The 140,076-nt window shown below is 37.5% G+C and overlaps 1 protein-coding gene across 4 annotated transcripts; it reads left to right on the top strand.

Annotated features, from left to right (window-relative positions):
- Positions 1 to 26,117: 26,117 nt before the first annotated feature.
- Positions 26,118 to 139,708, top strand: psd3l (pleckstrin and Sec7 domain containing 3, like). 4 transcript variants are annotated; one of them, XM_079410169.1, is made up of 16 exons: positions 26,118 to 26,334; positions 36,257 to 36,368; positions 42,705 to 43,575; positions 46,071 to 46,484; positions 69,593 to 69,784; positions 73,833 to 73,913; positions 77,150 to 77,262; positions 78,710 to 78,768; positions 86,388 to 86,477; positions 111,928 to 111,971; positions 123,593 to 123,783; positions 128,430 to 128,500; positions 132,111 to 132,268; positions 132,475 to 132,619; positions 133,621 to 133,764; positions 136,358 to 139,708. In XM_079410169.1, exons 3-16 carry the CDS (start codon positions 42,905 to 42,907, stop codon positions 136,556 to 136,558), a joined length of 2,574 nt encoding a protein of 857 aa, XP_079266295.1. In that variant the 5' UTR covers positions 26,118 to 26,334; positions 36,257 to 36,368; positions 42,705 to 42,904; the 3' UTR covers positions 136,559 to 139,708. The 4 variants fall into 4 exon arrangements, with proteins under 4 accessions (XP_079266295.1, XP_079266296.1, XP_079266297.1 ...); XM_079410170.1 differs by lacking the exons at positions 26,118 to 26,334; positions 36,257 to 36,368 and having other exon boundaries at positions 43,555 to 43,763; XM_079410171.1 differs by lacking the exons at positions 26,118 to 26,334; positions 36,257 to 36,368; positions 42,705 to 43,575; positions 46,071 to 46,484 and adding an exon at positions 60,476 to 60,801.
- The last annotated feature ends 368 nt before the right edge of the window (positions 139,709 to 140,076 follow it).

The following is a 140,076-nucleotide window of genomic DNA, read 5'->3' as shown; positions in this document are numbered from 1 at the left end:
GTGGCTGACATCAGCTGGAGATCATGCATCAGTGCTCTACTGCTATTCCTGCGGGTCCCGGATGTGCAACGCCGAATTTTCTGCCGAATTTTAACATTTAATACAAGGCATTAAAATGCAAGCACTGTTAATTGCAATGCATCTTTTTTTTCGATTTGTGTAATTCAGCATGCTTTATGTTTCAAAAACTATTGGCATTCTTCTGCTTCCATAAATGTTCTTTAACCTGACTTCAAAAAGCCATTTTGTGGAGGTTATTTCAACTATTTTAAAAAGACACAATGTTTTGACAATGAACATGTAAATTTTTCAGCTCTATATAACATATATTGAATGTATATTAGCACATAGAGTCATGGCCAAAAATATTGGCACCCTTGGTAAATATGACCAAAGAAGACCGTGACAATTAATCTGCATGGTTAATCCTTTTGATCTTTTATTTTAAAAAATTCACAAAAATCTAACCTTTCATTGGATAATAAGAATTTAAAATGGAGGGAAATTTCATTATGAAATAAAGTTTTTCTCAAATACACTTTGGACACAATTATTGGCACCCCTAGAAATTGAAACCCCTAGAAAGTAAAATATCTCTGAAGTATATTCACGTTCATATTTACAATTTTGAGCACTCCTGGGTGATTATGAACATGAAATTATCCAGCCATGGCTTCCTGTTTCACATAAATATAAATAGGAAGGATAACAAAGCCCAAATTCCCTTAATCATCCATCACAATGAGAAAAACCATAGAATATATTTCTGATGTGCAGCAAAAGATAATTAAAAGTAAAGTAAAGTCGTGACGTATTGTCAAGTATGGTGACCCATACTCGAAATTGGTGCTCTGCGTTTAACCCATCCAAGTGCACACACACAGCAGTGAGTAGTGAACAAATGCACACACACACACACACACACCGTGAACACACACCCGGAGCAGTGGGCAGCATTTATGCTGCGGCGCCCGGGGAGCAGTTGGGGGTTCGGTGTCTTGCTCAAGGGCACCTCAGTCGTGGTATTGAGGGTGGAGAGAGCGCTGGACATTCACTCCCCCCACCTACAATCCCTGCCGGCCCGAGACTCGAACCCACAACCTTTCGATTACGAGTCCGACTCTCTAACCATTAGGCCACGACTTCGAAAGTAGTGAAAATGTCAATTTCCACCATCAGGGCAATAATTAAGAATTTCCAATCAACAGAAAATATTATGAAACTGCCTGGAAGAGGACATGTGTCTGTATCGTCCTAATGCACGGTGAGAAGGAGAGTTTGAGTGGCCTTCAGGGATCACAGCTGGAGAATTGCAGAAAATAGTTGAGCTTCGGGGTCAGAAAACCTTTAAAAAAAAGATCAATCAGCCCCTACATCACCACGTTGTTTGGGAGGATTTCAAGAAAATTCTCCAAGCTCATCCAAAAACAAACTCCAGCATGTTCAGTTATCAGACACGACTGGAACTTCAAATGGTTTTGGAAGCTTCTATGGTCAGATTAAACTACAAAAATTGCTTTTTAGCAGCAAACACTCAAGATGGGTTTGGTGAATACAGGGATAAAAAGTACCCCATGTGTACAATTAAATATACTGCTGTATTTGTGATGTTGTGGGCCTATATTTCTGCTGGAGGTCCTGGACATCTTGTTCAGACACATGGCATCATGGATTCTATCAAATACAACAGATAAAAAATCAATAAATGACTGACTCTGTTAGAAATATTATAATGGGCCGTGTTTGGATCTTCCAACTGGACAATAATCCAAACACAAACCTCAAAAACACTGAGCACAAAACCAAGCTTCTGCTGGCCATTCCAGTCCTCTGACCTGAACCCTGTAGAAAATGAGTGAGAACTGAAGAGAAGAAGCACCGTCATGGAGCTGTGAATCTGAAGGCTCTGGAGTGATTCTGGATGAAGGAATGGTCTCTGATCTCTTGTCAGGTGTTCTCTAACCTCATCAGGTATTATAGGAGAACATTTAGAGCTGTTAAACTGACAAATGGAGGTTTCAAAAAGTATTGAATAAAAGGGTGCCGTTAATTGTGGCCAATGTGTATCAGAGAAAAACATATATTTCATAATGATATTTCCCCCCATTTTAAATTCTTATTATCCAATGAAAGGTTAGATTTTTGTGATTTTTTTAAATAAAAGATCAAAAGATTAATCAAGATTAATTTTCACAGCCTTCTCTGATCATATTTACCAAGGTGCCGATATTTTTGGCCATGACTGTATTTTATGTCCTGTAACTGGCCATTATTATGTGTTCAAACATTTTTCAAGGATCTTTTTGCTTTTTGCAAGTGCAATTCACTGGACATGTGACATTTGTTTTTCATATGTAAATAGTGCATGCAGTCTCTCGATTAATGAGTTCATAAAAAACTCATATAAAAAAGCAGATAATATAAAAAGCATATAAAAAAGCATATAATTCTACAATTGTAAGCAAGTCACTTTGCAGGTCACTGCTTGAAATGCCATTTTAACTATGTGTATAAGTCAGAGCTCAGAAATAAGATTTTTTCCTCCCTAAGAATGATGCATTTATTTTATATTAAACTGATTTTTATCAATGCTTTTATATATTTTGCAGAAATATCTATATTTTTATATTCCTAATTAAATGTTAAGTTTTGTTCAAGCTATTATTTACGAAGAATTGCAACAACCTGCAAATTATATGGAGCTATAAATGTAATCACAAGTCATTTAGCAATTTTGACAAAATTCATCTTTAATGTTAGCAAGCTTGAAAACTTGACAAATCAGCACAGAAAGCCGAAGTTTGTAAGATCAACAAATGCAAAAATCTCAGTGTCAGTGCTGTCATCTGGTCTAAAATTCTCACTGACCCTATAATATAATATATATATATATATAAAATAATGGCTATTTTACACAGAAACCAGGCAGCCTTTAATTATTTAATTAATTTTACTTTTAAGTTCCTAGCTATGCCCTGCAACATAAATAAATGATGCAAATTACTGTGCTAATCGTATTTACTGCATTTATTTATGCTTTTGTTGCTGATTTTTATTTATTTATTTATTTTAAGGGTGGCGATTAATCAGATTTTTTTATTTTTTAATAAAATTAGTTTGCTCATTTACTATGGAACATCTCATAGTTCACTATGTATAATAAGTACAATTATCCTATTGAGTATTTTAGAGTCTGATTGTCATTCATTTAGTTTACAATTCCATGATTGCTCAAAAACCTAAACCTAGTGTTACACTATCAGCCTGACAGTTTAGCCACAGTTGTACATTACCCACTGTTTACCACAATGATGGCATTTGTTCAGATATTTTTGAAAATACTCTAAAATAAGTTTGCAAGGCATTTCCTGCTTGATGCTGGAATGGAAGTCTGTAGTTTATCCATGTTTATATGACGCTGTGATACTATCTCGCTGGGGCTTCATGTGGCCTCGGATGTTAGATGTATCAAGGGTGTAATTAGTACTGATCCATGATGGTTTACATACTTGGGCTGTTTGATGTCAGCAGTGTTGGGAGGTGCAGTGTAACAGCATGAGCCGATCGCTGGCTGATAGAGGGACAGCGAGGGCCTGATATCACAGATAAACACCTTTCTAGAGATCGGGGCTCATTCACAGTACTGGATAGCACAGAGTCACTCTGAAAGCTCAACTGGAGTGGCTGGAGTTTCTGCTGAAGTGCTTATAAATGCAACTCCTTTAGACCAGAGAATTGACAATTACTGAGAATATATTTAGCTGCTGCCCTACTGTATATGGCTGCATGTAAACTGTCTATTGTCTATATGCTAGCGTTTTTTTAGTAGAACAAAAGGGCACTCGTTCACAAAATAGTGCTGGCAATCACTGAAAACAGAGATGCAGGAACCATGACTTTTCCAGATTTTTTTTACAAGCAAATGGACCTTTTCTGATAAGGACTGGTGTTTTTTTTTAAGCAAGAGACAAGAAAAAAATGAAAGAGTACATGAACAAGATGTTTATTTGCTCTATTACAGGCTAATCTAGCTTTAAACAAAAAATAGCCATTTGAAATTAGAGGCAACCACTGCATTTTAGACTGTTCATCACAGTGCTTATAAACACTACTTTAATAAGCATTATACGGAGGTAAGACGAAAAGAAAATATCATCAAAATATTCTCAATATCATAACAGTTCCTTTTAGAGCCTTCAACTGAAATAAAATCAAAAAATCGGCCAATTACTGTCCATTTCCGATTGATGGCCGGACAACTGGTGGCCCTCTAATTAAAAAGGTTCTCATTTTCATAATTTAAGGCTGTTATGTGTAATTTTCTGATGTTGGTAGTTTGACTTATCAAAGAGCGTGATGCTTTCAAAACATCAAATGTGTTTGTATGAGTGATTCAGCAAGTCAGCTTCTGCCCTTATCAGTTTTACTAGAGAAATAAGTAACCTGATCTGAAAAAACTAGCTGAAAATAAGCAGCCCCAAGCTGTGCACTGAAAAAAATATGTAAGATTTACTTCATTTTTATTTAAGTTTTTGCACACATAGTACACAAGTATTTAATGAAGTAAAAATCTGCTTAACTAAGTAAAATTAGCAAAGGAAATAAGTAAATTTAACATGGCCAGTTAGAGTTTGATAAGTAATTTGTACCTAATTATTTTAAGTTAAATATGCAATACTTAAGTACGTTTCACTCAGTCATGGTTTCTAAAATGTTCTCAATCGACGTAGCACTTGGAATCAACCATGCTATTAAAGCATGTGATTCACTCACAAACATGTAAGTAAGCAAGTAGACAGCTTGTTATCCTTTTAAGATAATATGTCCACTCAATAGAATAATTACCCAAATGAACACAGAGACCTCAATATTTGGTACACCATACACAATGACGTGACAATCAGTGGAATGGGTCGTTTTGAGTAGAAAATCAACTCCAGATGTCACAAAACAGTAAGTTACTAAACCTAACAACAAAAGCAACCATACAACAGTGAAAATACATCTTGAAAACAGCAAAAAAGTTCACCTTATTAAATATTCATGCCCAAGTGCATGATGGGAACAACGGGATCATGACTTTGATATTTACTTTAAGATCCTTGTAAACATAACAAACAATTCCAAGTAAAATATACTTATAAGTTCAAACTTTAATTTCTACAAGCTTCAATTGAGTGCTACTATAGAATTTACTTTAACTTTTTAATTCTTGCCTGAACTAAATTATTTAATGTAGAAATTACATTTGTTTTTATGTAGTATTTACTTCACCAAAAAATCTTTTTTATCAGTGTGGGTGGTCATGCATTGATCGTGTTTATTCCTTGAACGGTTATAGTCTCGTTCAGAAAGTTCTCCTACTACCCCACCCGGCACATTGTTGAAGGACCAAATGCACAGTGTCTCATGCACTGAATTAAAATAGTGATTTTTATTGTCCCCAAAACTCATAAGAAATGCAAACGTATACTTAGATAGCCTGGCATTTTCCCTGGCATGATCTAAATAATGTATTATTTATAAATATAACATGTATGCATTGATGGCTATGAATTTATTTGCAACATTTCTAACTGCTGCAAAAAAGCAGCTTGTAATGACAAAGATGTCAAATCAAATTGCTTCAGGTGTCAAAATAGACTGGTAAAAAAGTTACAGTCAGTTTGTGGGTTCAGTAGTGTTGTTAGTCATCTATTTTAAATACACTGCCCAAATCTATAATCAGCTTCTCAAAAAACAAGCCCAAAGTCATTTTTAATAAGAGGATTTGGCAGCTCTGGAGTTTATCAATGGCCAAGAGTGGGTGGGGCCTCCAGTTTGTCTGACCAATAGAAAATTGGGGTGGAGCAAAATTAAATGGTGGTAAGGTAAGAGTGTTTGGGAAACATGATTGGAAACAATGCCTTTAATACAGTATTTATGAAGTCCACTAAGTCCACCAAGAGCTGCTCGCATTAAAAATTCAAGGCATTTATGTGCCTCTGTACCCCTTTATCTAAATTCATTACTTCAGACTTACGTGCCTCTAGAAGCTTGCGTTCTGCAAGTGAACAACGCATTGTTGTTCATCCCAAAGAGGCACAAAGTCACTTTCACAGACTTTTACATGAACTGTTCCCTCCTGGTGGAATGGCCTGCCCAACTCAATCCGAGTCCTTACCCATCTTCAAGAATCGGCTAAAAACACATCTCTTCCATCTTTATTTGACCCTCTAACTCTTCCACTCTCTATTCTAATTTCATTCTTTAAAAAAATTAAAAACTTGCCCCTTTAGACTTGCACTCTATTCATTTACTAACTGCTTGTTTAAAAAAAAAAAAAAAAAAAACTAACACTAGCTTCTCTATTCTTTTTGTATTTTATCTATTTTCTTTATTTTTATTTATTATACAATTAACAAATAGCAAAAAAGACCTCTAACACTAGCTTGCTCTATTCTTTTTCTATTCTTTTCTTTTTCTATTCTATCTGTTTTCTTTTTATTATTTATTTAACAAAAAAACCTTGCTACGTGTACTGTGTTAAGCTAACTGAGACTTGTAGCGCATGCATGTTGTTGCTCTTTTGTTGATTTTAATTGCTTCAATTGTACTCATTTGTAAGTCACTTTGGATAAAAGCCTACTAAATGAAAAAAAAATTAAAAATTGAAATCACTCTCCAAATCCACACTGTGTAAGTACACAATTGCTTGTCCAACACATGGTGGTAAACAAAACTCAGAGCTGGAGTGTGGATTGGGGTGTTTTTTTTCTAGCCAATCATCTTAGGTTTGATCAACTTTCCAAATAATCTTGTTTCTTCCGGTGGAAGTTTATATCTGAGCAACTGCTCCATGTCACGACCCCCCAACAGAGCACCGGGTCACATTATTGAGTTCAAGCAGAAGGGAAGTAAAGGCAAAACTGTTGACATAACTGACCGCTTTAGATTTCAGCGAGCGTCTGGAGGAGACGGCAGTTTCTCAATGGATCCTCTGTGCGTGACCTGAGAGACCTCAATGTCAGACTCAGCTGTCCCTGACACCCTTAAAGAATGAGTGCTTGTGTCTATGTCCAAACAGAAAGTGTTTCAAATAGTGAGTGTTTTGTTATTACCAGAACATGTTCATTGCACAAAGGCTGCTTATTCTTCACAGGTCAAAATAATTTTGTGCAGCAAAAGACAGAAGTCTATAGATGTAGTGTCTATGGCAGATTTAAGGCCATGACACCAAGCTGAGCGTCTGTTCGTCTTGTTTCTGCATCACTGAAAGCTTTGAAAATGGTAAGCAAATGCAGAATTGATTATGGTTCATATATAAACCATAATCAATTCTGCATTTGCTTGTTGTGACAAACATGCAAAAAACAAAAACAAATCAGGACTTTTTCTTTCTTTTCAGGACTTACACTTTTTCACACCACTGTATATATGTATATTTTTATATACTGTATATATTTTAGCATGTTTGTCACACTTTAATGTTTCAGATCAAACTAATTTAAATATTAATCAAAGATAACACAAGTAAACACAACAAGTTTTTTATTATTTTATTGTGAAAAAGTGCTTGCCCCCTAAACCTAATAACTAGTTGGGCCACTCTTAGCAGCAACATCTGCAATCAAGCATTTGCGATAACTTGCAATGTGTCACACTCTACCCGGGAGCATGGAACGAGAGTCTTTAATCCAACTGGGAGCATGAGAGGCACAGGAAACACATCACAGGCAGGGAAGACACTTCAACGACCGACAAACATTCATAGAAGGACTGGGGCTTTTAAACATAGGATAATCAGGGAACTAAGGAGACACACCTGGGATCAAATTAACACAATTAACATGGGGAAACTGGGTCACATGGGGAGCAAAACACACACAAAACAGTCCACAATCCTGACATATCGCCCCCCTCCCGGAAGGTGCTTCCTCGCACCGTAGAAACATCCAAAGGGGAGGGGAAGGTGGGAACTAGGGAGGCGGCTCAGGAGGAGGACGGATACCCGGGAGTGGGCCGGCAGACAGAGACCAAGGCAGTGACGAAGGAGGGAGGAGCCAGGGAAGAGACAGGAGGGACCCGGAGCAGGAGGTGCTCAGCTGGCCCCAGGCCACAGCCGTGAAGATGGCCCACGGTGGAGCCGACGGAGGGAGGAGCCATGGAGGAGGGATGGCCGCCGACTCCAGGGGGCCGACCAACAGCGGCGGAGCAGGTGGTGGAGGAGCCCGAGGCGGAGACGGAGAGCCAACGAGCCAGGGGGATGCCGAAGATCCGGGGGGACAGGGTGGAGCCGTAGGCTCTGGCGACCGAGGTGGAGGCGGAGACCCGGAGATCCGCGGCGGAGCCGGAGCGACTGAGGACCAAGGTGGAGCTGGAGGGAGGAAGGAGCCCAACGGAGCCGGTGGGACGGCGCGATGAGGCGCAACCAGAGGAGAGGAGTCCAAAGGCGATGGCGGGTCGACGCCCGACCAAGGCAGAGCCGGAGGGACGAGGGGGCCCGGTGGAGCTGGTGGATCGAGGGATGACGGTGGAGGCGAGGGAGCTAGAAGCCGAGGTGGATTCACTGGGTCTACGGGCCGAGGCGGAGTCCAGGCCTCGGAGGCTGGAGGCGGAGTTGAGGGATACTCCAGCCCCGGCGACGCTCGAGGATGGCAGACCCACGGGGCTCGCACCGTACTGATAGGGGGCTGAGGGCGAGCGGGGGGGCTGCCAGACGACAGCTGTGGAGGAGGCAGGAGCGGGTGGGAGGGTGGGCATCTTCGAGGAGCAGGTACTGGAGGGCACCTGCGAGGAGCCGGCACAGGAGGATTGGACGCCACCTCTCTGTCCAGCAGTCCCAGGTTTGTCCTCAGCTCACCCTCAGCCGCGGTGCAGGGGGCGGAGCTCCACTCCGCGCTCACACCGTCCACGGCTTGCTCCTTCGTGATGGGCACTGACGCCTGCTCTCGCACCTGGTCTGACGGGTTGGGCTCAACTTCCGGGACGATCATCCGCTCAGTCGCTCGGCTTTGCGCTGGCTCGCAGATCGCGGCGGGAAATGGCTCTCCGTCATCGGTGGGCTCGGGCTGGTGCTCCGCACCGCGGGGAGATGGTGGGCTGGGCTCTGGGTCTGGAGTCCGAGATCATCCTCTGAAGAGACTGTGAGGGGCGATCCGTTTCTCACCAGAATCCACTCCACAAAGGTGGCGAAATCCTCTCGAGGACCATCTTCGGACGACAGCGATCTGCACGCGGTATTCAGGCTTCCATGAAAGAATGAGCAGAGTGCGTCGTCCGGGTAGCTGGTGATGTTCGCTAACAACAAGAACAGTCTTGTATGGTCCTCGAGAGATCGGTCCCCCTGCTCCAGCAGGACAAGGAGGAATTCGGGCTGGAAAAAGGGATCCATCAGGGCACTACGGAAATAAAAACACTGTGGGAAAAAACAGAAAACAAAGCGGAGGGTACAAACGGAGGTAACTATTTTCGGTCGGTCGTTCTGTCACACTCTGCCCGGGAGCATGGAACGCGGAGACCAGGAGACGCGGAGTTCACAAACACGAGAGTCTTTAATCCAACTGGGAGCATGGGAGGCACAGGAAACACATCACAGGCAGGGAAGACACTTCAACGACCGACAAACATTCATAGAAGGACTGGGGCTTTTAAACATAGGATAATCAGGGAACTAAGGAGACACACCTGGGATCAAATTAACACAATTAACATGGGGAAACTGGGTCACATGGGCAGCAAAACACACACAAAACAGTCCACAATCCTGACACAATGAGTCTGTTACAGCGCTGTGGAGGAATTTTGGCCCACTCATCTTGGCTGAATTGTTGTAATTCAGACACATTGGAGGGTTTTCGAGCACGAAACGCCTTTTTAAGGTCATGCCACATCATCTCAATAGGATTCAGGTCAGGACTTTGTGTCACGGGAAAAACGAGGTGGAAACAAAGATGCAAGTGCAAACAGTATTTATTTGGTCAGAGGACACAAACTGAGTAAAGTCTCTCGGGTGGGCTGGTGGCGCAGGGACAAGATGGACAGCGTGCTGGTGACGAGTGGTGATGGTGAATCCAGTGCAGGTAAACATCCAGACGAGACGAGAACCACGAAGAATCCAGACAGACGAAGACCAGGAACACTGTAGCAGACGGCACACGATAAACAACACGGAGGACATCAACCAACGATCTGACAAGGAGAGGAAAGTGCGGTGAGACTTTAAAGGTGAATAGATTGGCAGCAGCTGGTGCGGGAATAGAGATCAGCTGGCGCGCTGATGACTGGAGTGAGCGGTCATGCCCACTCATACACACACACACACACACAGAGAACAACAATACACGAGACATGAAGAAACCAGTGAATTCATGAACCGTGACACTTTGACTAGGCCACTCCAAAGTCTTCATTTTGTCTTTCTTCAGCCATTCAGAGGTGGATTTGCTGGTGTGTTTTGGATCATTGTCCTGCTGCAGAACCCAAGTTCGCTTCAGCTTGAGGTCACGAACAGATGGCCGGACATTGTCCTTCTGTCCTTGGTAGACAGATGGTTCCATTTATCACAGCAAGTCTTCCAGGTCCTGAAGCAGCAAAACAGCCCCAGACCATTACACTACCACCACCATATTTTACTGTTGGTATGATGTTCTTTTTCTGAAATGCTGTGTTACTTTTACGCCAGATGTAATGGGGCACACACCTTCCAAAAAGTTCAACTTTTGTCTCGTCAGTCCACAGAGTATTTTCTCAAAAGTCTTGGGGATCATCAAGATGTTTTCTGGCAAAACTGAGACGAGTCTTTATGTTCTTTTTGCTCAGCAGCGGTTTTCGTCTTGGAACTCTGCCATGCAGGCCATTTTTGCCCCGTCTCTTTCTTATGGTGGAGTCATGAACACTGACCTTAACTGAGGCAAGTGAGGCCTGCAGTTCTTTAGATGTTGTTGTGGGGTCTTTTGTGACCTCTTGGATGAGTCGTCGCTGCGCTCTTGGGGCCATTTTGGTCGGCCGGCCACTCCTGGGAAGGTTCACCACTGTTCCATGTTTTCGCCATTTGTGGATAATGGCTCTCACTGTGGTTTGCTGGAGTCTCAAAGCTTTAGAAACGGCTTTATAACCTTTTCCAGACTGATAGATCTCAATTACTTTCTTTTTCACACAGGGCCATGTGGGTTTGGATTTTGTTTTCCCTTCATAAAAAAAAACCCTTCATTTAAAAACTGCATGTTGTGTTTACTTGTGTTATCTTTGATTAATATTTAAATTAGTTTGATGATCAAAAACATTAAAGTGTGACAAACATGGAAAAAAATAAAAACTCAGGAAGGGGGCCAACACTTTTTCACACCACTGTATATATATATATATATATATATGCACAGTCCTAGTTCTTTTGGTTTCAGTTTTTGATTAATGAATATAGACTACTGCTACCTGCTGATATGGAGTCATCTCCTCTCAAACAGATGCAGAATGCCAGTTGCCCATTGGCTGTAGTTGCAGGCGACATAATCTAAAATGTGTAATTAAAAAAAAAAAGATAAGTAATTACTGTAGTTCAGGACTAAATGTGAACATGATCTTACTGTAGTTCAGGACTAAGTGTGAACATGATCTTACTGTAGTTCAGGACTAAATGTGAACATGCATTTACTCACTTTCAAAAAAACAGATTCAGTATTACTCAAAATGAATAAAACAGTGACATGCAAACTCAGAATATGACGCAAAGCTGCAATAATGAATGTAAATATGTTAAATAACACAAATAACCTTTATGTATTTAATCCCATTTTATCAACCAACATCTTTACTGCTGACCTTCCATGATCCAATCTAAAGTCACTTTTATCTAAAGTCAAAAGTGACTTTAGATAAAAATAACATTTGTGTTGCTTTTTTTTTGTGATCGAGAATTAAGTGTTGAAATTCTCCTGCGTCCTATTCTTCATGCAATCCAGAATGGCAGCACAGTTGAAAGGTTTCTTTGAGCTTCTTGAATTCAGCCTGAGGCTTATTCATTTTACTTTTGGTGTGAAAGGGCTTACATATACCAAAAATATAACTTTTTATATTAAGAACAAACAAGCAAGCCCAGCCCAGATGAGAAAAAGTAACACAAAACCAAAGTAGTGCATTGCTTACCTTAAAAATAAACACAGTTATGCAGTTAATTACTTTTTAGTGAGTAACGCAATATTGTAATACATTTCTTTTAAATGTCAAGTCAAGTCAAGTCACCTATATTTATATAGCGCTTTTAACAATACAGATTGTGTCAAAGCACTTAACAGTATCAAACTGGAGGATAGAGTGTCAGTAATGTATAATAATAAGATTAAACACTCAATTTTCAGTTAAAGGCATTTCATTATTGAATTCAGAGATGTCATTGTCTAGCGCAGTTTAGTTTAAATAGTATCTGTGAAATCAAATCGACGATAATCACTAGAAATTAAGTGTCCCCACCTGAGCAAGCCAGAGGCGACAGCAGCAAGGAACCAAAACTCCCTCTGAGACAGAATGGAGAAAAAAACCTTGGGAGAAACCAGACTCAGTCGGGGGGCCAGATGAACCAGCAGTTCAATTCCAACCCCAGCCATGTCAGATTGTGCAAACGGCTTATCTGATTCCCGTGGTCTTGTCCCGATGGGGCATTTTAATTTATAATTTAATGTATTTGTTATATTTGTGTTTTATTAATTATTTGAAGTTTTTCATTTATATGATTTATTAATTTGCTATAATTGTAATGTTTAGTTTAATGCATTTAAACTAAACATTTATTTATTATTTCTCGGTCTATATTTATAGTATATATTTGTTTGTTTATTATCATTTTAATTTATAGTTTAATTCATTTAATATATTTCTGTTGTATATATATATATATATATATATATACATATATATATATATATATATATATATATATATATATATATATATATATATATATATATATATATATTTAATATTATACTATTTATTATTTTAAAATTTATTTATTCATTTATCATATTCATATATTATTGTTTTAATTAAAATTTTAAATGTATTATTTTTCTATTTTCTATTTTTATATTGTTGCAATTTCTAACAATAATAGTATTATGTAGTTAGGTATTTTATTATATTTTTAGTTATTTTCTTTTCTTTTTTGTTTTATTGTATTTTTAGTCGAGGTCTTCACTGGGGATCTGTCTCCGGGGCTCATCCAGGTGTCCGGCCTCCACCGACATCATCTCCCGGCGCCGATCCACCATCTGATCGGATACGGACTGAGAAACAGAATAAGAAAGAAAGAGAGAAAAGAAAGAAAGAAAGACAAATATTAGCGTAGATGCCATTCTTCTTACGATGTAACGAGTACATTGTGTGTTATGAGGAGTGTTCCCGGTTCTGGTTGATCTAATTAATGCAGACTAACAATCCTTTAACGGATTTGAATAATAGAAGTGTATTAGTGTGTTATGTGTAAGCCAGGTTAAAGAAATGTGTCTTTAATCTAGATTTAAACTGACAGAGTGTGTCTGCCTCCCGAACAGTGTTAGGTAGATTGTTCCAGAGTTTGGGTGCTAAATAGGAAAAGGATCTGCCGCCCGCAGTCGATTTTGATATTCTAGGTATTATCAAACGGCCAGAGTTTTGAGAACGCAGCAGACGTGGAGGACTATAATGTGATAAGAGCTTGCTAAAGTACAGAGGAGCTAAGCCATTAAGGTCTTTATAAGTAATTAACAAGATTTTAAAGTCTATCCGATGTTTGATAGGGAGCCAGTGCAGTGTTGACAGAACCGGGCTAATATGGTCATACTTCCTGGTTCTAGTAAGGACTCTAGCTGCTGCATTTTGGACCAATTGTAGTTTGTTGATCAAGCGTGCAGAACAACCACCCAGTAAAGCATTACAATAGTCTAACCTTGAGGTCATAAACGCATGAATTAGTATTTCTGCATTTGACGTTGAGAGCAAAGGTCGCAATTTAGATATGTTTTTGAGATGGAAAAACGTAGTTTTACAGATGCTAGAAACATGGCTTTCAAATGGAAGATTGTTATCAAACAGCACACCTAGGTTCCTAACTGATGAAGAAGAATCGACAGAGCAGCTGTCAAGTGTTAGATAGTGTTCTAGGTTATTACATGTGGGGATTTTAGGTCCAATAATTAACACCACTGTTTTTTCAGAATTTAGCAGTAAGAAGTTACTCGTTATCCAGTTTTTTATATCGACTATGCATTCCGTTAATTTCTAAATTTGGTGTGTTTCACCGGGCCGCAAAGAAATATAGAGCTGAGTATCATCAGCATAACAGTGAAAGCTAACACCATGTCTCCTGATAATATCTCCCAAGGGTAACATGTAAAGAAGTCGTGTGAAAGGTAACATGTGGGAAGTCGTGGCCTAATGGTTAGAGAGTCGGACACGTAATCTAAAAGGTTGCGGGTTCGAGTCTCGGGCCGGCAGGGATTGTAGGTGGGTGGAGTGAATGTCCAGCGCTCTCTCCACCCTCAATACCACGACTGAGGTGCCCTTGAGCAAGGCACCGAACCCCCAACTGCTCCCCGGGCGCCGCAGCATAAATGGCTGCCCACTGCTCCGGGTGTGTGTTCACGGTGTGTGTGTGTTCACTGCTGTGTGTGTGCACGTTGGATGGGTTAAATGCAGAGCACGAATTCCGAGTATGGGTCGGAAGTATGTTACTTCACTTCACTTCACTAAAGCGTGAAAAGTAACGGCCCTATTACAGAGCCTTGAGGTACCCCAAACTGCACTCCAACCATGCTAAGGCACTTCCATTAATGCCAACAAAGTGTTCTAGTCTATTCAAAAGAATGTTGTGGTCGATAGTGTCGAACGCAGCGCTAAGATCCAGTAGCACTAATAAAGAGATTCTATCACCACGATCAGATGATAGAAGCAGGTCATTTGTAACTCTAATGAGAGCAGTCTCAGTACTATGATACGGTCTAAATCCTGACTGGAATTCCTCCCTTTTTCTCTAAGAAGGAATATAATTGTGAGGATACTACCTTTTCTAGTATCTTTGACAGAAAAGGGAGATTTGAGATCGTTTGTAATTAACTAGATCTTTGGGGTCAAGTTGTGTATTTTTAATGAGAGGCTTAATTACAGCCAATTTGAAGGTTTTGGGGATATATCCTAATGACAATGATGAATTAATAATAGCCAAAAGAGTATCTATGACTTCTGGAACCAGCAAGTAGTTTAGATGGAATAGGGTCTAACATACATGTTGTTGGTTTAGATGATTTAACAAGTTTATACAATTCTTCCTCTCCTATAGTAGAGAATGAGTGGAATTGTTCCTCAGGGGATCTATAGTGCATATAGTGCATATCTGATACGATACTGTAGCTGACGGCTGCATGGTTCCAATTTTATCTCTGGTAGTATCGATCTTAGAAGTAAAGTAGTGCTCTTGGGAAATGCCAACACCTATTGATGCTTTATTTTTCGTTAATTTAGTCACTGTATTGATTAAATACCGGGGGTTATGTTTGTTTTCTTCTAGAAGAGACGAAAAGTAATCAGATCTAGCTGTTTTTAATGCTTTTCTGTATGATAGGGTACTTTCCTGCCAAGCTATACAAAATACCTCTAGTTTTGTTTTCCTCCAGCTGTGCTCCATTTTCCGGGCTGCTCTCTTTAAGGTGTGAGTGTGCTCATTATACCACAGAGTCAGACTGTTTTCTTTGATCTTCCTTAAGCGTAAAGGAGCAACTGTATCTAAAGTGCTAGAAAAGAGAGAGTCCATAGTTTCTGTTACATCATCAAGTTTTTCTGTGCTGTTGGAGATGCTGAGGAATTGAGATAAATCAGGAAGATTACTTACAAAGAAGTCTTTTGTGGTAGAAGTGATGGTTCTACCATACTTGTAAAAAGGAGTAGAATTTACAGTTTTAGCAATATGGAGTTTACACAAGACTAGATAATGATCTGAGATATCATCGCTTTGCTGCAGAATTTCAACACCACTAACATCAATTACATGTGGCAGTATTAAATCTAGAGTATGATTTCGACAATGAGTAGGTCCTGAAACGTGTTGTTTAACCCAAATAGAGTTCAGAATGTCTATGAATGAAAATCAAATAACATTAACAGCGTCACATCATATATTCATATTACAGAATATACAAGACCCTAAAGATAAGAGGTGAAAATGGATGGAAAAAAGCAAAGTAAAACTAATCATAAATTACATTTTAAAAAAGATCACACCATTTTAGAGCATTCTTTAAATAAAAATTACACAAAAATTAAAGGAAATGAAAAAAACAGTCCTGTATGTACATCAAGAGAGCTCTTTTATGTATTCCCAAATGGGAGACCATATCAGCCAGAATTTGTCAGATTTTGTATGTTTATCATAAGTGAGCTTTTCAAGAGCTTTTCAACCGCGTGGCAATCTGTGATATCTACATTTTAAAAGATGGAGCCTGTGATGCAGACCAAAGTAACAACATGCATTTTTTAGCAAAATATACCAGGACAACAAATAACTGTATTGCATCTTTTATAAACAAACTGTTCACATTAAGATTCAATGAATATAAAGCTGGGGTCATATCAAAGTTCAGTTCAAGAAGATCTTTCATTACCCTGTGTATTTTCTTCCAATATGGCAAAATTTTGTCACAGTACCAAAATAATGAATTAATGTGCCTTTATCTTTTTTACACTTGAAACTTAGGCCTGTGGCATTGATAAACATCTTCTTAATACGCATCGGTGTAAGATATATCCTATTAAAAAATTTAAAGTTGATCCCAAGAGAAGTACATTTTGGATACATATTATCACACACAATAGCCCAGTCATTCTCTTCAATGGTTTAACCAATATCCTTCTCCCAAACACCCTTCAGTCCCGGCAAGGCAGAAGTCTCTATGTGCTGAGAATTAACTGACTTCTGTGACGTGAGGCGGCTCGCAGACGGTCGGTTTAGCCAGTCTGTCTGCTTCCTGACCTGGGCCCCAGTTAGTCAAGTACGAACTCTAAGACTATTTGCCATATTTCTAGAGAGAAGAGCGGCACCACCCCAGGAGGGATGAACACCATCTCTTTTCAACAGGTCATGTCTGCCCCAAAAACTCGTCCAGTTGTCTATAAAGTCTATGTTATTCTGCGGGCACCACTTAGACATCCAGCCATTGAGTGACAGCAGTCTGCTATGAATCTCGTCACCCCGGTAAGCAGGGAGGGGACCAGAGCATATTACAGTGTCTGACATCGTACTTGCAAGTCCACACACCTCTTTAACATTATTTTTAGTGATCTCCGACTGGCGAAGTCAAACATCATTAGCGCCGACTTGAATAACAATCTTACTGAATTTACGTTTAGCATTAGCCAGAACTTTTAAATTTGCCAAGATGTCAGGCGCTCTGGCTCCCGGTAAACAATGGACTATGGTGGCTGGTGTCCTTATTTTCATGTTCTGTACAATAGAATCGCCAATAACCAGAGCACTTTCATCAGGTTTCTCAGTGGGTGTGTCACTGAGTGGGGAGAACCTGTTTGATGTTCTGATCGGAACAGAAGAGCGGTGTTTTGACCCGCGACTAGGCCGCCTTACAGTCACCCAGTTGCCCTGCTGCATGGGCTCTAATGCCGGAAACCGAACAATGTACAGGACTCCCTGAGCTAGTCGCATCCAAGGCCATATCTACATCCCTCACATACTCACTTACTATCCTCAGTTAAAGTTTGGATGCGTGCCTCTCGTTCTAAAATATTCTCTGTCATCCTACCTATATCCCTGCATTTATCACATGTGAATCCCTCATCGCCGACAGAGAGAGATAAACTGTACATGTGACATGAAGCGCAAATAACAAGAGAAGGAGAAGCCATTACTCCCCGTGATAGAGGAATGATTTACGGAGCGAGAAAAAAAGAAAACAATAATAGGTGCGAATAGAAACGCGAGTGGAAACGTGAATGAAAAGCTAACCGGCTAACGAATGCTAACGCATGGCACACACGTTGCACTCGCGATTTTAGATTAAAAGCGAAGGATCAAATTAGTCAGATTAGTTTGATAGATAATATCATAAATATGGAGGGAATTAAGTTATATTTTATCACTTTACACAACAGAGAGTGATAGTAAGATAGAGTTTCAGCAGAAAAGCGAAGCTACATGGAGCTACAATCACAAACCTCTCAGCAAACCTCTCAGGACGGCAGACGTAGCTTTGATGTACACTGCCCTCCAAAAGTTTGGAAACGCCCTAGAAAAGTTGGGTTTTGGACAATATTGGCATTAATCCTTTTTAATTTGTGATCATTTTGCACTGATAAGGGACAACACAAACTACGAAAACATATTTTATTACATAAACAGTTTATGCATAGAAAAATCTGAAATTTTCGAATTCATCAAAATATCCACCATTAGCAGCTATTACAGCTCTGCATAATCTGGGCATCCGAGCTGTCAGTTTATTCAAACATTGACGTTGAATTGGCAATCTATTGTTGAAGCTACAGTATTAAGGTGTGCCGACCCAAACATCTTTTAAACCTGGGCCAAGTTTAAACCAGTAACCAGGCATCACAGCTGGCAAAGGGGCATGTCTGACTTTCACATGCATATATTGCCATTATTATGTGTTATTGCTGGTCTTCAATGATAATGTCAAGTTACTTTAATGTATTTGCACCAAAAAATGATAAGAATATCGTCCAAAACCACACTTTGCCAGGAGTGTTTCCAAACTTTTGGAGGGCAGTGTAGCTTTCCCCAACACTTGTGTCTAGGCCTTTACTGAGTTAAATAGAGTTAGAGAATTGAATCAGTGTTGGGGGTAACTCGAGGTCCAGCATTGATAACCATGAGTTATTTCCCAGGCCTTGATGCAATATGTGAGTGTCAGTGAGGTCAGACACTGATGATGGGTGATGGGGTCTGGCCTGATGGTCCTGTTCATCCCAAAGCTGTTCAGTGAGGTTTTGGCCTGGATTTGTGCAAGTAAGCCAAGTTTCTATACAGATGAAGTGGTTGTCATGCTGGAACAGAAAAGGCTTGGCTATATAGTGTATTTAATAAACAAACACACAAAGGGTTCTGAGCCACACAGTTCAGTCCATCCATAGCTGCAGTATTATATTAGCAAACTTTCACATTAGCACCACTCACTGATAGCGATGGTATGAACTGGAATAAGACAGCTGCACATTTTGTCAGTGACTTAGAAACCGTATTGAAACTGCTGGGAGTGACATTCTGTGAACGGGGACTTTCAGACTCAGACAGAGCATTTGCTAAAGTCAGCAGTGTCCTATCTGAAACAGATCGAATGTGAGATAGCAGGTGTGTTATGCAAATGTGTTATCACCAGAACTAGTTCACGTAATGAGCCCTGATGCTCTTTTCACAGCTCAATCACAGTTTGACCCATTTCTTTATTTTAAGACAGTCTGTTTCTCAAATAGTCTTCAGCCTCATATCTGCAGCAGCAGGTTAATTTCTGTCCTCATTTTCTGAACTAAAAGCTTCTGTTGTAACCCAGTTCATAATGTGAGGGCTAATTTTGATGTCCATTCTGTCTCTACCAGTGTTTGGGGAAGTTACATTTATAAGTAGGTAATTACTTTTTCTCACATGGGCTGGGCTTGCTAACAAAACTGCATACTGAAAGACAACACTCTCAACATTTTCAGGTGACATACTAAATGCAGATGTTAATTTCAGTGTGCTTCTTTAGTAGTATGCAAATACTCGTGCTAAGCGTTTATCTTGAATCTCCCATATGAGCACAGGTCCTGAAACACATAGCTCATAGTTATGAAAACTTTTAAATGATTTAACATGAACGCACAGACTGGAAGCTTCATCATTAGTATTGTGAGGAACTAGAGCTAGAACAGAGCAAAAAGTCACTTGTTATAGTCTTACATACCTCCTTTTATATGGTAAACCTGACGACTTAGTGGACATATGCTGATGATCTGAACTGACGCTGTGCAGCTCTATAAAGATTTTGCTCTACAAGGTTTTGTAGACTGCAGGATGCAGGTATGAATACTTTTAATCATTTTCATCACTTTTGATAAATGAGTTTTGTCTTGTGTCACTAAATACTGTTGTAGGTTTAGAGTTGTGTTGGATTTTAAGGTTTAAGATGTCCAACATTCAGTGCATTGTGTTTTAATTTGTATTATTATAGTTGGCTGCTTTGAATGGCTGCAGTCAATGTTCCCTTTGATTTTAGCAGCCATTTCCTGGACGTTGAGTTTAGTAACAGGGGTGTCATGTGAATTTGACTGGTGCTGGCATCCAGGAGAACACCCAGCTTTTGTGTCTAGTCCATCAGGTTTGGGCTTTACAACGAGCAGTAATGAGTTATGCTGATATAGTCTGTATGTTGCCAGCCAAGCAAAGGCCCCACTCTTTCGATCTTTTTTCAGAATTTCCTGCTGTTTTGCCAATGTTCCTATATAACGTGGCTATGGCAAAGCACTTCACAAAGCACAAATCCCAACCGTGCTCCTGGAGGACTATTGTACCTTCCTGCTGACTTCAGTTCCAGCCCTGCTCCTACACACCTGCCTGTGTTTCTCAAGTAATCCTGAAGACCTTGATGAGCTGGTTCAGGTGGGTTTGATTAGGGTTGGAGCTGAACTGTAGGAAGCTGGCGCTCCAGGAGCAGGGTTGGCCCTCAATGCTTTAAAGAGACTTTAACTGCTGCTCATTGAATTGTGACTCATTTCAATAGAGTGCTGCAGGGATGACTTATTTTTGTTTGCCAAAAACTGGAAATGAGTTGGCCTTTTAGCACTTACAGTCAGAGCTGGGTATATTACTTACAAATTGTAATCTGTTACTGTTTCCAAATTACATGACAAAAATTGTAGTTAGAATTCTGTCAGAAGTCAGAAAGAGCTTTATTGCCAAGAAATAGTTATTGTTTTAGTTATTTATCATCAGACTACTTTTAGATGACTTTTGACCTATCTCCTTTTTCACATTGATTTAAATAGGATAATCTTGTATCATATCGATATAAAAATATAAAGAGTAAGAAAATATTCCATTTGTCGTTATCAACAACATGGAGTGCAATAAACATTACGTCTGTTTCCCAAACTGGGTTTGTGAAGGAATTGCATATGAGTTCAACGAAAAGCTGATAATTAATGAAATCGTTAAATTGTGAATTAGTAAATCTGTGCATTTTAATGTGTCCAAATCACTAGCACCTTCCAAAGTAATACATGGTAAAATAATCGACTGAGTGATAATTCAAATAATAATTAATGTGTTCATCAGTAGTTGATGCAATATTGAGACATTTCTTAAACCTGAAATGATTTTTTTGTAAATCAAAATGTGTCAAATGTGTAGCCACCTGACTAATCTGTGTGAATGTCCACAAAACTGGAAGACTTTCTGAGTGTATATAAGCAGGCTTTTTAGAAAGGAACGTTTAAAAGATGAAAACAAAATGAATTAGGGAGAATCAATTAATGATGACTAATTTATTGCTATTGTGTGAATAACATGTAATCAAGTAATCAATAAAAAGTAACTGTAGTCTGATTACAAGTATACTTTAAAATGTAATTTAATCTACAAGTACTTAATTTTTGGAATCTGATTAATATCTGATTAAAAATCAAGCTCAATACATTTTCACATCATAAAATACAGTAATAGCACCTTGTGTTTTTTTAAAGCTTTAACTCTAAAGTTTTCTTGAAGATTGTGGTTGTTTACAAGTAGCTGGAACTGCAGAGGTGCTTAAATGCTTTAACAGCCTCATTTAGTTTATAAACACACACTCTTGCAAACTATTCTAATGCAATCTTTAAGGGAACCCACTGAAATAAAGATAGAAAGAATTGTGCAAATAATTTTTTAAAAATATATATATTTAATAAATAAATAAAAAGAAAACAAATAGATAGAATACAAAAAGAATAGTGTTAGTGTTAGTATTTTTGTTTTAAGAATATAATTATAATAGAGAGTGCTAGAGTTAAAGGGTCAAATAAGAGATTCGTGAAGATGGCTAAGGACTCAGCTGCTCGGATTGAGTCGGGCAGGTCATTATAGGTCATAACAAATCATGTTAAAATGCTCTTCTTTAAAATAAACCATTTTTCCAACAAAATTTATTTTTAAAAATGCAGTTTTTAATAAATGTGACTCTGGAGCACAAAAGCAGTCTGAAGTCGCTGGGGTATATTTGTAGCAATAGCCAAAAATACACTGTATGGGTCAAAATTATAAATTTTTCTTTTATGCCAAAAATCATTAGGATAGGAAAGATCATGTTCCATGAAGATATTTAGTAAATTTCCTACTGTAAATATATCAAAACTTCATTTTTGATTAGTAATATGCATTGCTAAGAACTTCATTTGAACAACTTTAAAGGAGATTTTCTCAATATTTAGATATTTTTGCTCCCTCAGATTCCAGATTTTCAAATAGTTGTATCTCAGACAAATATTGTCTGATTCTAACAAACCATACATCAATGGAAAGATTATTTATAAAGCTTTCAGATGATGTATACATCTCCATTTAAAAAAATTAACTATTAATCTGGGTGGACCAGTGCTACCCTGGCCCTCATACTCCTGGGATCTGATCCTTGTGAAACTTGAGCTTTTCTCCCAACACAGAAAGATTAGCCATTCTTACAGGAAATAGGAGATCATCATCATGGAAAGATTTCCTTCCTCTGCGTCCAGCTACAGTCACCCTCCAGGGCCCATCAGTCTCCTACCAGCCCACGGAAAGAGGTCCCTCTGATTTACCATCTGGAGAGCCAGGGGTCACCTAGACCCGTCTGTTCCAGGAGGTGCGCTGAAATATTAGAATATTAAGAATAATTGTATTAACGCTTGCAACCTGTATTGGATTACTGCACTGCTCAAGCTACAGCTCTTCACTGAGAATCAAAATCAGGACAGCTGTCACAGTCCACACTAGATGGGACAGAATTCCCTAATTGGATTTTACGTCAAGGGAATTCTGAAATCATGAGCCAGATGAGTCCTTCTGCTTCACAGGGAAACTCTTCCGCTGGCAGAGTGAGCTTCCTTTATTCAGGAGCGGGACCGGACACTAACGCCAGGGATCCAGGGATCAAACCTAAACTGGGGCCCAAGCCTCTCGTTCTTCCACCGGTTCCTGTGATTCCAGTCATAAACCCCAGCAAGCCGCGGCAGCCGCACACGAGCTGGGTGCACAGTGCCAAACAGAAAGAGGAAGCTGGGGCTCAGAGCAGAGCGAAAGAGAGCCAGAGAGCCCAAAAGACGTCCTTTCTGACTGCTGTCATCGAGCGGACCTCAAAGCTGTATGGATACACACCTGCGCTGCATCCCAGCTCCTCCGGGGAGACTCCTGCTGATATGAAATCACATCTGGATAAGGACGGTGGTGAGGCTTCAACACTGACGGCAGAAGCACAGTGTATTGCAACACAGACGGCCATGGTGCCATCGGCCAGACTTAGACCTGCAGTTCCTGTGAAGGTATATGTGCTTTTACTAATGCTGCTTCTCTGTCATTCATTCACTACACTGGGAATTTAGATATGCGTGTGTGTATATCTGATGGGTTTATGTTGTTTTATGTTTCTTTACTACATACAGTATAACTGATTCTGAGTGACTTGCATGTCTTGGTCTAGTCTGGTCAGTGCTGTTTTAGACTGATTGGAAGAGAGAATCTTTGGGATTTGAGCATGCTGGGTAATGTTTGTCTCTCCACCCAGATGGGCTGATTACAGCTGATATCTGAATACCTCACATTAAATGGACTAGAACCAATTTTCATCTTCCTACTTTAATTTTTAAATGTTGCAAAATTGTAAAATAGCCCAAAACCTAACCTAGTGAAAATAAATATACTTAAATGTATTTGAAATACATTTATTTCATGCTAAGTATACTACAAATAGATTTTCATATTTATGTACTTTATATAGTATATGAAACTGGTATACTAAATTGAAACAACTAATTTTGTATTTAATGCACTTTAATTGTGCAGAAGTACAATTAAAGATATGCTTAATATATTTGATTGTGCTAAAGTGGAACTATTGCAAGTATACTTCAGGTACACTTTAAGTATTTTGCATTTAAAGACCGATATTATTCAAAGATCATACGATTCTCTTCAAAAGTGACATTTAAACACATTTTAGATTTAATATTAAGAAATGTGCATTGTGTACAAGTAATATGCCAAATAAAGTTTAATTATCATTTTTATATCAGTAAGTCTCGAGTTATCTGTTAATAGATTTTGACTATACTTAGTATGAAATAAATGTATTTTAAATATATTACTTTTTTACTAGGTTATTTGGACATTGAATTCATACATAAAATGAGTGAATGTAAATGTATGGAGAAAATATCAAGATGTGTCATACAACCAACACAAGCATCACAGCAAAATCAAGCAGCACAGAATTAATATTTAATTAAGACCAGATGAACTGAACCATGTAAATAAATCACCAGAGGAAAAAAAGAGACACAAAGAGGTGGTGATCAATCAAATACTGATCATTAATAAACACAATTATGCAGACACTTTTATCCAAGCAACATATTCATGTATTCATGTAATCAACATGTCCTACCAGTATAGACACTATAAGAGCTGTAGTTTCTCTGGGATCTTCTGTTGAAATAAATCTCAGCATGATAACATTCAGTAAAATTGTTTGTTTTTATAACTGTACAATAAATAAGTTTAAATTTAATATTGAGAGATAAAACAGGGCCAGAAGTAGCTGAACTTTGGACAAGTTTGTATTTCAACCTGTTTTACACATACATGTAATTATTTAGCAGACTCTTTCATCCAAAGTGACGTCCCAACATCAGACCAGTTCATTATCAGGACCCAACAGTGTATCTGCAGCACGCAGCGCCAGCTTTCACGTGCATCAGCCCAGGCTTAACCTTTTTGCGTATATATTTATTTATATTTAAAATAGTTTTATATCAAATAAATATTATTTTTGTATATATAACTTCATATTTCCTTTTAATGTTTTTTATGTCCATAATTTAGTTTTTTTTTAAATAATATCATACCAATATTTCTGCCATGCATCTGTGACTTTGAGATCTAGTTCAAAGTATTTTTGAAACATATTTTTGTTGTTGTTGAGTGCATAAGGCATTTTTATAGGTCGCCTGTATAGCACCTTTTATAATCCACATAGTTTCAAAGCAGAATTGTCCTAATTACATAAATGATTAATCGCATCCAAAATAAAAGTTTGTGTACATATGTGTACTGTGTATATATAAATACACACACATGCATGTATATATTTCAGAGAAATGTGTTATTTATATATTAAATGTATTTATTTATAATATAAATTATATGACTATAAATATGTAAATACATGTAAATATTTTCAAAATATATACTGTATGAGTGTGTGTTTATATATACATAATAAATATACACAGAACACACACATATATTATGCAAACAATAACTGTTATTTTGGATGCGATTAATTGACAGCAAATAAAATAAAAAAGAAGCAAATAAAGCTTTTACTGACTACAATATTTTATTTATACAGTATATGTAAATATGTATCATTATTGCTTTTGTTATATAAAAGATATAGACAAATATTATCACATTGGTCACTCCCCTAAACAATCACAGAAAAGCCCCGGATATCCTCGTGAAGATTTCACATCTGGACTTAAAACAGGGTCATGCATGATGAAGATATGAAGAGGCGCGCGCACTCACTAACACACACGCGCGCGCGCGCACACGCGCGCACACACACACACACACACACACACACACAGGACTGTACTAACTGGCACTAGACTGAGGACACACACACACACACACACACAGGACTGTACCAACTGACACTAGACTGAGGGGAGACACACACACACACACACACACACACACACACACACACACACACACACACACACACACACACACACACACAGGACTGTACCAACTGACACTAGACTGAGGGGAGACACACACACACACACACACACACACACACACACACACACACACAGGACTGTACCAACTGACACTAGACTGAGGGGACACACACACACACACACACACACACACACACACAGGACTGTACCAACTGACACTAGACTGAGGGGAGACACACACACACACACACACACACACACAGGACTGTACCAACTGACACTAGACTGAGGGGACACACACACACACACACACACACACACTGCTGCTCTATAATGAGCTGAAGTGACCGCGGTGATGCTGAACATCCAGCTCTAAATGACCGTTGGTGAATCTAAATCATTCTGTCGGTGAGTCTCATTGTTTGTTGTTGCTTCATTCAGTGTTTTGCAGGATTTAGCAATAACTCGATCCAGGCGCTTTCACTTCTGCTATATTCTCTCTTTATGTGTCACACATGGTTTCAGTTTAATTCATTGTCTACACGATTGTGTGTGTTTGGTAGAAAACACAGTTTAAACATGTTGACTGTTTATTAGCTGCAGTGCTCGTTCACATCTAGTAGTGAAGCTAACAGACTAGCACACAAGGGGAAAAATGAGTGAAAACAAACAAATGAGATTCAAACAGTGATGATGATGATGATGATGATGATAGTGATGAAGAGAACATGGTGCGATGCTTTTTTATTTCTACTGTTTTTCTTCATTCAGGACAGAGCTTTATTGTTGTTTTGTGGCTAGCGAGATGAAGGATGATTTGGGATCCATGTGATGATGCTGTGTTTGACGTTAATGCATGTGATAACAGTGTAACTACTAGTGTAATAACAACACTAATAGTGTAAATCAAAGCAGCAGAGCTGCAGTCACAGTGCTGAGTTACCCTCTGTTCAGGCTTTGTGTTCATTGTCTGCTGGTGTTTGGTCAAAGCAGCCGATCAGCTGTGATTGACTGATATTTGCTTGTAAAGCTACAGTACTGTCATGTGTTATCACAGCCCCTGAGGTTATTGTTTTGGCACACTGCTTATATTTTGGATGAAATCTACCTTCTCTTCTATGATACGCCACGTCTTGGAAAATATGATTTTGTCTAAACATCAGCGTTTTGTTCTTACAAAAGTTCCATGATATTACAGTCGTCTTGTGCACATGGTAGAATTGTAATGCTTTTATTGATTGATTGATTGGAAACTGTCGCTTGACCGGTTATCTTCTGTTTGTTGATCATGTACAACTTGATGGCTTGCAGAGTATAAACAATTTGCCACACTTCACTAAACAAGTCATATTCTAAACAACTGAATATGATTGAATATCTATGAGAAATTCAGCATTAAAATGTACTCTGATTATGCTTAAAGCAATGCATAACAATTTTTTACACTTTTAAAAGTGGATTTTTGATAGCGATCAGCATAGTGTCAGAAAATGTGCTTAATGTTGTGAAATGGTATTGTTTAACAGCAAAAGTGTTTATGAATTTAAAAGTCATATAATCACATGATAACAATATTAAATGTTATTAAATATCAATAAACTAAGTGACGGGAATGTTCTTATTTTATAGCATTATTGAATGTGTATGTCCTGCAAAAATTCAGTAACGCTATAAAATAAGGTACCATTTGTTAACATAAATCTTATTGTAAAGTGTTACCAAAAATCTGTATTTCTGAGCATCGTATTTGCTCAAAAGCAATATGACTGTTTTGGTTTTTAGTGATTTAAGCATTCTGTAAAGTAGGCAATGCTAAACTGAGACCAATACGTTCTCTAAACTAAAGGTGATGGTACATGAGGCAACATTTTGAGCAAAGTTGCCCGGCAACATTGCTCAAAATGTTGCCTCGTGTATCATCACCTTAACCCAAATATTTAATAAACAAAGAGTCAAAGGAACAGAAAGTGTAAGCACTGGAGTTGAGCGTGGGCCTGTTGTAGTTCTGCCACAGTATTGGGCAAGCTTTGCTGTGTCACAGGGTTTGTATGCTCTTGCATCATGGTCTCTGGTTACATGCTACAGTACAGTTTGTCCCTGCATTGAGATATTGGTCATTTTAGCAGATGTTTTCTCATTCACAAGCAACTGACAGTATCCTAATTAGAGGACCGACCCCATGCAGTAAGCTGAAGTTTATTGTCTTGCTCAGGGCACAGTGTTGATTGATTGAGCTCAATAACTCTGCATGATTGTGGCAAAAATCATAATACTTGATTATTTCCCTTCACATTGCATTTACAATTCAGTCATTTGGATGAATTGACATTAACAGCAGCACCCGCATGTCATAATTTTATGTAGCTTCACTTCCAAAACAAACAGAACTGTATTCTTGAATTCATTGTGTTCTGTTTTTAAACATCAACATCAATGGTGACCATCACATTGGCCCTTTGAAACTAAATTTATAGGTTAGATTGATTTCACAGGCTTCACTAGTGCTGTTGCATTGTAGCGTTGTGTGCAGCCCGGTTTTTCTGTCCGTGTGTATTTGTGTGTGGAGAGCAATGCATGTGTGAGTCGGGCTGTTAAAATTTAAAATGTTAAATTAATCGAGATTTTGATTTGATGTCATATCGCTATATATATAGTTACCGGTATATATGAGGTCAGTACCTGGTGAGGTCAGATATGTGAGGTCAGTGTAACCCATTGAATAGAGTTGACTTTGCTGTGAGACATTTATTCATAAGACGCTTAAACTGGTTCTCCTAAACAGTTTAATAGAGCAATAATAAAGATCTGGTCACTTATAATAATCTCACATGGTGAGTAACTGATTGAAAAACACAATTTGTGTTGGCTAACCATTATATACAGCATATCACAAAAAAGCAACCCATTGATTGAACGGTCATACATGATGTGTGTGGTTGGGTTGGAGATGTGTGTTAAAGTAAAAGCAGATAGAAATTATGAGAATGACATTCATTTTGACGTTATGTTGAAATGATGAGACATACAATTATTGAAATTTAAAGGGTTTAACAAACTTTTTGCACATCAAGAGTTTTATCTGATATAATCAAACAATGTAGTAAAGCATATGAGTTGACTGTTAATTTATTATAAGGCCAAGTATCTGAATGTAGAGGGTTTACGGAGATAAAGTAGTGTGATCGTACAGTCATGTGACCTCCGCATGGCAACCACCCTTACAAATAAAACACAAGTACATCTCATTTCTTTAGGGGATTTTTTGCTAATAATAAGACTGTGGGTTAGTTCTACTGAAATGCTTTTGTTATTTTAATTTGTAAGTACTGTGACATGCTATAGTCCATCTGAACATTTTTGCAATTCTTATACATGTTTTCATGAGCTCATATTAATTTGAAACATATGGAAATGCATGGAATATTTGTAGTATACAAATATATAAGGACCAATTCTCATTATTAACTTATTGATTATTAGCATGCCTGTTATTAACATTGTTAGAAGTGCTTATAAATCACATATTCTGCATGACCTTATTCTACATCCCTAATCCTACCCAATACCTAAACTTAACAACTACCTTACTAACTATTAATAAGCAGCTAATTATGAGTTTATTGAGACAAAAGTTGTAGTTAATGGTTTGATAATAGCAAGAATTAGACCTTAAAATAAAGTGTGACCAAAATTAATTTGTCACGCCAACTGACTATTGATAATTAAGAACTAAAGTTGATTAAAGAAAGCTTTCAATTGTGAGCAGTTTCAGGACCTAAAATGTACACTTGACCTTAATTAATTAACAGTCAGCATACACTATTCTAGATGAGGTTTGGTGTCAGATAAAACTCTTACTTTGATGGCAAAAGTCAAGTCACCATTATTTATATAGCGCTTTTTACAATGTAGATTGTGTCAAAGCAGCTTTACAGTCTTAAACAGTATTAAGAAGGCTGGTGTTTTTGGTGATCACGACACTGATTTTAATTGTATTTTGATGGTAAATTCCTGTAGGATGCTGTACAGTTTTCAATGAAGTAGAAACATGAACCGTGTTCTGCTGTAGCTCTTAAACATGCTCAGAAATGGTGTGTTATTCCTCTGTTTTCTGAGAATAATTATCATGTTAGAAAACTGAAGATCACGGGCCGACATGCTGTCTGTGTGCCTTAAAAACCATGTTTTACCCTGAGGGCAATCCTCGGACTGCTAACTGTAGTGGATTGTCAGAATTGGTTCATCTTCATGGTTGTTCCCAGCTTAACTCCCTTTTGTGAGCTTCTTGCCTTAAAGTAACCAGATCAATTTTGGTGGCCGGTCAGGCTCTGTAACTTCAGCGCTCCTCAAGTCTTTTATTTATTAAATGCATTTGTTTCATGTTTTTCTTCATATAAGTAGGTCTGTTCCAGGAATGCTAATGGAGGCTGTGGTTTAAGGAGGAGCACACTGGATGTGGCAGGTGGATGACATAAGCGTCCTAAAATTCAACACATTGTTTTCTATGAAAGTATGCATAGTGCCATCACCAATTGACATCCAAAAGTAGTGCCAGCTATGACTTCTGGGGCTGCTCAAAATTCTTCCATGCTATTGCCTGCCAGTCAAGTTCATAGTTTCCTAAAACAAACCTCCAGAAATGGTTACCAAGGGACACGCATAACAAAAGCATTGAAGATGCATTGAATATACAGAGTTTTTCAGTAACAAGTGTGTGTTTTGACAGCGTAAGCAAAGCCTAGGCTACATACAGAGACGTTTCGTAATAAATGTCATTTTGCACAGTTACACTGTTTTACACCAACTGTGAAGCTCATCAATGTCACATTGTTCATATTTTAAAGAAGTGCAAAGACCTTTGTGAACCTTTTGTCTGCATGAAGTGCTCTGTGTATGATATCTGTGCCGTTTCCTTCACATTGTCATGATATGAACAATCAGTTGGTGTTACTGGTGTTCTGCTTCTGCTCTAATTTGTTTGACTGATTAGAGTCATTTCGTCATTTGTGTTGTGAATATCAAGTTTTTTTTGTGGCGTTGCACCACATGACATTTTACCACCTGATTAACCTTGTCTCAATATGAACAGGTCAATTTTTCTTTGATTGGGTGAGATCTTGGACTAGTCAATAACTGGATTTCCTGATGTCTTGACTCAGGGAACATATCAGGAGCAATGTCAGTAATAGTTTTCCTCCATTAGATCTGACTTAAACACGCTCAGCTCTGAAGCTGACGTTAGACTTTGAGCTTGTTTTATAGATGGTGTCTGATAAGATGTCTGATTCAGAGGGCTCTGTCCTTTCCACAGTCTCTGTTGTTGAACTCTGATCGTAACAAACAAGGGAAAAGAGGCAAACCTAAAGACTGAGGTCAGATTTTCACTAAGGCCGACTTCTCTTGTGAAATTGGACACAGTTTCATTCCGAGTTCTGTTCCAGTAATTCCACATGCTCGTCATGTGGCTAGAGTGCGGTCAATTACTTGTCAGCTACAAAAGACACTAGTATTAAAAAAATGAGCCCGTTTCTGGAAACAGAAACATTCCTGAGCCGCCTGGAGCTGGTCATAGCGACCGGCCTCCTGTGGGAACTTCAGCAGGATGGTCATGAATGCTAGATTCACACAGACAGCCTGACATTCATGCCACTCACTGCATTTAAAGGAACAGTTTACCCTGCAATGAAAATTATTATTTGCTCACAGTCAAAATGTCTCCAAACCCGTATAGCTAACTTTCTTCCATGGAACTCAAAAGTAGATGTTTAGCAGTGTTCACGCTGCTCTTTTCCATACAATCAAAGTTAATCTTGTCATGTTTTTCAAATCTTCTGAAGTCATATGATCTCTGTGTGAGAAACACACTGAACTAAAACTGTTCGTTTGCATTTCTAAACTTGCGTGTTGTGATTTGGCATCATTATTGTTGTGAAACCTGCTGCAATTTTTTTTGAATATTTGAATATGTAAGAGCTGTGCACTGTGAAACCAAACAGTGAAATCAATTAAATGAAATGAGTTAGTTTCGCTCAAGTAATAATGAAAGTTCATTGGACTTAATTGAAATAAGTTCTGTAAGCTCAAAATGTTGTTATAGTAAGCTAAACTTAAAATGATTGAGTTTTCTAGTTCCCAGCATGATTTGCATTAGACAACAAGGAAAATAAATGTTGAAATGAAGTGTTATTTTGTGTGTTTTGCGCAAGATTAACACAGGGAGACAGAAGTTTGTACTTAAATGTTGTTATGTTAGGATTTACATAGGTTTCTGTTATGTTGGTTTTGTAGTGTTACAATTGTGGTGAAAAGTAGGGCCTTTGGTTAGGTTAGTTTACATATACTGCATGTTGTTTGACTATTTACATGCAAGTGTATCATGAGAGTCTTTTTGTTAACTACATCGGTACCTGCTGGTGTGCTTTTGCTAACCAGCACTTAGATATGAATGAAAAGAGAAAGATCGATGTTGTGATGTTTATGGAAGTAAGTTGTATCAAGATGGTGCCGCTCACGACAGCCATGGTGCTTCGCTATACAGTTGTTTTAGTGTTTTTGTTCGTTTTTCCTGTTTTTTGTTCACGATCAGTTTTACCAGAGAAGAACTGCTGAACATTCGGCAGAACACATCACAAAATTTCCTTCCAGTTTTCAATTATTCGGATGTTTTGCTGGACATAGTAGTCGGCGGAGCGGCGGTGCTGTTCAGATGCTTCAGGACGCACAGACGGGGGAAGCGAGCCGGCATGCTCGTGAAGCTCAGACAGCCTGGATTAAGAACGCCGTTACCTAGCATCCATCTGGCGAATCTCCGCTCTCTACCCAACAAAACGGACAAACTCCTTCTGCTCTCCCGGACAAATAAGGATTTGTCAAACTCTGCTGCTCTGTGTTTCACAGAAACCTGGCTGAACGACGCCATTCCAGACAGCGCACTTCATCTGCCGGGCTTTCAGCTGTGAAGTGCTCTTCATTAACTGCAAGCCTTTCTACTCGCCGCGGGAGTTTTGCTTGTTCATTCTCGTGAGTGTCTACATTCCTCTGCAAGCGCACGTGAGCCTGGCTTTGCAGAAACTCACTGATCTGATCACAGACACAGGAAAACAACACCCAGATTCTGTTTTAATCATTCTTGGGGACTTTAATCAAGCAAATCTCTCACGTGAACTGCTAAAATACAGACAGCATGTTACATGTCCCACCAGAGAAAGTAATATATTAGATCACTGTTACACCACAATAAAAAATGCATATCAGTCTGTTCCACGGGCAGCTTTGGGGCTCTCTGATCACTGCCTGGTTCATCTTATACCAACCTACAACCAAAAACTTAAATCTGCTAAACCTGTGGTAAAGACTGTAAAGAGATGGACCAACGAGACAGAGCGGGTTTTATAAGCCTGTCTCGACCTCACTGATTGGAGTGTTTTTGAAGCTGCTGCCACCAATCTGGACGAGCTCACAGAGACTGTAACTTCGTATATCAGTTACTGCGAGGATATATGCTTTCCCACCAGGACTTATGTAACATTCAACAATGATAACTTGCATCATTGACATCATTGATAAGCCATGGTTACAGCAAAACTCAGACACCTTCGTCAGGCCAAAGAGGATGTCTACAGACTCCGCTTCAGTGTGGAAAGGCCTGAAAGCCATCACCAAGTACAGGACACCATCCTCCAGCACTGAGGTGAATCATCAACTGAAGACCTGAATGAGTTTTCTTGTAGATTTGAAACCCCCCACACCCGTCCTGACCATCTCTCTACACAACCGTAACACCTCCAGCAACCCCCCTCTCTCCCACTCCTGTACTTCAGATCAGTGAAGAAGATGTGCGCCAGGTCTTAATGAAGAACAAGAGAAGGAAGGCACCAGGCTCAGACGGTGTGACACCAGCCTGCTTGAAAACCTGTGCTGACCAGCTGACCCCCATCTTCACATAGATCTTCAATAGATCTCTGGAGTTGTGTGAAGTCCCTTCCTGCTTCAGACGCTCCACCATCATCCCTGTTCCAAAGAAACCCAAGATAACAGGACTTAATGACTACAGACCTGTGGCTCTGACGTCTGTCGTCATGCAGTCGTTTGAAAAACTGGTTCTGGCTTATCTGAAGGACATCACTGGACCCTTACTGGACCCCCTGCAGTTTGCTTAACAAGCAAACAGGTCCGTGGATGATGCAGTCAACATGGGACTGCATTACATTCTGCAACACCTGGACAAATCAGGGACTTATGTGAGGATCCTGTTTGAGGACTTTAGTTCGGCTTTCAACACCATCATCCCAACACTCCTCCAGACCAATCTAACCCAGCTCTCTGTCCCTAGCTCTATCTGTCAGTGGATCACCAGCTTTCTGACAGATAGGCAGCAACTAGTAAGACTGAGGAAATTCATGTCAAACAGCCGCTCCACCAACACTGGTGCCCCTCAAGGATGTGTTCTCTCCCCACTGCTCTTCTCCCTGTACACCAACGACTGCACCTCTAAAGACCCCTCTGTCAAGCTCCTGAAGTTTGCAGATGGCACCACACTGATTGGCCTCATCCAGGATGGTGACGAGTCTGCTTACAAAAAGGAGGTTGAGCAGCTGACTGTCTGGTGCAGTCTTAACAACCGGGAGCTCAACACACTCAAAACTGTGGAGATGATCGTGGACTTCAGGAGAAACCTCCCTGCACTCTCCCCACTCACCATCATAGACAGCACTGTGACTGCAGTGGAGACATTCCTTGGATCCATCATCTCTCAGGACCTGAATTGGGACACTCACATTAACTCCACTGTAAAAAAAGCCCAACAAAGGTTGTACTTCCTTCAACAGCTGAGGAAGTTTAACATGCCACAAGGAGCTGCTGAAACAGTTCTACTCAGCCGTCATCGAGTCCTATGTCCTGTGATTTGTCCTGTGTACTTCAATAACTGTCAGGTTTGGCTCAGCTACAAAATCAGGGATCAGAAGACTACAGAGAATGGTTCGGACTGCTGAACGGATTATCAGTGCCCCCCTGCCCACCCTTCAAGGACTGTATGCATCCAGATTGAGGAAAAGGGCTCAGAAAATCACTCTGGATCCCTCACATCCAAGTCATCCCCTTTTTGAACTTTTGCCATCTGGCCGGCGCTACAGAGTCAAGTCAAGTCACTATTATTTGTATAGCGCTTTTAACAATGGAAATTGTGTCAAAGCAGCTTTACATCAGCTTGATATAAAGCTGGGTGGCTTTATATCAGCTTTACAGTATTTAAACGGGGAAATAGTGTGTCGAAATAGTGTCGTTCTCCTCTGGCCAGAAAAAATAGCAGTTTAAATCTAGGCTAAATCAGAGTCAGATTGTGCAAAGGACTCATCTGGTTCCTGTGGTCTTGTCCCGATGGCCGTCTAGGAGACAGGGTCTTCACTGTGGATCAGTCTCTGGGGCTCATCTAGTTGTCCTGGTCTCCGCTGACATTCAGGGCTGTAGAAGTCATCTCTGGGTGCTGATCTTCCATCTGATCTGGATACGGACTGGATCCGGGTGGCTGTAGTGACCATTTGAGTACAGAGCCCCAATTACCAGGACAGCCAGGCACAAGAACAGTTTCTTCCCCCAGGCAATCCAACTTATGAAGAGTTAAATGCCCCCCCCCCCCCCCCCCATAATACAATAACAATGTGCAATAAACTTATATTTATTTGCTACCACCTCCATCCTAGTACATCCCTGCATCTCCTTCTATTCTATTCCATTCTATCATCTATATCTATAACACAAATGTACATACAATTTATTTATGCTTCAAATTATTTTTCTTTTTCATTTTTTTCTTTATTTATATTTACATGTGTATTTTTTATTCTCATCTTATTTTTATTGTCTGTGTGTCATTGTTGTCTCTGTGAACTGGACGTTTATGACACTAAAACAAATTGCTTGAATGCGCAAGCATACTTGGCAATAAAAGCTCTTTCTGATTCTGATTCTTGTATATAATTATCATTGTGATAAGTGGGGTGGGATCATGCAAACGAGGCAAAAATTGAGTTCGTATACTCAAATGTTTTGAGGCAATAAGTTTCCTCAAATGTTTTGAGTATTCTTAACTTATCAGGTTTTACAGCGTGGATGAGAGAAAAGATTTTCTATAAATAAGGATTTTGGGTCTGTTCTTTTCACAAAGCTATTTTGTCATATTTTGTTTTGGACCTCGACATCATACTGATTTGCTGAATTTGGAAGACTTTCTGTCTTCAGTCATAATACGCCAAACGCACAGTTTGCAAAAACTGGCTAAGTTAAAATGGTGTCAAAGTAATGCATGTTTAACTCTGGTTTGTTCTTGCAGGGAGAAGCATTTGATCGGATCAGCAGCTCCTCTGCACATGCACAGAGTGTTGCCAAAGCCAAGTACGAGTTTCTCTTCGGAAAGACAGAAGACACAAGCTCAGCAGATAGCGGTACTTTTATGTTTTTGCATTCTTCTTGCATACATGTAATTATTTAGTGTATATATATATATATATATATATATATATATATATATATATATATATATACTGTATATATAGATATATTATGGTTTGCTATTAGTGAGAAAGTGTGACCATATATATTAGTAAATTGAAACTGCATGTAACACATTTTCTCTGTCACTTCCGTGTGTGATGCTGTATTTTCGGCTGAATACAGGCTCAAATTAACACCCTACACTATTAAATGTGTAACGTCCTGTTCTTTGGTGTGTAGTTCTTTAAAACATAATCATTAAATAAACAGAAAAAATTGGATTGTGGGTTAAAGGAATAGTTCATAGTTCAGATGAAAAGTTGCTGAAAAAGTGCTCACCCTCAGCTCATCCAAGATGTAGGTGAGTTTGTTTCTTCATAAGAACAGAGTTGTTGAAATGCATCATTCCATCAGTGTCTCAGCAATGGATGCTCTGCAGTGAATGGGTGCCGGTAGAATGAGAGTCCAAACAGCTGATAAAAACATCACAATAATCCACAAGTAATCCACAGTCCAGTCCATTAGTTAACATCTTGAGAAGACAAAAGCTGTGTGTTTGTAAGAAACAAATCAATCATTAAGACGTTTTAAACAATCACTGGAAAAAATGGTAACCTGAAAATGTGTAGTACGTAACACTTTATTTTAAGGACCAGTTCTCACCATTAACTAGTTGCTTATTTGCATTACTAGCATATTGGCAGTTTATAGTACTTATAAAGCATGTATTAATGCCTTGTTCTGCATGAGCATATTCTAGATCCTATACCTAAAATTAACAAATACCTTATTAACTATTAATAAGCAGCAAATTAGGAGTTTGTTGAGGCAAAACTGTAGTTAATAGTTATTTAATAGTGAGAATTGGTTCCCAATGTGACCAAATGTGCTTTATATGGTAACATCTAAATTGATTTTATTCAAATAAAAATTGTTATTTAAAGCTGCAATCCAGAAGTTTTTTTGGTTAAAATGATCTGAAAATTTTTTTTGAGCAAGAACATAACCAGCCAGTGTTTAAAACTATCTCCTTACTTTAGCCCAATTCACAACAATAAAGATAATAATTATTTGCACTGTTTGATGTGATATGAGATAAGCGATCATTAGATTTAATCACCATTGGTAGAGTTGGTCTCAGTTGGTCAGAACAAAAGTGGCAGACTTGTTACTTAATTTTTCAATATCCAGGTCATATATTCTATGACGTAGGCTAGAATCTGTGATTCTGAAGTACAGTATCCACTGACTGACAGCCACACATACTTTTCAATACATTAGATTAATCTGCGCTGGAGCTGTGCCGGAGCACAACCCACACAAGGAAGATAATTCTGCAAATAACTGCAATTACAGGTTTCAAACAAAGAGGCAAAACATATGGACTGCATCTTTAAAGGTTTAGTTCACCCAAAAATGAAAATTAGCCCATGTTTTACTCACCCTCAAGGCATCCTAGGTGTATATGACTTTTTTCTTTCAGATGAATTCAATGGGAGTTACACACGTGGTCTGAATTGTTGGCACCCTTGGTAAATATGATCAGAGAAGGCTGTGAAAATTAATCTGCATTGTTAAGCCTTTTGATCTTTTATTAAAAAATTCACAAAAATCGAACCTTTCACTGGAGAATAAGAATTTAAAATGGGGGGAAATATCATTATGAAATAAATGTTTTTCTCTAATACAAATTGGTCACAATTAATGGCAGAGACCATTCCTTCATCCAGAATCACTCCAGATCCTTTAGATTCACAGCTCCATGGTGGTGCTTCTTCTCTTCAGTTCTCACTCATTTTCTACAGGGTTCAGGTCAGAGGACTGGAATGGCCAGCAGAAGCTTGGTTTTGTGCTCAGTGTTTTTGAGGTTTGTGTTTGGATTATTGTCCGGTTGGAAGATCTAAACACGGCCCATTATAAGATTTCTAACAGAGTCAGTCATTTATTGATTTTTTTATTTATCTGTTGTATTTGATAGAATCCATGATGCCATGTGTCTAAACAAGATGTCCAGGACCTCCAGCAGAAATATAGGCCCACAACATCAGAAATACAGCAGTATATTTCATTCTACACATGGGGTACTTTTTATCCCTGTGTTCACCAAACCCATCTTGAGTGTTTGCTGCTAAAAAGCAATTTTTTTAGTTTAATCTGACCATAGAAGCTTCCAAAACCATTTGAAGTTCCAGTCGTGTTTGATAACTGAACATGCTGGAGTTTGTTTTTGGATGAGCTTGGAGAATTTTCTTGAAATCCTCCCTAACAACGTGGTGATGTAGGGGCTGATTGATCTTTTTTTTTAAAGGTTTTCTGACCCCGAAGCTCAACTATTTTCTGCAATTCTCCAGCTGTGATCCCTGAAGGCCACTCAAACTCTCCTTCTCACCGTGCATTAGGACGATACAGACACATGTCCTCTTCCAGGCAGTTTCATAATATTTTCTGTTGATTGGAAATTCTTAATTATTGCCCTGATGGTGGAAATGGACATTTTCACTACTTTAGCTTTTCTTAAAGCCACTTCACTAATTTGTGAAGCTCAATTATCTTTTGCTGCACATCAGAAATATATTTTGTTTTTTCTCATTGTGATGGATGATTAAGGGAATTTGGGCTTTGTTTTCCCTCCTATTTATATTTCTGTGAAACAGGAAGCCATGGCTGGATAATTTCATGTTCATAATCACCCAGGAGTGCTCAAAATTGTAAATATGAATGGGAATATACTTCAGAGATATTTTACGTATAAGAATTTCTAGGGGTGCCAATAATTGTGTCCAACGTGTATTTGAGAAAAACATTTCATAATGAGATTTTCCCCCATTTTCAATTGTTTTATTTCAATGAAAGGTTAGATTTTTGTGATTAAAAAAAAAAATAAAAGATCAAAATAATTAATAATGTAGGTTTATTTTCAGAGCCTTCTTTGATCATATTTACCAAGGGTACCAACAATTCTGACCACGTGTGTATATTAAAAATGATCCTTGCTCTTTCAAGCTTTAAAATGGGAGTAGGTGGGTGTTTTTGTTCAACAATCCAAAAGAAGTCAAATGAAGAGCACGCATCCATAATAAAACGTGCCTCACACGGCTCCAGGGGGTGAATAAAGGCCTCCTGTAGCAAACTGATGCGCTTTTGTGAGAAAAATATCCATATTTCAAACATAATAAACGCTTTTTTCTCATTTCTGCTGGCAGTCCTGATACATGCAAGCCATTCCAGCGGATGACGTAGGACATATGCTAGTCTTGTGAGTTTGTTTACAGGAGCAAAGGAAGCAAAGCTTTCTTACTTGACCAAAGGAAAACCAGCTCATTTTCATTTTTGGGTGAACTAACCCTTTAACATTACTGAATCAACCTGAATATATTAGGTTACACCAACAAAACTATATGTAAGAGTAGGATCAGGTAGAAATAGCTCTTTAATGTAACAATTGCAGGTTACCACTTTTTACAGTGTTGCTTCTGACCAAGATACGAGTTTATAATGCATAATAACGCTTCCTTCAGAGAAAAAATCCATCTCCTGTTATCCTCCCCTGTTACCATCAAAATCCACCTATGTAGAACTGTTTTGGCTCATTAATGGTTGTTGATTTGTACAGATTTCTCTCCTGATTCAGACCAGATGGCTTTTGATACCTTGACTAAACTATAATGCAGCTAGCGTCTAGTTTTGCACAACATTCTAGTTCACAGAATCCAAAAGTTTGTACACAAACCCTGCTTTGTTCCCTGTAAAAACAAGAAACTAGTTTTTCTGAGAGGGTTTTACAGTTCTGACTGGAAAAATCTAAATTAACTTAATGAACTAAATCAGGTATAAATCAGGTAACAACGGCAGTGTAGCAAACATAAGGCAGGTGAAGTGCATTTAAGATAATAAATGGTGTGAATAGAGATGCTTTTATTATAAATAATACAGACGTAAGAAAGGCAACAACCTTGAACTTTCGTAGTAAATATCTCAATTGTCATGAGTCAATCTCAAAGTTGCGATTATTGAGGAAGTGATAATTCTAGCAACATTTGAGCTTCAGTTTAACCTGTTTGATGTCTGCTATGACCAAAGGCATGTCATTCAGCTGATGCATCATGTCCAACAACTTTAAGTAAACCACACTTTGACTCATAAAGCTGCTGCTGGTAAACAGCGTATTGTCTTTCAGAGTTGCCATGTCCACATTTTTATAAACGTCTTTGGGCTTTCGTTTCATAAATGTTGTTCCTAAAATTTATTAATGTATTTTTTTTTTTTTTTAAAGAAAGGCAAGTGGCTTGTTTTTTTCAGATCCAGTTTTTCTAGTGAGATCTGGCAACATTAACATTAACAGTAATGTATGGGATTTCCCCAAGACCACAGGGCTGTTGGAAGAAACTTTATTGGAGAGAGACTGTATCAAAGATTTTGTCATTGAAGACACGTACCGTTGTTTCTGTGATTTTCTAGCATCCAATGGCACCCATTCTCAAGCTACCATTTTCCAGAAAAGAGTCACTGCATTATCAACTAGTTATTCAGTTTGGTTCTGTTCACAGATAGGACTGTCACTTTAAATGTTTGAGGAGTCATTTGCTTGTGGAATGTGAATATCACTGACACACAGGAATTGATTGGACTGTGTGTACAGAGTGTGATTAAGCTCTCAGTAGAGGAGTGACAACCCTATTGAGCTGCTTTGTGTGTTTTAATCACCAACATGAACACAAAACACTCCGCCAAGATCTTAGTGTTTCCGTTTCACTGGCGTGTCACGCTTCAGTGTCAACGGCCGTCATGATGAAACCTGTTTGAGATGTGTACATGAGTCACAAAGTTTAGGGCTCATGGTTTCCTTGTACTTCTACAAATGACACACATCCAAACCAACAGAAACCAACAGAGCACAGCAGTGACCTTACATCCTAGTTCATATTAAACTACGCAGAGGTTTTAAAACTGGGCTCTAGGGATCCCAGGGGTCAAAAGGGTGCTGTTGGTATGTGGTAAATTTGAGATCTTACTCATTTTTAGGGCTGTATAAGCTATGTTTAATGCGGTAAATTTTATCACACTGCTTTGGAACAGTTACTGTCAAATTGGGGAAGTGGTGGCCTAATGGTTAGAAAGTCGGACTCGTAATCCAAAGGTTGCGGGTTCGAGTCTCGGGCCTCTCACTGCCTGTCTAGCTGTCTGTCTGTCCTCTAATAGCATTGCACAAATTATACAGAGTTGAGTTTGTGTAGAAAAACACTTTTGCAAATCTGAGTATAGTTTTTTGGGTTCCACTTTATATTAAGTGGCCTTAACTACTGTGTACTTATATTTAAATTAATCATTTGGTACTTATATTTTTAAAAATACATATATGTAATTACATCTGTAATTTATTTCTGTAATTGCATTTATAATTACACTGTTTATCCATCCCTTACAACTTAACCCACCCTTAAACCTACCCATGCCACCAAACCTGTCTCTAACCTTACCCGTATCCCATCTCAATAGCAGCAAAAGTGTGTTGCAATACAATATGACCACAATAAATACATTGTACTTATTTTTTGATGCAAGTACATAGTAGTTAAGGCCACCTAATATAAAGTGTGACTGTTTTTTGTAAATTAGTTTGATTTTGTGAAACTCCTTAAATTCATTGGTGGATCTGATTTGATTTATTTGTGGATGAACTGTATTTGTGAATCTGTTTATTCACAAGTATTAATAACCCCAAACCTCTAGCACCATGACATTTTGCACATGACTATTGTTTTTATATTTATATTTTTTTAACTAACACAAATTTTAGATGTATTTAACTTAAATTAACTTAACTTTTTTGTCTTAATTTTGTTCACTAGATCTATCATTTCAAACCTAACAAACTTCTATTTGTCAATTGTTTTGCTTTGATATTTTCTGTCATTTGACACAAAGGCAGTGTTTGGCTGAAGTGTCTAATCTTTATCTCACATACTCTACTGTATAGTAAGTGCAGCGGGATGCAGCCTGATGTTTTTGTTCAAATTTAGTTTACAGTACATTTTCAACCATAGTCAAATGCTGCCACCTGGTGAAGAGAGTTTGACAGTTAATTCTGTGTAAAAAAATGTTTATTTTTGTTTTGTATAACTGAAATGTTATCTCCTACCAATAGCGTTTTTGCTTTGGGAGTTTCTCTTTTTCTTGTTGTTCATTCTGCCTTCCGCTGGTTTTATTTGAGGCAGACAGTCTTGATTTTTTTAATTTTAGTTAACATTTAATGATCTCTAATCTAAACTTTTTGGTTTGTCAAATAGTCGCCCCTCCGACCCAAGAGAAACAGGAAAGCGGCTCAGGTCTTGATTCGGCTCTTGATGACGATGACATTGATGAGACGTCCCTCTTCCAGGAGATCGACAGGGAGCTGTCGAACCTGTTGAGCGGCCTGACCGCTCGGAGTCAGCATGCTGCGTCCGGACAGGACTCGACGTCAGGAGACGCAGCCGCTGCCTCACTCATGATCCCCTGCAACGGGCAAGACGAAACACCGCCGTGTCAGCTGGATATGGCCAAGCAGGGCCTGGACGTTCAGAACGGCCAGTCTGAGTTAGCAGGAGACTCCCTGCTGTTTGACTCGTGGTGTGAGGCGCTCATAAAGGACCCCAGCTCAGTTATGGCAGCCGCAAACGAGCTGAGCTGCTTCAGCTCTGGGCCTAGTCGAGACCCCAGGAATGCACCGGCCTGCCAAAATAAACCTGACACCAGCCCGACTCCAGTTGCAGCACATGGGGAGCAGACCTCAGAGGTGCCCTCCCAAGAAAACGCTGGAAAGGAGATGGAGGACAAGAGTGCCGGGTCACCCTCACCCAGTAGGACAGACGACGACCCCTCGGCAGAACTGGCTGATGAATCTCTAGAGGAATCCAATAAAATTCTGGCCGAGATCCCGGGCATCTTTAGCGGATTTCTGGAGGGGGGCAAACTGCGGGATAAGCCGCCGAAGAAGCTGAGGTTTGTGGAGAGCAGGGCGGAGAGCCTCGTGAATGGAGAGATGCAGAACGGAAGGCACCAGAGCTGCAGTGTGAAAGAGGAAGTGACTCCGGACGCGCAGCATACAGAAGCCACAGGAGTGCCACAGGGGCGTGTGCTGAGACCCGATCACAAACCAGCAGAGAACGGCTCAGACAGGTACAGTACCTCTGCATCGCAGTCCTCACTTGCCAAAAGCCTGTTAGATAGTAGAGAGACACCGCTATTTGGCATGAGCAAGCTATTTCATATGATACTGTTGTACTTTTAAATCAATTACAAAAAAATAGTACCCACCAGTGGGATTAAATTGGTGTTCGTTCAACAGGAAACAAAGGTGTTCACAGGTAAATTAATTCCTTATATTTTTATAATCAATATTATTAATAATCATTAATATTATTAACAACGAATAATTGTTTTGTTTTCATACATTGTATACATGTAACTATTTATATAATTATTTTATTATTAAAATGTATACAATACAATTTTAACGGTGCATATGTTTTTTAATAATAAAAAAGCGATTTTGCTTATTAGTTATCAAACACATTAACATTAAAATAATCAGTATTGTGTTTCTTATCTCTGTTTAATAGCAATTATATTTGTTGTTACACATTTGGTAAATGTTCTAACACTAGCTCTGCATTGGTACTTAGACAACATTTTAAATCTTATAAGTGACTGATTTAAACACTCTACGTGCATGTTTGATGTTTTTTATTAAATTGAAATATTAATATTTATATGTTATAATGTTATATAATACAATTTTTTCTTGATATGTTTGCCATCTTGGAATAATTATTCCTGACTGACTGTTGCATTGCATTTTAGTACTGCCAGAATATAAAAGACAGAGTAATGCTAACACTTAGATTAGGGGACACTGTTCACTATTAACTAGTTGCTTTACTTATAAAGCACATATTAATGTCTTATTCTGCATGACCATATTTTAGATCCCTTAACCTACCCAAAAGAAAACTACCACAACAACTACTTTAGCAGTTATTTGGAGTTTACTGAGAGAATACTCTTGCATATGTGTTCCCTAATCTAAAGTGTTACTATCTTAATTTATGAATAGCTGTTATGTCAGGGACACACCTATGATGCCTATGTAGGCAACTCAGTAAGGTGAGTAAAAGCTGTCTAGAATGAGAGGTATACTCAGCTGCACCTTATGCAATGCAAAGTTCAAGCGTGCTGTTCATCTTGTTACTTTTTATATTCAGTTCTCTAATGCATCTGATTATCGGTTTCACTTCCTTTATTCTTTCTGCCTGTCTTCGTAAGAAATTTTCAAACACAGTATAGAGGAAGCATTGTGTTCACTCTGAGTTGCTAAGAGGAACGAGGCTTGTGGTTTTATAATGGAATTGCGTATTTTTTTTCAACTTCCTGTGGATGACTCATGAATTTGTCCAGAACATATCGGGTCATAAATAATGTTTTGCAGAAAGAAAACGGTTTATTTTATTTTGATAATCATTTATTTCATAATAATAATAATTCAGAATAATATTATTCATAGAAATTAATTGTTCATTACAGAATACATTTTTGTCACACTTTATTTTAAGGTCCAATTCTCACAATAAACCATTAACTATGGCTTTTGCATCAATAAATCCTAATTTGCTGCTTATTAATAGTTAGTAAGGTAGTTTTTTAAATGTAGGTATTGGGTAGGATTAGGGATGTAGAATATGTGCTTCATAAGCACTAATAAACAGCTAATATGGTAATAATAGCCAGGTATGCTAATAAGCAACTAGTTAATAGTGAGAATTGGTCCCTATACTAAAGTGTTACCAAAAATGTCATTACTATAACCAAGCCAAAAATTGTAATAATACAATCAATCAATCAATCAATCAATCAATAAAGTACATAGATAAGTATTTGTCATTACATTATATGATTGAACAATCTGTAATTATGCTCATTAAAAAAAACTACTATATCCCAGTAAAACAAATTGTGATAAGAACGACTTTGAAAGTCTGAATGCATTATGGAAGCAATAGTTAGAGAGGAAATGTGCTTAATTCATAAATGAATGGTCCTAAGAAGGAGTTATTGTTTTACTCTTTTCATTTTCAGGTGAATTATGACCCAGGCTGATATTGTGAAATTCATTCTTATGGCCTAAGTTATCAAATGAATATATGTGTCCCTGGAGCACAAAAGCAGTCATGAGTAACACAGGTATATTTGTAGCAATAGCCAACAATACATTGTATGAGTCAAAATTATACATTTTTGTTTTATGCCAAAAATCATTAGAATATTAAGTAAAGATCATGTTCCATGAAGATATTTTGTAAAAAAAAAAACTTTTGGACAACTCATTTGGGTGATTTTCTCAATATTTAGATTTTTTTGCACCCTCAGCCAAATATTGTCCGATCCTAACAAACCATACATCAATGGAAAGCATATTTATTCAGCTTTCAGATGATGCATAAATCTCAATTTCAAAAAATTGACCCTTACGACTGGCTTTGTGGTCCAGGGTCACATATGTTGTAGTAAATTCCCGAGTTGTATCTTTGGAAAAGGACTTTAAAATAGGCGTAGTTCAGACTGTCCTGAAGTCAGCTTCTGTTGAGTGAGATGTGTTTGTTTTCTGCCTGCTCCAGGTGTTCTGAAGGTAAATCTGCTCCAGGTAAGAGTGACGCCACAGATGTCTTCAGCTGCCAGTTTGAGAGCATCCTGGAGTCGGAGCGTCTGCGAGGGACTCTCTACAGTAGCTTGGACTCGCTGGACGATCTGTCCAACCCTGCGCCTGAACCCAGCTCTCACAGCGCACCGGGAGCCTCGTTTGCCTTCGACATTCCCCTCACTCCCATGATCCAACAGCGACTCAAGGACAGAAGTCTGTTCCTGAGCTCGGACACTGAGGTGCTGAGCGTCGCCGCCACGAAGGAGAGCGGCCGGGCAGCTCTGGAGGTGACCTCTTCGTTTCTCTCCGCGGGCTGCGAGGACGCAGGATCAGCTCTAGCAAACGGTTTAAACGACAAAGACCCCAGAGACTGGCTGCAGGGCTGTTTAAGGTAAGACAATCAACGTATGCTTGAAAGAATAGCTGACAACTCTTTAACTTTATCGTAGTTGCGACTAGTGCATGCAGTGTTGCACAAATTGTAAATGTGTAGCATTCTTAGCACTGAGCAATGCTTCGTTATGTTGTTCTGCAGAAGAGCTTGTATACAGCAGAAAACATAGAGGCTTGAGTTGATTATGTGGCGCCCTCTGCTGAAAGTCTTTCTATTTAGACTAACTGTAATTCATAAATAAGAGATGATGATCAATGCAAAAATGTCAATTCTGTCATCATTTACTTGCCCTCCACTTGTTCCAAACCAGTATTTCTTTTCTTTTTTTCTGTTGGGTACAAAACAAAGATATTTTGAAGAATTTGGGTAACCAAATAGTTGACTTCCATAGTATAGAAAAAAAATACTATGGAAATCAATGGCTACCATCAAATGTTTGGTTACCCACATTCTTCAAAATATCTTCTTTTGTGCTCAACAATGAAGCTAGAGGTTTGGAACGAGTAAATAATAATAGAATTGTCGTTTCTGGGTGAACCATTCCTTTATGGAGTTAAAGTGAAAGGGAGTTGTAAAGAGTGCTAGAGACCTTTAGCAAGCATTAGCAGAGCTAGTTTCTTGATCCTTATTTATTCTGGTGATTATTTTGAAAGCCATAATTTGCAACTATTCCTTAAATTACTTTTTAAATAAACTATAATAATAATTTGTCATATTAACTGGAACAGAAAGCAGTAGATCTAGTTAATGCAGTACAATGAAACTCTTTGTAATTTTGCTGATGTTGATACTTTAATATTGATTTGATTGTTCACAGTTTCAGTACACTTTTCATTTTATACCTGATTATGCTTCCTCTGTGGGCATTTAAACACGGCAAAGTTTTGATGTGACGAACACATTTAAATACGGCAGTAAACTCACAAATCACGGTAATGTTTGGATGTCTTGTGGATGTAAACAAAAAATGTGGATCCCTGTGATTAAACCGGTTTAGAGATGCTATTAGAGCTGGTTATTTTTTAAGATAAGGCTTTTCAAGCTTTTAGATGCAATGATGACGAAATATTATTTCTGCCGAGGAATAAAAATATATATAAAAAGGTAATTTCAACATTTTATTTCACAATTGAGACTTTTTTCCTCAAGAATTTGTATTTCTGAGAATAAAGGTCTGCATTGCAAGATGTATTTGGAGAAAAAAACTCACAATTACCTTTTTAATCTTTTTTTTTCTGTGGTGGAAATAAGATTATATGAAGGACCCACAGGAAGAATTCATAAAATATAGGGTAGCTATATACAATAAAAATTTGGGGTCAATAAGATTTTTATATGTTTTTGAAAAAAAGTCTCTTGTACTTACAACAGCTGCATTTATTTGATCAAAAATACAGTAAATTATCAATGTTGAGAACAGTTGTGCTGCTTAATATGTTTGTGGAAACTCAGTATTCTTTGATCAACAGAAGGTTGAAAACTTTCCACGTATTTTCAAATGTGGTATATTTTTTAATGCATCAATATAATAAAAATCGGAGGGATAATGTACAATCAGCCTGTAATTATACCGCAAAATAAACATGCAAATCGGAGGAACCTAGTTTGAAAACTTTATGCTGTTAAGATGTTACTTTTAAGCATCTAACTACCCTGAGACTGCAGGGCTGATGGGAGAAATAACGGTGTATGGAGAAACACTGGTGTCACAATGAGTCAAGACACGAACCGCTGTTATGTCATTTTCTAGAAAATAGTTTCCAAAAGAGAGTGACGTCACGCTGTACTAGTTCTGTGACGCTATGTGGGTTTGAAGTGGATTCAGTTTTTATGGGTTTAGAGTGAATGTTTTGTACAACATGGTTGTGATTCCTGTACTGATCTGTGTGTGTACAGAAGAAGACGAAACACTCAGAAGACTAATGAGACTCAGATCAGCAGGTGAATGCTTACGAAGCACTTTATTAAACCTAGGGGTATCGAAATTAATCGTTGCATCCATGCATCTATTATCTCATCAGTAGCTAATAATCAAATGGCAATAAGGCTGAGGGAAAAATAAAAACCCATAACTATGATTATCTGTAAACTTTCAATACTTAAAGCACTCCCAGATACTGAAAGTGTTTTATCACTTGTAATTGTCTTTTCCCCCCTTCGTTATTTTATATTTGCTTGTATGTTTTGAAGCTATATTTAAAATAATAATAATTAATTATATATTAATCAATCAATTAATTAACATAATTATTTTAAAAAGTAGCCTGCTTATATCATTTAATAAAAATGCACAAAATAAATTTGATATAATCGTGATGCATTGTGATATCGAATTGAATCGAATCGTTGACATGATAATCGTAATCGAATTGAATCGTGAACCCAGTGCCACACCTAATTAAACCTGCTGCTGACTGCATTCATTCGACCTCTCGTGTGTGTAATTTGAGGAACCAGTGGATGTAATACGTGACCGTGGACCACTAAACCAGTCATGAGGGTCAGTTTTTCGAAATTGAGATTTATACATAATTTGAAAGCTGAATACATAAGCTTACATAAGTTTGTAAGGATAGGATAATATTTGGCCGAGATACAACTATTTGAAGATCTGGAATCTCGAGGGTGCAAAAAAATCTAAATATTGAGAAAATCGCCTTTAAATCCGTCTAAATTAAGTCCTTAGCAATGCATATTATTAATCAAAAATTAGGTTTTGATATATTTACGGAAGGAAATTTGCAAAATATCTTTACTTAGAATCCTAATGATTTTTGGCATAAAAGAAAAATTGATAATTTTGACCCATGCAATATATAGTTGGCTATTGCTGCAAATATACCTGTGCTACTCATGACTGCTTTTGTGCTCCAGGGTCACATATAATTTGTAAAACACATTGAGTCTAACATGCACCTAGAGAAACGCAGTCTATCACAGCATAACAACAGCGATCAGTTAACATGGATCCTCACCCGCACACTCGTCAGAAATCACGCTACATTTCCTCATCATCAGACCCGTCAGCCCTGCTGTTATTTATAGCTCCAGCACAGCATCAAACCGCAAGGCTGCAGCCTCGTGCCCCAGAGCATGATGGATGTAAATAAAGCACATAGCTCCATTCACACACGTGTGTGTTCGATCCAGCCCCCCTCCATCCGGCTGGCCCGCAGATGGAGTGAGACGCCGGAGCTGTGGTGATGAGATTCGCTACAGTAATGAATAAGCACAAACAGAGCACCGTGTCCTAGCATGCAGGTCAGAGCTGAGCATCTGGCCATACGGTAGGACACATCCCGCGCCGCCGATCGACTCTCATGGGCTCCGTAGTGTCCGGCTGCTTTTCCCAGTCGGGCCTGTCCGATGCCGAGCAAGCATCCATCCAGTAAGTTTTGACCTTCAGCTTGACACGCTTCTCAGACACAGCTGCTTCCGGCGTGTGTGTGTGTGTGTGTGTGTGAGACTGCAGTGACGTCTCTGCAGCAGCTCTGTCCGCGGTGTGAATGTCCTCTACAGCTGAAAGGTTGAAGCCTTCCTGTCGTTGTGTGATTCTCCCCTCCCTCTTCAGTGGGCTGATCCCGAAGCACATCATAAATGATGAGAACTGTAAACATATATGAAATTGCCTGCATTGTAATATCATTACTCATCTACTGCTGAGTCAAGATCATTAAAACCACTACATGTGTACACTGTTCATTTATTGTTGTATAAGAACTAAAGAATGATTCTGTTTTGAGTGCAAATGCAGGCTATTTAATTATATGTGACCCTGGAGCACAAAATCAGTCATCAGTAGCACAGGTATATTTGTAGCAATAAGCCAACAATACATTGTATGGGTCAAAATTATACATTTTTCTTTTATGCCAAAAATCATTAAGACATTAAGTAAAGATTGTGTTTCCAAGAGATTTTTTATTAGTAATATGCATTGCTAAGAACTTTATTTGGACAACTTTAAAGGTGATTTTCTCAATATTTAGATTTTTTTTTGCACCCTCAGATTCCAGATTTTCAAATAGTCTCAGCCAAATATTGTCCAAACCGTACATCACTGGAAAGCCTATTTATTCAGCTTTCAGATGATGTATAAATCTCAATAAAAAAAAAAAAAATTACCCTTATGACTGGTTTTGTGATTCAGGCTTACATATAAAAGGGAATTAAAAACAATCAGGAAATTGCTCGTATTAGGGTAAAGATGTGGTCATGTTAGCAACATTTCAGTAAAAGACAAAACCTTTAAAGTGCAGTCACATTTACAGCAGTTTGGCCAATTTTGGCTTGAAAAATCCAGTCATTTCAATAGGACTCGCCATGATTAGAAATTTCACATAAGGGCTGTTGATGTTACATGTCGGGTTTTCTGTTTTCCCCTGTGACTGTTCCGTGTCGGGTTTTCTGTTTTCCCCTTTGACCTAGTTCAGTTTGATTAGTCATTGTGTTCACCTGTCCTCCCCAATTATCTGCCCCTTTATAAGTTCCTGTGTTTGTTAGTCTGACCGTCGGTTATTGTTGCTATTATTGATGTGTGTGCACTCCCCTGTTTGTATCTGCTCCTGGAATCCTGATTAAAAGAAGGACTATTGTCTATGCTCGTCGTGCGCTCTTTGTTCCGCACAGCATCATAACAGTTGATTGCCCCTCGTCAATTCTGCATTGGGTTCAAGTTGTTCACACGTATTCGGTGAAATTTCTCTGGCAAATTAGTCAGAGAAATAACCCATTGCGAAATCTGTGGGGGGAAATCTGCCTCACGAAATTTTCCATTGTGCAAAATCATATTGAAATGATATTTCCTCTTGTGAAAAAATTGACGCACAATGGTAAATGTGAACGCAACTTAAAGGGTTCGTTCTAAACTGCATCCTAATATCCTTCGAGATTTTTGAGCGGTTTTAAACTGTCAGGTAAGGCTTTGTCAAATTACTCAAAGGATGTCTTGATAAACGTTCCCTTTCTAGTTTTCTAATGATGTCATTATTGCAGGCAGCTCTGTCGTTAATATGATGTTGTCTGCGACAGACTCTGTGTCTAGCCTCCCGTCAGGATTTTATAGATTGCAGTATTTCGCTGAGAGCTCTAAATGCAAACACATGCCGTTGATGTCAGTAAGTATTTACTCTGCATAAGTAATGGTGTGTTTGTGAAATGAGGCTGTTTGGGAGGAAATTAATTGCATTTCTAAATCATCATGCTATTTATATTCATCAGCGCTTGTCCTCTGAGCATAAGTGTTGTTCTTAGTAGTGTTGATTAAAGCAGTGCTCTGTGAGGTGTCACCCTTTACTTCCACATGGTCAGACACGCGGAGGTAAACAGGGTGTGTGGCAGGTGCTGAAGTCATGTGATGTGCGTCATGGGCTGCTCTAGAGGAAGTGGCTCTCAGCGGCGCTCTGGGTTTGTGCCAGCGCTGGAGGTGTGAGTCAGCACCATGGGCCCGGTGCCAGGCGTCTGTCTGCTCACTGTCCCGCACACAGACCCGATGCATTTAACCACCCTTCATTTCTTCACTCACACGTTTTCCCCGTCGCTTGCCTGGGTCTCCTTCTCGCATTTTCACTGTAAAAAATGCAACTGCACATTTTCTAGTTTGCAAAACATTTTGAGTTTCAAATACTAAACAAAAATTGTATTTTATCGAAACTACATAAAACTAGTGCTGTCAAACGATTAATCGCGATTAATCGCATCCAAAATAAAAGTTTTTGTTTAGATAATATGCAGTACGTGTGTATACAATGTATATTTATGTATATATAAATACAAACACTTGCATGTATATATTTAAGAAAGATATGTTTATATATTAAATATATCTGTATAATATCAAATATAAGAATATACATGTAAATATTTTCTATATATACTGTATGTGTGTGTTTTTATATATATATATAATAAATATACTGTAACAGGGCGAACGAGACGTGAGACGTGTGAAATACGCAAACTTTATTCACAGAAATGGTCATAAACAGGCAGGGTCGAGCATCAGCAAACAGATATGTATGAGGCAAGACAAATAGTATTCCTAAGGCTGGCATAGATCATCAATCGGCGTACAATATCCAAAGGGCTTGACAACAGGGGTAATCCAGAAACATGAGCTATAGTCCAGATGAGGTACAAACAGAGTCCGAGCGGCAAGACGAGAGTAAATCCAAGATACACAGACAGGAAAAAAGGAAACACGAAATGACTAGACTGAACTAGAACAATAAACTAGTCTCCATAAAGCAGCTATCACTAGGTGAGTGATATACGCAGAACAATACTAGAGACTAAACAGAAACACGGAATGGCTCGGTAAAGCAGCTGCCACTAGAAGAGTGATAAATGCAGAACAATACTCGGCAGTTTGAGAACGATCAGAGTAGGTGTTATATAGTTGGTGTAATAGCTTTCAGGTGAGCGTGTGATTGGTGACAGCTGTGCCCTAGAAACCATTCAAAATACATTATCTGCCTAACAACAGTCTAGCGGATGCCCACAAATATGCTAACAACCACCTAGAACCCAAGCAAAAAACTCCTCAAAACCACTCAGAACACCTTTGTTATCATATACAGTAGCAACAAACTGCAAGCACCCAGAATAACAGCAACTGAATATTAATGCACTAAAAAACACTCAGAGCAACATCACGCAATACCCTAGCAACCACAAAGAGCACCTTTTCAATTATATTAAAGCAACACCCTAACAAACTCATTCATATTTCAGAATATGTAAATATCTAGTTTAAGGATGCACGATATTAGATTTGTACCGATATCAGATATGCCGATATTTTCCAAGTCATTTTTGTTGATAGCCAATGCCGATCTATAGTTCCTTTTGTTTTGAAACAACCAAATCTCTCCTGTGCAAACATGCAGAAGTTAGAACTAATAGTTGTTAGAACTAATAAACATTATTAAAGTTCTTTTTTTTTTTAATAAGAGTACACTGAAGTACACCAGATGCATGGTTCTGTACATGCATTCTCAAATTAAATGCAGCGATCCGAAACAGTGAAACTAATCATCATTCAAGCAAAAGTTCTCTTACAGAATGAACACACTGCTGACGGGATCTTATCACTATCACACCCTGAGCACATGTGAGTTATTCGTCTTATCGGAAAGGCATATCGGCATAATTTATCAGCAAATTCAAATAATCATCAGCAAATTCAAATTGCCAGATGCTGATGTTTACATTTTCAGCATTTCTCGGCCGATTCCGATAACGCTCTGATATTATCGGGCATCCTAACACGCCCTAACACAGCATCCTAAACATTTGGGCTTTGATTAAAATTGAATTATGTTATGGATTTAATTTTGGGGAAATTTTAGCAGTTTGCACTCAAAACGCAGTAAGAGGTTGATGTAATCTTGGGTGTAATCTCATGAACACATACAAAGAATGAGATCTGGAGACATTATGGAAAGTGCAAGAAGGGAACCCTTGAAGGTGTCAAATGACACTTGTTTATATTGGGAGTGTTTTGGTATTCATCAGGCTGACGGCTGATCTGCGCCGCTGGGATTCAATTGATCAGCACACACTCTTCTAATCCACTGACCCGGCTGAGATCTGACTGGAGGAGAGAGATGCTGTGTGTGTGTGTTGGCTGACTCTAGCGTGTCTGAGTTGTTGCTCATCAACCTCATATTTCACCGGCCTGCCCTTCTGCTCAAGGCTGAGCGCTTTACAGCCGCCACCTCATCTCACAATAAAGCAGCACAAACGACCATACAGCCTCAGATATCTGCACAGATCCTTCTGGAGGTCAACACACACACACACACAAATCCATACCAGCCCTGTGCTTTTACTGCGACCTCTGCCGCAGAAACACTGGGAAGCGTTCTTGTGGTAATCTGCTGGAAGAAGGCTGTATCAGGCTGTATCAGTTACCTTGACATCGTCTGCTGTTATTCCGGCGCTCCGTAGACGCCCAGAGAGAATCTGAGGTCAATCTAAGTGCTGTTGAAATGTGGGAGCAGGAATAAGGAAGCTGGAGAATGTTTGGAAAGGGTGGGAGGGTGAAATGTGCAGGCTTTCACTTCATACTTTCAGTGCGAGAGAATGAAAAACTAACTTTGGCCCCTCCACCGTTCTGTAGTACAGATGGAGGGAGGGGCTTTCAGGCCTTTATCTGGAGTCTTCTGGTCTGTTGCTATTACAGAAGACTTTCTGTAACTCTGATTGACAAGTGCACATCCATTTATGCTTGCTATTTTTGGATTTAGTCTGTTCTCAGGTCAGTGCCTCTCCTCTACTGTTGTTGGCTCAGGATGGTGATGTGGTGAATGTCTTCACTGGTGTCTCATTTCCCTGTTTGTGCAGGTGATCTTCAGTATTTGGTCTGTTTTCTGTGCTAGGCTGGATCTGTCTCTCTTTTGTGAGTAGTTGTGTTGGAGCCTTCTGTCTAATTGAATTAAATCTGTGGCATTTTGTTTCAGTTGTCTGTTGTGGAAGAATGATTTCCTGCTTTAGTATCATGGGAGCTTAAATCATTTCATATTCCCATGATACAAATCCTGCTGTGATATTTGTGGAGCCCTGTGTAGGAAATGGCCTTCTGAAGATACACTGCCCTCCAAAAGTTTGGAAACACCCCTGGCAAAGTGTGGTTTTGGACGATATCAGCATAAATCCTTATCATTTTTTGGTGCAAATACATTAAAGTAACTTGACATTATCATTGAAGACCAGCAATAACACATAATAATGGCAATATATACATGTGAAAGTCAGACATGCCCCTTTGCCAGCTGTGATACCTGGTTACTGGTTTAAACTTGGCCCAGGTTTTTAAAAGATGTTTGGGTCAGCACACCTTAATACTGTAGCTTCAACAATAGATTGCCAATTCAACGTCAATGTTTGAATAAACTGACAGCTCGGAAGCCCAGATTATGCAGAGCTGTAATAGCTGCTAATGATGGATATTTTGATATTACGTTTTTTCTACTTCACTTTTCTAGGGTGTTTCCAAACTTTTGGAGGGCAGTGTATATTCTGGAACGTGAGGTTTGATTCCTGAATTTCTTGATTCTAATGTCTATTTTGTGAAAGATTGAATTGATTGTCACTTAAACCCCGCCCCTCCACAATCAACTCCAAGATTTCATTTAATTGTAAGTTCAATGTCCACATTTCAAAATCAATCAACAAATGATGGAATAGAACTAATACTGCATTCCATTTACATCGGAAGTTGGGTGTCAGAGCTGAGAAAGATATTACACCCAAGTGGACTGTGTTCCTGTAGAGAAGTCAGAAAACCACATAAAAAGCGGTATTTTGCACAGATAATGCCATAGTATCATTAGGGCTGTCAAAAAAAAAAATTGAAATTTGAATATTCGTTGAATTTAAAATAAAAATCCACATTCGAATGCAAAAACGCTGCATTCAAATTTTAGGTGGTCGTCAGTCAGCCTTATCTGGCGCACAAGGTGTGATGACAATGTAGGTGTTGTTGCATTTTAATGCTTTTTTTAGCCTATGCAGTTGAACCCACTGGATGCGGCGCTGCTCATTCAAAATATTGCGGAAAAAGACAACATCAATGCCGAGATGTTGTTGTTTACCTCAAAACTGGAACCAAGCCGTTCACACAGAACGCATATTTATCGCATTTTCTAGAAGGACATTTATCACCGTTGCTCTCGCATCTCGCACAAGAGAGCCGCATGTTTAGAAAGCCATGTAAAATGAATGTAAGTTCAACTTCGCAGCCATATCACCCTGTAACCCAAGACTGGTTGCCCACTGAAGCTAAGCAGGGTTGAGCTGGTCAGTACCTGGATGGGAGACCTTCTGGGAAAACTAGGTTGCTGCTGGAAGAGGTGTTAGTGAGGCCAGCCGGGGGTGCTCACCCTGCAGTCTGTGTGGGTCCTAACCTCCCGGTATAGTGACAGGGACACTATACTGTAAAAAGCACCATCCTTCGGATGAGACATTAAACCGAGGTCCTGACTCTCTGTGGTCATTAAAAATCCCAGGATGCCCTTTGAAAAAGAGTAGGGTGTTACCCTGGCATTCTGGCCAAATTTGCCCATTGGCCTCTGACTATCATGGCCTCCTAATCATCCCCATATTTACTGATTGGCTTCATCACTCTGTCTCCTCTCCACCAATAAGTTGGTGTGTGGTGGGCGTTCTGGTGCAATATGGCTGCCGTCGCATCATCCCCCTTTCTATGTAAAGCGCTTTGAGTACCCAGAAAAGTGCTATATAAATGTAAAAAAAATATTCAATTATTATTATTAACGTTTAAAAAACATGTCTCGAGACTTCATGGCGGTTTTTCTGCATCCCACTGCATCTCATGTTTTTAAATGAAAAAAGTAGCCTTCTCTTTGCGATTCGTTTTCGGGCTTTAGTATTAAACTATGCATACATAAATGTAACCCTGGACCACAAAACCAGTCATAAGGGTCAATTTTTTGAAACTGAGATTTATACATTGTCTAAAAGCTGAATAAATAAGCTTTCCATTGATGTATGGTTTGTTATGATCGGACAATATTTAGCCGAGATATAACTATTAGAAAATCTGGAATCTGAGGGTGCAAAAATATCAAAATATTGAGAAAATCTCCTTTAAAGTTGTTCAAATGAAGTTCTTAGCAATGCATATTACTAATCGAAAATTAAGTTTTAATATTTATTGTAGGAAATTTACAAAATATCTTCATGGAACATGATCTTTACTTAATAACCAAATTAATTTTGGCATAAAAGAAAAATCAATAATTTTGACCCATACAATGTATTTGTAACAAGACGTGCGGATCCATGTGCAAACTTTTAATTATACAAACAGAGTCCAAAGGGGCAAGGCAAAGGGTTAATCCAGGAAACACGGGTAGAAAACAGGAAACGAGACTATAAACAAAAATTAAACAGACTTACAAAACACAGAATGGCTCGGTGAGGCAGCTAACACTTGGAGAGTGTTATACGCAGGACCAGACTCAGAGCTAGACATACACACAGAAAGGTTAACAGAAAACACAGGACAATACACAGGCAGGATCAAACACTGGTAAACAGAAATGGCACAGGCAAGACACAAGAGAGATCAGAACACAGACGGGTGAACAGCATACGCAGGACAATGCTCAGCAGAGAGGAAGAGGAAGTCCATGGTTTAAGTAGAGCGTGTGATAGTGTGATAGTTCTCAGGTGTGATTAGTGCAATCAGCTGTATATGTGTCATCAGTGCAATGGATGATGGGGATTGTAGTTCAGTGTGCTGTGTGGTGTGAGAGTCAATATGATGGAGAGGCTACTTCTGGTGGCTATCGGGCGGAAGGCCACAGACCGGATTCGTGACAGTATTTTTGTCTATTGCTACAAATATACCCCAGCGACTTAAGACTGGTTTTGTGCTCCATGGTCACATATGATCGTTTTTTTTTATTTTAATTGTTTAAGCAACGTAATTAATTATATATGGTTTATAAACATTATTAAAAAAATTATGAACTTTTTTCAAAGATAGTCGTGTTTTTATTGCTTTGAAGAAACGTGTATTAGTAATATTTTGCTCGATGCACCCTCTTGTGGCCTCAGGAGAGAAACCAAAAGCTTTTTTCCCCTAACAGAAATGATGCCTTTTAAATTCGAATATTGATAATATTTTAGTACAAAATTCGAGTTTTTCTGCCAATTCGACAGCCCTACCACAAATAGAGTTTGGATAGTACTGTGTGTACCACTTAGTTTATTGAGACACAGACAAACATAAATGCCAATAAACAATATATTACTACTGCTTCTCTTCTGTTGAAGCACTGAGCAGCAATATTGGATTCTGAAGTTTGAATTGTTGCGATTCCTCCAAGATTCCGAGTTGGAACTTCAACTTGGGAAGGCGTTCCAGTTATAAGTGCCTACAGGGAACTCAGAATTTACAACTTCCGAGTACAAATCGAACACAGCATAAGTCCCTGTCTTGCATGTATTTTACAGAAGATCTGTCACTACTTCCGTTCCATGACTTTAAATGGAATAATCCCACTTTGCATTTTTTAGCATTATTCAGTGCTATTTTTATTACACATAATATTTAGCTCCTTGAAATTGATTGGCCGAACATTGGCCCAAGAGTCAGGCTAATGCCCCCAGAACACACTGTCCCCAGAACCGAGGGGGACATAGAACGTGATTTTAACCGAGGGGAATATGGAACGCAGACCGAAGGGGAACTGAGCTGCATCTACCACATCTATCTATCTATCTGCTGACACACATGGACTTTTCACTGTTTGTGTCACTTTACATCTCAGTGTTTGTTTGCTCCAGCGTCCACCTATGGATGATAATTTATTCAAAGCAGATATATTGTCTCTCACTTTAAATGTTGGATTTCTAGCCTTCAGAGTTTTTTAAATCATTCATCAGCTTGAAAAAATGATTCTGTGTCGTTATCATCATAATGGTGGTGTTCTCATATATCATCCTTGGGTGTGAACAGCCCTTTAGCCAGTGTATTAGTCGTGTTGTTTTTTCCAGTGACATGCCAGTAAGTGACTCTGTATAAGTCATTGAATTATTCATGCAACTTGTTTATTCAAACACAATGATTCATTTAGTAATGCCTAGGGATGGTAAGATTTACAGATTTGCATTGGTGCATTGCTATAAAAGTTAATGATGCGATCCATCGATTTTAAAAAGTGTGCATCAGATACAAGTTGGCATTTGTATTGTGATGTATCATTTCTAACATATTTGCATTGATAAAAACTCATTTATTTATATAAAATTATTAGTAGATGTGCTATACGTTTATTATTTAGAAAGTGACCAATGATTTGTGACCAATATTTTATCTGTAGATTGATTTCTCCTCTAAACTGTCTCTCAAGCACATTCTCTCATCACCACTGCTGCTACATGAATAAGATATATCACAACACTACGGAGACTGAGGCGTTACAAGTCAAAAGGCACTTAAGTTAATTTATGATTTGCTGTCTGTCTAAACTAAAGAAATAAAAGCGAACTATCTGTATCATATCGAATTGCATAGCATCATATTTTTTTCCATTGCATCGTATTGCACTGAATCTCATTGTGTTAAATCCAATCGCTATGCATTGAGATGCGTATCGCATCGGCCTCAGTTACTGAGATGCACATCCCTAGTAAAGCCACTACTGTGTTGCTTAAATAACAGATTTATGTTTATAGTTGGCATATTAAGCTTCAGCAGCAAGTGCACAGCAACCCTGTAATCACTTTATCATTCCTGCAATTTGCTGTTTGCTTCTCAACCCTTTTTATTAAAGTGACATTTTTACATGTTGTAAATTTTCAGCATATTGTTTTTTGTATTAAGCTTATATTTGTTGCTTGGTCTCAATGTTTTTGGCCTTGATTCAAACCAGTTGAAGTTTTACACAAGCTGCCTGAGGCCAGAATGAAGGTCTGTGCTTTAGCAGCACAGCTGGCCAGACGCTCCCTTCAGGGCCCCAGAAAAACCCAGCAGTGTTTGTAGAAGTGCTGCTGCGGCTCCGGCGATGAGAGAAACACCACCGTTTCCCATCATGAAGTGTGTTTAAGCACCTCTCTATGCCTCTTCCTTTTTCAGAGTTCACAATAATCCGTTATAGTTTGACAGTAATATGTATTTCACATAGTGCTTGAGTTAAACTGGAATAACATCAGCTTCCCTTGTGTTTTGTATTTGGAATGAGAGGTGTGGTCACTTTCAGTTTTATAGCGTGCTCTGAAATGAATAAAATGTTGCTTGTGGTTCACACATGCCAGAGTGAAGTCACTTCTTTCATGCCAAACAATGACTAAATTAGCTTTAAAAATAGCTCTATAAGGTTTTTCCCTAATCGAAATAAAGAAGAAAAAGTGAAAATAACTTTTTAATGTATCTAAGAAAAATAAATCAACTTGTTAGTATGTAACACTGTATCTGTAATGTTTAAAGCACGCCACATGCACACTAGACACCGTGCATACTACATCTCTAGTATGGATGCACGCCATTGAGATCTGTAGAGGTCCATCTGCTCTTTGTAGTTTTGTGAAGAATAGTTTTAAAGAAGGAGGATGTTCCCGCTCTTCTTCTGGCTGAGAGCAGCAAGGGTTTGTGGGAAATGCGTGAGAGATGAGCAGACCGCAGTATGTGCCGAACTTTAAACAGCGCTATATTCTCTTGCTTTAACCGGCGAGGCTGGACCTTTCACGGCGCGTTTGAGCCGGCGTCTCTGTCGGGATGTTAACGGAAGCGCTGCGTGAGAGTTAAGGCTTTACGCGCTGGACGTGTGCGTGAAATCTGCAGGTAAACAAAGACACTATTGAAAGTTTGATAGCTGCACGCTCGCGACGCGACGCATCAGAACGCAACGCGCCCTTTATAATCAGTAAAGTTTGAAGGGTTGACGCATTGCACACAGACAACGGTGATTTATAATGGATCGTTGCGTTCTGTTTGACGCGTCGCGTCGCGTGCAGAATCTGAGGAGTGAGATGTAAAGTTTCTCGCTTTAGAAAAGTCTTCCACAGCTGTACTACAGATAAATAGACTACAGTGCTGATCGCAGAGAAGAACTCATAATGCCATTTTCACTCGCCTTTTCATAACAATCATGATTTGATGGGTATGCAGCAGAGGTTGGGTTTGCTTTATGCAGCAACACGAAGCATACTCTCATCACTACTAGTTTTAGACACCTTTACTCTGACTAGCCATGGTAGATTTAGAAACTAAATATGAATATATATAGGCTATATTTGTGTGTATACACAGTTATACTGAATACCTTATGCATTTTACATGTTAATTAATTGAATTCTAACAATTTCAAACACAACTGTTTATGTTTCGTATTTACAGGGTGAGTTCACCCTTTTTCTTTTTCATTCTGTCACCCCCCCAGTCCTTTTATCGAACCCTTAGTCATCATTTAAAGAAATTATTATTTTTTCAATGAAGATGCATACTGTTTTTTTATTCAAACAACGCAAAATATACATTTTATACAAATGCAAGGAATAAATATAATGCATACAATACAATAATGAAAAAAAGAAAAACAACTTGGTTAAAGAATAAAAACTAAATAAAAGGTTCTGGGGAAATAGTAATATAGAAATCAAAATAACGGTGCATTCGAGTATAAAGATATCAAATAAGTACTTTGTAAAGCTCAAATTTAAAGTCTTAATAGCTTTCTTATTCAGAGAGTCTCCAATAGAAAGATACACACTGTTGCATGCATCGATGTTTATTATAAACTGATTTTAGACAACATGCACTCTCTTATATCTCTGGGAAATGACTTGGTTGACAGTAGCATTCCATTGGCTACCTTAAACACATGCTCTTATGCTGTTTGCAGTGTTTAACCAACTGTGCAATATGAGATATTAAATTGATACCATGGGTGTAAAGTACCCTGGTAAAATGTGAGATTATGGGTCATGCTGTCTGAACGTGTGTTTACACCTGTGCTCGTGTGTGTGGTATCTTTGATGTATTGTGCTGGTGTAGTGTGGTATAGTGTGCTTTGTTGATCTGTTTCTGCTGTGACTGCCTTCCTGTGGTGCTTCACTAGAACAGCAGGCTGTGGGTTACAACATGCCCAATTTCTCAAACACTTCTCTTTTTACTATTTGGTATTTTGAGGAGTTTTCAAATGTAGGTGTTGCTTTCCAATATTATTGTACTAGGGTTCATTTTTTTTACATGTACACTACATTGATTTAGTCTGAAATTGTCTTTCAAATAAGTCATATTTAAAGGAAAAGTTCACTCAAAAATGAAATGAAAATGTACTCATCCCCAGGCCATCCAAGATCCAAGTTTTGGGGAAATGTGTCATTACATAACATGCTCTGCAGTGAATGGGTGCCGTCAGAATGAGTTTGAGGAAGAGTAAATTTTCAGCAAGTTTTCATTTTTGGGTGATCTGTTTCTTTAACAGAAGTTTCACTGGCATTAAAAGTCTGCAATCAATCAATCTTTTCTTTTTTCTTCCTAAACTGAGTTACCCCATTCTTTGAAATGATCCCAGTGCAAAGGTCTGAGAGGGTCATTGACAGGAAGGGAAAAAACAACAACAACAATGCTTAATGCAGATTAATAAGATGCAACTAACTTTTGTAATCATCGCTAATTAGGTTAGAAAAATAAATAGGCCTTTCAGCTAAATAGGCTTTTCCAGACATAAGGGGAAAACTCTTCCATATCTTTTGTTGTTCAAATCAGAGGCCAAACTCTAAACAGCATTTTGTCACCCGGTAAAAGCAATCTAACCAAATTTGTCAGATGCTAACATGAATGAATTGCGTAACATGTTGCCGTCCTCAAAAAATATGAAAACGAAATATGTCTCAAGGTAGAAAAAAGTATGGCCAGACTGTATTATAATACACATTAATTTGCAGTGAATTTATGCTGAACACAGTGTGTCTTGTGCTGTGAATCCATACAAAGTTTAAATATAATTATAAAAAGAACTACAACAACATCTAAGCTCCACATCAGGGCCACTGGAGGCTGAATTGTTGGTAGGGATGCACGAAATGAACATTCTTGGCTGAAGCTGAACAACACTGGGCTGAAGGCCAAATACCAAACACGGTTTTTCACTTTTTTTCCCCATGTAGGCCTATTTTGCCATTTTTCACCATTGCATGAATTAAATAGCCAAAATGTGCTTTTTACTGTTTTGTCCTGTAAAGCAACAATTTCAAAATATTTACTTAACACTGAACATTTTTTTACAATTACAACAAAGCACAATATAACTTAAAATGAATAAGTTAGTAAAATAATATTTGTGGCCATTTTTGAGACCTCCTTCTTGAATCAGGCATGTATTGTTACTGTACAAATAAATGCAGCCTTGCTGAGCAGAAGAGACTTCTTTTAAAACATTAGAATATATTACAGATCCCAATTTGAACACTAGTGTGAATGTTATACTAAATGTATTACTGGAGCTGTTGTAGGGTAATTATTATTATCATCATTATTATTGTCTTTCTTATTTTATTTGACAGAACAACAGTAAAATTACAATACTAACATTTATGAATGTTGATAGAGTTGTTGCTTTTTCTTAGCTTTTATTTTGGCAGAAACCCACAGGAAGACCTCAGTGCTTCTTTTTGTTGACAAGAGCATGCAGTTATTTAAATGATTCTCATTACAGATAAAAATAAATAAAAAATGTGCCTGAGCAAATGACCAGTTCTGCAATGTTCTGCAGTTTATTTACTAATCGTTTGAGGCCATCTCGTGATTTCAATCATCACAGTAACCAGCAACAACCACCCTGTCCTCTTCTCATCGGAGACATGAGATGCAGCGCTAAGCGGTCTCGTTGTCGGTGCTTGTAAGGATTGTTTTGTCTTTCTCAGACAGTTTTAAATGCTTCCACACTGCAGGTGTGTTTGCTGCATTAGTGCGCACCTCTGTTTGATCGCGTCATGTCATTGTTCGGTACAATTTATTCGGTCTTTTCTCTTATTTGCCAAACACCGAAAGAGGTTTTTTTGCTATTTTCAGCAGCACAATTTCAGTTGCCGGTGCATCCCTAATTGTTGGCCATTGTAGGTATTTATTTTTACACATTCAGATGGGACGCACTGTCATTCAGATGCACATACATATATGAGTATGTGTGATATAATGTGTGGCAGCAGGGAGATATGGTTTGTGCACACATGCACTCTCATCAGTCTCTCATCTCAGTACTGTGTCTGTGGCAAAGCTAATTTAAAAGCTTAACATTGATATACTCTCACAACAATAACAGTTTACCCTGCAGTGGCGCCGAATTGTCTTTCCGCAAATGATTTCTGAGTAATTAAAGATGAGTAAATGAGGTTTCTTCAGTAAATGCTAAAGAGGGCAAACAAATCCAAGACACTAATACTAGGAGATTAGAGAAGTTTGGTGCTTGTATTGATTATATCATATTATATTTTTGCATGCGTTTCCAGTAGGATGTGATGCTGAGCCCTCAGTAGTGTTTAGTAGTTGCTATCTCTAAATGAGACAACACTACTGTAGAGATGCACCGATTGCAATTTTCTTGGCCGATGTCCGATTTTTTGGAAGTGTGACCTGCCGATACCGATTTGTGCAGATTCTGATTTTCTTTCTAAGAGCTATAATTGACAGCATATACAAACAAAAATCTATGCAAATTTCAATTTACTTAATAAAATAAATGATTAAACATTACAATTCCCCCAATCTGGACTAAGTTACAGATTTTCTCTCACTTAAACAACTTAAACAACAATAAAGTGCTCTGTGACTGGAAAGAGGAAGAAATGGCTAATGTAAAATGAGTTGCTGTATGTAACAAAACTATGTTTATAAATGGTCACCCCCCCCCCCCCCCCCCCAACCTTATTAAATGTGTCATCTTTCATCAATGTCTTACTTTGTTTCAATTAATTTGGTTAGCATAATAAGAAACTGTAGAGTTGTTACTATTCAAATGAAATCAGTATTAATAAACTCTATCTTTCCACTGCTGAGGAAACAGAAGCGGCATCTGAAGTGGCATTAGATGCATTTACACAGACTGTTTGGTGAAGCTGAGGTGCCATAAATACAATTACACTGCAAAATTTTAAATGCATAAATCATTTTATAAGATTAATGTTTATTTCTTTTAAAAACATACAAATGTTGAAAAAATGCAATGATACTTTTAAATAAGACTAAACCACCAGTAGGTGGTGGCAGATGTCTGTTTTAATGAGTGAGTCATTCATTCAACCGATTCATTCAAACGGCTGATTCATTCAGAAACGAGGCAAGTGACTGTCGTTATGAATGGGCCACTGAATCATTGACTCACTCGATTCATTCAAAACGTGGATTCATTCAGTAACACCGCTGTGTGCTGCTCGGAGACACACAACAGTTCTGCTGTGGTTTGATCAGAACTATTTTCATCAGTGAAATTGAGCAAAAACAGTCAATATATTGTCTAAAATCGAAGTCACTTAATTTGAACTTCTTATTTAAATACTATTGTATAAAATCAGTGTCACGGTGCAATCGTGTTGATTGATATTCGGGGAAACATGGCCGTATAATGTTGCTTATCTAAATAATTTTTTTTCTTCTACCGCAGTATGCATCTATAAATTTCTGTGAGTTATTTTGTGTGTGCTGTCTCTCTCACGCTCACTCGGGCTGTGCAAGCCTCATCTGGCACGACATATATACATTATCAGTCGCCGTTTACACTGCATGCTATTAAAATTAGAATCTTTCTCACACTAAACGACGTGTTTACACACACCTGTGAGTGTGCGCGTGGCACTCACAGTTTGTTTTATATTTCTTTCTTTCTTTATGACTGTTTACTTGAAAAATGACATCTAAACCTGAATGTTTACTTCATTGAGAAACACTTGAAGGCTGTACTCATTTGTTTTTAAACAGCATTTAGACTGTATTTCCCTTGTACTTATATGATATGATGAATAATTTATGTGTTGCTGAAGACCGTATTAGCATATTTATTGCATATTGAAGAAATAATTGTGTTCAGAAACTGAAATTGAAAAACAAGTTCATCCACAAACAGATGTGCAGATATAGTGTGCTGCAACATCTGTTTCATAAGTTGTTTTCACACATAAAACCTGGTAAATGGCTGTAAAACAGCATTAGTAAATGCATCACATTTGCCGTTTACACAAGCAATGGCTTCGAGACCGCATTCACACATCAGCAAGGAAAACGGGTAACATCTATTATGTCAATCATCTGAAATAACCTTTAAACGCATTTTCTTCATCCGTCCAGATGAGGAAAGTGCTCAAGTTTCATTATCTGTTCAATTTGACGTTTTTTGACTTAAGTCCAAGTGTTACTGTCATCTCCGTCAGAGCATTTATTAATTGCCGGAAGCAGAATTCTTACTTCAGCCTTGACCTTGTAAGTACTTTGAATCACCAGTATCTCTAAACAGTTCACACTTGTTGTCTAAATGTAAAATGCCTGTAATGTTCTGGAAGCAAAGTCTCTTGTGAATTAGGTTTGTCTCTCAAAGTGCAAGAGTCGCTCAGAGTTATTTGTCACATTTGAGTGGTGCGCCGTTCAAATCTCTCTTAGTTTATACCATGTATAATTTTGTTTTCTAGAATATATCATGAGGGTCTTTTCATTAGTTTTTATTTTTGCCTTAAATGTATGCCATCTTGATATGCCCAATATTAAACATTTCTAATTAAATTGTTCTAATTATGCTATTGTCTAATTCTGTTCTTCTGTTTTGCTCTTTGTGCAGTGAATTTAGACCAGTATATTTACAAAGTAATAGAAACTTAAATGTCTTCACAGGAACCCATCGAAATAAAAGTTTGGTTTAAGTTGAAGAAACGGTGGCAGAAATATATTACTTAATGTAATGATAGTACTACTACTACTACTACTAATAAAATTATTATTAAAATATTATTTAAGGAAGATTTACAAGAAAAAAATATTTACCAGAATTTATTTAGCAGAAAAACTACATAACATAATATTTCTAAAGAAAAAAAACCCAGTATATTATTTTTTGTGTGAAAATAAGTTAATTAGAGATGTTTTTAATTACAGTTTAATGAAACCATTACAATGGAATCCAGAAAAATAATGGAAAACACTAAAAACTAGATAAAAAAATAAAACTGAATTTGAGAAAAAATTGAACATTTTAGATTAGATTAGATTCAACTTTATTGTCATTTATGCAGAGTACAAGTACAGAGCTAATGAAATGCAGTTAGCTTTCATAGGACCTTAACATTTAATTGTGCTTAATTGCTAAGTTTCATGATTTCAATTAATTAGATATGCTTTTTGATTAATACAAAAATATATTTAACCATTAAAATAGAGTCTAGAAAAATTAAAACGGAAAAAAATAAAACGGACGGCATAGGGCCCTAAACGATTTATTTATTAGTTTTACTTTATTTTCTCTGCTTCCCTTCACTTCTCAGTTGGTGTCCTTAACTGTGGGAATGTGTCTAAACTAGGGAAACACAGAAAAACAGGAAATGTATGTTTGATATGAACAGTGAAGAAAAAAAATAAGAGTCCAAGTCCAGTCCAAGTAAAGGAGCAGAATGAACTGTTGAATATAATGCACTTCTCTTTCCTAAAATGAGACTTCAATGTTTGTTGTCATTTGTTCAGGCGCTCAACAGATGGCACTGTTAAACTGTGTGTGCTGACTGTACTAATGCAGTACAAATGAGAGTAAATACATCAAGCAAACTCTTCAACTTCAGAAACCAGCCTCAGGGAGCAATTCTGTGTAATAGTTTTTCATGGTCATTCATCTCCACCTGTTCAGACCTGGTCATTCATGCTCTCGCTGTACAGAGAAGAAATTAAAAAGCATTTGTTTTGTTTAATCAACCTCCTTATTGCATCTCAGTGTCACGTCTCCGTTCAGATCTCAGATGAAGTTGTGTTCGAAGGATCCTAACCTCCTCAGCTAGCATTAGTCTGTATTGTCCTTCAGTGGCTAATGGCTCTGAATAAAACAGATTGGACTCGGAGATCTTGGGTGATGTCATTGATGTGGGAGGACAGCGGGTGATGATTGTTACATTTGTTTCTGATGTAGTTCTGGTTTTTATGGCTGTTGGCAGAAGCCTGCGGTGACATTGGTCTTCTGTAATGTCGGCCTGTTGATTTGGGCTTTGCATTTTGTTTCTCTCGCATGAAATGTGCCTGATGGTGCGGGCAGGGTGCTATCTGGACACTGGGCAATCGGACAGTTCCTCAGAGGTCACTTACAGAGCTGGGTAGTAACTGATTACATGTGATCTGGATTGCGTAATTAGATGAAGTACTTGTAATTAGATTACATTACATTTTAAAATGCTCGTAATCAGACTACAATTACTTTTTTATTGACTACATATTATTCACACATTAGCAATAAATTATTCATAATTTATTGCTTCTCCGTAATTCCTCTTTTTCATCTTTTAAATGTTCCTTTTTTTAAAAAGCCTACACTTATATACACTCAGAAAGCCTTCCAGTTTTGTGGTCACTAGTTTTGACTACTGGATTTACAAAAATCATTTCAGGTTTCAGCATTGTATCAATTACTGATGAACACATTAAATAAAATGAACACATTGATTTTCATTTGAATTAGCACTCGGTTAAGTAGGTTAAAATTAATTAAATTAAAATGCACAAATTCACATGATTTCTTATTTACATGTAATGCAATATAAAATATTAAAATAAATATTTAAAAATAGTATCAGATTTGCATGTTCCCAGTTCTCTGACATTGGTGGTAAACGAATAAAATAATTCATTTTTTAGGAAATGTTTATTATTTATTTGAATTTGACATTTTTGTGATTTAATTAATGATTAGCTTTTCATTAAACTCACAAATCCTCTGCAACCTTGACGTAATATAATGTTTATTGCATTTCATGTTGTTACTTACAACGAATAGAATATATTTTCGGACTCTGACTATATTTTTATATGAATATGGTACAAGATTATCCTATTTAAATCAGTGTGATAAATGAGGTTACTGTAGGTCTAAAGTAATCTAAAAGCAGTCCGTTTATTTTACCTGAAATGTGTAATGCAATGGATTATGTTACTAACTACCATTTTTGTCATGTAATTTCGAATCCGTAACAAATGACAATTTGTAAGAAATCTACCCAGCTCTGGTCATTTATACAGGGTTAAATGGATGAATGTTTCTCAGTGTCCAGATACTACTTCTTAGTGTATCGTTTAGGCAAATTAATGAGTGTACTATTCATATTCTCTGCTGACATATGAAAAGCAGGTTTACTTGGAAGTACATCACAATAAAATAATAAAGTCAATTGCAATTTACATTTTATGCTGACACAAAAAGTACAGAGCTTTTCCGAGAAGGTTTTAGGTTGTGCTCTTGACAGCTAGAGCATAGCACGCTGAGTCCTACTAAAAATATCAAAACTAAATAAAAGAAAAAGTCTACTTAATCTGACTGACCAGTCGGTTGTTGGATGGTCGTGACCCATCTTTCTGTGATTAACTCTGTTCTGTGTATATGTGTGTTGTGCAGCAGCGATGCAGGGCTGAAGGACGCGCTGTCGGACTGGGACTCAGACATGGATGGTGTGGAAAGTCTTGAGGACACAGATGTTCTCCACAATGGCAGCCGAAGCGACCAGGAAGCTGCTCGACGTCTGGCCAGACGGCTCTACCACCTGGAGGGCTTCCGCCGCTCGGATGTCGCCAAACATCTGGGCAAGAAGTGAGTGCCTTCAGCCATAAATTCAGTTCTGTGTTTTTCTTCTCCCTATCCTGTCTTCAATTGGATGCCTGTTATACACACCAACCAGATGGATATGTAAATATTTGCCTCTGACTAGAACTTGAAGAAAAGCATTGTGCAAAAATACATGTACATTGCTGTTAAAAAATTTGGGATCAGTAAGATTTTTTATGTTTTAAAAAAAAGTTTCTTATGGTCATCTGATCATCTATCAAAAATACCCCCTTGATCCTTCAGAAATCATTCTAATATGCTGATTTATAATCAATGTTGGAAACAATTGAGCTGCTTAATATTTTTTGGGACCTGTGATATTTTTTTCAGGATTCTTTGATAAAATGATAAATAGAACAGTGTTTATTAAAAATATACATTTTGTGGTACAAAATACACTACGATTCAAAAGTTTGGGGTCTGTAATTATTTATTTATTTATTTTTTAAAGAACTTAATTTTATTCAGCAAGGATGTGTTAAATGGATAAAAAATGATAGTAAAGACTTATATTGTTAGAAAATATTTCTATTTTGAATGAATGCTGTTCTTTTTAACTTTTTTATTCATCAAAACAAATATCACAGGTTCCAAAAAAATATTAAGATGATAATAATAAATCAGATTATTATAATGATTTCTGAAGGATTATGTGACACTGAAGACTGGAGTAATGATGCTGAAAATACAGCTTTGATCACAGAAATAAATTATATTTTAAAGTATATTAAAATAGGAAACCAGTATTAGAAATTGCAATAATATTTCACAATATTACTGTTTTTTCTGTATTTGTTTATCAAATAAATGCAGCCTTGATGAGCATAAGCAGAAACTGACTAATGCATCGTTTAACCACTGAATATGTCCGGCAGTGTCTGTCGTTGTCTGTTTTGCTAAGCCATCTTCTTAGTCACCTGCACATCACATTTATCGTTATTCAGATGAAGATGTTTTCTTTGCACTCAGAACAAGATTTCTGCCATTTAGAGCACAATTCAAAGTGGAATGACCGTGAGCCAAGCAGTCTTCACTGACATTGCAACAATAAAATGTAGCATGCCATGGGAAAGGTGTTTTAAAAATAGTTTTTATGCCTAAATTCATATAATTATTTAACTTTATGTAATTTGAGTGCTTAACTCCAATTTTAAGAGTGGCACATTTAATGAAAATATGTGAAAGCGTTTAAAGTCATTCTGTGTACTTCAGTACTTGGCCAGTCGTCAGTTCGCTAACGCCAATAAAAGAGTGTCTGCACAGTCCACATATTTATGCCAGATTTATTTTGAATAAATTCCATCGTTTACACAAAAAATTATGTTATGCATGTTTCAGTGGCGATTATTTGTATTTAATAATTTTTTTAGCATTAATTTTATACTTCAGGCCCCTGGAGTTTTTCGGCCTTTGATTTGCTCACTTGGGGTTTACAGACAAATACCCAAAATGAAAAATTGAAGTTAACCCAAAAATGAAAATTGGCGTCATTTACTCACCCTCAAGTTGTTCCAAACCTGTATGAATTTCTTTCTTCTGCTGAACACAAAAGAATGGTTTTTGAAGAACGTGGATAACCACACAGTTGTTGGTCCCCATTGACTTGTATTTCCACTTGACCTTAAAATGACACAGCTCTGTTTACACCCCCAAAATAAATCTTACACATTCCTAACTTTCAAAACAATCCATCAGCACGTCCTAAAGTATTATTAGATCAGCATATTTATGTTTTCATACCGAAGATCTCGTTACTACAAGCTGTTGCTAATGCCACTTATACATTGCATTGTCTGTATTCAAGCCTCTAAAGAACAGCTCGATCTTCTAGATTACTGTGGTGAACTGTGCTCACAGTTATTTCTCAGATATGTTTCTTTGCCTCCCGTCGGAGCCAATCAGATCTGTGTATGACCTTAGGTCAGTGGCTGTACTGGAGCAGTTAAACACCCCCAGCCCCTTAAAGAACCACCCCCAGCCTTCAAGTTAATTTCTCACATTCTCACACACACTGGAAATAAAGATTTGAACATACAGGCACTCATCCATATTCATAAGCACTCTCAGTGCCAGACGCAGTACTCCAGAGGAGAGCATCATTACTCCAGTGTTCTCTGTAGCACCGCCTCCACAGCCCTGCACTCATCCTGTCTCACTCTCCTGCTGTCTGAAGACCATCACTAGCCACGTTTCTATTATCCTTTAAGTTGCGCAAATTGAAATTGTGAATTAAAATACGCCCAATGGAAACGCATCAATTTCACAAAAACTCCCATATATTGCAAAAAAGTTTTTACACTCATATGAGGTGATTTTTCAGGCAATTCAAAACAGGAATGTATCACAAAATTGCAATGGAAACATTTTTTCACATTTGCAGGTCACCTGGCGTACGTACATGTCACATGCTCATTCTTTAATGTACTATAACCTCATATGTGGCCGTTCTCAAGTATAAAGTGCTTTCTTTGCCATTAATGCTTGGATAACCCCTTATTTACACTGCACTTGTTTACACTAGTCAATGCTTGTGTTTACATCAGCTGCGCAGTGGAACTTTTCATATGTGTCCCGACTGTCCACACTGCTTTACTAAAGATACATGCATACGTCTCCTTCGATTAAAAATAATGGCTAGAGTGGTGGCTGCAATTTACGTAAACCTACCAACATCCATTGCCATAACTTATTGCGAGAGTAAAAAATTATGTTGTAGTCGCATAACATCAGTTAATGGAAACACAATATTTTATTAAAATAACTAATGACATAAAATAACTCAAACGTTTTGAGCAAATCTGTAATGAAACCTGGCTACTGTCCACAGCCATGCGCTCATCCTGTCTCACTGTCCTGTCTGGGCACAATCATTGTCAGTAACTGTTCATAATTTCTCCCTCTTTTGCTGTCTGCAGACGTCAGTGTCCACAGAACCTAATACTGTAGAGGACCTAATACTGAGCCCTGTGGGACTACATACATCTGTTGGGTTGGACATCTTGCCATTAACGCAAACAAACTGGTTGAATAGGTAGGATAGGCGATTGGATAGGTAGAACCTAAACCATACAAAATGCCAACATAATTCTTGAGCCAATCCAGGAGAATGTTATGGTTTATAGTGTCAAAGGCAGCACTAAGATCTAATAGCACTAGAAGGGAGATTCTTGTATTATCTGACCATGGCTGGAAGTCATTTTCATGAGTTAAATGAAGAAAAAGATTAATCCATAAAGTACAAATCATCTCGGAGAATAGAAATCAATACACACTGCAAGAATGCCAAATGTAGAAAAAGTGCATGCGGTATAATCACAAACAAATTGCACTTGAAAGTAAATTAAAATTTACAGTGTTTAAACAGAAATGGCAAGTCATTACAACAGTAGGTTAACAGCACAGCACAAATACAAATACTATGCACCAACAGGAAGTCCAGGCTTTCCTTTTTAAAGTGTCAATTGTGCATATAAATATATATGTTTCATAAATACTGTATATAGTTCAGACCATCTGTGCCCATCCTCCTCCCCCATTAAAGTCATTTACACACTAAGCATTATGAGTGAATCTGTTAATTCCAGTGATTGATCTCTACTTTTAAATTCATTGGTCAAAAGGTGTGGGAACCCTGAATGTCAAGTCCCAGTCACACAACTCATTCACATGTCCGTCTGGGAATGCATGTTTCTTATGTAATGTGCTTTCTACTGCTGTGATTCCTCTTCTGCATCCCTCTCCATTTTAGAGTCATGTCAGAGTAGATTAATGTCTTTTCAGGGTTGTTCATCATAAACTAGTTAAATGCTCTGAACTTAAGTATATCTGATTTCTATGTCAAGCTGATATTTCACACATACAGTGAGTATAAAATGATGTGTTGTGTGATTATAGTAAACACAGGCTCTTATCAAATGTGATTCAGATACCAGAAACTGTATGAGGTCATGTTTAGTTGAACTGTTGCTAATGAAAAGGTCATTGCTTTTATCTCTGTAATAATGCAATGTATATCTTCTATTTGTGTTCACAGTAATGACTTCAGTAAGATGGTTGCAGAAGAGTACCTCAAATTCTTTGAGTTTACAGGCATGACATTGGACCAATCACTCAGGTACATCTCATGTCAAGTAGTGGTCGACCGATGTTGGTTTTTTTTGACAGCCGATGCCGATATCTTGGAAAGCAGGGTGGCCGATATAAAGCCGATATTATTGTATTTGTTTTAATTAATAGTTGAGAAATTTTAAATAATTTGAAAATAGAATAAAAAATAAACATACTTATACTTTAAATACTAAAAGTATTTTTTTCACAAATTATTAAATATTTAATAAAAATATAATTAAAAAGGAAGTAAACACTGTAACCAAAAGGGCACTTAGTAGAAAACGAGAAAGTATTATAATGTTTGCCTTTCTATTACTAATAATATAAAAGCAATTGTTATAATACTTTTTTGTATATATTTAATTCCTTTGTTTGACAGTTCTATCTGATTATTAGACAGACTTGTATCCGTATTAGACAGAACTGTTAAGGATGATAGCAAGAGGGAGAACGTGAGCGCTGTGTGCTCAGGCGCTGACGCTCTCAGCGCCGTCAAAATAAAAGTCTGGCGTCCCGCCTCGAACGCATTGGCCAAACAGAAAAACTTATCGGCCGATGCCGATATTTGAAAAATGTCAAATATCGTCCGATATATCGGTCATCCACTAATGTCAAGTGTTTGTCATTCAATTATTGTGCAGTCATACAGTCACAGTGTGCGTTTCTACTATTTTGCAATGTCTACAATGTGGCTCATCGTGTTGTATGTTTACAATCTTTAAATAATATCTGATGAAATGAAGTTTTATTTGTAAATTATTTAATTCACACTTTTATTTTTTTAAAATCTATATCTAGAAAGATGTAGATACCCCCCCCCCGAAATTCTACCTGAAAATATTCATTTAAAAAAAAAAAAAGGAATTAATTAAATAATTTTCTAATAAAACTTTTATTTTTTAAGCCAAGAGATAACAAAATGTAAGATTATTTATAATACATTTGTGGCAGCGTTGCAAGAAAAAACGTATTACTTAATACCAGAGTTAAAGATGATAAACATACAACCAGATGAGCCACATTTTAGATATATATGAAATAACCTCATAATAAGTAAATATTGTGATATATAATGTTACATATAACGTACAAGAATTATAGAATATGTTGAACAATTAAGAATGCAACCAAAGAATGCTGAATGTTATTGTGCTGTTTATTATGTTGTTTGAATGTTTGAAGTCTTTTTTGAAGTTTTTATTATGGTTAGTTATTTTAGGACCATGTCTGATCACAGTTCAGGACTCTTACCCAGGGCTCTACGTAGGGCTGGGCGATAAAACGATAACGATATTTATCGCGATAGACACGTGAACGATATCAATAAAAAATGTGTTCGATAAAACGTTCGATATTTTTTATTCTTCGTCGGAAGAAAACAAAGGCTGCGAAGCAAGTTTGGTTGCATTAACAAAGGCACTCGCTCTCTGGTAACCTAGCAACGTAGGGAGTGACACGCTAACAGCCAATCATGTAACAGTATCAAGTTTGGTTGCGCCATATCGTTGTCTCGTGTCTAAGTGCGCATGCGCAAAAAAAAAAAAAAAAAAAAAAAAGTGCGCACGCGCGGCTGAGAGTGCACGTCTGCAGCCAGACCCTCACCCTATTGGCTGGTCTGCTGGATTCCTCTTCATAAGCAGAAAATGAGTGCCGCAGCGAGCGAGGAAATTATAAATAAAAGAGAAAGTCAGCTCCCAGTATGGCAGTTTTTGGATATTATAAGTCTGACCGTAGTCAGACCAAATGTCGTCTGCAAATTATGCAAGACCGTCGTCCCCGCCAAGACTGGTAATACCACGAACTTGATGTACCACCTTAAAAGCAATATCAATAATTATCGATATCGACCGATATGAAACACTGATATCGTGATACAGTTTTCAGCCATATCGCCCAGCCCTAGCTCTACGCTTACTTTTCTTTTTAGGAGCGCTTGTGGCCCTAATTTAAAAAATTTAGGAGCGCAGTCAAAAATTTAGGAGCACCTTCAAATCAGTAATCAGAAATTCTGATCAAAAATGAACCTTCCCATTACGAGGTGATATTTGACTCCTTAAAGTGATTTACAGGGAATTTTGTTTTTACATTTGTAATGGCATTTTTCTAACTTCATTAAAAATGTCATCTTTTATGTCAAATTAAAAAAATATATATTAATAAGCTTTTTATAATTTCTAATTAAAAGAACAGAATAAAAACAAGTAGAATAAGATACCAATCAAATGAAATCAGTATTTGAAAAAAAAGTACTACAGAGGTGGCACAGAAGAACACAAGTGGCTTGTAGGTGTATTTTCAGACGTTTAATGAGGCTCAGAGGTTGCATAAGTGCAAGTAAATTCATAAATTCATGTTGAGGTTAATGTTTTAAATATACAATTTTGAATGTAGAAATATTAAATGATTTAAATAACAGAAAAGATGCGTTAAAAATGAAACTAAAACTGCCAGTAGGTGGCGGTATGTCACTGATTTGATCACTGAATCATTCATTTAATTGATTCATTGAGGAATGAAGTATGTGACAGTGAATGGGTAATTGAATCATTGACTCACTAGATTAATTTAAAAACGCAGCTCATTCATAAACGAAACACCGCTGTGTTTGAATGGAGATGCGCAGCGGCTCAGCTGGGACTTTGTTTGAAACTATTTTCGTTGATGAAATAGAGCAAAATAAGTCAATAGTGTTGTAGTCTGACAATATAAGTCACTTAATATTAACTTCTTGCTTAACGAACTGTTGTATTAAATCAGTATCACATTTGCAAACTCCCTTAATAATAAGCTGTCACTCATCTTAGTTCATCGTGATCTCACAAAACTCCATAATAATCAACGAAGCTCCTTATACTGCACAATGAATCTAAAGCTCCCGCAGCACAAACACACATATGCTGATCGGGTCAGTCGCACTGGTGCGCCTAAATATTTTTTCATAGTCGCACGCAGTAATTTTCAGACGCAAATGCAACTGAAACGGTCGCACTGTAAAAGTTCAGATAATTGCCCAGTGTTCACAGACTTTTTCATTCATCTGTTTGTGTGGTTCTGGGTCTTTATTTCATCCTGTGGTGTGCCCACACACATCATTAATGTTTTTGCTGTGATTGGAGAACTTTGCTGGCTCTTTTTTTCTTGTATCTGGACCTGTTACTGGACCCCTGATGAGTCTTCACACACAAGCTACAAACAAGACGAAGTTCATGGTCATGTTATATTGCTGTTTTTGTGTTGCAGATGTTTTCTGAAAGCATTCTCACTAATGGGCGAGACTCAGGAGAGAGAGCGGGTGTTAATTCATTTCTCTAATCGGTACTATCAGTGTAATCCCACCATCATCACTACACAAGGTACTGCATGTCTCAACCTTACGTAACCGTTCTCGTTTAATTGTTACTTACAAGATTAGTATTTCAGATCATGTAGATGAAGATGTAGGTGATCATTAGTATCCAGTGGAGGATGAAGTACACAAACCAAGTACTTGAGTAAAAGTACAGATATCCTAATAAAACATTACTCCAGTAAAAGTATAAGTACTCATTTCAAATTTTACTTTATTTATTTTACTAGTAAAAGTAAAAGTACTTGATTTTTTTAATGTACTAAAGCTTTTAAAGTAAAATGTACAGTTTGATTAATTGTTTTTTTCTAGCCACACTGCAAAAATGGCTTATCTTACTTAGTATTTTTGATTCTTGTTTCTAGTCAAAATATCAAAAAAAATCTTAAATCAAGATACTTTTACTAGATAAGGAAAATGACTTAAGATATTTAGTCTTATTTCCGGGGGGGCTAAATTAAGTGCATTTTGCTTAAAATGAAGAATATTTTACTTACCCCACTGGCAGATAATTGTACTTTTAAGTTTTTTAATTTTTTATATTTAGAGTTATATGTCAGAAATGATGCATCGCAATATAAATGCCAACTTGAAACCAATGCACACTTTTTTAAATCGATGCATTGCATCATTGACTTGTATGCTGATGTGAATCTGTGAACCTTACCATCTCTCATGGATTGCTAAGCAATTCATAAATAAATGGATGTGAGATGAGTTTAAATTAATAATGTGGGAATAGGATTAGACAATATAAAAGTAAAATGTTAAACGGGTATTTATAAAGCGGTTTCATTTCAATGTTCATGACAGTTTGTGGAAAAAAATCCAAATGTATCAAATTTGTAATCTAAATAAATATTGTGATTACTTTTAGTTGTCATAAAGTCCATTATTTTTCAGTTGGTTTTTTGTCACATTTCCATAAAACAATTGTATATTGTAATATATATCTTTATCGACCAAAATGAAAAAATATTTAGTGCTATATATTTTGGTTTTATATCGCTCACTCCGAGTGTGGCATAATACAAAAAACATGAAACTAGCCTGGCTAATATTGTCTCAAACAAAAAGTTGCCTGAGGACTATTTTTGTGTTGAATGCCTCGGCATATAGAAGTCGCTCAAACATTTGTAGTTTTGCACAACATTAATTATCTGTTGGATAAATCCTCTCTTCACTAATCCTCCATGAAACATGATTGGGTTTAATCGCTCATTCAGTATCACAGTGTCGTGCTTCTTCCATAGCAACCATCTTAGTAACAGCTATGACCAGTATATGGATAAAAAGCTAAACCATCTCCTTGTTGCTAAGACTGTTGCCATGGAAGTGATGTTAGACTTTCTTCTGATGCAGAGATGAATGTGTGTGTGATATCAGAAGTTATGATAAAAATAATGTTCACTCTCGTATGTGAGTGTGACCGAATGTTTCATTGATGTTTGCAGATGGAGCTCATTGCCTTACCTGTGCAATAATGCTGCTCAACACTGACCTTCATGGCCCAGTAAGTGACCTCTGACCCTCTGCTAGAATTGCCCGTACTAGCAGCGAAATGAAAACTGACAGTTTATTCCATCTTTGCCAAAAGCACATGAATGCATGAATGCCTTATCAGAGCATGTTATCTGTGAATCTAATGATCCCTCTGAAGAAGGATATGTCTGGGTCATATTTCACCTCATAATAAAAAGAAATAAGGGTCCCACTTTATATTAGGTGGCCTTAACTATTTAACTTACATTTAACTTAATAATTTGGTACAATGCACTTATTATGTACATACATGTTTTTACTTTGCACTTATATTTAAAAAAAAATTAAATTACCCATCTCTCACACCTTAACCCACCCTTAAACCTACCCATACCACCAAACCTGACCTCTAACCTTACCCGTATCCCACCTCAATAGCTGCAGAAGTGTTTTTATCAATAACCTAGATACATCTGTGATCATTGAAGCCAATCATCGCTTCACGTTCTTCACCGAGCGCTTCATTGATCATTGAAGCCAATCATAGATGTATCTGTTGAGCACATGAACACAATAACCAATCAGCGCTGTTTAAGAATCTGCTCAACTGTGCTCAAATCTTAGCGGGAATGAACGTTTTTAAATTTCAGTACCGAATGATATCGTGGTCGGTACTTTTGACAACACTAGCCCAGAGATTCATCAACTAGTGAGTATGATTGGTATCGTTTCAATTTTATTGATTCCTAGTCTCGATTCCATTAAGATAAAAAAATGGGATTAAAAAAAAAATTGTCAAACATTTAGTTGTCAAATATATTTATTCTTAGTCTTTTTACAAAGCGTTCTGTAGCAGCTGAATTCCATGAGCAGCCTACAGAACACTTAGGCCTTTTACACTTAATTGTTAAAGACAAGTAAACAGTCAGTAATGAAATAGGAACAAACAAATCAATTAGCAAAAACATGAATAAATACAACTGTACGAATTTCAGGTACAGAAATGGAAATCAAAAGTTTAAAAACACTAGTTTTCTTTTCATAAAATATAGATTATTCCTCTTTGAAGTTACAAAAGATATTCAGTGAAGATCAGTGAATTATTGATTAACATTAATGACAGGCAGCATGTTTATTAGGCTGCTGTTTCTTTAACACCGAACGCACGCGGATCTAAAAATACTGTTATTCATCACAACTGTTCACTTAAGACAAAAGACGGCTGTGTTTATAATGATATACCAGGGGTGTAACTGTACACAAGCATGACGGTTCGGTACGTACCTCAGTTTTGACGTCACGGTTCGGTATGATTTTGGTGCAGCAGGAGGAAAATAGCATAAAAAACATAAAATAGCTTCTTTTTTTATTAAACTGTAGTTTACTGAACAAATAGCTCTTTCTTTAAATAAATTAAATTATAAGTGAAAATTTCCTAAGAATATAAATCTATCTCAGCTTATGCTCTAAACTATAGGGAGCCCTTTTAAGTTACTAAAAATAGAGCCTAAACTTAAATTTAATTACTATTTATTTTTAAATATAATAATCAACACTCAACTTAAAGAAAATGTATGCAATGTTTTCAGTCACGTGACCGGCTTGAAGACCTGGAGGGCAAAACATCCATAGAAGTGCTGCACAAGCGTGTCAATTTTTCATGTTTCCCAGCCGCAAATATTTAGATCACCTCTCAAAAAAATAAAACAAAGGTATTTCTGAACAAAATGCAAGTTTTGGCCATTTGCAATCCATATTAAGCACCCGTGGTAATATTTCAATCATAAACAGTGTGACAAAACGTTGTAAAAACACTTAAAGTTCCTTAATATATTTAAAACCGTAATATTAAAAGATGAAATTCAGTAATCACCATATTAATGATGCATGGTTTACACAGTGATACTGTTGTTAAGCTGCAACACCTGCCCACCGCGGCACCGCCCCCAACGTTGTTTTGATTTTTTTATAGTAATACAAATCATTTATTTCGGTTAGAGAATAGACACTACAATTAAAACCTGAACGCGGCTGCACAATGCAGCGTGCTGAACAGCAGTCGCATCACAGATCAGATTTCATTTATCACCTGAGGAGAAGAGTGATGAGATTAACAAGACGATAGCGGGTGATTTTGAAAAGCCTGTTAACTTTTTCCGTTTATCTAAGGTGATTTTGGAAGTTTTTTTTTAACATTCGTTTCTTATTTAATTGTTTCCACAGTGTTTGCTGATATTTAGCCTAAACTTTGTGTAATTTATTTATTTTATTTAACATCAAGGGGGTTGACGTGCCTCCAAGCTTTCTTATTGCTAATAAACGTTCTACGTTTCTTATTGGTTCCACAGTGTTTACTGATGTTTAGCTTTGTATACCTATTTAAACTTTGTGCAAGTTATTTGTTGTTTTATATTAGGTATAGCCTTTAGCATGTTGTTGTATTTTGTTGACGCCGAATTGCAAAATTCAAACAAACTAAAAACGAACAATTGCCGTTAATATGAAAGTGAAAGTAAAATACGCACACCGCTTTTAAAAGAGAAGGAAAGTGAGGAAAAGAGGGATAAATGAATTTGTTTACAAGCTGTTTTATTGACGTCTTTCCGCGGTTGAAACACTGATTGAGCGATCACATGAAGTATGAGATGTTCATTCATGTTTATTTTACGTTAAAACTAACAAAGTTAGTAGCAAAGAGGAAGTGATTGCCGTTTGAACTGAGGCGTTTGTACAGCGATCTGTCGCGCCACATCAAAACGGCATTTATTGTTTGAATTTCCTGAAAAAATGGACATAATTTGAAAGATGAGACTTTGTTTCGCATAAAAAGTAACAATATATAAAACTGGAAGTTTCAAATGAAGTTTCACTCCTGCAGTGGTTAAAACAACGCTGTATCTGTTCGGTACACGTGTACTGTTACACCCTTATGATATACTGTGATTTTTCATTTTTGCGGATAATGTCGTAAATGTGAAAGTCCATTCTGGCTCGGAACGATTATTTCTGCAGTGGAAATGCACAGAATGGTTCGAGAACGGACACAAACCTCCCACAAACTTTTCTCTGCTCACGCTTCAGATGTGTGCGTTATTTCCCCTCCTGCGCTTAAATTGTTTAAAATCACATTAAAATGTGAACGCTGGAATCGTTGAGCGAAATGCATGTGTCTTATCGAATACCCGGTTCTTGGAAATCTGGAACCGGTTCTCGATACCCAAACCTACTAGTGAGTCAAGGATATCAAACTGTTCTGTTCTTAGATGTTTTATGTTTGATTTTACTGTGGATATTATTTATGATCAAATGCTCTGTGAAATCTGCATGAATGTGCCTAAATATAAATGGCTCAATTCAAGCAGAGGAGGAAAACAGAAAGAAATGATTCAGATATGTACCATTAGTAACTACAGTACAGTGAAGAAGAAAGTTCTGCACCCCCCACAGTTTCCTCAGTGAAATGTGAGGTGCATTCTGGGTTCTCTAAGAATAGCTCCTCTCATTGGTCTCCATGGAGTTTGATTATGTGTCTTGGAACTTAGAGGACGGCGATTTTTGAGTTTGACACGCTCAGTAGAATGCATGTGCCATGGAGACGTAGAGATTTCATGCCCACGCCGCAGCACTTCTCTAGAAGCTTTCATTTCAGACATTTAGTTTCATGTCATGTGGGTGAATACAGCTGAAAGTTGCGCAGCCGTGGATCTTTTCAGAAATGTATGCCAGACGCCCACACACAATACATGGCTGCATTTGTGGAGGGAAGCGTTATGCATATCACACAGGTTATATAGAGCAGGTGCAGATAGGTAAATCTCATCAAAACCTGCCCTGGCTTGACAAGACTTGAAAGATGAAACTAGAAATGTATATTTTACATAAAGAAATCAATAGTTACTTTATGGAACCAATAAGACTTCATTAACACTATGTCTGTTAGCTGACAAAATAAATGTATAGCAAATTAGATGCATTACAATTTGCAGGAAAATGGTCCAGATTTTGTCCACTTGCATGCTCTTTAGAATAGGAATGTCCAATGACATGCTTAACAGCTTGTGTCATAACTGAAGCCCGTTGTCTTTGGTGTGTCCCACCCAAACGTTCTGTTTCGACAGGACATACACTACCCTTCAAACGTTTGGGGTCAGTACAATGTTTTGATTTAATTAAAAAAAAAACAATACTTTTATTCAGCAGTGATGCATTGAATTGACCAAATGTGACAGACTATAGAAAGTTTCTATTTCAATAAATTATGTTCTTCTGAATTTTGAAAGAATCCTGAAAAAAAATAGGTTTCCACAAAAACATGAAGCAGCACAACTATTTTCAGAAATAACTATTAACTATTATCAGAAATGTTTCTTGAAGCAAATCCGCATATTAGGATGGTGTGACACTGAAGACTGGAGTAATGATGCTGAAAATTCAGTTTTGATCACAGAAATACATTACAGTTTAATGTAAAAAAGCTAGAATAGTATTTCATAATTTTACTGTATTTTTGATTAAATAAATTCAGTCTTATTAAGCAGAAGAAACATAAAAAATGGTTTTGTAAAAACACAGCACTCCTCAAGCCATGTCCTGTGTTCTTTCAGATTAGTTTTTTTTGGGACAAGACAATTAACTGCATTTTCCAATAATGCAAACATTTCATTATATATCAGCTATTTGTAATAGATAATAGAAGTCATCCTTTACTACTTTAAAGTAGCATTAATTGCATTCATTATAACTTGCATGATTTATTCACAATTTAATTGAAGTAGTCATTTTCTGCATTACAATAATGAGAATGAGATTTTGAGGGCAGTGGAATAAACACTGTTTGCACTGTATATATGTGTGTATAAAATCTGGTTACTGAGCAAGGCCCAAATGGGTTGTTTTTTTTGAGAATGATTTGTTGTTCTTGCAAAATAGCGTTTTATTCTGTCAGTCTTTGCTGACTTTGTGGTCTGTGCTGCAGTCCCATGTCAAATCATACAGAGAGAGAAAAATGGCTTGATGTGCTGTTAAAGTGATGGATGACACGAGGCTATAGCATCGCTTCACCGATGAAACTGCAGCGTGAGATCTTGTGGAATCGTGTATTTCGAAGCAGCCCGTGTCTCTCTTTGATATCTCGTGCCAGTCTGAACATTTGTCAGTGCCATCCACCTACAAACTCTGCTGGTGCTGGCAGGAACAGTAAAGTCAGTGGAACAAACACCGTCTGCGCTTTATCTTAGAATGCTCCGTCAGTCTTCATCTATGACATTATAAAAGCAGCAATCTGATGCTGTGAAGCAGAAATCAAGGTTCAGACAGAGTAATTGTAGAGGATGTATAATAGCGGCAGTCGGTGTATGTGGCAACCGTAGGCGCTTGTGAAATACTTAAAGTTCCTCTGGAAATCGTGAATTATACGGCGGGTCACAGACACAGTGTTGTTCGTATTGTGAGATGTAGCAATTGTATGACTCTGTGACATTTTCTCTGTACGATCTGTTATACCAACGCCATGAAAATGAAACATTTTCTTCCTCACGTATTTTGGTAATTTGCTTTCTCACAAAACTGCAAAAATGCTCATTCAGAGTCATTCAGTGAATATTTGTATTTTAATATGAAGTGATTTGTAGTTAAACATGAGCACACTATATACAGTGCACAGCAGAAATGAGCTCACCCTCTCTGAAAACTGAACAAATTCAGCAATTACTTTTTACTTAGAAGACATCTTAGGATTCTAAAGAGACGTAATGTTCCAGCACGTCTGCTTGATTAATTACCAAAGCAGCATGCCAAAATTATTAAGGAAAATAAGACTTTCTTATCAAAATGATAAAATGTTGTTGCAAAAATAAGTACACCTCCTCAAAGTTACTCAGTAGAACTAAATAAAAACGGGTATATTGCACCAAAACATTGAGAGAGAAGCAATTTCTTGACCGTTAAAAGTGTTAAAAAGCCCACTAAATCATTCATTTGTCAGGAGACTTATTTCTTAGCACAAAGGAAGACATTTGGGATGCAGTTTGTGATCAAGTGCCAAGAAGGGTTAGAGCAGTATGCTTAAAATTATGGATGAAGTACTAAGTACTAGAATATTATACATTTGTTGAATTAAATCGAGGGTGTACTCATTTCTGCAATCCTTCATTTAAACAAAATTGGCTAATTTATTTATTTGACAGATATTAAGGACATTTTTTTATTAAGGAATTGTTTAGATTTTGCCATCTTTCCATGAATTGTGTTAGTAATCGTTAGAAATGCATCTTTTGGTATTGTTCAGAGGGGTTTATATATATAAATTCAGTTACACTGTGGACTGTGATCGCTCAGAGCTCAACTATGAAATAGCCCAGAGCAAATGTTCAGGGCAGATTTGTCATTAGTTAGTGATTACATACTGCAGATTACATTAGATCAGTTCCGGATTGTCATAGATATTCTTAATCCTGTACATTAAATTAAAGGTGTCACCTCCTCCAGCAGAACTTAATCAAGTGCGTCAGTCTCTGAATTATTACATGAGCTTGACATTATACGATGTCAGACATAATTTATAAACAGACTTTAGCTTTGCATCAATCAATATACAAAATATAAAGAGAAAACAATCAAATAATATGAAGTATTTTTATGTATTTGTTTATTTTTTCAAAAATAGACATTATATGCAGACTACAGTTCCAAAGTTTTTTTTATATATGCTCTTCAAGCCTGCATTTATTTGACCAAAAATAGTAAAAAACAGTTATATTGTGAAATATTAAAATTTTAAATAAGTGTTTTCTATTTATATATATTTATTATCTTAACCGGGCCAGTATTTAAATCTCTTATTTGCTTTTGAACGTGTTATGTGTCACTGCTTCACTGATATATTTGCATATATAGACAACCTTAAATACGATATAAAGAGATCTAACAGGGTCTAGTTACTGGAGAGTCAATTATATCATCTTTTTATATTGTCATATCACCCAGCAATAAAACTTGCTCTGTGGTAAAGCACCAAGGCATTTCTGTAAAAGTGTAAGTGTTATTATAATAGTAAATACATGTAATGTGTAACAAGGACACCTTAAAATAAAGTGTTGCTGAATGCATATTATAAAAAAGCACTCATTATTCAAATGTAATTTAAACCTGTTTACTTTATTTAGCATTCTTTGATAAATAAAATGTTCAAAATAACAGCATTTATTTGAAAAGAAATCATTTCTACCATACGTCTTTATTGTGTTTTTTAAATTCATTTAACAGATCAATACTGAACAAAATAATCCATTTTTTTTTTTTTAAATGTTACGTTAGTGTGATTTACTGTGTTTTACATGGAATTTCTAGGAACAATTACATTAAATAAAAAAGATTTCATAGTGATAAATACTGTGATATAAGGTTTTGGCCTCCCGCCTTATGTTCCTTATGTTTAATGGCAGTTTGTAAATTTGATGAGAAAGCAGGACTGACTGATTTACAGTCATTGTAGGAGTGCATGCTGGGATGTCAGCATGAATTGATTAGAGACCCCCTCCTCTGCTGCTGTCAGTGGTGTCAGTTCGTGTCGGACTCGCAGGGTTAAATCAGGGTGATACAGTGCCATCCTGTCCCATTAACAGTCCAATAAATGTTTCTCATGCCCCACAGAATATCGGGAAGAAGATGACGTGCCAGGAATTCATCAATAACCTGGACGGACTCAATGGAGGACAAGATTTCCCCCGGGAGCTGCTGAAGGTAAGTCTCAAACAAATCTCTCAGCATTCCTCTTTGAGATGACGTGTGAAGGGATACATGACATTATAAACCAGCTTGATGGATACAAAAATATTCAGAGTAGAATTCATCTGCTCCAGGTCCTTTGAGCCTGGTGATATTCTGTAACACACAATGCTGTCTACTTTCCTTTTTTTTAATCTAACTTGTTTAAATTTACCATTAAACATACCATGTTGATAAAAAAAAAAAAAAAGCAAAATAAAGAGAAAATATATTCCCTTTTTTTATATCGGCATCATAGAATGCATTAAACAGTGGAAAACTTTAATTTTGGGAATCTGATTACATAATCCAGATTACATGCACCTGCCCAGACCTGATCATCAGATCGGTGGCCCACCTGCTAGACATCCTTGTCCCGTGTTTCCTCTGATATGTCCGGTTCTGGCACCATCACTGCAGCCGAGCTCAATCAGCGACAGGCCAAAGCAGCCCCATGTGGACTCGGGCTCAAATGAGTTTGATCTGCCAAAATCAGTGGACTTAAATAATTAAATACCCCCCCGCCAGCACTAACACCTCTTCCGGATAGTGCACCTTTTATGTCACGCTTTAATAAAATGAATACACTTAACACACTGACAGGATGTGTATTGCATGCTTAATAAGTTGGCAGTAACTTCCGTGAGCACTTTATAAGGCGTTATATAAAGCTGCACCAAAAGCGAGTGCCCTTGCCGAGCGTCTGTCGTGACTGTCCTCTGCCAACTCCATGAGCTGGCTACTTGATGAGCTTTTTATGGCCTGCTCGCAGGTATCACCATACTGAATGACTCACAAGCTATCTGCCTTAATGAGAGAAGAGTGCTTCATTTTGGTGTCAAATATATCTTTTTGATGTTAGGTCACAAGAAGTCTTGCCATGGATTGTGGTTATCTAGTCTAGGTTTAGTTCGTTCAGTGCTGTGGAATTGCCTTCCATCTAGCAAACCAATCAGACAGCTTTATTAAGGTCTGAGACGGCAAGGTCAGAATCATGTTTTCCAGCACATTTTTAGTAAATTGTAGCACAAGGTCAAGTTTTCAGTTGTGTGAGTCACCGTCTTATTTTCTGCAGTAAAATCAGCCTGCCACAACTCAAAATATATTGATGGATCATTTTGTCCTTTCATAATTCTTGGTTGGCATCTGAAGGAACTCTGGTAAATGGTTGACTGATCCGCATAGCGCAAGCAGCACCTTTGTAGGAGAACGTAATATTTTATGGTATTATTAGATCATAAGTTTGGGAGAAAAGTGCTTCTAATTTCTGTTTTCTTCATGTTATCTGGATTGCAGAGCGGCTTATAAAATGCACATATATTTTGGGGCTGTCAACTTATGCGATTAATTACATATCAGTAAATGATGCAAACTCGCTTTATTTTTAAAACAAAAACAGAAGGGACATTTAATAAAAGTAAGGTTATTTGCAGATTAAAGATGTACACTTTGTACTATTTGGTTTCATAAGGTTTAAGAGACATTTTCAGACATAACATCTTGAATGCAAGAGAGTTTTTAAATATATTTTCCAAGATATAAAGTATATCCTTAACGGCTGACACTTACCCTGATTGTTGGGTCACGTCGAAAGCAAACAGAAAGGACAATCACTGCCGCTATCTTGTCTACACTGGATACAGTATACTGATGAGTGTTCACTTTCTGACGCGTTTGGTTTAAACAGCTCGTTCACATCTTTGTACAGATATCAGAAGCATCCCAGCGTAAGGAACAAGTGGATAGTTTATTTGTAATGGCACCCCGGATCGTGCCAGAGGATTGATCGGAGCGTTTTGTTTTGTAAATGAGGCACAGTGTCATGACGAGTTCACAAAGAAACATGTTGGGCGGCACCCTGAGCTCTGATAGTTTAGCTGGCCACAGCATGCAGTCCAAAATATAGACGTGAGAAGAGAGAGATGCATGGCTTCGAAGTAGGGGTCGACCGATATGTGTTTTTCAGGGCCGATGCCGATACCGATTATTACAGACCAAGTAGACCGATAACCGATATATTGAACCGATATATATGTCTGGTGTAAAAATGAAAATGAATGTCAAAATTAAGAATAACAAGGGCTCAGACAAAAACGGCCTTCCCTAGTGTTGGTTGCACTTCTTACTCTTGTCTTCCCCCATGCATCCATCTACAATAAGGGTAATATATAAAGAGAGAGTTAAAAGTGGGGCCACTGTATGCTTCATGATTAAGCCTATGAATACTAAATACTACAGCTAAACAGCTTGGGGAAATGTAAGTATTTGGCTTCAATAATTTACATGTTAGAAATGTATGTGTAATAGCATAACCTCTCATAATTCTTCATTAATTATTTTCGGTTGACTAAATCATAACCTACAAGAGGTGACTATTCAATTCATCATCTAATGCACATCAATTGATTAATTTAAAAAGTGCAATGTATATAATAAGTGTAAATAATTGAATTGTCTTCATAGCTCCATTGTAGAAGTTGCGAAGAAGACCGCAACTATTTTAATGAAACTATAACACTAATAGCCTGTTACAGGCTCACTTGGTTCAATAGCCTATTGAAATGTCCCAATTTCCGTCATCCTAATCTTGGCCTATGTGACAGTATCTTAGTCTTGGCCTATGTGACAGTATCTTAGTCTTGGCCTATGTGACAGTATCTTAATCTTGGCCTATGTGACAGTATCTTAGTCTTGGCCTATGTGACCGTAATTTCCATTAGTTTTCATTTACAGAGCAGTGCAAATGAAGGCATAAAACATTAATTTAATTTATATTTTAATCAAATGAGAGTTGAACTCTATTTTTTGGCAAACAAATGTGTTTACTATTAAAATTAAAACATGGAAGAAATAGCGTATTGTGTGATTGTTCTTTTAAACAAAAGTTGTAATAATTGTAGTAGCATTAGTAAATAAACCGAACTTTTATTTTGACGGGTTGCCGTGAGGACCTCTTAAGTTTCTGTAGCCTATTTATGATATGACGATTGTTTTACTCAAACGAAACAGTCAAATGCTCATGAAGTAACTCTCAGAGCAGTTCTGGGGATGATGTTCATGTATTTATGTCCTCATTTAGTGACATGGCAGATGCGGAAAACACCGCGAGCGTCGCGCACTTCAGTGTGTGTGTGTGTGTGTGTGTGTGTGTGTGTGTGTGTCAAAACCGCGCATCTGTGCCATTCACATATACAGAGACACGCCGAACATGTAGAATTCATATTTAAATAGTCTTTTTGCAGCTTAATGTTTACAGATAGTCCATATCATGAGTCAATTTAAGTGTACTGACCTACTTTTGATTAATTCATCCAAACTTTGACTAATTCCGTGATTCCGCGTTATACAGTAAATTCCATATGACTGGATTCCGCGATTCCCCATGCATTTCCCCCATCTCGGAAACCATAAATAGATAAAATTGAGGTTTTTACAACTTCAGTGTAGTGGATTGTAATTTATTGCAACTTGTGCAAGGTCTGCTGCTGCCTTTGAGAGGTAACTGATGCGTGATGAAGCAGCACCAGTTAGCAAGCGCTTTCGGTGTGAGAGCGCCTTTAGTCTTCCACGTTGATTGGTCGGACTCCTGACTCTCAACAAATCAGATGCGCGGTGGGCGGAGACTGCTCTAGGCCACAGAGTGGTGAGTTCCGACAGGCTGCATCAGAGCCAAATAGCGCGTTTCAAAATTAAATAATTTTATCGGCACATCGGTTTTGAAAATGACTGATGCCGATTATCATAAAAATGCTTCATATCGGTGCCAATAATCGGCCAGGCCGATAATCGGTCGACCCCTACTTCGAAGTCATGTATTGATGTCTGGGTTAGCTACATACCTATCTGATTCATCTAATATAGGATGCGTTGGGATATTAACATTTATTAACTAGGGTTGTAACGATATACCGGTATGACGGTCTATCACGGTTTGAGCGTACACGGTTATCATACCGTAAACATTTGCATATCTATGGTTTAAAAAAAATAATGAAAAAAAATAATATATAATAATCTCACCCGCGCATATGTAATTTATTTCGGCTGCTTCACTCTGCTGAAATGACAGAGTTTGACAGTTTGTTGCAATAAAGGATTTGTTCACTCAAATAACTTGTTTTTATTCTTTTAAGAGTCATTGTTACTGATAAGAATTATTGCTTAATATATACCGTGAAACCGTGATATTTCCTTATCATACCGTGAAAATCTCATACCGTTACAACCCTATTATTAACACACTGAATGCGCTGCATATTACCAGTGTTTAGTTTCATGCTCAAATGCAATGCCTGATATTGACTGAATTATTTAAGACGGTCATATTGCTTTTAGCTGTTTCTTTAAAAAAAAAAATAATGATGTTATAATAAGGCAGCAGTGCTTTTTTCATCATATTTGTGCAACAGTAGGCATACTTCCATTTCAGTAGTTTTCGTACTTCGGATGCCTTTGATAACGCGCAGACAATTTCAGGAATCACTTGATAATGTAGATGAAAATATAGCACAAATCTGCTATAAACATAGCATTATAATGAGACCTTTGTAGAATGTGAAATCTAGTAAATTCTGTCTTTGTCCGTGTTTCAATGTGCTGTTATGAAAGCGCATCACGGCGGGAGCGCTCTCTCTTTCTCGCTATAGCGCGTAACTTAAAGTTTACTGGCATTTTTATGTGCAGAAACCAGAGAAACACTGTGGCTTGTTAAGAGCATCTTTTCAGGACAACTGTGGAGACAGACTCAAATAAACTTGAAAGCATCAGTGTCAGTAACTGTGAAAGACTGCGTGTCTCAGCTTGATTGGCAAACACCACGCACATGGAACAGTTTGTCACATATCTCTTGCAGTATTAAACAGTCTCTTTTGAGACATCAAATATCTGATTGAGTTACACACTCTAGTTGGTGGCTGACCATTATGTATTATTGAAATGTTCACACGTTTAATGTTGCTGTGTTTATGATTATAGCCTTGTTTGCAGTTGTGACGTATGTGGCTGATGATTTTGACCAAACTGATATCCAGAAGTTAACTGTATATTTGTGTTAGCTACTGAAGATTAATGTGAAAAATGCATTTCATTGATGGTCTTTAGCCATAGCTAACTTAGTTACTCATAGCTGAGCCTTGTTTGTTGATGGAATGCATATTAGTAGTGCAATTGCGCATAAAGTTTAAGGCTTTGTTCCCAAACTCTGACACCTCATTTGAAATCAAGTACTTCCCTTCTATATATGATGTGAAAAACAGTACAGCAAAAGTGTGGTATGTCCAAATTCAACAAGTACTCGCAAATGAGCTTTTGGTTTTCTGAGCACACACACGGCATGTGAGTACTAAACTAAGTTCTCTTTCATGTCTTATTGTGCTTTAACTGTCAAATACATACAAGTTTGTTAAAAACAAACATGTCTGTGAAGGTAAACAGCTGGGAAAGATATTGCGTGTTTATATTAGATCTGTGTATTAAGTGACAGCAGTGTAATATACAGTACCTACTGCTGTCTGCGCTGTTAATATGAGCCAAACAATACAGGGCTCTAGACTCATTCTTCCCACTGGTCCTTCTTTTGCGACTATCTTTCTCAGTTGGTCGCATGAGTACATAATTTGGTTGCTTTTGTTTTTGTTTTGTTTTTGCTACAACATGGGGTTAATCAATGCATGCTGATGAATTTTTATCATAGTTAATAGTTATATGGTAACGAAAGTGTTCACCATTCAACGCATTATTTTTCATTGTGTTATAAGCCGAGCTTCGTGTGCTTTCACTTTTGAATTTGCGATCTTGGTGTCACATTTTACAAGAAAAGCGAATTGTCTGTTTTGCTCATATCTATACACCTTTCACTTTTTAAGACAAAAACAAAAGATGGATTCATTGTTATTCTTCTTTAAAAAGCACAACAATAAAACAGTGGGCTGTAATGACAATCTATCTTACATAACGTTTATTAACAAAAACGAGTAAGACGAGGCATGGCATACACCACATGCTATATTATATACCGACTAATAAATTACAGAATGCTAGCAAACACCGAGGAATCAAATAAATAAAAAAACTAAACAAATTAAAGAAAGCCTCCATAGCGTAACGTGAGGTAAACAGCAAAGATAACAAGCTTCTTAAAATGAAAATAAAAAGAAAAGTAAAACTAAACTGGCTGTCGGTGACAGGAATTGCACGTTTTTTTTACACAAGAATACCAACATGTCCACCTTCTCTGTTTTATGAAGCGGTCTTTTATTTTACTATAGTGTGAAAACCAAATCCTCCGGATTGTGTGCGGTTCACTCAGGGCGGAGCCTCTGCTAATACTGTGTATGTGGGTGGTGATGGCGCAGTGGATAAGACACATGCCTTTGGTGTGAGAGACCCGGGTTCGAATCCACTGTGAGACACCAATGTGTCCCTGAGCAAGACACTTAACCCCCTAGTTGCTCCAGAGGCGTGCGACCTCTGACATATATAGCAATTGTAAGTCGCTTTGGATAAAAGCGTCAGCTAAATGAATAAATGTAAATGTACTGCAGTGTCTGTTAACAGAAGTGGGCGGGGCTTGTAAAATGTGACATCACATTTGACAGATTCTGCAAATGCTTGCTCTGAGACACTACTTATGACTTATGGTGATTAAAAAAAGGAGCGGGTGGATTTTTATCATTATAGGGTGGTTGTGTACACACACTGCCAATTTGTCCGTGAATTTTGCATAAAAGGTGGCCTTTAAATATTACTGGGTGTTCACACTGACAGCAGTGTGTGTCGGTCATTGATCCACCTGATTACAGCGGTGGAGTGGACCCGTCATGCTCCAGCAGGCATAGTATGCAAGCTGAGCTATAAACTTCACCATGTAAGGAGGAACTAGACATGACTCAGGTCTAGAGACGTATATATACTGAATGATGCCTGATAAGATCACTGTTGACCAGTTGACAGGGATTTACAGGAGTAGCGCTTGAATGTTCAGGTCCTGCTCTTGTCCTGGTATACTGAAATCCTTTGAAATCTTTGCAATCTTTGGATTTGTTGGAGGTCTGGCCTTTAAAACAGAGACATGAGTGACTGAACGCCTCCATGTAATGAGACACCAATCACTGCCGCCACACTTATGATGCTTCTATTCTTATCAGACCTATTTTTGTTGGACTCAACACACATAACGCTGAAGGTGTTTGCCAGGCTCTTGGGCAAGACACGGTGACCTGTGATGAATTCAGCAGAAACATAAACCTTCATTTTCAACACTAGATCTATTGTATTGTCATTTTAAACCTGGCAAACAAACACTTTGCTTGTGAAGTGTGCTTGTGCGTCTTTCTTTACAATGAATGACACCTGTATTGCTCAGTTGTCTTGATCACTCTGCTTAATTGTCAGTTTAATTAATCTTGTTAGAGACTTTGATACATATTCATTTGGAGAGAACTGATCTAAATTATTCAGATTGTTCTTCTGCTGGTCCAGAACTTAAAAAAAAGCATGAACATTTCAAGTGTTTAATTTAATAGAGATGGTTTGTCTTTATGGCAGGATGCTTATGCAATGATTGTGTGATATCAGGTTTATAAACGCAGGCGATGTGACGCAGCTCATCTGTCTGAAAATAAAGTGTTAAATCAAAGGTCAAAAGATTAATAACTGTATATTAGATGGAAAATCACAGTGGCTATCTTTAGACAACTGCTGCTTTACACAAGTAGAGGACAGCTTATTCTTCAGTGTTGCAGATCCCAGTGTAGTGATGCTTTTATTCTTTTATAGGGTTTCCATGGGTCCTTAAGTCTTACATTTAGTTTTATCAGAATTAAAGCCATTGAAAGTCCAAAATGCCTTAAAGGGTAGAATAAAAGTCTTTATTGTAATTTCAAGAGATCTTAAATGTGGGGACAAAAAGACTAGAATCATGATATGACAGGATTAAACTTCAGAAGGTTATTATTTCATTGAATAAATATGAACGATGCACATTTCAAGTCAAAACGTGGGGCAGGTGTTGTTGTATGAATGTAGTACTGAAGGGAACTGATTGTCTTGATAAAGTAGCATTTATGAGTACAGAGTACAGGTCTTTCCACCTACTGGCAGAGAATGAATTTACATGTTCAATAAGCCTGCTGTTCGTCTGCTGTTTTTGTTCAGACCAATGTGAAAATCTACCCATGTTTTAATCCGTTAAATCCGTTTAATTTATTAAACCGATTTATTAAATTTAATCCGTTAAATCTGTTTTAATCCGTTTTAATCTGTTTTTAAGCAGCAAACACAGTTGTGAATGTGAACTGGTGGATCAATAAGCGAAGCAAATGTGCCTTCTAAAAATCTAAACAATGATTGATACTTTTGACTCCTTTTCTTTTTCTTAAAAATGGTTTAAATACTGAAATGTGAAGGTTTTTTTGTTTTGTGAAAACCTCTATTTGAACTATAAATCATATTTGTTTAGTAATTTTATGGTTTAATATGTTGCCCTACCTGTTGTACGGTATTAATTTTATATGTCTGTGTTATTATGTTTATGGTAAAGTTTTTTTTTTTTTTTTTTTTTTAAGTCGTGACGTATTGTCAAGTATGGTGACCCATACTCGAAATTGGTGCTCTGCGTTTAACCCATCCAAGTGCACACACACAGCAGTGAGTAGTGAACAAATGCACACACACACACACACACACACACACACACACACACACACACACACACACACCGTGAACACACACCCGGAGCAGTGGGCAGCCATGCTGTAGCGCCCGGGGAGCAATTGGGGGTTCTATCTAAGCTGATGGCAACAGTTTTCACAGCCAGATGTTGGTAGATTCACAGCACTGCCATAATTACTGGTTCAATTTCTTCATTATTGATTCAGTATTCAAAGGATATTTAGTACAAGTCGAAATATTCTTGAAACCCCTGCTTTGTGATTTTCAATCAACTTTTTGGGAAGTTGCTTATAGTGATTTTCCTTAACCCTTAAATGCATGAATGTTTTCTTTAGCTGAATGGAATCTTTAGCGACCTGGACCTATATATCCTATCATTGTGTATCAAACAGTGCCACCTCAAGGAATAAAGATCCATTCAAGAGTCATCAAATATGTAAATATAGTTGTGCAGGAAAATATACATACACATTTACATATCTCGGGTCTCTAGCGATCCTATACACTTTTTACAAAAAATTAATCAGAAAACAGGCTTTCTTTTATATTTTACTATTTTTTTCTTGTTATATTGTTTATAATAAATAGATTGAGTAATACTAAGAAATTTGATGTCTCATTTATAAAAATGGAGGGAGAGAGTAGAGAATGATGTCCCTGGTCGCTAAAGACCCGAGGTATGCATTTAAAGTCAAGTCAAGTCAAGTCAGCTTTATTTATATAGAGCTTTTAACAATACAGATTGTGTCAAAGCACTTAACAGTATCAAACTGGAGGATAGAGGGTCAGTAATGTATAATAATATTAAACACTAAATTTTCAGTTAAAGGCATTTCATTATTGAATTCAGTGATGTCATTGTCTAGCTCAGTTTAGTTTAAATAGTATCTGTGAAATCAAACTGATGATAATCACTAGAAATTAAGTGTCCCCAACTGAGCAAGACAGAGGCGACAGCGGCAAGGAACCAAAACTCCCTCTGAGACAGAATGGAGGAAAAAACCTTGGGAGAAACCAGACTCAGTCGGGGGCCAGTTCTCCTCTGACCAGGATATTATTGTTTACTTATTGATTTAATTAAAATTTTAAATGTATGAATGTATTATATTTCTATTTTTATATTGTTGCAATTTCGTAGTTCAGTATTTTTAGTTCGAGTACATCATGTGTTATGGGGAGTGTTCCCGGTTCTGGTTGATCTAATTAATGCAGACTAACAATCCTTTAACGGATTTGAATAATAGAAGTGTATTAGTGTGTTATGTGTAAACCAGGTTAAAGAGATGTGTGTTTAATCTAGATTTAAACTGACAGAGTGTGTCTGCCTCCCGAACAGTGTTAGGTAGATTGTTCCAGAGTTTGGGTGCTAAATAGGAAAAGGATCTGCCGCCCGCAGTTGATTTTGATATTCTAGGTATTATCAAACGGCCAGAGTTTTGAGAACGCAGCAGACCTGGAGGACTATAATGTGATAAGAGCTCGCTCAAGTACTGAGGATCTAAGCCATTCAGGGCTTTATAAGTAATTAACAAGATTTTAAGATCTATACGATGTTTGATAGGGAGCCAATGCAGTGTTGACAGAACCGGGCTAATATGGTCATACTTCCTGGTTCTAGTAAAGACTCTAGCTGCTGCATTTTGGACCAACTGTAGTTTGTTGATCAAGCGTGCAGAACAACCACCCAATAAAGCATTACAATAGTCTAACCTTGAAGTCATAAACGCATGAATTAGTATTTCTGCATTTGACGTTGAGAGCATAGGTCGCAATTTAGATATATTTTTGAGATGGAAAACCCCAGTTTTACAGATGCTAGAAACATGGCTTTCAAATGAAAGATTGCTATCAAACAGCACACCTAGGTTCCTAACTGATGAAGAAGAATTGACAGAGCAGCCGTCAAGTGTTAGATAGTGTTCTAGGTTATTACATGTGGAGGCTTTTAGGTCCGATAATTAACACCTCTGTTTTTTCAGAGCACCTGTTCACAGTGCATGTAAACTGCATTCACATCTCAAGCTTTCTGGTGCACATGTAAACGTGCTCACTGTCCATGATTAAGGGATCTCCAGAAGGATTAATCTGCTGAATGTTTTATTTCTGAGTAATCTAAATGTGACCTTTAGCTAGTTGTGGAAGGTAGTCGTCTCTAGAGAAGAATGTTACTGAAATATTGATATTCTTGTTAATGAGATAAATAGATGTAATCATCTCAACTCATTCTTTGGTCCACAGGGAAAGCTCATATTACACTTTAATCTGTGTCATAACCAATCCAATTAATCGCTCTTTAAACCACATCATTAAAGGGTTGTACCACATACCCGAGGATTTTTTAAAGTCCTGAAATTGAGGTCATCAGATGTTTTGGATTCACACAACGGAGACAACGCAGCATTTGACATTACTATTTGATATTTTTGCGTTTGGAAGATGCATTTAGCCAAAGCTACTGTTTTTAATTTTTATTTTATTTTTTGGTAACACTTTATTTAAAGCCTTTATGTATAATTCATTATAAATGTAGTTATAATGCATTAATTATGCCTTGTCATGCACCTTATAATGCATTGTTCAGTCTCATGAATAATTTTAATCATAGTTAATACTTAATAACACTTATCAGTTCATTGTTACATTATGCATTTTAAATTTGGTAATAATTATTTAGGTTACACTTTATTTTGATAGTCCACTTTAGACATTCTACTAACTATAAGTAACTTTGCAACTACATGTAAACTAATTCTCATTAATTTGCAACTACATGTCTACTCTCAGTAGGGTAGGTTTAGGATTAGTAGAAAAAGTTGACATATACTTATGCTCAGTATGTTGTATGTTGTTGATCCATCAAAATAAAGTATTAGAAGATATTAAGCAGACAGTCTACTAATACTCTAATGTCTGCTAGTTTACATGTAGTTGCAAAGTTACTTACTGTTAGTAGAATGTCTAAAGTGGACTCAAAATAAAGTGTTACCCTTTATAATGCATATATACATAAAGGCTTTAAGTAAAGTGTTACTGATTTTAAAGGATGCTTTAAATTGGTCAGTGACAGTAAAGCCAGTTTCTAATGTAACAAATGCTTTCCATTTCAAATTAATGCTGTCCTTTTTAACATTTTGTTCATTAAGAATCCTGAAAAAATGTGTCTTGGTTTCCACAAAAATATGAAGCAATCCAAAATGTTTCTTGAGTAGCAAATCAGCATATCAGAATGATTTCTGCAGGATTGTGTGACATTAAATGGGAGTAATTTACATTACATTTACATACATTTTAAAATATATTAAAGCTGCAGTCTGTAACTTTTTTTTGGTAAAAAATTATCCAAAATCAATAGCAATTGACTGGCATTACCAACCGGTGTTCAAAACTATCCCCTTACTTTAGCCCGATTCACAACGGTTATCTTCTAATAATGTTTTCTAATTTGAGAGGTACGGGTAGGTTTTCGCGGGAGATTCGAGCATGGCACTGTGTCATTACATCATGTCTGTAAACAGTTGTCCCGGCTTGTATGCTATTGCATGTGAGGATCCTGCAGGCGGCGGATCATTTATAGCCTTTTCTCACAGCAGCTGGAATAATTAAACTTATCATTTTGATGCCGGATTGTGATCGAGAAAGGATTATGTGTTTATGAAACACATGTGAATGAAATTAAATTATATTCCAGTTTTAAATGTGTTTCTGATTACAGATAGCCTGAGATTACACAAGATTTGTATTTTAAAGAAAACCAGTTGGAAGGGAGCATAGTTAGCTTTTTGGGTTAAAAGAATTTCTTTATATGAAATTTGAATGGTATGACAATTGTCACGGTCACCTGGAGCGAGGAGACTCAGGAGATAACGTTCACAACGTCTTTAATAGAAACCAAAAGCCAAGGAACACAGGAACATGGAGACACGATGCATACAAATGACATATAACAGCAGACAAAGACTAAGGGAGAACACAGGACAAGACAAGGAAATCAAGGAGCAAACGAGATTAATACAAAACAGGTGATAAGAATAAACGATGATTAACTAATGACAGGAAAAACCAAATAAGGACAAAACGGAACTAGACAGGAACACACACGTGACCACAACTAGATATTAGACTGTACAGAAATTGACATCTACATGCTAATACACACTATACTCATAGTCACACAATGCTGATGTTGTTAACATAATTTGAGAATAAAGTATAATAATAATGTGATGTGATATGAGCTAACCGATCGTTAGATTTAGTCACCATTGGTAGTGTGATTTATGGTAATGCTTTTTTCCTCAGTTGGTCAAACAAGCGTGGATGACAATATATGGTGAAAATTCTGATTTGGGTCATATATACCAAGACGTAGGCTAGAATCTGTGATTACTAAGTATAGGATTCACACCGGTGCGGTGACTGACAGCTATTCACTGCTGACACATTCACCTCAAAACATTCGATTCATCTGCGCTGGAGCCGTGCCGGAGTACAGCCCACGCAATGAAGATAATTCTGCAAGGAACTGCAATTCCAGGTTTTCAAACAGAGATGGCGATAAAGAGGCAAAACTTACGGACTGCAGCTTTAAAATAGAAAACTAGAAAAATGACTTTAAACGGTAATAGTATTTCAGAGTATTATTGTTTTTACTGTATTTGGTAGTGTCTATATAAGCTATGCCATTTTTTCTGTTTATTCATTCCCTGGGAATCAATCCCATGACTTTGGTGTTGCTAGACCCACGGTTTACTGCTGCAGGAAGGCCTTGTTTGACATGATGGTGTATTCGCCAGTGTGTTGATTATTTATGATATTCCCTGTGAAAAATGACAGCAGCTGTGAGACCAACAAAACGACATAGGTTTATTGTGTTTTTAGTGTGTGCTGTGAAATGAAGGCACATATACAGCGCTGTGTGGCATGTACCCACTATACTGGCGGTGGAAGGTTTATTCTGAGCAGCAGTGAATTGACCTGTCTGTGTGTTCTCTGCGCCGCACTGAGACAGGCTCCACTGCTGCCAGCGTTTCATCCTACACATGCATTTCCCCACCATTTCAAGGCTGCGCAAAGAAACTGCATGCATTATTTTTTATAGAATAGACAGACACTCACACGGTCTCCTGTACGTTTTTATAAAGCGTTGTGTTATGCATATGAATGTAATGTCTTTGAGTTGCATGTAGCATGTATGTGTTTGGCAACAGTGGGATGCTATGGCTTCATGTCTAATAAATCTAATTCTGATGGTGGCCATAATATTAATCAGTGTGAATCTTTCTCAATGCATGAATTATCAAGTAGAATCAAAGATCCTGAAGGGCATGCATGCTGCCCATTAACCTGTAGGTCGCACTGAGCTGTGCTGCTTTAATGAGGGTATAAAATAAGGTGAGTTTAATGGGCAGCAGGGAAATAAACAGACCCTATAAAGATTTCATTCAATTAGAGTACATCAACGGTAAAGTGCTTTAATCAATGTATCAGACGCTTTTAACTGTGTGATGAAAAGTTTCCACAGATGACATTTGTGCCCATTCACCATGTCGTAACCTGCGCTATGTGTTATTTTTTAGTCATTTTTTTTAGTTCTCCGTGAAGCCCAAATACTGTATGAAGCAACAAAGTCATAGTCAATCAGAATGTTTTTTGATATGAGATTTCACTGTGGGCTAGGGATGGGCGATATGGCCTAAAAAATTTATCACGATAATTTCAGGTATTTATTGCGATAACGATACAAATGACGATAATATATAGATATAGATATAGATATAGATATAGATATATATATATATATATATATATATATATATAGATATATATAGATATAGATTAAGTTTTAAAGATTGTTTATTTCATATAGTATTACTAATGCAATTAACTTGAAACTTTCTGTACACAGCCAACTTATGGCCATGCTAATTATGATCAACAGCTCATCTCCATTAATTGCTCTTATCAACCATAATAATGCGTTACGGACGCTTCATATTAAATCATATGCATAGGCTACTGGCACACGTTTACCACGTTGCTGATGACTGAAAGCCTGTGTATGGCTATACTGCTGTGATCTGTTTCAGGCTTTCCATATCATAACATTTTAGAAATTAATTAATTGTAATATCTCAGAAATGGCATATTTAAGTCAATGCAAAGACGCGAATAGACATCCTGCCGCGCAATTCGTGCGAATGACGCAGCGCGAATTGAGCGTTTAGAGCGAATTTCTATACATATGCTCTCTGTGGCAGTCATACATGTGCGCCTGGTAGAAGCCCCGCTCATGACGCGAATTCGCGTCTGTTGTGCAGTGAATTTCACGCGCGAATGAAGCGAGTAAACCCAAAATGTTCACGCGTCCAACTACGTGCGAATAGCGTGATTTATTCGCGCAAGTCGCGTCCGGTGTGAACGCACTGTCAGCCTCACGTCCGCCTTCCGCCATGCTTGTTTTCACTCCGCACGTGAACAGTGAATCGGGCGCGCACAAAACTACGTCATCAACTAGACTTATCGTTATTATCGTGAGGAGACAAATTTTTATCGTGAGGAGAATTTTCAACGGTATATCGCAAACGATAAGATATCGCCCATCCCTACTGTGGGCTGACTTTTTAAATATAAAATGGATTTTTGTCAGTGTCCGGTCGATACATAACCAAATAATGCCATATTTGCATTACTGGCATATTTGAATATTAACAACATCGGCCAAGAAGTTTTTCTGCTTGGCTGATAAGTGTTAGACTTTTATTTAGACAGCCCCTAGACTTTTATTTTGATATAAATGTGAATGCTAGCATGTCTAATAAATAGTGCTGTCAAAATTAGCGTGTTATCCCAGGCGAATAATTTTTTCAATTTAACATGTTAAAATTATTTAACGCCGTTAACGCAGGGGCAGGGCCTAGGGTTGGCCACTCCACTCATAACGGCTAATTCTGTCTCTTTTTTTCTTGACAAGAAGTGCATTTATTCAGTCGCAGAACGTCTTTACGAGCACATCAAACAGGAGACGTTTAAGACCCGTGCTCCAGCGTCAGGCGAATAAGTAAAATTGGCTTCTTCCACATTGTAAAGGTGACATGAATGCTGTTGGCTGTAGGATGCTGGTTGCTTGAGGAGCCACACGCGCTCTCCAGCTCACTGTAGGGAACAGATGAGCCTGATGATGCATCAGCCCATTGGCTCTCTCCTCACATGAAGGCATATTGTCTGGCAAGTGACCATGCCGTCTTAAGCAACCTGATGACAAACCTGCTGAGAATAATATTAATAAAACCGTCATCAGATGTGTTTGAAGATGCTCTGTCCTTTGCACTAGAAAACAAAAACGAAATCTTAAGATAACTGATAACTTTGATGTGCGGTTGTTTCAGCTGTTGTCCATATTGTCCCGCTCATATAAAGGGATCGCGTCACAGGAATCAAAAAGGTTCTTATGCTTGTGACTCATTTCAGTGTAATGCAGCTGAAGAATGAGGCAGTAAAAACTATATTTGCCCTTTTTCCTTCACCTGGCACTGAGGCTGGTAGATATATTTATATTTTTACCATGTCTAAAATATCTGTGGAAATGTTACAATTTCAAACCGGAACTTGCAACGTCACTTTAAATGTCAAGTTATTAAAAACTGCCGTTTGCTTCCCTCAACACAAACAGCTTGTATTGTATTTATTTAAATGTAGTTTATTCGCAGTACAGCTTTAATTTGTACCGGGCTAGTGCATTGCTTCCGACACATGAAGAGCTGTTGTGCTCATGAGGCCTTGAACTCTGGATCACGTCCCAGTCCCGTTAAAAATCCAATTAAAAAGGCACAGGACAGAAATGCACACAATTCACCAGCATGCATGCATAAATTATAAAATGTATTTTATCGTCAAGATACACCCTTCCAACTATACTGCATTCGAACACAGGCAAAAACAGAAAGAATTCTGCAGAATACTCTCGGGCTTCAGTAAAGTTACTGAGTGAGGACATTAAAGGGTTAATAGTCACAAAACAATCACAAACACATTGTCCCTCTGTAACATAGCTGTGGCGCATGTGTGTCTATAGTAAGAAGTGTCAGATTACCTGCGTTGCTCCAGAACTGACATCACTACCTGCTGTTCATGATCTGCACAAGCTGTTTGATCGTTGCAGTCTTCAGTGATGCAGCACTTTTTTTTGTGACAGAGCAATGCCCTTCAAACTGTTGGTTGCCTCTGCTGTTTTCTACATAAAAGGAGTAATCTGCCACAATTGATTAATTTTTTCCCTCACACTCGTGCCTTGTGCTTGAGTAGCACAGCTGTGCTGATGTACACTGTAGCAGAGTTTGGCCACACTCATGTAGAACATTTCAGTAGTACTTTTCTGTCAGTGCCATAAAGGCCTTTTACACTCGTAAACATAAATGTTCTTTATTGGCATCTATATTTTCATAAAAAACCCTGAACATCCATGGAATCTTTCCACTGTGCAAAAGACTCTTGAGATTAGAAAAATGTTTGTTAGATCAGTGGTTCCCAACCTTTTTTTCCAGGAGACCCCTATTTTACCATTCAAATTTTCAATTTCGAAAGAAATATATATTTTTTTAAATGTAATGAAAGTTAAATTAAAAATCAGTTGTTAAGTTGTTAATAAGTGCAACGACAGCAGAAACATTGAAGTAATGACATTAACCCCCTGGGTCGAAGCCCGCACCGGTACGGGCCGTCTCGTATTTTCTTTATGACGCGAAAAGAACTAAAAATACTCCACGAGTTTTGATCGTACAGATAAGAACAAGGTATCGTTTTAAACTGCAAAGGGTCTACTTTTATTTGAGTATAGTCATAATAACAACAAAACAATATGCTTTTAAAAAATAGAGAAAATAAACAGTTCTCTGCCGGCTCTGTCTCTGTCACCTCTTCACAGACACGTAAATAAAACAACATGAATCTCCGTTAATACTCGCCTCAAATACACCAGAAATATATGTATGGACAGCTTAAAATGTCTACTTTTAAATGAAGTAAGTCACGTCCCAAAACAAATATTCTATGTTAAAGTAATCCGTATGAAACCAAAGTGATGTCCAGTTTTCCCGTCTTAACTCCTGTATCTAAAGCGGTCATGCCCACGCGCCGTTCCTGTCTTTCACATTCAAACATTGCGAATGCAAACAAACAAGTTCATCCCAGCTACTTTCTGTTTCTGCTGAGAGAAATAACCCATCATTTCAAAATGTGTGTTTTTTTCCCGTCAGAGCATGTAAACAATATACACTGAAAATGCCAGGTTCAAAAGCTTGGAGTCACTATATATATGAATTAAAACTTTTACTTAGCACACAAGCGATGATAAAGACATCATGTTACAAACGATGCTGTTCTTCTTTCTATTCATCAAAAAAATCAAATAAATTTTATTCTCAGCTGTTATCAACATAATAATAATAATAATAATAATAAATGTTTTTTTTGAGCAGCAAATCAGAATATTAGAATGATTTCTGAAGGATTGTGGAGTAATGATGCTAAAGAGTCAGCTTTGATTGTTCCTAATAAAATGTTCTGCACTCGCAAGTGAATCTCAAGTTATTTTGTGTGATAGCTAAATATATTCTAAATAAACTGCAAACAAAAAATATATAAATTGATTTTGTCCTCATATTCTTTCTTGTAACTCTTCCCTGACTGAATGGCTCATTATGCAGGCCTTTGTCTTCTCAGGTGTGAATGTGAAGGTTGACGCCTTCTCGCATAGACCCTTTATACTCAAAAAGTGATTTACAAAATTTAAATCAATATATTGTTTTTCTGTGAGCAAGAAAACAAGATGATTTTCACATTATTTTGAAGCAAAAACTCTAGAATACAAGATCCAGTTCTCAAAAGTCTTGTAAACTAATCTTCTGTATGTGTTTTATGGCCTTATTTCAGTCACTTCAAAATTTGAGTTTTTTACTAACCACACATAAACGTTGCTTTCTCAAACACACAATCATGTACATAAATGCTGCAAATATTGTAGCCCACTTTGTGCTGTTTACGGTGTTATTAGACTTTAGCCATTTATATGTTTATAAGCAACTGAAAAAAGCACATGTCAGGGTGTCAAAACTTCTCCAGGCCCCCAAAACACCCTCAGACCCCAGAGGGTTAACAAAGATGGACAGATTTTTAAATGATAAAATGGCATAAAAAGATGGTAATTGGAAAACCTCACATTTAAGACTTTACATCATTTTTAAGAAAAGGGAAATTAATCGAAATTAGGATTGTAGGTGTTTTATCTGGTGTATTAATAATTCTAGCTACCGTATTATCCAAATTGTTTAGATTTGTAGACTACACATTCACTTATTTTCCATCAACCTGTTAAACTTTACAACAGTGCCTGAAAATTCAGTCTGATTTTTGCATTGGTTTGAACAAAAACAGCAGACGGTCCAAATGAAAATGCAAATCCACTCCTCGGCGACACCCCTTGCAAATCTTCAGCGACCCCCGGGTTTGGGATCCACTGCTTTATATTATTAAAATATTCTTCACACTCAGAAAAAATGGTTCGCTGTTCACTGAAAGTTCTTCTACGGCTGTCCTTGATTTGTCAAGAGTGTGCCTTGTTTGGTAGAATGTGACTGAAATAAATGTACATGCTACAAATCAAATAAAGTATAATAAACAGTTATCCTGCACGTTTAGATTGCTTATCTTTACAGATCCACGGCCTACCTGCTCCTCTGAGGAACGGAGTGTAATGCTCTCAGAAGATGAGCCAGCCACCATGTGCCACCTACTCTGGTGGGCATGAGTGGGTTTTGGCTGCCGTGCATAATTTGAAGGCAGACTTCAAATTTCAGTGTTGAAAGGGGACTAATCCAAGTGCTGTTTTTGGCAACATTCTTGTTTGAAAGATTCAGTCTGTGGACATGCAGAATAAACCCATGATCCTCAGCCTGGGTCCCGCACTACTCTCTGTGCTGCTCTATCAGTGGCTCCTCCATTCTTTGGCCCTCGCTTGACTGCAGACACCATCCATCATAACAGATACTGTAGCTTTTGTTCTTGACATTGGCTTATGCTACTCACTCTCCTGCCCTACAAGTGCATACATAAAGCATTTCTTGTTCCTCCACCACACTGTCAAGACAAGTAGAAGAATTCTGAGCCTCTCAGAGTCTTTCCGTTCAACAGCCTTATCAAACAGAAAACATTTTTATAGGTAAACATTACAAAATCGCACTCTAGCTAGCTAGTGCTCACATAGTGTGATCTGTAACCTTAAAATAAGCTAGCTTTATATTAGCTGCATTTTGTCGTAAACAGGGATATGATAAATCGGTTCCTGGCAATCTGTTCCTGCATGCCGGTCTGATAATATCTTCCATCTGCGGTGAAAGCATTGTTTCACATTAATAACTAATAAAAAGTTTTTATTTTTTTTAATGCATCCAGGTGAAGTTTAAAAAAAGCTTAATTCTCCTCTCATTGATCTTCCATTTTTCTTCAAGGGATCCCTTTTCAATTTTCTCCCAAATTTTCAGCCAATAGTACAGGAATATTAAGGGCCAAAACTGTAAAATGTGTTCCTCTGAAAGAGAAGTGCGAAGGTGGCCAATGACAATCCTTCCTCTGAAACAGTTCAGCCCCGTTTGACTGGCGACAGGTGCTTATTTGATACCGTTCTTGACATGACAGAAACCCTTGATTATGTATTGTTCTCATTTCACATGCAAACAGGTTAGCCAGTCATGACTGATGTCATTTACATGTAGAAGTCTTGGAAGTACACCAGCAAAAGCAGTCTGTGTAATTGTAAGGGTCAGAGAGGGCAGACAATGATCATGAAAAACTAAATTGCAACATTTTTGATGCAGGGAACCTTACATTATGAGTGGGGGAAAAATTTAATGTGACACAAAACCAAAAGTGTCCAGTAATTTTGAAGCTTGTCTTTCAAATAACTTCATGCTGATATAAATTTGCATCAAAAATTGTAATAGGTCCCTGGATGAGGTACTTTTGATTGTATTTACACCCCACGTTCACATAATGTGTCTCACAGCCTACAGAGACTTGGTTCTTACTAAAAAACATGTGTGACCATCATAGACTGCTTTTTACTTTCTGCTTCATTCCAGTGTGATGTTTTCCTGCTGTAACTTTAAAGCTTTATGCAGATATAATTCTCTGTTGGAGCTCAAACAGATTCCTGCATGTAAGATACTTCACATATAGCAATTCACACGAAAAACCCTGCTTGAATTATCATTCATGAAGTCAAATATAAAACAGTCTGGCAGACTTTTGACTGTTGGCATGACATCTGGTTCACATTGTAGCTTATTCTGTCCATTCTGGACAAGAACAGAATATGAGACCAGAACAATCAACAGTGATTTGCTTTATTTATTGTTTCTTTACTGGGTACATCAGTGATAAATAATGATAAATTGATGTGGAAAAAACTTATTCAGATTACAGCCCAGGAATATTATTTTCTCCCCAGATTATATTCAAACGTTTTCACTTAATGGTCAGAAATGCTTTTCGACCAAAAATTATACTGTATGCATAGTATTGATGCATTTCACAGCTATAACTCTGAAATGAGAGTTTTTGTTATGCACAATAACCAATAAATGGCAGACACTTGATTTTATAAACTATTTTGACACGCCAACTCATTAAAAGTACAATAAGTGCTTCACAGCGTTATAATGGTGCATTTTCATTCTGAAATCTACAAAGAATTATGCTAAAGTGCTAGATGAAGGCAAGGTGACCTGAGTGTTAATACTGGCGGATAAGCGTGCACAATTAAATATCCAATATCTGCTGATATAGGCTTATATGCACAATACTTACTGATACTGATAAATAAAAAACGGTCCATGAGCGTGCTTCATGTTTGTCTCATTAGAGTTTCACATCTGAAACCTGCCCGCTCATAATTCGTTTTATTTCAGCCGCTCATGGTATGTTTATGGAGCATTAGTATGCGCTTTGAACACTTTGAATTATTGATTCCAGTTGAAATCATACTGAGGTGATGGATTTCTCACAGGAGATCTTTGAATTACTGCCTAGAGCCAGGCATGTTTGAAAGAATCATTATTCCAGAGCTGTTATTATCATAAACCACCCCAAGACAGCGAGAGTTGTGCACCAAAGTCTTATTGCATTCAAAACTGGAATCTTCTTTGGCTGTTTCTCCAATAAACTCCAGTATTACCATGCATACCGTATGCATGCCTCAGAGGCAGTGCTGCATTGTTGTTTGCTAAGGTGTGATTTGGAGAGCTCGTGCTGGTAATATTCAGGTTATCATCCTTTGAGTTGCCCAGGATGGCCTGTGTTCTGTGTTGCAGATGTGAGTGAGTCCGGTGGGCAGCTCACATTGGCTGTTTGAAATATAAATGAATCGATCTCAACATTGGCTGGCTTCAGAATGGGAGGAGCAGCTCCTGTCCTCTTCTCTCTCTCTCTCTGTGTGTCTCTCCCTGACTCTACCAGTCACTGACGTGTTGCTTCCAGGGAAACTATCGCTCTGTATCCAAACACTCTGGTGAGCGATGCGGGAGAGAGCAGCGCCGCTCGTGTGTTGAAGGCAGGGACGTTTGTTTGCTTTTCTGCCTTGCTCGTCTGTCTGCTTTCCGCTTTCACACATCTCTCCAGATCAAGCTCGCTCTCCTCTCTGGCACCGTGTGCGTGCGAAAGGGCTTTAATCGGAGGAGATGATCGGGGTAAACAGCGTTCAGGGGACCGGGAAGGTCCGCATGCGGGCCGGCGGCTCTGTCAAGTACTGCAGGGAGGAGTCGGTCAGGCGTCAGCCCCAGCACCGCTCCAAGTCTCTCAAAGTGTCCAGTTCTGCTGAATTCAGCACTGGGCTGCCCAAAAAGGAGAAGGTAACGAGCCTGACATTTGCTGTGGTGTTTGTGTGCCTGGAATGGAGATGATTTTTCTTTGGCATTGTGGTGTTGTTGGACTTGTTGTGGGATGTCATTGCTGACATTATCTCGCATGCAGACTAAAGCTGTTCATGTAACACTGTTATTAAGTGCCGCTCTGTTGTGGCGCCTGCAGCACTGGGCACAATACTTGCACTCAACAAAATGCTGCATTTCCCTGTGGATGAGACATGTCTGTGTCCTTACATTGAATTTATGTCTTTACCCGAAGCTGGCAGGCTTCTTTAAGTGAAGGATGGTTTGATGACGGCTTTTTTGTTGTTTGCTCCAGTTACTGAATGCAATGCATGCTGTTATTGTGAAGGAATTAACGTGTCACCTTGACCCAGGTTAACGGCGTCTGTCAGTCTTTTATTGGCCACTGTGTTTGATTTATGATTCACAGACATTGTTTATGCCAGCGTTATAGCCTCGCTCCCTCTTTCACACCCGTGTGTTTTCTGTTGTGCCGTAAACACGTCGGTGTAATGTGTCTTTGTCCAGCGGGCGGTATCCACTGACACACATCTCATGTGAGAGGAACATGGCTTTGTGTTTGTACACCTATGAACATTGACACTTCTCGCTTTGAGTCAATTGCTACACACATATGCAGTAAACGACGGTGGATGCTTATAAAACATTTTTTGCATCGGTTGCGATTCATTTAAAGAAAGCTGATCATTTGGCTGGATTTAAAGGCTTAAGTGATATGAGCTGGAATACGTGCACATTGGAGTAATAACTTATTATTTATATATATTATACATAAAAGGCACACAAATATTAGAATATTATTCATTTTATTTTTTAAGAGATTTTATATATAGATTTTAATTACATTTTTTTATGTATTTTTTAATTTAATTTAATTAAAATTTGTATTTTATTATTTTTATTGCATTTTTTTGTCTTTATTAATATAGTATAGTATAGAGTTGGCAGGAAGTGATGTGGGAGACAGTGAGAAGGCGATGACATAGGAAACGAACATGAACCAGGACTCAGACGAAGCACAATCAAGCTGTAATATATGTTGGAGCGCTGCCCATGAGGCTATTGACTTCAACTGATTTTTTTTTAAGAATGTGTGGTTTACATCACAATCTATTACATACTATTTTTGCATCACATCAGGGCTGTTTTTGTCAGTTGAATTACACTTTTACATAACTAGCATCATTTAAATAGAAAAACAAAATAATGATTTTAAACGGGTTTCAATTCCGTCAATGCTATTGGTCATTCAGATGCATACAGTAGTGCTGCCCCAAACTCACCTGGGTCAGTAGTCGTGCACAGATCGGTGTTTTGAAAGCATCACATTGAAAATCAAAAGCATCACACTTTAAAAAATACAAATAAAAATGTAAGTATCAAATAAAGCTCTTGTATTCATGATTACTAATTACTGTTTTGCCTATAGATTCTTATTTAAATCCCTTACAGTACAGTATACACTACTCTTTGCAACATAAAGCATTCCAGTTACCAGACCAGATTGTTATCCACTAAGCCACATGCACAAGCACCTTTTGGTAGATGCTAGATTCTAAAGAGTTTATTACGAAGTATTATTAACACTAATTACTAAGAAGCCTATCAAAAACAGTTTCTTTGTTCCAAATTATATACCTCAGCAAAAACTACTATTGAACACACTCCATTTAAAAAGTGAAGTAATAATCTTAACAGATTATTATAATTAAAGCAATGGAATGTAATTCCAAGTATTTGTTAGTGAAGTAAACACTGCTTTAGATTTGTCATGTAATTAATCAAATAAACCATCATAGAGAACAAAGAAATAAACTAAGAGCAGAATGTTTTCTGTTTCGTGGCAGTTTTATTGCATGATTAATGTTAGCAGATATATATAAAATTGCAAAGATTTAATATCATGATATTTAGCAGATTTTGCCTGCCTGTTAATGTTTAACTGAGACATAAGTGACTGGTTTGGCACTGAAATCACACCAGGTTGGGCATTTTGACCGAGAAGTGCATTTGATCACATGTGCACTTAGACATACAGGCGTTCAAAAGCAGCCATCTGTCAGTCAGAAAGCACAGACTGGTATCATAAAATGTTCTCATATTTGTATTAAAACGAATCAGTGTGTTGCAGACCACAAGCGTACAGGCCGTGATCCATCGTGTGTCATGCAGCAGCTTCACGTGTTTAATGTTATGAGATATCGGTGTCTGCCGTGGGTCACATCAGTGTCACGGTGACATTACTTCATGTGAAATGTGTATCAGATGACAGCTGAGAGTATGCCTGTCTGTTTTATCTTGCATGCTCACGAATGTAGTGAAGCCCTTTTTGTCATATGACACCTGCGCGGATGTATGGTGTGCTTCTGAACACCTGCATGTGGTCTGTGTGTAATATTCATGCTAACAAATGAGATTTCTGCAGCATTTTGATGTTTGGTTTGACCTTTCGCTCACACTTCACGCAGGAATCTGGGTGTGCATTTGCATAAATAGTGCAAATAAATTGTGTGACATTTTCACAATGAATTTTACTGGCACTGCATTAGCTTCATTAGTCCAGAAGAGAGAGTGTTTCATCATAACTCATGATTCTACGGTCATTGACTTCAGTGAGATATAAAAGAGCACAAGCACCGATCTGGTGCGTTTTCCACAGCGATGAAGTTACAGTTACACGGCTCACACGTTCCGTGGGACAGACCTCACATCTGAAGAGCCGTTAAATAAATCAATTGTGCTTCAGGTGAACATGAATTCTATTAAACTGAATGCATACCATACTAAGTCTGTCTTTTTTTCTGTTTTTCCCCATGCAGTCGTTGTATAACTCCATCAAGAACGAGAAGCTGGAATGGGCAGTGTAAGTACTTCTGCATTCACCACCACCATTGCTCTTTTTTAGAACTGAAATAAAAAGAATAAACAGGAAATTCTAGAGGAAAAGCAGGGAATTTGGATCAGGCTGGATTCAAGCCAGCATTCCCATGAGCACATGCAATATTCACTGTCCCACAGATCATACACCATCACCTTTAAAGCATCAAGTTTCCGTTCATCAAATGATGGTTTTATTTTTATCTTGGCTTTGGTTCCCGCCACACACAAATGCACAGTAAATACATGGTCCAATTAAGGTCCAAAAAGTGTGTGTGATAGTGTGCCTTTGAGTCAAATTATTAGATTGGTGGCATTTTGAGACATGAGCTGTGATTATGATCTTGAAAACATGACATTAGACTGACAATGTGCTTCTCTGATAACAGTCATAGAGCCAGACACCGTCCCATTGTGCTAAATTACAGCAAGCCCTGGCCAGCAGTATGAAGCCATGGATTACAGTGATTTTAGAACAGCTAAGGGGCACGTTTAGGCACGGCATGGAGCAGGACTGATTCCTTAAATACAATTTAAGCTTTGTCAACAAGAGTTTGTCAGTTACCACAGAAAATACATTTGTGGTTGTAAAAGTAAACATTAAAATTCATACTATTTTTAAATCCACGACTTTCATGTACATATAAACCTGTTAATCTCTCCCTCACACACACACACACACACACACATAAAGAAATTAATTTTTTCTGTGGTCAACATTGTCAAAAAAAAAAATCTAAATCAAAATATTGAACCTGGAATATTTCTTAAAATCAAAGCTAAGTTGTTTTTCAGCAATCGCCAAGCAATACACATAGCAGTAATACTGATGTAATGAGGTCACAGGGGTGTGTTTATAAAGTATTTTACAATGGCTTTCAGTGCAATTTGATAAATTCATTGTCCAGCAAGATCACGTCAAATATTTTCAACTTTAAAATGAATTGTAAACATAATAGGGAAAGAAAGTGATGGCATCACTGCAGTTTTCTTAGAGGGATTGTTCTCTCAAAAATGAAAACTCTTTGGAACTAGACATTTTAAAGATTTTTTTTAATTTATTTTTTATGTTATTTGTTGATTCAGTAGAAGTCCGTGGTGTCCGGCATTGTTTTAGACCTAACTGAATTTGAAGTGAGTAAGTGGTGACAAGATTTTCATATATGGGTAAACTGTCTTTTTAAATCTGTTTTAAAAATTGATAATCTTTTTTTTTTTTTTTTTTTTTGAACAGTTGTAGAGATTTAAAAATTTTGCACATTTGGTTTAGATTCTGTTAGATTCTGTCTTGTTAACCTTGGATTAAAAAAAAAAAATCTTCACAACTGTTCTTTAGTGCAGAAGTTACTGATTGAATTTTAGATTTTCAAAACCTCGGAAATGACCTCGTGAACAACGTAACGATCAGCCGAATTACATGGGTTTAAAATGGGGTCAGATTAAACTGTGAGATAAAATAAGTGTTTTAAAAAGCTGAAACAACAAAAATTGTAACATCTTCGATAAGGCCGATCGTTACAATAAGAAACAAAGCTGTGCTTAACAGTGCTTTAGCATATTGAAATTGATACTTGGTATATATATCATTGCCATCTTACTTGGAACAGTTTGGGGACATCGCCACCTACTGGCCAAGAAATCTCATTAAAAATTGAAATAACTTGAGTAATTACAGTAGTATGTCAAGTCGTGAGAGTGGTCCCTTTAAATTTCTATAGCCCAATGTTCCAAGCTAATTCACTAATGACGTCGACTGTGAAGACAGATGGCGCTGTATCTTGGCAGTGTTTTTGCATATTAAAGTGACCTCGGAACCATTCCATGAGAGCTGCTTTCCCCTTTTTCACCAAAATAGCGCATAACATATTTCCACAGGCTTGAGAGCTGGACAATAACATAACTGGCTACTTAACCTCCCAACCAGGAGCACTGGGGTGAACGTAAGGATGATTTTAAGGGCTGGAGCAGACGGGGCCCAAACAGGGGTGTCAGAGTGCATATTGATCCAATGGAGATTGTCCGCACGTCTCACTCCACCCTCAGCCGTTCCAGTGGATCTATAGAGGGGCCAAGAGCAGTATACAGTCACAAGGCCCGTAATTCCTACTGACACCCCTGTTGCCTACAAACAAACATAGCATGCAGTCTTTGTTTACAAGTCTTATGAGTTTTGAGAACATATTTCAACATCAGTCATTTCATTACATGCATAGATATTGTCTTGAGATAAAATGGACAGAAGTGTTTGGTGCAACTTTCATTTTTGTGGTATTGAAGGTTCCAGTTATTCAGTCTTTAAATGTGAAATATAGGGCCCTATGATTTCCGTGATGCTGAAAACGCGGACGGAATCGCAGAATCCAGTCATCAAAATGGAATTTTCTGTATAACGCGGAATGTCACGGAATTTGTCAAACTTTGGATGAATTCTCAAAAGTAGATCATTACACATTTTGCCATAAGTTAAATATATTAAGGTTCTGCAATATATAAATATATTGTGGAAACTTAATTTCCTGTAGAGCTGCTTTGCAACGATTTGTATCGTAAAAAGCGCTATACTAATAAACTTGAACTTGAACACTTTAATCAAATCGTGATATGTGTAAATCGTGACTAGTATGTGCAAATTTTAAGCCACAAAAAGACTATTAATGAATGTGAATGAATGGAGCAGGCGCGCAGTTTTGTTTACTTCACACATACTGAAGCGTGCCAAAAACTTAATTTTTTATTTTATGAAGGAATAATCACACATTTGTTCCATGTTTTAATTTTAATGTTTGCCAAAAAAAAGTTAGTTAAATTTTCAATAATTAAAAGATAAATGAAATTGTTTTATGCCTTCATTTGATAACCAGAAAAATTTAAATACACAACACAGAATTTCTGAAGAAAATAAAACTTTAGAATAAATTGGAGGATAGAGTGTCAGTAATGTATAAAAATAAGATTAAACACTCAATTTTCAGTTAAAGACATTTCATTATTGAATTCAGAGATATTGTCTAGCTCAGTTTAGTTTAAATAGTATCTGTGAAATCAAACTGATGATAATCACTAGAAATGAAGTGAAGGCAAGGAACCAAAACTCCCTCTGAGACAGAATGGAGAAACAAACCTTGGGAGAAACCAGACTCAGTCGGGGGCCAGTTCTCCTCTGGCCAGGAGATTATTGTTTATTTATTGTTTTAATTAAAATTTTAAATGTATATATTGTTGAAATTTCTAACAATAATAGTATTATGTAGTTCGGTATTTTATTATATTTTTAGTTATTTGTTTTATTTTAAGTTTTCTTGTATTTAAGTCGAGGTCTTCACTGGGGATATGTCTCCGGGGCTCATCCAGGTGTCCCGGCCTCCGCCGCAGACATCATCTCCCGGCGCCGATCCACCATCTGATCCGGACACGGACTGAGAAACAGAATAGAAACAGACAAATATTAGCGTAGATGTGTTATGAGGAGTGTTCCTGGTTCCGGTTGATCTAATTAATGCAGACTAACAATCCTTTAACGGATTTGAATAATAGAAGCGTATTAGTGTGTTATGTGTAAGCCAGGTTAAAGAAATGTGTCTTTAACCTGGCTTACACATCTGGTCCTATCAGGTGTAAATCATTGATTGTAAATATTAAAAGTGCATCATACCACTAAGGAAGGGCATTTCAGAAGACCCTTGTCAGAAAGTCATTGCAAATAAAGTTGATTCGAAGTCTCTACTGCTCCTGCGAACTACAATCAACTAAAAGTGGAACTACTTGTTTGACTTTGCAAAAACCAAACACTGTGTTTCATAAGAAGTGTAAAGACCATCGACTCTACCGTGCGACTCCACCGGGCAGGGACACCGGCAAGGGATAGTAGTATCGCTTTTTATTAAATTTTTTCATTTATATGTTTATTATTGAAATGTTGTTATGTGCATGTGTCAATTTTATTTAATTTCTTTATTTTCTTAAATATGTGGGTATATAGTATTTATAGAGTTGTAACTTTTTAGTTTTAGTTACTTTTTCTTATTTGTAAGTCGCTTTGGACAAAAGCGTCTGCTAAATGACAAAAGTAAAAGTAAGTAAGTAAGAAGAGCTTCATCCCGACAGTCAAGCATGTTGGTGGTAGTCTGATGGTCTGGCGATGCTTCTCCAGGAGAATCTGAAGTCTAGGTCTGCTTTGTATCAGTCTTTCCAAATTGAATTGTTGTTGCTCTTGAAATTTGGTAGCAGTTTTTGGTTTGCGGCAAGCAGGTCAGGGGCATCTGTGAACTTTTTGGCACTGTAGTTTCCTCTGGTCAATAGCTGTACATAACTGGCTCATTTAAAAAAGTTTGCTGCTTGCAGATTTATTTCATTTTATATTGGGAAATCATGGATTAGTGCCCATGAAATAACACTTGTATCGTCTGTTCCAATCTGCATTTTAACTGTTTGTCATCAGTTTTGATCTAGCTGTGGTTGGATATGCCAAGTATCGCTCTGTGTCTGTTGTGCAAAAGTCTGCAGCCCTGTTTTATGAGACGTTTTATTTAAATTTGGAAAAGTGCAATCAGTTAACATTAATGGCAGTCGTTTTCTTAAAGTCATATGCATACAGAAACAGTCATTTATAGCTAGCTCTGTTTATTTCTCATCTTGCTGAAATACTCTGCCTCCATCATCATTTATCTGGGTTTTTATAGGGTTTTGTGGAGACTGAATGCTATATATAGAGAGGGAGAATGAAATGGTCTGCTGAAATGAGGGTGAAATTAATTGTTTTCTGATTTGAAATATGTCTGATTGATTTTGGGGTAGGTAAATCTCATCTGCCTGTTAATGGTGTGATTCAGCTTGAGTAAGTGGATGGGAACTTCTAAAAGGGTCATTTACTGTATAAACCGAGACAAGAGACACTGCTGTGAGCCTGTCTGCCAGTTCTGACTAACTTGACTTGTTGCCTATTTCAGTATTTATTCATGTTTTTTTTTAATAGCTTGTGTGATCCTTCTTTACATAAAGGGAGTCCTGACACTAGACTAATGTCACAAAGCAAATAGTGGTCTCAAGCTTCAAACATATTACAGCAAGCCGAGGTAAATGGCTGCTATTAGGATTGTTAGTTTCCTAGCAACGTTCGTTCTTTTCCATGACTGACAGAAGCTCCAACCTTCCGGACAGAGTCTGGCGGAGTGTTTGCATTTCAGAAAACATAGCAGTGCAACTGTAATCTTTGACCAAAACCTATCAAACATCTCCTCAGCTGTTAATATCACACAGTATTGAAGTGTGCAGACATGAAGTTTAGTGGCATGTGTCAAGTTACAGACCCTCTTCAAATGACCCGTTAATGTTGTGACCTCTGATGGTCATTACAACTGTTCGTCTTTAATCAAACACTCTTTCCACCTGCTGTACAAAAGAAAGAGGTGTGTGTGTGTGTGTGAGGAACAGATCTAAAGTCAGCACTAATCTCTTCTGCTCACCAAGGCTGTAGATGTTTGATAAAAAAAATACAGTATAAGCAGCAATATACAGTAAAGCAGTACTGTGTTCACTGCAGCAAGCACATGCTGACTTTTGTGAATAAGGTGCTATCTATAATACAATATTGCAGTTAGTTATGTAATTTCTCACACTTTAGCGTAGGGACCAATTGTCAGGACCAATAGCATGCAGATTATTATTGGCAGTTTATTACTATTTATAAAGCACATATTAATACCTTATTCTGCATGAGTATATTCTAGATCCTTTAATCCACCACATACCTAAATGTTACAAATATAGTCAATCGATTCAAAAATTTAATCGCGTTAATCACAGTCCTGGACTGTGATTAATCACGATTAATCGCGAATTTAAAATACTAGGATTTACCTGTATATGTATTGAAATAAAGGAATGCATGACAGACTATTTTAAGGAAACAGAACCTTTCACATCTCCGCCAGGTATGAGACATAATCCTTATTATTCTTTTGTTTTAATTCAGCAATTATCAGCCTTTATACTGGCAATAAAACGTTTACCAAGCCACATCGCTTCAATCCCAGTACATGTTTACCCAACTATTATCAAAAGTATTTCTAAATAAATACAACAAAACATTTTCATTGCCATGTGTCAAGTTACAGACCCTCTTACATGAAGTGTTATGATAGAATGCATTATAATATGAAGAAGAATTGGGCCTGTTCTGCAGGTGCATTAGAGCTAACATTAGCATCATGCTACAGAAGACAATTTATGAGATAAATAGTGCACTTTTACTCAGAACTCACTTTAAACCACCATCGAGTGTTTGTAATAACTTCCTTTTGCGATCACATGTGTATACTTTGGACGGCTGCGGTACATTATAAAAGTAGGCCAAAAAACCGCAACCCAAGGCTCTGTAATTTTTCCCGCGACTGTATTTTCAAAATAACCCAATTGTGCAGTGAAACCGTGACCCTGGCAACACTGGTTCGCTGTACCCTTATCACATGAGTATACATATCTCTCGCGCACTGTCGGTCTCTCTCTCTCTCTCTCTCTGACACACTCGCTCTCTCGCGCCTCATAATCACCTTTATTTATATAGCGCTTTTAACAATACAGATTGTGTCAAAGCACTTAACAGTATCAAATTGGAGGATAGAGGGTCAGTAATGTATAATAATAAGATTAAACTGTCAATTTTCAGTTAAAGGCATTTCATTATTGAATTCAGAGATGTCATTGTCTAGCTCAGTTTAGTTAACAGAGTTTTGGTTTCCAAAAATAATAAATGGCAAGGAAACCAAAACAGTGGTAAGGAACCAAAACTCCCTCTGTGACAAAATGGAGAAAAAAACTTTGGGTGAAACTTGGCTCAGTCGGGGGCCAGTTCTCCTCTGGTCAGGATATTATTGTTTATTTATTGTTTACTTATTGTTTTAATAAAAAATTTAAATGTATATTTCTATTTTTATATTGTTGCAATTTCTAACAATAATAGGATTATGTAGTTAGGTATTTTATTATTGTGACGAGTCTGCTGCCTCCCCCCTAATATCATCACCACCCCGTACCTTTTTCGCCGCCCTTCACCAGGCTCCCGACGGGAGTGGGTGTGTGAGAGAGGAGGGGCGCTGAAACAGCTGATGTGAATAGAGCCTCATCACCGCTGCCGTTTAAATGCCGAGCGCGCCTCTCCTCGAGAGACCGGTCTCTTCCGGTTTCTTCGTGGGTCCAGGAAGGGAGCGTTGAGGGAAATACCCGCCGCCGCCAGAGACGCGAGCCGCCGGACCCGCAGTCCGGTTGATACCGCACACGTGGTACGGCTGTCGGGCCAGGATGCCGGGCCGTGGAATCCCGTCGAGCTTCGGAGGATTAGGAGGTAGACGAAGCCGCTACAGAAGCCGTCGTCCCCCGCGCCCCGGACCTCCAGACGGGAGCGCGTGCGGCCACTGGACTCCGCCCCTTTCCTGGACCCTTCCTTCTCGAACACTGCCCCTCCTTCACGATCCCCGCAGCTAGACAAGGACACCAGATTCCCTGTTTATTTTGGACACTTTTTCCCCTTGGACACTTATTTTGATATTTTTGTTTAATAAAAACCTCTCTGAGGCCTGACGCCACGCCCACTGTGTCTGTCGTTTGCTCCTCCCGCCACATTATATTTTTAGTTATTGTCACAAATCCGGTTCGTGGTCTTTTGTCTGAGTGCCACAAGAGGTCACCTCTCCATCATGTTGACTCTCACACCTCACATTACACTGGACTGCATTTCCCATCATCCATTGCACTGATTGCACATACACAGCTGATTCAACTAAGTACACCCAGCTGTGTCAATCACACGCTCACACATGAGAACTATCGCACACCTTACTTAAACCATGGACTTTCTTTCACAGATCACTGAGTATTGTTCTGCATTTATCACTCTCCTAGTGGTAGCTGCTTTACCAGGCCATTCTCTGTTTGTTAAGTTCCAGTATTGTCTAGCGTTTATCGCTCTCCTAGTGATAGCTACATTACGGAGCCCTTCCGTGTTTTCTAAGTCTTAGTTTAGTTTATTTTGTTTATAGCCTCGTTTTCTGATACCTGCCCGGGTATCTTGGATTAACCCTTGTCTCGCCGTTCGGACTCTGCTCATACCTCGTTTGGATTATTGCTCAGGTTATCAGACTACCCCTTTTCTCAAGCCCTCTGGGTATAGTTCGTCGATCATAGACCCACGCTTGCCCAAGGATTTCTCTGTGTCTTCCTATGCCATACTTGTTTGATGTTGTTCGACCCTGTCTGTGTTTATGACCATGTCTCTAAATAAAAGCCTTGCAAATGGATCCGCACGTCTCATCGGCTCCGGGGCTCATCCAGGTGTCCGGCCTCCGCCGATGATCAAGGCCGCAGACATCATCTCCCGGCACCGATCCACCATCTGATCCGGACACGGACTGAAAAAAGAATAAGAAAGAAACAGACAAATATTAGCGTAGATGCCATTCTTCTTATGATGTAACGAGTACATTGTGTGTTATGAGGAGTGTTCCCGGTTCCGGTTGATCTAATTAATGCAGCCTAACAATCCTTTAACGGATTTGAATAACAGAAGCGTTAGTAGTGTGTTATGTGTAAACCAGATTAAAGAAATGTGTATTTAATCTAGATTTAAACTGACAGAGTGTGTCTGCCTCCCGAACAGTGTTAGGTAGATTGTTCCAGAGTTTGGGTGCTAAATAGGAAAAGGATCTGCCGCCCGCAGTCTATTTTGATATTCTAGGTATTATTAAATGGCCAGAGTTTTGAGAACGCAGCAGACCTCGAGGACTATAATGTGATAAGAGCTCGCTCAAGTACTGAGGATCTAAGCCATTCAGGGCTTTATAAGTAATTAACAAGATTTTAAGATCTATACGATGTTTGATAGGAAGCCAGTGCAGTGTTGACAGAACCGGGCTAATATGGTCATACTTCCTGGTTCTAGTAAGGACTCTAGCTGCTGCATTTTGGACCAGCTGTAGTTTGTTGATCAAGCGTGCAGAACAACCACCCAGTAAAGCATTACAATAGTCTAACCTTGAGGTCATAAAAGCATGAATTAGTATTTCTGCATTTGACGTTGAGAGCATAGGTCGCAATTTAGATATGTTTTTGAGATGGAAAAACGCAGTTTTACAGATGCTAGAAACATGGCTTTCAAATGAAAGATTGCTATCAAACAGCACACCTAGGTTCCTAACTGATGAAGAAGAATTTACAGAGCAGCGGTCAAGTGTTAGATAGTGTTCTAGGTTATTACATGTGTGGTTTTTAGGTCCAATAATTAACACCTCTGTTTTTTCAGAATTTAGCAGTAAGAAATTAATCGACTATGCATTCCGTTAGTTTCTCAATTTGGTGTGTTTCACCGGGCCGCAAAGAAATATAGAGCTGAGTATCATCAGCATAACAGTGAAAGCTAACACCATGTCTCCTGATAATATCTCCCAAGGGTAACATGTAAAGCGTGAAAAGTAATGGCCCTAGTACTGAGCCTTGAGGTACGCCATACTGCACTTGTGATCGATATGATACCTCTTCATTCACTGCTACGAACTGATGGCGGGCAGATAAGTACGATTTGAACCATGCTAATGCACTTCCACTAATGCCAACAAAGTGTTCTAGTCTATTCAAAAGAATGTTGTGGTCGATAGTGTCAAACACAGCGCTAAGATCCAGTAGAACTAATAAAGAGATACAGCCACGATCAGATGGTAGAAGCAGGTCATTTGTAACTCTAATGAGAGCAGTCTCAGTACTATGATACGGTCTAAATCCTGACTGGAATTCCTCACAAATACTATTTTTCTCTAAGAGGGAATATAATTGTGAGGATACTACCTTTTCTAGTATCTTTGACAGAAAAGGGAGATTTGAGATCGGTCTGTAATTAACTAGATCTTTGGGGTCAAGTTGTGTTTTTTTTATGAGAGGCATAATAACAGCCAATTTGAAGGTTTTGGGGACATATCCTAATGGCAATGATGAATTAATAATAGCTAAAAGAGGATCTATGACTTCTGGAAGCAGCTCTTTTAGTAGTTTTGATGGAATAGGGTCTAACATACATGTTGTTGGTTTAGATGATTTAACAAGTTTATACAATTCTTCCTCTCCTATAGTAGAGAATGAGTGGAATTGTTCCTCAGGGGATCTATAGTGCATTATCTGATGCGATACTGTAACGGCTGCATGGTTACAATTTTATCTCTGGTAGAATCGATCTTGAAAGTAAAGTAGTTCATAAAGTCATTACTGCTGTGCTCTTGGGAAATGCCAACAACTGTTGATGCTTTATTTTTCATTAATTTAGTGACTGTATTGAATAAATACCAGGGGTTATGTTTGTTTTCTTCTAGAAGAGACGAAAAGTAATCAGATCTAGCAGTTTTTAATGCTTTTCTGTAGGATAGGGTACTTTCCCGCCAAGCTATACGAAATACCTCTAGTTTTGTTTTCCTCCAGCTGTGCTCCATTTTCCGGGCTGCTCTCTTTAGGGTGCGAGTGTGCTCATTATACCACGGAGTCGGACTGTTTTCTTTGATCTTCTTATAAGCGTAAAGGAGCAACTGTATCTAAAGTGCTAGAAAAGAGAGAGTCCATATGGGACATAGTTAATGATTACCTTCCGTGCTGCGATGACTGCAAGAAGTTTGGTCAAACCTTATCAAATGATTAATTTGCGTTAAAAAACATATTAACGCATTAAAATTTTTATATGAATCGCATGCGTTAACGTTTTAACATTGACAGCGCTAAACAAATACCTTACTAACTATTAATAAGCAGCCAATTAGGAGTTTATTGGTCAAAAGTCGTAGTTAATGGTTAGTTAATAGCGAGAATTGGACCTTAAAATAAAGTGTGACGATTTTGTAATGTATTCTGACTACATGTTGATTACTTTTAGATAAATTTTTTGAGCTATCTGACATAACAGATTTGAATATGATTGTTGTGTACCATATTGTACTTTATTTGACCCTCTAACACTTGCACTCGCTATTCTAATTCTATTTTAGTTACTTGTTTTCTTTTTATTTATTAGAAAAAATGGCCCTCTAACACTAGCGTTCTCTATTCTTTTTATATTTTTTTTAACTTGTTTTATTTTTATTATATAAAAAACCTTGCTACTGTGTTAGGCTAACTGAGACTTGTCACAGCACTCACATATTATTGCTCTTTTGTTGGTTTTGATTGCTTCTATTGTTCTCATTTGTAAGTCGCTTTGGATAAAAGCGTCTGCTAAATGACTAAATTTAAATATAAGTATATTTATTTAAAAAATGAGCAAATTAAAACAAAATATATTCTAATTACTTAAATTTTGGAATCTGATTACATAATCCAGATTACATGTACAGATTACAAATGACATTTAAGATGAAATCTTTTGATGTTTCCTGCTTTTTATTTTCACAGATGTCAGGCGGCCACGTAATAACAGATGTGCATTATGAGTCAGTGCTCAGTGTGTTTGTGTGGGGATTCCTGCAGACTCTCCCACACAGCTCAAACCTGTTCAGACTTTCACTACACATACTTCATACATTGTCAGGGCTGTGGAAGAGTTGTCATGCATGAAGGTTGATGGGATATGTGTGTGTGTTGTAGTGATGGAGATGAGCTGAAGAAGTCTCTGTCTGAGCTGGCGGATAAGAACCATCACTCTCACACTAAGAGCATCAGTCGCATCAGCAGTGGCAGTAACCCGTTCCTGGACATTGCCCATGACCCCAACGCCGCTGTCTACAAAACTGGCTTCCTGGCCCGCAAAATCCACGCTGACATGGACGGGAAGAAAAGTAAGATTTAATGAATCTATCATGTCATACAACACCTGTATACAACAAATGAATATGAGCCAGCAGCCATGCAGCACGATTTTTAAACAGGAGTGAAAAAACTGTTTAACTTTAATTTAATATTTAAAGATGAAATTATTTTTTTTTTTATTCAAACTGAAAACAAATAATAAAAAGCAGAAATCTTCAACTGAAGATTTCTTATTAGCAGGTTTTAGCAGGACTTATTCTTCTAGTTTTTAGGAAGGATTTTGATTTATTAATTCTTTGTTGTAATTAAAAGTCTTTTTCATAAGCACGTCTGAAGCATCTGGGTGTGCAGGGAATGATGGGAAAGAACATTAAATAAATGTTGTATAGTGAACGAGGATAAAGCAGGTGTGATTCAGTGCTTTGGCAAGCACACACGGTGAAAAGGGATTTTGGCCGTAGTCTCTCATATATTATGTCCACTTATTTTTCCTTCCTAATGAGGTTCTAGAGTCACTAGAAAACCTGCTGAGCTGTTGTGTCTGTTTGAAGAGATGCACCGATTACAGCTTGTCCTGCAGAAGAATCTCAAAGACTGACAGTTGATACGGTCAAAAATGATATGATAGGAAGAGTTTAAAAGGATGCTTTTAGGAACTATAAATAGTTCTGTTTTTGTGTTAAATGCACTACCATTCAAAACCATTCAAAAGTTTGGGGTCAGTAAGATATTGAAAACAATTTATTAGGGATGTAACGATTACCGGTTTGACGATAAATCATGATAAAATTCCCCGCGGTTAGTATTACCGTTTCATATTTTAATTATCATTAAAACCGTATTCGATTACCGTGATTTAAACAACTCGCGATAAATAAATACTGTCCGGCATAAAGCAGAGTTTTCAGTAACAGTCTCACGTGCGCACAGCAGCACAGTAGTTTCGTTCTGAGTGAAAATAGGGCGGAAAAGCTGGGAGGTTTTAAAAGAGTGCTAAGGGAATTATACAAATTAATATATCAATGAATTAATTATATGAATGTACCTCTGAAGGTTCGGACTGTCTTCAGAAACGATTTGATTGCATTTTGTTCTCATCTTCGCTCCATGTAATACCTAAAGGAAGTGTTCGCGGAGTTCACAGGAATCAGCTGTAATTCAGCTTTTCCGTATAAAGCGCCACCTGCTGCCAGAGAGTGGATTTACAGACACTTATTTACATTCAGTCTGTGTGCAGTTTCTGTCTGGCCAAAAAATTGACCAAATTTGCATGACCTGCTGTAAATTTTAACCGGTTGATGAAAAACAAACTTACTGTTTAAACTTAACTTAAACAATTCAGATATGCTATATAGAATTATTTATGGAGCAGATAAAATACATATAATCATTTATTAATTATCATTTTAATTTAACCCTTTTCTTTAAAGGCTGAAATGTGTGGTCTACCTTTATGTTAAACTTTTTCAAAGCTTTATTAGAACATTTACATTATTTATTTGAACATGCTATTAAACTGGTGTCAGTCAAATTGTCATTTAAAATCCAGACCTCATTGGTAATGTTATTGTTTTAGTGATTATGCAAACAAAAAGTCATTTTATTTGCTGTTTGTTGATTTTTAAGTATGAAACTTGGTGAAGTGATTTATGTTTTGGTACTTTTTGAACATCTCCAGCACATTTTAACAATACCGTGATAATACTGATAACCGTGATAATTTTGGTCACTATAATCGTGATTAGAAATTTTCATACCGTTACATCCCTACAATTTATACTTTTCAGCAAGGATGCATTAAATTGCTCAAAAGTGGCAGTAAAGACATTTATAATGTTACAATATTTATATTTCAAATGGTCTTTTTAACTTTTTAATTTATCAATAAATGTTGAAAATCATAGTTTCCACAAAAATATGAAACAGCACAGCTGTTTTCAACATTGATAATAATCAGAAACATTTCTTGAGCAGCAAATCAGGATATGATTTCTGAAGGATCATGTGATACTGAAGACTGGAGTAATGATGCTGACAATTCACAGAAATAAATTACATTATGACATATATTCGCATAGAAAACAGCTATTTGCAATTGTAATATTTCATGATAAAATAAATGCTGCCTTGGTGAGCAAAAGAGACTTCTTTCAAAAACATAAAAAATTACTGACCGCAAACTTCTGAACAGATGTTTGAATATAGCTAAAGGCCTGAGTATACTTAGTTTTTGTTAGCGTATGCTAGTGTATGCGTACAGTCGAACACGTAGCCTTTCAGAGTATACTCCCATTTGAAGTTGTGTGCGAACGCGAGCGGTCGACACATACGCTCTAGAAAGCTTCATCCATGTTCAGTGTCTGCTCTATTTGTCCCCATTAAGTCATGACTGATAACAAATATTTTTGAACTCTTTTAAACCAAAGCTGAGCTGTTTCATACCCTCTCGCTCACAAGCGCTTGTCAGTGTGACTGACTGTTGCAGTCTCCACAATTTTGTTGTCGTTGTCCGTCTCTTTAGTTTCGTTTCCTACTGTGAAACAACAGGCAGTGTTGCCACCATGTGAACAAACTGATTACTGCAAAATAACTTCATTGCGCATGTGCGACCTGAGCATACAAAGTTACAAAAATTGGGTGGTGCGCGTACAGTATGCGCGTACTGTTCTGATGATGCAATTCGCGTCACGTGCACTGTACGCTGTCTGTCGCGTACATGTAAAAAGTGAAGTATACTTTGGGTTTAACGGGGTAAAACTGAAGTGGATACCTTCCTACCCTTCACTGCTTTGTGATTTACGGTCCAGCTCTGGCAGAAGACGTGCCAGCATGAGTTTAGTAGTCTCCAATACCGGCCATGCCAGTGGTGTCTAATGAGCGTGTCCATGAGCGAATTACAGTCGGGATAAAAACAGCAGGGCTTTAGTGATCTGCTGCATCACATGCTGAGAGCATTCAGGCCAGGGTCCCAGAGGTGCCATCAGCGCACTACTGAGAACTCCGTCTGTATGGGATGTGAAGGATTTGGATGCTTCCCAAAGCTCCTATAGCACAGCCATAAATAAAGCTGTTCTACAGAGACGCTACCAAGGGAATCATTTGACAGGAGAAATGTAAGTAATGCCCTTCAGAGGTGGAACAGACTGGGGAAATGTTTAACACAACAGTATGGAACGTACAGGAACAAAGCAACAGTTCACCATTTACTAGTTTTGGGCGATATGCTCAGGTTTCATATTGTCAGCCTGTGAGATCGCCGATACATAATATTATCGTGCAAATTTATTTAATTATTTATTTACATAGTTTCATTGCCAGAAAGTAGAGCTGTCAAATGATTAATCACATTCAAAATAAACATTTTTTTACATAATATATGTGTGTTCTGTGTATATTTACTATGTATATATAAATACACACACATACAGTTAAAGGCATTTCATTATTGAGTTCAGAGATGTCATTGTCTAGCTCAGTTTAGTTTAAACAGTATCTGTGAAATCAAACTGACGATAATCGCTAGAAATCAAGTGTCCCCAGCTGAGCAAACCAGAGGAGACAGCGGCAGTTACTAATCATAATGCTTACATTTCCTCAGTTATTCAAAAAGCAGCTACAGAAAACAACCAAACAACATTGACTTCAGTCCAGCGCGAGTATATGCACTTTAAAAAAAATCCCAAGTATACTTCAGTTTTTACTACAGTAAACTGCAGTGTATTGTAGTATTATATACCCTATAGTTGTAGAAAACGTAGTGCAGTATTGAGTAAAGTAATTTGTTCATATTACTATAGTTGTTATATTACCACAGCAACTATAGAACTACCACTGCAAATTAATTCAAGTACTTTACTGTAGTATGGTTCAAAAACACTATAGTATATACCATAAATTACTATAGTATTTTGGACATGTAAAGCTCAAGGTGCGCGCCTAACTGCTCAAATACACACACAAGTGTGTGCGGCACTTGGTGGATATTCACGTAAACCCTCGTCCGTAAATTGTGTCCGTGCAGCTCTTAAAGTGACAGGGGGCTATATTCTTGCTGCTGACTGTGTGCTTAATATTAATCAAACAACTAAAGGCAAAGAGAAAATCACTGACTGCTCTTGACTGAAGGACTTTTTTTAGCTTTAACAAGAAACAAAGTTTATTTCTTACAGTGAAGACTGTATTTGATATATACAGTAATTTGATATTATTGCTATCTTTAAATAAATCACTCATATAAAGTTTTGGTAATGTGGCCCACTCGTAATCGTGATTACAATATTGACCAAAATAATAGTGATTATGATTTTTGCCATAATCGAGCAGCCCTATCATTTGCTCCCCTTCATGTCTTCGATGGAAATCAAGAGATGTTTAGGGATGCTCATGTTGTGAATGGGGACAGATGCTGCTGAGCTCCATAAAGCACTACAAACGTAATATGTGTGTTGTTACTGACTGTTAGCGGACTGGATAGCATCTTAAATTTGGGTATGTTCCTCACACAAAGCAAATGCCTTCAGAAGACATGGAAGAAGTTATGATACCTATAATGATATGTTTTTATTTGTCCTTTTTAGATTAACACTCTTGGTCACTATGAACCGTTAGCGAATGGAAAAGACTAACATGATAATTGCGGAAAATGATTTAATTATATTTTCCTTGTATTCTCTAGCACCGAGAGGGAAACGAGGCTGGAAAACCTTCTATGCTGTTCTCAAAGGCATGATCCTCTATTTGCAGAAGGTTTGTTTATTCGCTCTTTCACCCCACACACTGCTGATTAATCATTTCCCACAAACATCAATAATAATTAGATTTCTCCTCCAGGAGATTCTGATTTGAGAGGTAATCACATTCACACATTTATTTCAGGTCTGACAACCCTTTTCAGAGCCCATCAAGAAAAGAAGCGCTCCAGCTCCATTATAATAGTTTATTTATGTGCTCCGTTTGAGCTTGCATTAGTTACTTAGCTGTGCAGTCATGCGAAAGTCACAGGAATGAAATATTGGCGTGAAAGCAGGCCGTACCTGTGCATATATGTCTGTGCTGTTGACTGATTGTATCCACAGCCGCAGGTTTCCATGGCATTAGAGCTAACGATGTGCCATTTGTGCAGCAATCACACGAATGACTCTCATCAGAGGAACGGGAAATGTGCTGATGGCTTTCTCGTTCTCATTTCAAACAGACCTTTTATTTGGGAGAAAACTAATATACTCAAATGTAATGTTTTCTGACTCTTAAATGCATGTTAATTGTAATTAAAGGAATGGTGTAGCGCCACATGTATATACACAGTCCAATGTCCTAAAGTTTTACTGGGTGTGTGAATGATTTTTCAGAAAAAGGGTCTACACACCACAAACAGGGCAAAGGCTCTGCAACTGTTCGTTTATTTTGCTTCATTAGAGGCCACATAATAAAAAGTGCAGTGCCAAATATTTTCCAGATCAACTCTTCATCAGATACACACGATAACTGCTTTCTATTAGAATATATTTTAAAATGTCATTTATTTCTGTGATTTCAATGTTGCATTTTTAGCATCATTACTGCAGTCACATGATCCTTCAGATATCATTCTAATATTCTGATTTGCTGCTTAAAATCTTTTATTATCATTATTATGAAAACTGCCGAGAAGAAGTTTTTCAGGTTTCTTTGATGAATAGAACATTAATCTGAAATGGAAATCTTTTGTAACGTTATAAATGTATTTATCATCACTTTTGATCAATTTAAAGCATTCTTGCTAAATGAAAGTATTAATTTTTATAATTTCGTTCCCAAAAAAAATGTAAAATTATACTGACTCCAAGGTTTTATAGTGTATAATGTTACAAAACATTTTTATTTCAGATAAATGCTGATCTTTGGATCTATCTATTCATCAAATAATCCTGAAAAAAAGTACTCTTTAAAAGTTGTTTTAAATATTGATAATAATAATAATAATAAATGTTTCTTGAGCAGCAAATCAGTATATTAGAATGATTTATGAAGGATCATGTGACACTGAAGACTGGAGTAATGATGCTGAAAATCCAGCTTTGATTACAGAAATAAATTACACTTTAACAGATATTCACATAGAAAGCAGTTATTTTAAAAAGCAAAAATATTTCACAATATTACTGCTTTTGGTGTATTTTTGATTGAATAAACGCAGGCTTGGTGAGCATTCTTTAAAAATCTTACTGTTCAAAAACTTTTAACTGGTCGTGTATCACATGTCCATGATAACTCTACTCACAAAATCTATATAAAACATAAGCACAAAACTGTATCAAAATAATTAACAGAAAATGTTACTAGTTCTTCATTCATGGCTAAAAGATAATGACTTGAGATCGAACATCCATTATACGTTCTCTTTGTGGAAGTTTACATTCTAGATCTCCCCCTCTTAGATGTTGTGATATTTGTTCTTTAACAACAAAACTCAAGTCACATTGGCACATAAACCTCTAATCATTTATCTGATGTGATATATATGCGATTTGTCACACTACTCTTAAAAGACAAACATTTTCTATGTTTACAAGCAGCACATTTGAGACGCGCATAAAAGCCTACTTCATTGCCTATGCATCCATGCATCTTATTTTTCACAGAGTTTAAGCAAAAAAATCTCTAAAATTTTTAGTGTGAAAAATGAGGAGGATTAGCTAGGATCACTAGTCAAAATATGCCAATGCTTTCTAAAGTAATCCTCAATCTCCTGACTGTGTGCTGAATATGTTGTAGTACAGACTACAGAATAAGTCTGTCCGATCTATATGATGCATCCTACGGTATCCTGTAATTACCAAAGACCCTGATATTAATTGGATCCTAGTATCAAGGAGGGATACAGAACAAGTACTTTAAACGTGATCGAGTTAAATATACAACAGAACCCTCCAGCGTATTCCTAGAACCCCTGAAAATACAAAACATCATCCACATATCTTTTCCACATTTTCCAATAATGTTGTTTGCAAAAGGATTATTATTATTCGAAATATATCTCTCCTTCAAATAACCCATAAACAATCAGGCATAATCAGGGGGAAATGTTGAGCCCGTGACAGCAGCTTGTTTGTGGAGATAATACTCATCCTCAGAAAAAAATATATATTTTTTCTCCAAAAGCAATGACAACATATCAATAATAAATTCTGAAAATTATACTGAAAAGTACTTTGACATGTGCTTTAGTATCTTAGTCTCCATATAAAACAAAAGATTGTTAAATAATAATGGTTTATAATGCACTTTAAAGTAAAACATTTATTTTAGAATTTTTTTAGAAAGTCATGAAAGTATACTTGAGGCCTTTTATTGTCTTAATTAATGTTTTCCACCAATGATTCACACTCAAAATATGGATATAGGCTGTCAAGAAAACATTTTCTACAATTAAGCACATTTCTTTTTTCCACCAGCCTATATCCGTGCTGTGAGTGTGATTCATTGGTGGAAAAGGAGAAAACACAACATTTGAAGATTAAATTGACTGATAGCATTATCTGTTTATTTATTTTTCAAAATACCTACAGATATCACAATAATATTGTTATTGTAAATTATTTTGGCCACAATAAATGCGTATTGAAAATTTGAGCCTCCAAAATTTTGAGTTCCTGTTCAGTGATTGATATGTTTAATCAGGGTGAGTCTGAGAGCTTCAAGAAGCACCACTACAGTCATATATTGCTCACTCAAATACACAATTAACAGACTCAACCTGGGGGTGTTTGGCATTCACACACATTCTAATTCAATGCAATGATACAAATATCAATAATAAACATCACATCGTTCTATTGTGTTGACTCTGCAAAAGGCACCAAGTTTTGAGATTACATTACATTTAGACTCTTTTATCCAAAGCGACTTACAAATGAATAGAAGCAATCAAAATCAACAAAAGAGCAATAATATGTAAGTGCTGTGACAGGTCTTGGTTGGTCTAACGCAGTACACAAGGGTTTTTTATTACAAATTTGAAAAAACAAGTAGATGGAATAGAAAAAGAATAGGAAACTCTAGTGTTAGTGTCTTTTTTTTCTTTAAATAAAAATAAAACAAGTTAAAAGAATAGAGAATGCTCGTGTTAGAGGCTCTTTTTAAAGGTCTTTTTAAGGTTTTAGAGGATCGTGTTTTTTTGTTAAATAAAAAATAATTCGAATCGAGAGTGCTAGAGTTAGAGGCTCAGATGAAGATGGAAGAGATGTGTTCAGATTGTGTTGGTAGATGAGGTAAAATAATCTTTAGGAACAAGAATCTGAAGCAGATTTATTAAACTCCTTGGATGTCCATCCCTGTCGGTGTTCATCGTTTGTTGTGTGTGTGCTTGCTCCTGCAGGACGAGTATAAGCCGGAGAAGGCCCTGTCAGAGGACGATCTGAAGAACGCCATCAGCGTGCATCATGCTCTCGCCATCAAGGCGATGGACTACGAGAAGAAGCCCAATGTCCTCAAACTCAAGACTGCTGACTGGAGAGTGTTCCTCTTCCAGGCCCAGTAAGAGACAGCTGCAGAGACCTTCCCTGAACTCCAAGTCTAATTTCATGCTTCAGTTCAAGCTCAATTAAAGCTCGTTTATCTCTTCCATTGGTCTGCCCGCAGACCTTTTATTTCTTTGTAAGGATGACTGGTCTCATCCTGTGAGTTAGCACGACTGTAGCGTGGCCTTCTTCATATGAACATGTGCCGTCTCTTCTCTGTAGGAGCCCTGAGGAAATGGAGTCCTGGATTAGAATAATCAACTCGGTGGCGGCCATGTTTTCCGCCCCATCCTTCCCTGCTGCCATCGGCTCGCAGAAGAAATTCAGCCGCCCGCTGCTGCCGGCGACCACCACCCGCATGTCTCAGGTGCGTCTGAAGAGTCCAGTCAAATCCTGTTGTCCATCTGAAGCTAGGGCTGGGCGATAAGGCAAAACATTTTAATCTTGATTTTTTTTTTTTTTTTTTTACTAGTCAGCTTGAAAATGTAACTACAACACGATTGAAGTAACTTTTTCTTTATTAACCCTCTAGTTTAGATCCCTGCACAGGCCTCAAATTTAAGCCCTAGCCCGGCCCGTGTCCGACCCGAGCCCGTCAGGCTGGGCTGAGATGCAGGGCTGTACTCTAGTTAAGGAAATTCTATTCCAAGTGCACCACACATGAAGTTGTCAACATGATGTAAATGTTAAACAAATCACTTGTTAAATGGCTTTGCAGAAAAGATGCGTGAACTACAACTACATGTACAAATTTGTCTTTTACATATTATGTGTTCAGAAATAATACGAGGAAAATGCTTTTAAAAAATCTAATTCAAAAAGACTGAAGGTATAACAGCGGTAGACTATTATTAATTGTAAATGTTCTGTAAAAACAACAGCAGCTTTCAGTCTGTCACCATGATTCAAACATGAAATATCAGACATACAGTAGTAGTTACAGGTTTTTTATTCACTTGCGCTGCTTTTCCATTGTTTTTCTATGTAAACATGGACCCGTGTGACTCATGCATGAAACAGCAGTCTAAAAACGTGGCGCTCAAGTTAAAGAAGTTCACTCCCATCTTCTTGCATGTTTTTCGTATTCCACTGCCGCGTCGCATCTTTGTCAACACAAAAGCACATTCTGTGTGAATGGTGTCTAGCGATATGAGTGCGTCACTCGTGAGCGGTTAGTCACGTGCGCAGACATGCGGTTGGATCGGTCTTTTCTCTTTACTGTTATCATTGGCATATTGTCAAAGTGTCTAATTCTAATGTTTGGTAATATTTCTATTCAAAATCGCGATTCCTCGATTTCAAAATCGCCCAGCCCTATCTGAAGCCTTTGACGACTGCTGGTCATTTGATGTGGCTGTTGTGTTACAGGAAGAGCAGCTCAAGTCCCACGAGGCCAAGCTGAAGCACGTCTCTACAGAATTAGCCGAGCACAGATCCTACCCTCCAGATAAGAAGGTCAAAGCCAAAGAGATTGATGAGTACCGCTTGAAGGAGCACTACCTGGAATTTGAGGTAGATGATGTTGCCTTTGATGATGCAAGAGACATAATTAAGCAGATTGTTTGCTCAGGTTTAGGCTGTATTTTCCCCCCTGACCCACACAGGGAGCCGTTTGATGTTCCTCATCTAGACAGTCAGGGATGAACTTGTTTTATTTTCTGGCTTTGATTGATGGTTAAGGTCAGAGGAAGGGAATAAAACAGCACTCTTATCACACATACTTTTGCTTCAGCATTAAATGATGCTTTGTAAATGCTTGTTCTCATCTTTAATGAATTCAGACATAAGCAGGATTAATGCATATCTAATATGTAATATAGGAACTTTTAGTGCTCTCCACAAATACAAACGAGTACAAGTGGTGTCCCAGTAATTTAAGTACACTCAATAGTGTATATAATTAATATAGTGGTTTGATTATTGAATTGACAACATGCACATTAAAAAAAACAAAACAATGAATTTTATTTTGGGCTTAAACTTTTAAATAATCTAAAAACAAAATTATCTTTAAATCCCTTTTCCAAGTTTTAGCTCAAACATTTCTCAGTTTTTACACAATTTTGTATAAAAAATGATCTAACAGAAATGTATGGGAAATGGGTTAATCTGTTTTGTTTTTTATTGGAGGAGCAATGTGTGTGATAAATACAATACCGAGAAACTAATGAAGAAACTAGACTTTCACATTCAGATTTATGTTATTTACTCTGTTATGGTTAATCCAGTGAAATTATTATCTTAGTTTAGTTCTGTTGGACAGCACCATCATAATGTGTAATTCTGATAAACTCACTGATATTTCAGTGTATTAACCCTTTCTAATGAACTGTAGCTTCTACATAACACACATCCACTCTGATGCACTTTCAGCTACAGTTAATAAAACAAACACCTTTGTGGATAAGAAAAGCTTTTAAAGCCCTTTGGCCTGACAAACATGATCAATATTCCAGTTAGAGTGTTTTAGAGCCTCCTGTATGTGGATCTTTAAAGCTATTTGCTAAAAATTTACTCACCCTCAGCTCATCCAAGATCAGGATGAGTTTGTTTCTTCATCAGGTTTGTAGAAATGTGTCTCTGCATCAGTGTCTCAGCAATGGATGCTCTGCAGTGAATGGGTGCCGTCAGAATGAGAGTCCAAACAGCTGATAAACACATCACAATAATCCACACCACTCCAGTCCATCAGTTAACATCTGGAGTCAAGTCAGCTTTATTTATATAGCGCTTTTAACAATACAGATTGTGTCAAAGCACTTAACAGTATCAAACTGGAGGATAGAGTGTCAGTAATGTATAATAATTTTCAGTTAAAGGCATTATTGAGTTCAGAGATGTCATTGTCTCAGTTTAGTTTAAATAGTATCTGTGAAATCAAGCTGACGATAATCACTAGAGATTAAGTGTCTTGAGAAGACAAAAGCTGTATGTTTGTAAGAAACAAACCCATTAAGATGATTTTTAACTAAAAATATGAGTCTTCTATGCATAATATTGCTTTCTCTGGGTAAAGAAACAAACTCATCTACATCTTAGATCTTCATCTACGGGTGACGGTGATCTTTTAGATGAACTTTCAGATCTCTCCTTTAAACTGTCTTCAGAAATCAATTCCATAATCAGCATAATGTGACAATATGAGATTTATTTCATCTTATATTGAACACTCTTGTGAGTGCATTTATATAGTATTCAGATATTAGCTCTGTAGCTCACTTAGGCAACATCTTTAGTCGTCATGGATGTACACCCGACACAAGGGCTGTTCAAAAAAGGAGGCTTTGGCCAAATCCTTAATATCCAGCATCATAAATATCCTTCCTAGATAAGTCAGTCTCAGAATGAACTTCAGCAAGATCAGTAAAATGGTGGACACAGAGAAAAATTATAATGCATTATAAATAGATTTTATTCAGTACTGAAAATTATGAACAAAGAATAGTCCCATAGAATTGAAAATGTGTGTTTTTGCTTACTAGTGTGTGGAGTCATTACAGTAGCTTTGAGTGGGGTTTTTTGCACTTCACCTGAGAATGCTTTGTGTACTTCAAGGCAAGACACCACAGGTCAATAGGGTTAAAAAGGGTTAAGAGATTTGTTTTGTATTACAAGTTATCTAAAAAATGCTGATTAAGCATTATTAAATAAAATATGCACTTATTTGGATACATTTCCAGAACAGAAATCTGAAACTGGATGCAACCAAGTTCAAAAATCTTATTTTGTTTTGTTAAATACTAGAGTTAAAGGTGTTTAGAGAGTGGAGAGGCGATATACTGTATGTGACCAAACCCTCAGAGTATAGATGGGAATAAAACTGAAAGGTGTAGTGTATGTAAGTGCTGCTGAAGATCAGTACGTATATAATTAAAATCAACAGATGCAAATAAACTAAACACTTAAATGTGTATTGTGGATGTTTTTCGGGGTGTATTTTTCCATGTCCAAAATCTAATTTTGCCTTAAATGAGCCGCTCACAAGGTGCCGTTGGCTTAAGATGCTGCTTTGAGAGTACAGTAAGAGCGAGGGCTGTGAGCAGAGCTATTGTTAGCTGATGACATTATAATGGAGTCTAATGGATTTTCTGAATTCTTTCTGAAGGAGAGCCGTTACGAGATGTACGTCAATCTCCTGAAAGAGGGTGTGAAAGAGCTCTTGACGGCCCGGGACGGTGACGCGGCGCTGAAGAAGTCTCAGTCCAGCCCATCTCTCAACCAGGAGTCCCAGCCGGCCGCCGCCAAAGTGAAGCGCAACACATCCGAGCGGAAGGACTACCGGCCCGAAACACCCAAGGTCACATAGGCAGTGTCCTGCTTCCTGCCAGAGAGCCATTGTATATCACGCGTGACTGTATTTTGATGTAATTTATTTATCTGCCGACAGTTGTATCAGAAAACATTTGTGTAAAATGTAAATTGATCAATTGGTTGGAAGTTGTAAATCTCTAGGTCTCCCTTGACCAGCCGGTGCTTGTGGAGCAAATAGTGTGGTTTTCTTTTTTTATTCATTAGCGTGTAAAGATCTTGTGCTTGCACTTTATTTTACAGTACGCACGTTTGTGGAAATGTCTGAGTAATGTTAGGTAACTACATGGGTTAAGGTTAGGTTTAGGGTTAGATTCCGTGTTAAAGGGTTAGTTCACCCAAAAATGACAATTCTGTCATTAATTACTCAGCCTCATGTCGTTCGTTCAACTTCAGAAAACAAATTAAGATATTTTTGATGCATTTTAGATATTCTCCAAAATGGCGCGGTAGGGTGACGTGGAGGAGATGAACTGTTGAATAAAGTCGTTATTTTTGTTTTCCTTGCGCACAAAAAGTATTCTCGTACTTCGTAAATTTATGGTTGATCCCCTGATGTCACATGGATTGTTTTACCGATCTCCTTGCTACGTTTCTGAGCCTTGATCATGTAAATTACATCGCTGTCTATGGAGGGTCAGAGAGCTCTCAGATCTCATCAAAAACATCTTAATTTGTGATCCGAAGATGAACGAAGGTCTTACGGGTTTGGAACGACATGAGGGTGAGTGATTAATGACAGAATTTTCATTTCATTTTTGTGTTACACTCTTAAAAATAAATGTTATTTTTTGGCATCAATGGTTCTATGAAGGACCTTGAACATCCATGGAACCTTTCAAATGCAGAAAAGGTTCTTTAGGTTTTAAAAATGTTCTTCAAAATGGTTCTTTTAGGAACTGTTCACTGAAAGGTCCTTTGGGGAACCAAATGTGGTTCTTCTCAGCCATCACTGGCAAAAACCTGTATTTTTAAGAGTGTGTTACTATAGTAAGAGGACTGTAAAATAAAGTGCCGCTGTATTCGTTCTGAGAACATGACCGTCTCTTGATTGTGCTGTTCCCCTAATTTGCTTTTCCTTCAAGAGGAAACGTCCACTTACATATGCTAGGCAGTAGATATAGTCTCACTCGGAGCGTTAACTCTTTATTTTAATAGATGAATAAACGGCGGATCTGATCTGACAGCAGAGAGAGGGGTCATTTTTAGGATCCTTCGGGATTTCAGTGCATGGATATGATGCAGGATCTATCACGATACCTTTCGTTTTCCATGTACTAACCACCTCCTAACAAACCACCGAATTCTCAGTGTAATATCTACTCACACGCGTGTGTTAATGCATCGTACCAGCATGTCGCAGCAATGGACCGAAACTCTAAATAGATTATTTTCTAATGATGATTTCGAGGTACTTGCTGAGTTACGGCATTTCAGACTGCAGGATTAGATGAAGTCATTGGCTGCGCAGTTTGTGCCATTTATTTTTTTATCTGTTTGTTGAAGTAAAGAGTGCTTTTTCAGTAGTGTAAATGCCAATGCTCCTTTTGTGTATTTTATATACTTCTATATTTGAATTTTTAATTCTGAGTTCAGAACATTATTGTTGTAAAGATGACAGTAGTATTTCTAGTGCACTTTATTAGTTCTTTTGACTCTTTTAGAGAGCTTTATAAAGGGTAGTGATATGTTACTTCATTATACAGGTTTTTCAAGCGTAACCAAATCTGTGGTTGATTTTATTGAAGGTACACAGCCGAAGGTACATTTTCACTCGTGTAAAGTCGTGTTAGTTTGTCTGTGCCATGTCATGTTTAGGTTGTTCGAATACAGAGGTTTCTAGAGGAATTGAGAGCGTTTCAGATGCTGACTTTGAATCTAAGATGTCATTTTCATTACAGAATAAAATCCCGACGTGAACACTATATGAACATTGCACACCAACAAAGCCAGATCTATTTACTTATTTGAAGGTTTAAAAGGAATCTATATGAAAAGCTTTTCACATTTACAGATATTAGTGCATTATGACATTTTGTTTACTTGAAATATATATTTAGGGACACTTTATTTTGTTAGAATTTGACAAATAGAAAGAATTTGATCATATCTGCATTGTATTTTTTGTCATTGTTTTTCATGTATTTTTTTCTGGCTGTGAAATCGCAGGACGTATTATTTCTCTTGTCCAGTTCTGAACACAGAAGCACTTATATAATGTATATTTTTATTTATTTGTTGCTACTTTTAGAACAAAAGCTGCATTACTTTTCAGCAGCATATAAAGTACACACTTAGTAATGAGTACTATAAAACTGTCATCAGTATGAATGGTAATATGAAGAGATGGACTCTTCCTTTATGTGCTTTTATGTTTCATGTTTGATGTTCGCCGCTTTTCCAGACCAAATAGTTTCCTGTGACATGTAACTCTGGCACTAACCCTTTAACAGCGCACGTCCTACACAGACTGAGTACTTTAAAATAGTAATTACAGTTGTTATTATTTTACAGAAAATGATAGAAGAAAAAAAAGTCAGAAGAAGTGTATACGTAAAAGATATGGGCATGCAAGTGCACTTTAGGGTTTCGAGATAAAAACAACAGCTCTAATGAAAAATCATTCAAAAGCGAGGCTTGCATAATTACAAGCAGTTACGAGGTTTGAAATGTATTTCTAATATTTCGACTGGAACACTCACTTTGTTTGTGAATCTCCTCTGAGTGCAGACTGCTCATGTGATGTATGCCACGACTCGACTGAACTTGATTGTAAACATAACGACTTGTCAGTTTTTCCTCCAGCCTTGTCATCTTTGTGCGTTTGCTTTGACAAACCCTGTAAGGTATTATCTCCTCTCAAAATGCAATTGTGTGAGTACTGAAGGAGAGCAGCTGGTTTTAATGCGCCTTAGCCATCATTGGACCGTTTGGTGTCCAAACTCAGATCTGGTGAATACCTTTTTTAGCTGTGATCCTGTACTACTCCTTTAAATCTGTAAATGTTGTTAAATATGCCTGTTGCCCTGTGTTCAGAAGACTGGATGTGTTGGTTGTGATCTCTTGGCATGAGCGTGTCTTACGCCTGCCCGCAAAGATCAGGGACACAATGCTGGCTTCAGTGAATAAAATACTGTATTTAATCGTTCATTGCATCTGCTCTCATTTTTAATCCACACATCTTCCTAAAGCAGCTCAAAAAGAGCGTTCTGAGTCCCATCGCTGAAATGGTTAATGTATGAATCAAACAGCCAAACACCTAAAAAATGGATCACGTACTATATGCTGTTCTTGCCTTAATCAGTGTTAGCTATTATAGGAATATTTATTCAAATCAGCTGAATCAGTGCAGAACTTATTATAAACAAAATTCCTCAACCAAAAGCCAACATATTGTAAGCCAACACATGCTGAATTACCAGGTGTTGTTTATATGTTTGCATGAAAAGCTTGACATGTACTAGCAACTATATAATGCTATTCTGATCATGACGGCACTGGCACAGCAACTGTTGA

This window comes from Barbus barbus (assembly GCF_936440315.1).
Source record: "Barbus barbus genome assembly, chromosome: 47".
Lineage (NCBI taxonomy): Eukaryota > Metazoa > Chordata > Actinopteri > Cypriniformes > Cyprinidae > Barbus > Barbus barbus.
This window is presented reverse-complemented; position numbering and strand designations above follow the sequence as displayed.

What these genes read in the sequence shown, in the direction of transcription:
- psd3l (XM_079410169.1), top strand. Translation starts at nt 42,905, where the DNA reads ATGATCCCCTGCAACGGGCAAGACGAAACACCGCCGTGTCAGCTGGAT. An exon ending in TGGCTGCAGGGCTGTTTAAG is followed by an intron (nt 46,485 to 69,592) that starts GTAAGACAATCA and finishes TGTGTTGTGCAG; the next exon opens with CAGCGATGCAGGGCTGAAGG. An exon ending in TCCCCCGGGAGCTGCTGAAG is followed by an intron (nt 86,478 to 111,927) that starts GTAAGTCTCAAA and finishes TTCCCCATGCAG; the next exon opens with TCGTTGTATAACTCCATCAA.